The sequence below is a fragment of the Primulina tabacum genome, chromosome 6, assembly GCF_025594145.1.
Source record: "Primulina tabacum isolate GXHZ01 chromosome 6, ASM2559414v2, whole genome shotgun sequence".
Taxonomy (NCBI): Eukaryota; Viridiplantae; Streptophyta; class Magnoliopsida; order Lamiales; family Gesneriaceae; genus Primulina; species Primulina tabacum.
The window spans coordinates 3359611-3488534 of record NC_134555.1 but is presented as its reverse complement, the minus strand read 5'-3'; the positions used below and the strand labels follow the sequence as shown (position 1 = coordinate 3488534).

The 128924-nt window shown below is 34.3% G+C and overlaps 21 protein-coding genes, 1 long non-coding RNA gene and 2 pseudogenes across 38 annotated transcripts; 11 read left to right on the top strand and 13 right to left on the bottom strand.

Moving 5' to 3' along the window:
* Positions 1-1213: 1213 nt before the first annotated feature.
* Positions 1214-2048, top strand: LOC142548013 (uncharacterized). Its single transcript, XR_012820836.1, has 2 exons — positions 1214-1327; positions 1442-2048. It is a non-coding gene; the product is annotated as an uncharacterized LOC142548013 (long non-coding RNA).
* Positions 2049-7924: 5876 nt separating this feature from the next.
* LOC142548788 (cysteine proteinase inhibitor 6-like) lies at positions 7925-9951 on the bottom strand (annotated as a pseudogene).
* A 2571-nt stretch (positions 9952-12522) lies between these two features.
* Positions 12523-14296, top strand: LOC142548787 (protein phosphatase 2C 37-like). The gene is made up of 4 exons (XM_075657310.1): positions 12523-13141; positions 13240-13569; positions 13659-13764; positions 13860-14296. The coding sequence occupies exons 1-4, from the start codon at positions 12659-12661 to the stop codon at positions 14201-14203; spliced, it is 1263 nt and encodes a 420-aa protein (XP_075513425.1). The 5' UTR covers positions 12523-12658; the 3' UTR covers positions 14204-14296.
* A 3993-nt stretch (positions 14297-18289) lies between these two features.
* Positions 18290-18945, bottom strand: LOC142548012 (2S seed storage albumin protein-like). The gene has a single exon (XM_075656385.1). It carries the CDS (start codon positions 18917-18919, stop codon positions 18440-18442), a length of 480 nt encoding a protein of 159 aa, XP_075512500.1. The 5' UTR covers positions 18920-18945; the 3' UTR covers positions 18290-18439.
* A 1117-nt stretch (positions 18946-20062) lies between these two features.
* LOC142548783 (putative methyltransferase PMT11) lies at positions 20063-25167 on the bottom strand. 2 transcript variants are annotated; one of them, XR_012820998.1, is made up of 10 exons: positions 24350-25167; positions 23823-23972; positions 23437-23707; positions 23012-23122; positions 22507-22666; positions 22128-22385; positions 21879-22001; positions 21611-21688; positions 21058-21350; positions 20063-20422 (listed from the first exon to the last, which is right to left on the bottom strand). XR_012820998.1 is itself a non-coding variant. In XM_075657303.1 (9 exons), exons 1-9 carry the CDS (start codon positions 25016-25018, stop codon positions 21149-21151), a joined length of 2022 nt encoding a protein of 673 aa, XP_075513418.1. In that variant the 5' UTR covers positions 25019-25167; the 3' UTR covers positions 20966-21148. The 2 variants fall into 2 exon arrangements, 1 of the variants encoding a protein (XP_075513418.1); XM_075657303.1 differs by lacking the exon at positions 20063-20422 and having other exon boundaries at positions 20966-21350.
* Positions 25168-26878: 1711 nt separating this feature from the next.
* On the top strand, positions 26879-27352 carry LOC142548786 (uncharacterized). Its single transcript, XM_075657309.1, has one exon. It carries the CDS (start codon positions 27017-27019, stop codon positions 27284-27286), a length of 270 nt encoding a protein of 89 aa, XP_075513424.1. The 5' UTR covers positions 26879-27016; the 3' UTR covers positions 27287-27352.
* Positions 27353-28797: 1445 nt separating this feature from the next.
* Positions 28798-34195, top strand: LOC142548784 (ultraviolet-B receptor UVR8-like). Of its 5 annotated transcripts, none has more exons than XM_075657305.1 (11): positions 28812-29173; positions 29682-29755; positions 29842-29926; positions 30397-30531; positions 30601-30834; positions 30923-31165; positions 31440-31483; positions 32091-32273; positions 32585-32675; positions 33567-33610; positions 33813-34195. In XM_075657305.1, exons 1-11 carry the CDS (start codon positions 28972-28974, stop codon positions 33933-33935), a joined length of 1458 nt encoding a protein of 485 aa, XP_075513420.1. In that variant the 5' UTR covers positions 28812-28971; the 3' UTR covers positions 33936-34195. The 5 variants fall into 5 exon arrangements, with proteins under 5 accessions (XP_075513423.1, XP_075513419.1, XP_075513420.1 ...); XM_075657306.1 differs by having other exon boundaries at positions 28815-29173; positions 30400-30531; XM_075657307.1 differs by having other exon boundaries at positions 28817-29173; positions 30400-30531; positions 30929-31165.
* Positions 34196-35385: 1190 nt separating this feature from the next.
* LOC142548781 (mannose-1-phosphate guanylyltransferase 1) lies at positions 35386-38736 on the top strand. Its single transcript, XM_075657298.1, has 5 exons — positions 35386-35690; positions 37153-37301; positions 37408-37470; positions 37562-37801; positions 37899-38736. Exons 2-5 carry the CDS (start codon positions 37191-37193, stop codon positions 38568-38570), a joined length of 1086 nt encoding a protein of 361 aa, XP_075513413.1. The 5' UTR covers positions 35386-35690; positions 37153-37190; the 3' UTR covers positions 38571-38736.
* A 102-nt stretch (positions 38737-38838) lies between these two features.
* On the bottom strand, positions 38839-42377 carry LOC142548782 (CASP-like protein 5B2). 3 transcript variants are annotated; one of them, XM_075657300.1, is made up of 4 exons: positions 41839-42377; positions 40910-41042; positions 39256-39422; positions 38839-39166 (listed from the first exon to the last, which is right to left on the bottom strand). In XM_075657300.1, exons 1-4 carry the CDS (start codon positions 41967-41969, stop codon positions 39094-39096), a joined length of 504 nt encoding a protein of 167 aa, XP_075513415.1. In that variant the 5' UTR covers positions 41970-42377; the 3' UTR covers positions 38839-39093. The 3 variants fall into 3 exon arrangements, with proteins under 3 accessions (XP_075513415.1, XP_075513417.1, XP_075513416.1); XM_075657302.1 differs by having other exon boundaries at positions 38839-39085; XM_075657301.1 differs by having other exon boundaries at positions 38839-39422.
* A 1244-nt stretch (positions 42378-43621) lies between these two features.
* Positions 43622-45324, bottom strand: LOC142548374 (protein NEDD1-like). Its single transcript, XM_075656668.1, has 5 exons — positions 45294-45324; positions 45044-45135; positions 44357-44425; positions 43922-44101; positions 43622-43852 (listed from the first exon to the last, which is right to left on the bottom strand). The coding sequence occupies exons 1-5, from the start codon at positions 45322-45324 to the stop codon at positions 43745-43747; spliced, it is 480 nt and encodes a 159-aa protein (XP_075512783.1). The 3' UTR covers positions 43622-43744.
* Positions 45325-49883: 4559 nt separating this feature from the next.
* LOC142548776 (protein DA1-related 2) lies at positions 49884-54716 on the top strand. 6 transcript variants are annotated; one of them, XM_075657292.1, is made up of 12 exons: positions 49884-50592; positions 50932-51071; positions 51590-51677; positions 51787-51898; positions 51999-52119; positions 52735-52818; positions 52921-53040; positions 53136-53348; positions 53425-53487; positions 53764-53879; positions 53985-54043; positions 54327-54716. In XM_075657292.1, exons 1-12 carry the CDS (start codon positions 50547-50549, stop codon positions 54683-54685), a joined length of 1521 nt encoding a protein of 506 aa, XP_075513407.1. In that variant the 5' UTR covers positions 49884-50546; the 3' UTR covers positions 54686-54716. The 6 variants fall into 6 exon arrangements, with proteins under 6 accessions (XP_075513407.1, XP_075513405.1, XP_075513406.1 ...); XM_075657290.1 differs by having other exon boundaries at positions 50905-51071; XM_075657291.1 differs by having other exon boundaries at positions 49887-50592; positions 50908-51071.
* Positions 54717-55114: 398 nt separating this feature from the next.
* On the bottom strand, positions 55115-55746 carry LOC142548780 (uncharacterized). Its single transcript, XM_075657297.1, has 2 exons — positions 55369-55746; positions 55115-55279 (listed from the first exon to the last, which is right to left on the bottom strand). The coding sequence occupies exons 1-2, from the start codon at positions 55685-55687 to the stop codon at positions 55263-55265; spliced, it is 336 nt and encodes a 111-aa protein (XP_075513412.1). The 5' UTR covers positions 55688-55746; the 3' UTR covers positions 55115-55262.
* LOC142548779 (uncharacterized) lies at positions 55590-56877 on the bottom strand. The gene has a single exon (XM_075657296.1). The coding sequence runs from the start codon at positions 56684-56686 to the stop codon at positions 56159-56161; it is 528 nt and encodes a 175-aa protein (XP_075513411.1). The 5' UTR covers positions 56687-56877; the 3' UTR covers positions 55590-56158.
* A 165-nt stretch (positions 56878-57042) lies between these two features.
* On the bottom strand, positions 57043-60392 carry LOC142548775 (rop guanine nucleotide exchange factor 5-like; annotated as a pseudogene).
* Positions 60393-61851: 1459 nt separating this feature from the next.
* Positions 61852-67302, top strand: LOC142548777 (guanylyl cyclase 1). 3 transcript variants are annotated; one of them, XM_075657294.1, is made up of 10 exons: positions 61852-61988; positions 62894-63212; positions 63381-63505; positions 63876-63987; positions 64568-64642; positions 65052-65140; positions 65913-65974; positions 66205-66277; positions 66488-66563; positions 66950-67288. In XM_075657294.1, the coding sequence occupies exons 2-10, from the start codon at positions 63048-63050 to the stop codon at positions 66989-66991; spliced, it is 819 nt and encodes a 272-aa protein (XP_075513409.1). In that variant the 5' UTR covers positions 61852-61988; positions 62894-63047; the 3' UTR covers positions 66992-67288. The 3 variants fall into 3 exon arrangements, with proteins under 3 accessions (XP_075513409.1, XP_075513408.1, XP_075513410.1); XM_075657293.1 differs by having other exon boundaries at positions 66488-67297; XM_075657295.1 differs by lacking the exon at positions 61852-61988 and having other exon boundaries at positions 63085-63212; positions 63302-63505; positions 66488-67302.
* A 7466-nt stretch (positions 67303-74768) lies between these two features.
* Positions 74769-75452, top strand: LOC142548774 (18.2 kDa class I heat shock protein-like). The gene has a single exon (XM_075657285.1). The coding sequence runs from the start codon at positions 74854-74856 to the stop codon at positions 75316-75318; it is 465 nt and encodes a 154-aa protein (XP_075513400.1). The 5' UTR covers positions 74769-74853; the 3' UTR covers positions 75319-75452.
* A 702-nt stretch (positions 75453-76154) lies between these two features.
* LOC142548773 (uncharacterized) lies at positions 76155-78883 on the bottom strand. The gene is made up of 3 exons (XM_075657284.1): positions 78498-78883; positions 77840-78202; positions 76155-77008 (listed from the first exon to the last, which is right to left on the bottom strand). Exons 1-3 carry the CDS (start codon positions 78774-78776, stop codon positions 76391-76393), a joined length of 1260 nt encoding a protein of 419 aa, XP_075513399.1. The 5' UTR covers positions 78777-78883; the 3' UTR covers positions 76155-76390.
* A 3679-nt stretch (positions 78884-82562) lies between these two features.
* On the bottom strand, positions 82563-83343 carry LOC142548771 (17.3 kDa class I heat shock protein-like). The gene has a single exon (XM_075657283.1). It carries the CDS (start codon positions 83181-83183, stop codon positions 82713-82715), a length of 471 nt encoding a protein of 156 aa, XP_075513398.1. The 5' UTR covers positions 83184-83343; the 3' UTR covers positions 82563-82712.
* A 2292-nt stretch (positions 83344-85635) lies between these two features.
* LOC142548770 (18.1 kDa class I heat shock protein-like) lies at positions 85636-91128 on the bottom strand. Its single transcript, XM_075657282.1, has 2 exons — positions 90998-91128; positions 85636-86163 (listed from the first exon to the last, which is right to left on the bottom strand). Exon 2 carries the CDS (start codon positions 86154-86156, stop codon positions 85674-85676), a length of 483 nt encoding a protein of 160 aa, XP_075513397.1. The 5' UTR covers positions 86157-86163; positions 90998-91128; the 3' UTR covers positions 85636-85673.
* A 428-nt stretch (positions 91129-91556) lies between these two features.
* LOC142548011 (uncharacterized) lies at positions 91557-93310 on the bottom strand. The gene is made up of 2 exons (XM_075656384.1): positions 92759-93310; positions 91557-92033 (listed from the first exon to the last, which is right to left on the bottom strand). The coding sequence occupies exons 1-2, from the start codon at positions 93163-93165 to the stop codon at positions 91811-91813; spliced, it is 630 nt and encodes a 209-aa protein (XP_075512499.1). The 5' UTR covers positions 93166-93310; the 3' UTR covers positions 91557-91810.
* Positions 93311-105527: 12217 nt separating this feature from the next.
* Positions 105528-109660, top strand: LOC142548769 (putative sugar phosphate/phosphate translocator At3g11320). Its single transcript, XM_075657281.1, has 4 exons — positions 105528-106188; positions 107033-107136; positions 107250-107478; positions 108394-109660. Exons 1-4 carry the CDS (start codon positions 105739-105741, stop codon positions 108538-108540), a joined length of 930 nt encoding a protein of 309 aa, XP_075513396.1. The 5' UTR covers positions 105528-105738; the 3' UTR covers positions 108541-109660.
* On the top strand, positions 109649-112184 carry LOC142548768 (sedoheptulose-1,7-bisphosphatase, chloroplastic-like). The gene is made up of 8 exons (XM_075657280.1): positions 109649-109783; positions 109861-109980; positions 110093-110278; positions 110758-110839; positions 110938-111159; positions 111364-111464; positions 111560-111631; positions 111743-112184. The coding sequence occupies exons 1-8, from the start codon at positions 109667-109669 to the stop codon at positions 112025-112027; spliced, it is 1185 nt and encodes a 394-aa protein (XP_075513395.1). The 5' UTR covers positions 109649-109666; the 3' UTR covers positions 112028-112184.
* Positions 112185-120578: 8394 nt separating this feature from the next.
* Positions 120579-124239, top strand: LOC142548767 (glycosylinositol phosphorylceramide mannosyl transferase 1-like). The gene is made up of 5 exons (XM_075657279.1): positions 120579-121043; positions 122015-122411; positions 122958-123121; positions 123213-123283; positions 123876-124239. The coding sequence occupies exons 1-5, from the start codon at positions 120847-120849 to the stop codon at positions 124034-124036; spliced, it is 990 nt and encodes a 329-aa protein (XP_075513394.1). The 5' UTR covers positions 120579-120846; the 3' UTR covers positions 124037-124239.
* A 411-nt stretch (positions 124240-124650) lies between these two features.
* On the bottom strand, positions 124651-127281 carry LOC142548766 (uncharacterized). Of its 3 annotated transcripts, none has more exons than XM_075657277.1 (4): positions 127044-127281; positions 126489-126606; positions 125224-126374; positions 124651-124998 (listed from the first exon to the last, which is right to left on the bottom strand). In XM_075657277.1, exons 3-4 carry the CDS (start codon positions 126366-126368, stop codon positions 124752-124754), a joined length of 1392 nt encoding a protein of 463 aa, XP_075513392.1. In that variant the 5' UTR covers positions 126369-126374; positions 126489-126606; positions 127044-127281; the 3' UTR covers positions 124651-124751. The 3 variants fall into 3 exon arrangements, with proteins under 3 accessions (XP_075513392.1, XP_075513391.1, XP_075513393.1); XM_075657276.1 differs by lacking the exon at positions 127044-127281 and adding an exon at positions 126862-127021; XM_075657278.1 differs by lacking the exon at positions 127044-127281 and adding an exon at positions 126883-127019.
* Positions 127282-128924: the final 1643 nt, after the last annotated feature.

Here is a 128924-nt window from a genome sequence, read left to right as displayed (position 1 = left end):
TATTTTTGTCGAACGTATTATCAAACAAATTAATTAAAAATAAGACTGAAAATTTGAAATTCTCATACCAATGTGGATAATTTATTACAATTTTTACATCTGTTTACACAAAAATAATAATATTTTTAGTCGTAACTTTTTTTTAATGTTAAATTAAATATTAAAAAATAAATTCCCATTCTTCTCTTCTTTAGGTGTGTGGTGATTGATTTGGATTTTCTGTTGTGGTCGAAAACACACCATATGTCTTTTTACACGAGATGATCAGTTGATCATCTGATGTCTTACAGATAAATTTGAAAAATTGTCAAACGTAAGATGATCATCTCTCGTGTAAAAAGAACACTGTAAAAGTTCAACTACACCTGAAAATCCAAATCCGTGTGGTGATATTGCTGTCTAAACAATTATGTTTGTTGGGAGTAATGTTAAAAATAATTAATTAAATTTATTATTAATATTATTATTCGGGTATGCTGCGGTGGCCATATGCATGGGGATTAGATAATGAATATATTATTGACCACAAGACCGGGTGAGCCGGTAGGAGGGGTAAAATAGTCCGGTAAGGTGGCCCTTAAATCTCTAATCCTTGGACCACTTCCTATTTCCTCTCAAATTCTTTGCAACCACCACTATGCCTATCTCTTAGATAGAATCTGCCACGTGGTACTATACATATTTTTTAATAATTAATTTTTTTCATCAAATACGATTTGAGTAGGTCTCTTGTGATACGATCTCATGAATCTTTATATGTGAGACTGGTCAACCCTACCGATATTCACAATAAAAAGTGATACTTTTAGCATAAAAAGTAATATTTTTTATGGATGACCCAAATAAGATATCCGTATCACAAAATATGACTCGTGATACCGTCTCACAATACGATTTTGTGTTATGAATCTCTAATCTGATTGGATTTATGAAAAATTATTGTTTTTTATTATATATATTGGACCGCTTCCACCGCTTCAATCACGTATGATCCCAATAATTTAGCTTCTATTACAAATCATTTCAATTTGCTATCCCTTAATCATTGTAATTATTGTTAGTTTCTATTATTACTTCTTTTTACCTTGTATATTGTACTTGTAACCATTATATTTACGTTGTTCGATAATGAATGAATAACAAAGAGGTTCACAAAGTTCACGATATATATCAACTGAGTTAATCCGTCTTATGAACATCAATATGTGACATCCGTGTCCAAAAAACTTACTCATTGTCATAAACTTGTGATAAACTAAAAAATGCTTAGTTGCGGTGCTATCAACTTTTGTTGTTTTTTGCTTCCAATCCGGCCATTGCATTTAAGGTAAAGCTTTTTTTACAGGGGAAGTTGGATTTGAATTTCACCATTGAATGTTGTGTGTTGTATAAGTTGATGGTTTGCTGATATGACTCGGTCTATGACTGATGTGGGGAAAAGGGAGGAGGTGCTTATGGTGCTGGAGTAACTAGGGGACAAGAGCTTACTGGGAAAGATTTTAGTGGGAAAGATTTAATCAAGCAAGATTTCAAGACGGTATGCATTACCTAAAACCATTTTCATCTGTAATCGTGAATTCTTATGGCTTGTGTTATGCGTTTTGATGACCTTTTTTATGCTTGAACAAGAGATCAATGTTTAGTTGAGTTAATTTGGTAGTTTTGTTCCAGTCAATACTGCGACAGGCCAATTTCAAAGGTGCCAAGTTATTAGGAGCAAGCTTCTTTGATGCGGATTTGACCGGTAGTTCCTTTGTTATGGTCCTTCATGTTTTTCAAGTGTAAATGTGTCACGTGATGTGCCTTTTATACTCATTAGCTTATGTTGGTTGAGCAAAGTTTTATTGTCAAGCAACTGATGAATTTGAATTACTCCATGAACATTTGAGTGTATATCAGTGGGAATTTGGTTAATAATCTAAAAATATCCTCCACTCATGCCTGGTCATATACATGCCAAAAGCTCTTATGAAATGTAACTATTGATAGACTGGATCTTCTGATGTTTGGTTATAGATAATAGTTTATCAAATCAAACCCCCTGTATTCATGCTTCGCCCTTTTGTTAGATTATGGTGTTTTACATCAGTTGAATCTTTTAATGCTTTCAATATTGTGTCAACAATTTTGTGTCCAATCCTCGAGAAACAACACTGAGAAAAAAGGACTAGGGGGAGTTCGAAAAAATTCCTGTTTAGTTTTTGGCGGGGTTGGGGATGAAGTTTTGACAAGGAGTAGGTAGAGATTGTATCCGTTGGAGCATCGTTTTCTCGTACGTACCAAGGAGCAACGGAAGTTTTAAAAAAATTGTTTTGACGTTCAAAACGTTCATTGAGCTTTGTATGATTTAAACCACTCACAGGGTGTTTTAGAATACTTTACATTTGTGTATATAATGCCGACTCCAACTATTCCGAATTTTAAGTGGAAATAGTCTTTGTTGTAATTATTTACGAACGTATGTTTCTGCTTCTTCAATCGTCTAATCAGGTCTCGTATAGATCGCATTAGATATCTAAACGAAATTTACGTCAAGATCCGGTGAGATGGCGGTGGCGCTACGGCGACGGACGAATGTACATCTACATGCCCTTACTAATGAAACATGGTCTTTATATCACAGATGCTAGTTTCAAATTCGAATACATATGGATTTTTATAGAGTTTTTAAAAGTCAAGTTTGAATAACACATGACTTTTTAAAATTTTACAAAAAGTTTATATTGAATTTCACTAAACTTTTATAGAGTATATATTGTCTATATTGAATACCTTTAGACTTTTAAACTCCATATAAAAAGTTATTAAAAGTCTAGAACCAATACATTAATGTTTCAATATATTAGTTTGATTCAACAGACAAACCATGGAAAATTGAGTTTATTATTGGCATTCACTTATTTTATGCGAGATGGAAATGGTTTTCAATTATTGACAAAAATATTCCCGTGATCTTCTTGGTTGATGAGACGTTATGTTCATTGAAAAAAATCATGGATATCACGTGTTATTAGAATAAACGTGACGTGAGCTATTAGATGCGCATTTGGCATTGTCTAAGACTATAGGCTCATGAACTCAACCGATGTTCTTCTTTGAGTTAAATGTATGGTTTTTCATTTGAATTATTATATATTAATATAGTAGGGCTGGACTATTCTCCAGGAATTGATATTACAAACGTTTATTGTTAATATTTTAAGAAGCCAAAGAAAATGCATTGGGAACACAACACGCTGAAAATGGCCAAATGAGAGACCACCACACCGCAAAGCTACCAAAAACACCTTTTGTAGCTTTCATGCATTCAATTCACGCTCATAAATCCACCCCTTTTTCTTCACAGACACACACACAATTCTCCCCTTGGAACACTGCAATGGAGCATCGTCAGTACGCTCCCACTTTCCCAAAATACTCCACGAGAAATCCTTCATCATTTCAAGAATTAGTGAGTTGCAAAGAGTTGGTTTGGCCTCCAAGAAGATTCTACAGTTGCAGCTTCTGCCGAAGAGAATTCAGGTCTTCACAAGCTCTTGGTGGACACATGAATGTTCACAGGAGGGATAAAGCAAAGCTCAAGCAACTATAATCCCCCAAGTCGTCCCCTTCAGATCAAAGCTCTCATATGCAGAAAGATTCGGCAATGTTCTTTCTCGACATTGATTTCAGGGGTCTGCAGATGTTTCCTTCTGCTGGTGATCATGAAATCCGAACAGTACCATTGTTCGAGGACGGTGAGTTGTTAGATGAGACAGTAGTGAGCTGTAAGAAGATCAAGAAAAGTGATCGTAACTTGCCATGTTTGCGAAGGGAACTGTTCACAGGTTGTAAGAAGATCACTGGTTCCGTGGAAGATGTGGATCTTGAGCTCAGGCTAGGATCAAAACCCCCCCTCCCCGCGGTGAAGTGAAATAAATAGGGTTTTTTGAAGTCGAAATGGATGCAGAGTACCGTGGACATGCATTAAAATTGAAGTTATATATATATATATATATATATATACTCACCAACCATATCAACCTCTGTGTTCAACAATGATGATAGAATACCTATTGGATATGAACAAACATATCAAAATTGTATATTCAATAGATCAGTGTTATCTTATTTGTGGATAGTAAGGTTGGCACAGTTGGTGGGCGGCTATAACATAAGATTTTAGCATCATTTATCTTGGAAATTATAAGGATATAATATCAATGTTACAGTTTCTCCTTTATCTCAGAAGTTGATTTTCATTAGTTTTTATTCATATATTATAATGCTTGTGTTCTACAGGCTTGTTCATGGATACAAACAAGTAACTTTCTATTCAATCATATGTTATAGACATACAATTTCAGTAGCAATCTCAAAGCTAACTGAGTATATATGTCGTGGATATTTGCAACATATATAAAATCTAGCAATATATATATACGTTGAGAATGCAACCAAAGTCCCACGTTAGAAATATTACAAGAGGAAGATAATGAGTTAATAAGATAAAATGATATCTCTATTAGTATGATACCTTTTTGATAAAGACTAGAAGCAAATATATGAAAGCTTGGGCTCAAATGGACAATATGTTAGGCAAGAACAATTACAGCCTTTGGAGAATCAAAATGAAAGTGATCCCGGTTCACAGTGGTATGTCGGCGACTATCAATGAAGAATCGTTCAAAGAAATGACTGACTCAAAGAAGACTGCGAAAATTGATTCAAAGGCACATAGTGCAATCTTATTAAGTTTAGGCGAAGAAGTGCTACGAGAAGTCACCGCCGAAGAACTGACTGCACTCAAGCTGTGGGAGAAACTTGAGAGTTTATATCTCAAGAAATCACTAGCTAACAGACTCTACTTAAATAAATCGTTGTACTCAATTTATATGGAAGAAAGAAATATTTAAGAAAGCCTATGGATGTCTTCAACAAAATTATTCTCGATCTCTCAAGATTGAAGAAGAGGACTATAGATTCTCATATTGAGCTCTCTGCCAAAATCATAAGAGCACTTTGTTGATACAATGATGTATGGAAAAGAAACACGCACCATTGCTGAAGTAAAATCAGCACTCAATTCAAAAGAATTGCAGAGGAAACATGAGAGCAAGGATGAACTCAATGGTGAGGAGTTGATGGTCAGAGGAAGATCTATGAAACGAGAATCAAGAAACCACAGGAGCAAATCAGGATCTAAGCCCAGAAGTAAATGGAAAATTTTCATTTGCCACAGAGGGCATTTCAAGAAGGATTGTCCGGAGAGAAAATGGAAGAATCAAGAAAATACCAAAGAAAGTGTAGATCAACTACTGTAAGTGACGGCCATGAATCTTCAGAAGTGTTTACAGCTGTTTCTGAACCAAATGACAATGGGATATTGGACTCATGATGTTCCTTCCATAAGTGTCCAATCCGGGAATGGTTGCATGACTTTGTAGAAGCTGAAACTTGATATGTACTCTTAGGAAACAATAAAGAGTGCAAGTAAAAGGGACAGGAACCATTGAGTTAAAGCTAGCTGATGGATGCAGAAGAACAATATCTGACGTCAGGTTTGCTCCAGACATGAAAAGAAACCTCATATCAGTGGGAATGCTAGATTCTAATGGTTTCAATGTCAAGGTCGAGGGAGGGACAATGAAGGTGTTGAAAGGTTCACTCACAGTGATGAAGAGATTATACATCCTGGAAGCAAAGACAATTGTGGGAGCCATGGATGCAATAGCTAGGAAACATGATAAAACCAGCCTCTGGCATGCGCCATATAAGCGAGAAAGGCCTTGTTGAATTGGGAAAACGGAACATATTAAGTGGAGATAGAATTCGAGAACTTAGTTTCTGTGAAGATTGCATCTCGCTGAGAGGATGTATAACACCATCCTTGAACGTGTGAGAAGCATGCTATCTATGGCATGTCTGCATCTAAATTTTTGGGCTGAGGCTGTGGAGATAGCTTGCTACTTGATTAATAGATACATCCCTCCGACTATACAAACTCAAGAATATTCTGGTGTACAACATATGCACATATAAGGCAAGATAAATTACTGCCAAGAGCCAAGAAATATGTGTTTCTGGAATACGCCGAGGGTGTTATGGGATAGAAGTTGTGGTGTGTTGAAACTGGAAATGAGAAATTAATAATAAGTAGAGATGTAGCTTTTAATGAGGATGAGTTTCAATTCAAAACTCTATCAACACCTAATGATCATATGCCAAACCAAGACAGTAACTTGCGACTACGATTGATAATAGTGTTGGATCAAAAGTTACTGACTCTCAGGACCAAGTGACCAACAGATCAAGACCAGTTATCTTCAGATAACAATGACTTCCATTCCACAATAAGCGGTATCGTTTATAGGAAACAGTCATGGTCTAAATCGATCCATGTGGGTAGAATCCTCGAATACTTAAAACGAAGGAGGTAGAGGCTCCCAATAAAATCCATGATGAGATCGAGCCAGACAGTGCTCTAAGTATTTCACATAAGGCATGCGGTTCAAACACAGTGGAGATGAGTGACCTCGAAGATGAACATATGAGATTTGAGGAGATTCCCTAACCAAGAGAAAAATGATTATCCTATTGAGGATATGATTATTGAGAATGCAACTAGTATCATATTGGAAACAGAAGGTGAAGAACATCAGCTAATAAGATGAAATGAGGTCTTTTTAGTAGAGACCAAAAGCAAATCCGTGAGAGTTTACTCAAAGTTGACAATATCATATAATTGTAGAGATATATGATTTATGATTTTCACTGGACGTGTGTATATTATATATATATATTCCATCCAAATATTTTTTTTTGCCTTTTTTAAAAGTTTATTAAATTTTTTCTTCATACACGTGTGTGTGTGTATTCAATAAAATAAAAAAATTGAGGGGGCGGTGGCATCCCCGCTCCGTCACTGTGTGTATGATGAGTACGTACGTTGTCCCCATCTATGAAGGTTGCAGAATTCAATCTGGCAATAATTTTATTATATTTTCTAATTCTTAAAATAGAAGTCTGATGGACCATTGACTTATAATCCAAACAATTAATAAATCTGAAAAGTAGGCATTTATTTATTTATATGGTAAATTGACGTAAGGAATATATTATATTCTTGGGATAGCATCAGGCCCAAATCAATTAACTGTCATGCCGAACACCGATTTACTGCAAATACCTACAAACATGTCATCAAAGTTTTCTAAAAAATAGTTTTTATTTAAAAAAAAAAAACCTGAAAGATAACTTGTGAATTGTGATACAAATTAGCTTTTAAGACAATCTATAAAATAATATTATTTTGTAATAAAACTAATATAAAATCTAAGAACAAAATATCTATAAGATTTGACACTTAATTTTTGTTATTTGACAATTAAATCTATTAAATTTTGAATTGTGACATTTGATGTGTTGGAATGGTGCAGTGGTCTAGAATTAATTAGTTAAACAAGATGCACGGATGCTGACGTTCCAATAGGGAGGATGCTGAAATTTACACATATCTGTACGATCAAATAGCTAGGAAGGCTTTGAATTTAGATATTATTCATATTGTACAAACGGATTTAATCGATAATGAATTATTATTATTATTATTCTTTTTTTTTTTTTGTCGACACCATTAGTTTGATAATATAAAACTTGGGTCTAGTCTGATTCGAATCGTGGAACCCAATTTGATTCTCCAAGAAACGCCAAAAAGCACAACACAAAATGAAGAAGTTGGGAATTCCAGATAAAAGTATCCCATCCTAATTTAAACCTTTTTTTTTCCTTGAAAAAACTTATCATTTAAGCTTCTCACGTGAACCGTAAATTAATTTCTAATACCCCAACAGTTATCATAAACCTTTCTTGAAAACAAGCTTTTAAAAGAAATAAAATACGGACAAGCGAAAGCAATGAAAAAACAAAAGAGCAGAATGAGGCAGAAACAAAACAAGGGCCACTTTCATCGACAAAACAACCAAGTCAAAAGTGTACGTAGTACACGGACAATGCAACACAATTCAAGATCCTTACATAACATGACCTTTGATGATAGTATTCAGTCAGCACGATTAGTTTACTTACCATAAGCTTATTCGGACACTACCCTTTATTGTTAGAAAGTTATGCAGACAGCATCGACACTAGTCAGTTCAGCAGTTAAGAGTGGTGAGACTCCATCTGATTCAACAGGAAATTACCTTCACTATTCCTATGCACCTCAATTTTGAACTTCTCCTCTTTAGCTCCTCTGTTCACCTTGAGAAGCATGTCGAACTTAGCAGAAGCATCGACCACCTAGTACAGGGGAGTTGGACAGAATTGATTGTCATCCTATTTGCCTTTGATTTTACTGACTAGCACACAAGGAGTGACTTGCACACTCTCGAGTATGGTAGTGCATTTTCTATGATATATGGCATTACATTTTCGATGTATATTTTCACTAAATGTTTAGACAAATATTCTCGACCACATCACACAGCCTTTAGTGTGGCCGTGAGGCAATAACGCAGTAAAAAAAGTATCATAGGTATGCAGATGGCATACACCAACAAGGCAGCCAAAAAATAGTTTACCTAATCCATGAGATCGAAAAATATGCAAAGGACCGGGATGCTTTGATATCTATTATAAGAAAAGTCTATTTGTTTCGAGATTCCTTGAATTAATTCAAGGGAGTCTAACAAATTAAGAATGATAATACATAAACATACTTATCCGAGCCAAAAAAAAAAAAATCATACGTCTACCTCAGCGTTCGCATGGACAATTTCCCTAAGTTCGTAAGGAAACAACGAGTTAGATCTCTCCTGAATAGTTTTCACAGCATGTTGTGCGGCATCTTGAACAACTGGATCATGCACAGGCACCGATTGCCATCCAGATCCCTGTTCATCTGATTTGAAACAAAATCATAACAACCATTGTCTATCCCCACGAAAACCAAAAAAGGTCATGTCTTTCCAGAACAACCTCTGCTTTTCTATTGTGCCAACCTACCGAGTCTATGAACAAGATCAGCAAGCGTACAGTTCAACAAAGGTCGATAAACTAGAGGTCGTAATGAACTTATCATGAAATAACTGGACTAAATCGGCAGCTATACCTTTCTTGACACCGAGATCTGAGGACGTAAACGAAGGAACATCTTCAACATGCCTGAATCCTTGAAGTTCATCGATGGTTTTACCCAAACTTTTGCCTCATAAATCTTCTTCTTCCCAGCATCAAGTATCTCGAGTGTAAGATGATGCATAGTACCACCAACGACTTGTTCTTTCGCCTTCACTACCCTCGCCAACTCAAACAATGAATTCTGGAAAGATAATGGAATATAGCTTATTAGATAAATACGAATTAAGCCAGGGATTTAGTTGCATGGAGGAAGAAGAAAGAAAAACGCCTGATGAATATGTATATCTCTACTTCAAGACAATATCTCCGTTACTACACAAGTAAATCTTGCAGTAAAACTACATAGAATTTGTAAGCATTAAAAATTTGTAATTCCTTAGGAGTTATGAAGGAAAAATTGGGACAAACCCAATTTCTTAGCATTAAAAAATCTCCAAATTCAACGAGTCATTTTCGTTAAAAATACAAACTTCGCTCCAAAACACAACCCTAACACTCCAATTCCTCCTCCCGAATTATGAAAAGAAGCAATTTAATCAAAACGGAGAAAAAACGAGACAACGCACACCTCCTTTTTGTTATTCTCTTGGACAGCAAAACGGGCGCTGTTTTCGATCTCGGCGCTGTTTTCAGAGTTGGAAGATTCGCGAACGCCTCCGAGGGTGGAAGCCATTTGAATCAGATGATTATCTTCCCCGCCGCAAAACCCTAGCTTTTCTTCTGGTCGATCGAGAACGACAGCGATCGCTGATGAAGAAAACCAAAGCAGCAGGATGCAATAGAGACGGAAATTCAACAAATAAATTGGTCTCATTCGCTTCAGTTTAACCATTTTCTTAACACGCAAGTAAACAAAATTGTATTTAAATTCTACCAAAATAATAATAATAATAATTATTATTATTATAGCGATTAAAAGACTGGATGAGGTAAAAAAATATATAATTAAAATATGGTTTTGTCAAAATATATATTAATAAAAAATCAATACCACCTACTTTAGAAATAAAAATTTAAAAACTAGACTTTTAAGTAAATAGATTAATAAAAATAAAAATAAAATTAAATAGATGATAAATTAATTAAAAATGTTTTTTCTCTTCTGTTGTAATTATTTTCCTGAGAAATTAAATATATTATAGGGACAAAAACTTGTGTCATGGATCGTATTTTGTGAGACAGATATCTTATTTGAGTAATTCATGAAAAAATATTGTTTTGTATACTAAAATTATTATTTTTTATTGTAAATATTGATAAAATTGACGCGTTTCAAATATAAAAATTCATGAAAATGTCTCAGCAATAAACTACTCATGTATTGGGTGGGTGGAAGGGTGGCTACGTGTCCTATTGTAACCTTGGCTTAAGCTGCAAGCGTCCGAATTTGTATTTTCAACTACATCAATCATCATCGTTTCATAATTTTAATATTAAAATACTAAAAATAATAGGATCTTCTAATTAACAATCATTAAAAAATCCAAATATCTAAACATTTTTATTTTCAAATTATTTTATTGATTGAAAGTGTACAAATAAATTTATATTTATTTAAAATTTATATTATAATAGACAATTATCATACTTTTTTGTGTAAAAATAATAGAATTACTAACTAATACGAATATCAATTAATAAATTAAATACTCAAATTTTAATATATTTTAAAAAAATTATAAAGAAATGCTATTTTTTCTATTTCTATATTATAGCATCATAATTGTATATTAAATGCTAATAGAATCATAACTCAAATATATTTAAACAAATTAAAATAATAATAGAATAAATATTTTTTTATATTTTTAAATTACTGCAAGGTTTAAAACCAAAAAACTATCAAACAGCCAAAAACAAGTCCAAAACATTGTGCTATTTCAACCTATTCATGTGGGCATTGCTCCCATCCTATGTCCCATGATATGATGAATGTCCAAGATTTGTCCATACATATATAGGACCCACTTTTTTTTTTGAAATTGTATGTGTGGCAAGATCTTACCCGTTGAAATTGAAGTGAGGGTAGTGCCCATATAGATAGGAACGTAGGATCTCATTAACCCCGCCATGCGCGGACTCTTTTTTTTTTTTTTTTTGTCGCAGATTTTCTTTTTATTATCTACAAACTTCATGTTAAACAATTTTTCGAATTTTTAACTGATTATTACCGGATTTAAAAAAAAAAACTAAAATGATGATTATGTTTGCATCAGTCATATGAAAACATCATTTCGAGGTTCTGATTATTGATATATAATTAATCGTTTTTTTTATCAATATATTAATTTTTTTGGTTTTATATATGATTTATTTATTAGATTTTAAATTTATTAAGATATAATTTTTAAGTTATATTATAGATAGAGAAAACTAATATTATTTTATTATATATTTAGAAATATTTTTAACATATATTATCTATATCTGCATTAAAAATAATTTTAGTTTAATACAAAATTTATGATACTCATTTATCATAAATATAATTTTTAATTAAATCAAATTTATTTTTATTAAATATAAAAATAAAAATGTGTAAAAATTATTTAAAGTTAACTTTCGACATTTTTCAAAAATTATTTAAGAGAAAATTTTATTTTGAAGTGTCTATTAGAATTGTTTAACTAACAGGAAAACTAAATTAAAATACTTCATATATGTATTCTATTCTATTTTATTAAGGGTGAGGATATGATTGTAACTACCAGGGGCACCAAATTTTTATTTCAATTTTATCCTTATATAATACTAATATTACACTTTTTTATTTTGTTTTTTTTTATTTCAACACACATTTTTTTTTTCAATTTCAACACACACTTTTATTTTAATTTTTTTAAATTTCAACAATTCAAATATCAATTTAATCTTTTCATAATTTATCAAATTTCACTTTAGTCTATCGATAATGATAAAAAGATTGTACATACATGCATCACGTGTGCAAAGTAACTAGTATATATATATATATATATATATATATATATATATATATATATATATTTCGATATTTTGTGCAAAAACTAAAAAAAATATTAGCCAATAAATTATTTTGATAATTGGCATCGGATCCACGTCAGTTAAGAATACGTGGCGAAAAATTTAAGGCGAACACACTTAAGAATTCGGTGAGTTTTTAAGGAGTCAACTCACCAAAAATTAAATAATTATTTAATCAAAAAGAAAGTAGGACCCACTTATTTAGATCACATGCGTGTCATTACGGTACGATTCGTGTTAGCTTCTCATTGGTTCACGTTATATTCTCAAAAACGTGGTTCACGACGATGAGGAGAGAGATGAATGGACGGCTCAGATCTTCCTTTTCTCATTCAGTGTTTCTACGTCAAACCAACTATGTATGTCGGATACATTTCACTTTCCTGCCCGGGACGGTGACGGGAATGCGGGCAGCTGCCCGCTCAATCAACAATTACTATAATGTGTGTGCATAAAATCTCGCATTTTTCTTTGAATTTTCGTTGATTTCTCTGTCTTGTGTTTTCCGTTGTTCCTTTGCCAAGAGATTGTTATCATGGCGGGTATGTGTTGCGGAGTTAATATTGGTGAGACGGAGACGGCTGCGCCGGTTGAGCCGAGCTCGAAATCTGCTCGGAGGAGGAGGCTGCTGGAGATCCACCAGTTCAAGTTTCTACCGACTGGTAAAACGGTGGCGACGCCGATGGAGGGTGGCGGAAGAAGGAAGCGGCAGAAGATGGAGGAAGTGCTTCCGGTGTCTTCGCTGAGGGACGTTCACAACTGCGACGCGAAGAAGATGGAAAAGGGATTGATTGATCATGACGTAACCGGGGTGAAAGGGCTTAAAGCATCGACTTCGAAACAGCAGCTTGGAGAGCCGGTTCCTGAGTGCCAAAAATACGGTATGACTTCTGTTTGCGGAAGGAGGAGAGACATGGAAGATGCGGTGGCGATATGTCCCAGTTTTTCTGATCGAAACCCTAATTTAACAGGGAGGATTCATCTCTTTGGAGTCTACGATGGACATGGTTGCTCACACGTAAGCATAGAAACTCTGCTTTAAAGCACCTGGATAAAAACAAAATCTTTTTGCTGCGAACGAGTTTTGATTGTTCATCTTGACTTGGTTTTTTTCAGGTGGCGACAAGGTGCAAGGATCGAATGCACGAAATAGTGAAAAACGAGATCGAAACCGGAGGTGGAGCTTCGTGGGATCAAATTATGTCCGAAAGTTTCTCGAAGATGGACAAGGACGTCACCGACTGGTCTACCGGCGGCGGAGCTGGGGACGAAGTCTCTGCATCCGCCTGCCGGTGCGAGCTAAAGACTCCACAGAGTGAGGCTGTAGGATCAACCGCTGTGGTCGCGATCATGACGCCGGAAAAGATTATCGTCTCGAATTGTGGCGATTCTCGAGCTGTTCTTTGTCGAAACGGCGTGGCGATTCCCCTTTCCGTGGACCATAAGGTTGATTGATATGCTGAAATTCAACATTCTGTCAAGAAAAAACTTAAATTTGTAATAATGGTTTGACGTGAATTTTGCTTCGATTACAGCCGGACCGGCCTGATGAACTGAAACGGATTCACGAAGCCGGAGGCCGAGTTATATACTGGGACGGGGCTCGAGTTCTTGGCGTCTTAGCAATGTCTCGTGCAATCGGTAACTCTCATTTTCCTCATTCAGAATTAACGAAATTTATTTAACTTCAGTTCTTCAATATCCGTGAAGTAATTATTTACGATTTCTTTCTTCAGGTGATAATTACTTGAAGCCGTTCGTCATATCGGAGCCGGAGGTGACTGTGACGGAGAGGACGGAAGAGGACGAGTGCTTGATATTAGCCAGCGACGGGCTTTGGGATGTGGTTTCGAACGAGACAGCTTGTGGGGTGGCGCTCAAATGTTTACAATCGTGTAAACCGCGTTCGACTCCGATATCGCCGGGGAATGACATCACCGTCACGGCGGCGGGGGAGAGTTCCGACAAGGCTTGCTCGGATGCGTCAATTCTTTTGACCAAACTAGCCTTGGCTCGCCACAGCGCTGACAACGTCAGTGTTGTGGTGGTAGATTTGCGGAGAGGCCAAATCGGTCATTAAATTATTTTACCGCGATACGACGTGTATTTTCTACCTTCCTCGAAGAGCAATTGCAAAAATGAAATTATAATTAATTAGTACCGATTACGATCATTTTTTTGCATTAATAAATCTTTTTCAAGTCTATATTTTTTATTTTTTTATTTTTTTAAATGACTACACATTTCATTTTTAATTATTTATGTTTTGACCGAATAAATTTCATTCAAAGTGCATGCCTTTTTTCTTATTAATAAATATAATATTAATTGAAATTTTTTTATCATTGACCAAATATGCTATTTATAATTATAATGATCAATTTTTAAAGATGTATATTTTCTATAAAACAAAGTTGTGTATGAACAATTATTATATAAAAATATTTTTTCAATTAAAAAGTATTATGTATTAATTTACATCATTATTTTTATTTCTATAAATATCAAAAGGCAAATTTCAATTTTTCCTTAAAAATATAATTGGAAAACACCATTTTTCAAAAACGTTTTACAAATATTTTATTAAACTCGTTGTTTTCATTTGTAAAATATTAAAAATATTTTTAAAGTATTTTTTATAAAAAAAAAATCTAATTCTAAATCCAAAGTGTGCAATGCGTTGATTGAATAAATTCATAATCCGTGGAATAGAATGGCGACAGACGCGTGTTAAATGAAAATAAATATATTTAAAAAATTACATTTTTTTTAGTGACGAAGTGATATTGGAATATATTAAAATATTAAGGCCTATATGGTCGTTGAATTTTCTATATATAATATATATATATTAATTTCATTCGCAAATTTTTTAAAAAATTAAATAAATAATTCTTATTCATAATGTTATTAAAAAATTATTTAAAATTTTAAAAACAGATATTCCAATCATTAAAATAATATAGTGCTGATGCATGTGTTTAAAATCAAATTATCAAGATTTGATAGTTAATTAAATACTAGTTGTACAGATAATACCTATATAATAGGCCTGGCAGAAAATTTTATGCAGGGAAATAAATATTTTAAAAATAGAGTAGTACTCCAGCTCAATAGAAATTGGATATGAATTTTGTCTGTATTATTTTTATATAAATTAAATTTAAAAAAGCAACTAGCTAATTTTTCTCTACTAGATAGCTAATTTTATTTTCAATTATAAATAATTTTTCTAATTTATTTACATAGATTTATTTGTTTCTTTGTACTTATTTTGTTAGAGATAAACAAGTCTTGGGTCCGCTCTCAAGTCCCGACTAGGTAACAACTTGTGTGAGACAGTCTCACGGGCAGTGTTCTAAAAATCCCCGCCTAGGACCGCCTAGGCGCTAGGAGGTCCAAAACCGTCCCGATTTTAGGCTAGTCGAAACTTCTAGGCGCCACCATATTAATCGACCGCCTAAGCGGCGTCCGGACCGCTTAGGCGCTGCCTGGCGCGAAAGCCGCCTAGGCGATTTTACAATTAAAAATCCAGAAGGTTGAACGATTTTACACTTAATTGGAGTACTTTTGAGGGAGTAATTACTTAATTGATTATTCTATACTTATTATTATATATTTTTATATATGTATTCAATATTAATATTTTTTTAATGTAGATCTATACTAAGAAAAGAAATAGGTTGAACAATTTAGTTTATGTTCAATTCAATGCCAAGATCATCAACAAGAAGAGAAGGCAAGAAGAAAAAGGAGTGGATGTTCTACTTGCTAGTGAAGCAACTATGGCACAAGGATGGATTGTTGATGGTGGAGATGAAGATGTTGAGACAAATGTTGAAGATGTAAGGGAACTTCACGAAGAAGAATTTGTATCGGATGAAGAGGAGGAAGAAGCCATGGATTTTGAGTTTGAATCCGATACAAAAGAAGTATTGGAAAAAAATGGAGATGAACTAGAAGAGTTAGATGTTTAAGCTTAATATCAATATCTTATGTTGGAAAACAAAGTGAACTATACAATTGGAACGGCTGGAGTATATCTTCACTGTTTTGAACAATTTGGGATATATATGAGATAAATTGCAAATTTTCATCTTAGAGTTATGAAAATCATGAATTGAAAACCACGGTATTTCTAAAGCATAGCTGAAGAAAAATAATTAGTTAAAAAATCACCTTATATTACGCTCATGGTTATAATTTTTTTGAGTATGTCTCTTGTTAGACGGTCTCGCGAATCTTTATCTGTAAGATGGGTCAACCCTACCGATATTCACAATAAAAAGTAATATTTTTCATGGATGACCCAAATAAGAGATCCGTCTCATAAAATACGACCCGTAAAAGTAGTCTCACACAACTTTTTTCCAAATTTTTTTTGGTAAAATATGAATGACCAAACATTGTCATATTATTTTGTAATTATAATTCGATCGCAATAAATTTGTTATGGTACATGTGCTTTTCGCGCGCACGCAATATATATATATATGAAATTATATTAACATTTTTTAAAAAATAAATAATAATAGAAACTCTTTTTAAATTCGAGGAAGATAATAAATATGTATAATATTTATTACATTAAAATGGTTAAGTAAATCTCTTATGATACATTAGATTTGGGTCGATTATTTATAGAGTCAATAAATATGTCATTTCTTGAAATCTCTATTATAATTCAAAATCGCGATGTAATGTGTATTCTCTCATGTTCCAGTAGTAGAATAGATGAAGTAAATAAAAAAATGAATTTTTGTTTAAGAATGAAATCTTATTGGAACTGTCCATATTAGATTCATCCTTCAGAACCTTATAACACTTCGGATTTGATTAAATAAGATACATTGAGACAATATTTTGTAAATACGTAACTATCTTGAAAATGTGAACAAATTCTTTCATTTCTAATCGGAAAGGACAAAAGAATGTTCTTGTTGTTTTTCAACAATTTCTGATCTCTAATAGATCTTTAAGTAAGGTTCGAACCAAGATGAAGTGCAAACCATCTACCGGAGAAAGAAAAATGAACGGATCTTCCCAAGAAATCCTTCGATTTTAAAAAGGTCGATGTGTTTCAAGAAATCCTTCGATTTTAAAAAGGTCGATGTGTTTCGAATTGTTTGTTGACACGGACAAAATTAGGAAAAACTTCTGAAATTATTTCAATATTGAATCTTGGACATATAAAACATTCGAATCAAATCTTTTAGAAAGAATATCTTTTCCTAAAGAAAAATGAACGGATCTTCCCAAGAAATCCTTCGATTTTAAAAAGGTCGATGTGTTTCAAGAAATCCTTCGATTTTAAAAAGGTCGATGTGTTTCAAGAAATCCTTCGATTTTAAAAAGGTCGATGTGTTTCGAATTGTTTGTTGACACGGACAAAATTAGGAAAAACTTCTGAAATTATTTCAATATTGAATCTTGGACATATAAAACATTCGAATCAAATCTTTTAGAAAGAATATCTTTTGTCTCATGGAAACCAGCTCTAATCCCCTTACATATTTTAAACTTTTCGACGTGCTACACATTATTTACAATAAATAGATTTTGTAAATATTATTATTCCATGTCACACAGGCTGGCAAGGTGCAATTTATAAATAAAATAATATTAAATCCATTTTTTATATTAATTATTTGCTTGAAGAATGGGGAATATTTATTAAAATCTGCGACTTCTCCAAGGTTCTTGCGTCGGGGTCCCATTTTTATTTTATAATACCGTATATATTTGTGAAGAGTGATATTTACGTGGAAAGCAATTATGGACAACTGCTGCACTTAACTAATTACATTTTCTTTTTTTATTTATTGTATGGAATTCAAGCATCGTACTGAACTTCGTTTATCCTTAATTCATTGGATAAATAGAATACAATTTCATAATCTTAGACAATTTCATGTTAATTTATTTCAGGTGAGATGATCTCACGAATCTTTATCGATGAAACAGGTCAACCCTATCGATATTCACAATAAAAAATAATACTCTTAATATAAAAAGTAATAATTTTTCATAAATGACTCAAATAAGAGACATATCCCACAAAATACGGTCTCATGACATATCCCACAAAATACGATCCATGAGACCGTGTCACGAAGTTGTTGTCTTTAATTCAAAAAGTGTTAAAATACGAGGTTAATTTAAAAAGTGTCGGTTTTTATTTCATTCCGATGGATTTATTATCGTACAGACATACAACCATAACAAATGATCTCCCATCGGAAAAGACAGCTAACTCAACACAACAGTTGGGGAATATACAGCTAGCTGCATGCATCCACACACACTCCTCTTGAATCTACAGAAACACGCCGCTCAATTGGCATTGCTGGGGGCGCCTCATTTGGCACATGCGGGGAAGATTTCTAGCTCTCTCGTACACCTTTTGTAATTGCTCGCCTTGGTAGCCGCCTCCCTCCTGCTGTTGCTCCCTCAATGCCTGCTTGATGGCTTCGCATCGGCACTGCTCGTTCACATTGCGTAGTTCCTCGCAGCACTGCATCAGGGATTCGCGCTGCTCAGGGCGGTAAAGTGCCGGAACAAGGTGATCTCTATCTTCTGAGTCGTCGTCGTATAGGCCTCCTCCTCTTCCTTGTTGCAAGTACCTTTGGCAGGAGCGGAACCTATGACCTTGTAGCTGCTGCTGACACTGTTGGTGCCCAGGTCGATTGGTTTCATCGTCGATGGTGGTGGTGATGGTGGTGGTGTAGGTGTTGGCGGTGGCCAGGGATAGCATGGCCACAAGGAGAATCGACGCAAGTGAGAGATTCTTCGCCATGTTATGTGCTGGAAATGGTAAGGTTTCTGTGGTGTGGGTTAATGGAGTGAACTTTGGTGCCGCGATGAAGGGATTTTTATAGTATTTTTTTTGATGGATTTGCATGGGATTTTACGTGTTGATTGACTAGAAAAACGTGGATGAGTGGCGTTTTCGAGCTTCCATGTCCAGTTTGCATGGCTTTTACGTGTCGATTTGATGACATAAATTAGAGCTGGTGGAAGAATTTTTCTGTACGAGGTGGCGTTTTCGAGCTTCCACATCCATGCAAGAGTTTATTAACATCCTTAACAGTTGCTGGTACTAATTAAAAACTCCACGTTTGTTTTCTGGTTTTTAAAAGATATAGAAATATACTTCAATACTTGCACTCTACGATCTGCATGTAAAATAACATCTACTTAGTAAATAGAAATCCAACAACAAATTACATTATCAATTTAGTTTGCCTCAAATTTCAAACACGATTGAATTTTCTTATCAACTCATGACTCATGTCAAATTCAAAAAGTCCAAAAATGTATTTGGAAATGAGACTTTTAACACAATGTAATCATAGAAGTCCACATCATCGATTTCCAAATGGAAGGATATGTCGAAACATGTAATTGTAAAGGAATAATTAATCGAAGTTCGACCTCAGAAATGATTAAGAATTTTCTATGAGAAATGTCCAAACGAACGAGATAATATCATGATGGATTATGCTTCTCGAATCGATATAACTTGATAAATAAATTTTATATTTATTCATGGTTCAACTTTAGTTATATTTCTCAAATGAATGAATGTGTACACACATAAAATATGAGATAAATATCACAACAAAGTTCACTAATAACTGAATTTGTTTTTAAAACAAAATTACACAGAAGAATGAAGTCTCTTATTTTCTACATGATTCTTAAATTTTTATGGTTGCATGCCTTTAGGCAAATGATCATCAATCATCATTTTGATGTTGATGTCTTCGATAACCACTATTTTATCTTTTAACTCATTCTCTTATCTAAATACTTGATGTCGATGTGTTTGATTACAAAACATCTTTAATGGCCTAGAAATAGAACCCACGATTCTAAACTCCGAAATGAAACTCTTCATCTAAACACCGTGTGAGATGATCTCAGAACAAGATACGAACTCAGCCTCCTATAGTCGAAATAGTAGTAAAAATTTGTTTTGCATTTCTCCAAGATATAGCTCCACTGACTAGCAAAAAAATATTTCTAGAAGTGGATTTTCTTATGAAAGCGATACATGATCATAAAGTTTCACATCAAAACACCGTGTGAGGAAACCAATGCCGTTACAGGTAGGAAAGAAGTTTTGGAATCTGAGGATTGATCAACAACAAAATGGGACAAGTAATCAGCCTGCCCAGGCATCTTCAAGTGAAAGGCAGCAAAATTGGTGGCCAAGATCCCAGAGTGTAATTGGTCAACTTCAATCTGATGGCCATGAAGTTGAATATTTTGTACGTGGCTTGCAGAAAACCAATACCTTGATAACGATAAAGTGGCAAATTACCCCATCATGTGTTGGTGAAAAAGCTGTATTTGGTATACAAAAGTAGCCCAAATTATATGAAAAATTCATCTGCTCTCAGTGTCAATATTCTATTAAAGAGCATGCCTCCGTGAATGCTTATCACATTTGGTAAAAAAGATGATCCATTTTATGGAGGTTGGGGATCTATGAACACGGGTTAACGTAGTTTTCTACTTTTCTTAGCTATTTTGACATTTACTTGGTTCTGACATAAGATCGTGTTTGGTTGGACCGATGGGTTCATAATCTGGTTATCGGTTGTTTATGTAATAAAATTTGTGTCTTATACGTACCACAAACCTACGAACTTTGCATGTAGCAAGTTTCAATATCGAATGAAAAAAAATTGTCTGTTGCTATCGTTATTAGCAATTAAATTTACGACGCCATTTATGCTGTGTCCGAACATGACTCGTAAAATTGTGTTTTTTGATTCTTTTAAGGAGTTTTGATTCTTTAAGGAGCCGTTCGACATACGTGACGAAAAAAGTACAATTTTTAAATGGCATCACTTCAGAGGAAACTATATCTATTTTCCAGGGAGTGGGATAATTTTATAAATTATACAGAAGATCATTCTCTTTTACCTTTAATCTGAAGGTGAAGGGATGCATCTCTAGACTCTATCCACACACACGTAGATGAATGCAATATATTCTGAGTCTCGTCGTCTCAAGACTACCGGAGGCGTTTGTCACAAGTCAAGATCCTATAACTAGCATGAGGTCCCTCGGATGTATCCCTCAATAATACATGCCAGCCAAGGGCAGTGCCAATCGCTTGAAGTTCATCCATTACGGAAAGAGAATCACGAATGTATGCACGTCCACCAGGCCTCAACATTCGATCCATTTCAAGCATGATGGTAGAGATATTGCATCTGAGATAGAGAAGTCAACAAATATGTCCCAGTTTCAGTAAAATAACCAATAACTGCAGTTTCCGATTTATGAGATGGTCAACATAGTGACAACGAAGATCAAGAATTTCCACGTAATAATCAACTGCCAAAGAACTCTGTATATTTAAAAGTCAGATCCTGAAAAATATTATAAAATTGCAGGATTTCATCCAGAACAGATTATGATATCCAGAAAGAAAGAAGTCACATAGAGCAAATAGAGTAGAAATAAAACTCACCTCTTTCTTTCGACAGAGAAAAGTCCTGCTGCGTGAATCAAGTCATAGGTTCTTGGGTATGTGTCGAATGGCTCACACCTGAAACGTTGCGGGATTTTCATTATGCAATAACTGGTGTATTGCTATTTAAGAAATATTTTTTTTGACAATACTCGATAAATTTAAGCTTGTAAAAAAAGATATGTGGGGAGTGGTGTGGCGTGGTGTTCGTGGCTAACGTACATAGGGTATGCAGACTTGAACAGGAAAATCATAAACAAACATTTACCAGTCGTGCATGACACCAATGAGACCACGGTCATATATGACAGGCAATGTATTGGGTTCACTTGTAGGAATAACATTGAGCACCCAGCAATCCAAATTGTTTTCAATCAGTGCTGCTGCAAAACTGCCAGGTAAGAACTACGTATCAATATCAAAACCCAGGAAAGCCAACTGATGGCAAGATATGTGGTCCTTCATATCATAAAATATGAAGGAGTGTGCTGTGAATAAAACGAAGAGAAAGAGTTACCCTCCAAAACCGGCTCTCATGTCCAACACATTTCTAAGTTTGAACTTGTTCCAATGTAAAACACGGACATATCCTCCAATTATCTCTTTCCAATATCTTGATTCTGCCCGGTAAAGCTCTTTCCTTGATATATAAGCATCAAATTTTATGCTCTGAAGCCTATCCGGAGGATTTTGCAGGCGTTCAGGCCAAGTAGCAATGTTAGAAGCATATCCTTCCTCAGGTAGGCGAGCTATACATGCCTTTAAATTAACATACCTAAAATATTTTGAAATGGGAAAAATTATACCATAAAACAAAAGTCACCTTATCTACAAATTAAAATCTAGACGATGAACCTTAATTATCACGACAGAAAACGTTATATCAAATACAATACCAAACATTGTCTGGGTCGTCGTTAGATTCACAGAGTGGGGGTTGCATTCCTTCCTCCCGCCTCAAATAGCAGCTGTTATTAAATGGCTTCTGCCATATTGCAATGTAACCTTCCTTCTTTACAAGGTTCCAACAAAGACGCGTGGTAAGGTCAATCATATCTGGAAACGCTAAATAAAACTGTGTTAAAAAAAGACTGCCAGTGGCTGATTATTTTGGAGGCAGGCAGCCAAACCTGTTTAGATAAATGCAATTCAAATTCTAAGTGTCTCTATGAAACAGTAATGATATGAGAATTCAATATTTTTCCTTTTTTTTTGTTGCATAAATGTAAATATCACACCAAGTTCAAAGCAGGGCAAAAAAGCAAGGCCAGTCATGGGAAGATTTGGAAATGTTTTATTTTCTTACCACGGAAGTCCAGAACCATTGGGGTTTTACTAGAAAAGCGTGCAAGTAATTTGGCAATAGGTCTGTGATTCATACCAAAGTTTTAAGCATTTTACCTTTCCATTGCTCTTCAAGGACTACTTCATGCTTATATGTTGGCTGTGCTGCCCAAACAAAATATCCTCCTGCTCGAAGCAACCTGTTTACCTCAAGCAGCAATATCCCATCTATGAAACAACGCACAAACCATAAGCACTAACAGCAGTCATAATGATTATAATCATCTATTGAAGATTTTTCTTGAATAACCAAACAAAAGTGAACGTATTTTGCATTTGAACAAAACTTCTAATCACAGAATCGCACGCATTATATAACCACAGTTAATCAATAAACTACAAGGCAAAGCATTTCTATGACTCGATGCCCAAAAGCACAAAACTGATTCATATATCTTATCATTACACTGAAAATATTGACAGTTCATTTTCACACTTTATCAACTTTCTAAAAATCACAATGGCTGCAGGAGTAACCATACCATCTCGAGTCCAGTTGATTCTACACCTCGAACAATGAATCAAGTCAAATGACTGACTTGGATAAAGTAAACGTCTAGTTGCAAATGCAGCCACCATTGCAGGAACGCCACGTTCAAGTGCAAATTGAATCTGATTCTCGTGAACATCTTTTGGAGCTATAGAAAGCGTAATTACATTCCGTGACATTAGATAAGCGCCAAAGCTTGCAACACCACAACTGACATCCAAGACAACTCGAGTGTGTCGACCAAATGCAATTACAGGGATCATCTAAATAATACGAGTAAAAAAGAGAGTTTCAAATCTAATTTTGGTTCTGTTTAGGCCATAGCCTATTTCTCATGTTTCGACGTTGGCGGCTAGAAAATTTATAACAACTAAACACCTTCTGAATCTGATCCAAGTACGGATCAGCTCCATGAATGAACTGAGTGTCACCTCCAGGAAACTTGAACTTCTTCTTGTCAACCACAATCCAATTCTGACCTCCTTTGTCCTCAGCTAATCTGGCGTGAGGAACATTGCTAAACCAGACCTGTAGAGAATAATCAGTTGTAGAAGATTTCCAAAAAGTCCAAATAACTATGACTCTCATGTGCACTCCGAAAGAAACCCAACAGCTCTCAAAATCATCACATGAATTTGGATCACAAGTCAAGTAGTCACTGCACCTGTATCTAAATTTGTATTTAGGCTTGATACATATCGAGCTACGTATCATGCATAAGAGAAAAAGGTGCTTGGCTAAACCGAACGTTCAAGGAGACTATGACTGTTTCACTTTCTGAGAAAGAACCCAAATTTAACATAAATCCAATCTTAAAGAACAAAAAAATCCAGTCTTTCAAAACACAGAGCCAAAAAGAGAAAAAAAATTGAGAAAAATATTGGTAAGTAAAGACAAAACATAACCTCATCTCTACTTCTGGGCCAGGGAATCGGAGTTTTGTACCCTTTAGGAGCAGGGATCAAACAATTTAAACCCTCTCCCTTTTCAGGGCAATGCCGCTCAAATTTCTCCCCTCTTCCCGTCGAGCTCAACTTCCTAATTGTATTCTCGTTGTCCAAACAAGGTATATAGTCACTCATACTCTCCGCACACATCAGAAACTTCTTAATCCGAACCTTAATCTCACCCCCTCGCTCCAAACCAGGAGTCTCATTCGCCCTCGTCCAATTCTCCAACACCTCAGGATCATACTCTCCCACCTCAAAATCATCCGTCATCATACCGTTCTCATCCACCACACCCATCCTCAGCAAAGACGGAGGTGTAGACGCCTTCAGCTGCGGCAGACGAGGAGGAGTCGGTGAAATCGCATTTTCCTTCATTCTTGATGCAGGGGGCGACACTGTCTCATTTAAATTCGACGACAGATCAAAGGTTTTGTTGAAATTGGGAGAAAGGGAAATCGAAGACGAAGTCGGCGGCATTTCACGGTTCTCCTGAAAGGTGAAGAGCGAAAGCTGCTGGGAAAAGGATACATCAGAGAAGCGCTTGCCCAAGTAGAAGAAAACGACGGAAACGAAAAGAAAAGCAGAAATCTTGATCAGAGCCGATGATCCTCCGCCATTCTTCATCTTCAAAACTGTAGCGATTCAATGGAAGCGAGGGAGAAAAAGAAGGTGTAGTGAAGATTGATTGAAGTAGAAGAAAGCTAAACGTTGGTTCTCGGGTGTTCTGTTCTCGAAGCCACGTTCTATGATCATCCAGTTGCCTTCTTCAATTACTTCACAGTTAATTCAAATTATTTAACTAATTTACATTTTTCCAAATTCCTAAATTGAAAATATAAAATTTAAACAAAAATAAACAAGCATGGCTAGCTATATTGGATTATTCTTGATAATAGAATGTAAAATATAAAATAAATTTTAACGAATAATATAATATCATGACAGAATGCACCGTGAGTGAAAATGATTTTGAATTTTTTTTATTATAAAGGTGCACAATTTTATGAAAAAAAAAAATTCATACTAATTTTTTAAAACATTTACAAATACTACTTTATAATTAAAAACAAAAATTATCAATTATTGATTTAAATGATGCAATTTTTTCAAAATATTAAATTTAGATTACATTCAAACTATTTAGATGTTGAATTGTGTGGTCGAACCTATCATACCTCGAAAAATATGCCATTTCTTGATAAATTCATTCGCAATGGTGGGTTGTTATAATATCCACCAACTCATCAAAAATCGTGGGGTCCACTGCCACATACTTATTATAACAACACATTTCTTTCACTCACATTCCTTTTAACATTAAAACTCATTATTTATGGGTCTCACTGTCCACTCAATCATCTTAAATTTTTTTAATATTAAATAAATATGTTTTACAATATAAAAAATCATTATTATTCTAATTTTTAAAAATAATCTTACTTTTTAATTAAAATAATTTTATTAATTTTGAAAAATAATATTATTGTTATTTACATATTTTTATTAAATAAAGTAGATGTTCTAAAGAATTACCATGACAGAAGAATTATTTAAACAAAACATGAATACGATTTATTTAAAATTATAATATAATTAAAAAGTTAAAAAACATAAAAATAAAAAATCCAAAAAAAATATGATTAATTTAAATTGTTTTTTTTAAAAAAATAAAAATCCAAAAAAAACCTAAAAAAAATTTAAAAAAAAATAAGAGAGAGAGAGGCGTTCATTTTTTAATGCCAACTCACAATAAAGATAGAGTATTAAATGACATTATAATACTCATTTAATACCTTATTACGCATTTTATGAGGGAGAAATGTACTAAATTACCTATAATGTAGGGACCTTTCAATATAATGACGTCATGTGTCATAAAAATGAAATTTGAGATCTTATAAATCTCCCACCCTATATAAAAAAAAGAGCAAAAATATTACCTTTAATGTATTCTTTTGGTTCCACATATGCTGGTTCTCTTTTACCCGCAAATACTTTTTCTGATTTAGATAGATGAATCGATTGTTTCGCTAAAATGAGACAGCGTCGATAAATGGGCTGCTTTTGGTCAGCAAGCGATTTCGATAACAAATTCAAAATAATTAATATAAAGGCTGATATGTAATTTTCATGTCTCTGTAAAATCTCCAGGTCAAAAACCTGTGTGAGACGATCTCACGGATCATATTTTGTAAGACATATATCTTATTAACCATTCATGAAAAAATATTACTTTTTATGCTAAGAGTATTAGTTTTTATTGTGAATATCGATGGGATTGACCCGTCTCACAGATAAAGATTCGTGAGACCTTATCACAAGAGACCTACTCAAATATCAGGAGTAAAACTTCTCTTCTAGTTTCGTGAAAAAGCTACAGCCACTATATAATATAATATAATATAATATATATATATAAACCTTGAAATTTTATCACTCTCTCAGCTTAAATTACTGTGTTGATTTATGTATCCATACCTAACATGTAAACACGAGATAAAGCTAGTTGTAGGGAAGGTAGCCCATCACCTATTTGTGACAAGTAACTTGCTCATACAGCCTTGCCCCATAAAAAGGCCACATGATTTAGGACCAAGAATCCCAACCTCGCAAACAGGGGGAATGAAAATGGGCAGCATCAACAAGAATATAAGTGGGTTTCAAATGCCTTTGCACTATCCAAAATACACTAAAAATGAGTACCAAGAGATGCCGGAATGGATGCTTGATAGGCTGTTGGCTGAGTATGGGTTGCCTGCAATTGGTGACTTAGCTCACAAGCGCGATTTCGCTGTGGGGGCATTTCTTTGGCCTACTAACAACAAATCTTTCAATTACTACTCCAGAAATAGCAAAGAAACCGTCGATCTTCTCAAGAAAAAGAACGACTAAATACGTCGTATCGAGAAAGTTTATATCATGAATTTTTATTTTTATTTTTTGATTTTGGTGTCTAGATTTTCTGATATAAATCATATAAAAACTATCTTAACCTCAAACCATGTTTGACTTTTCTTATTTTTACTTCTAACATTATTTCAAAAGTAACGCTGTTAGCATGAAAATTCGATTTTGTTTGGATTTTCAGATTGGAATGGAGCCACTCGAGAAGTCGATTTTCAGCAACATGGATGGGCCTAACCCGTGTGTGGTCCTGGCCGTAGGCCCAAGATTTGATAGAGGGCCCCAACCGATACAATCATACCAATTAATCAACCAAAATGAATTATCAAGGGACCCATATGCAAATTTCCTTACTTTTGGGGTCTAATTTAAAAATCCAAGGCAACATTAACCACTGAATCTTGACTCTTGAGGTCCATCAAACCACTCGCTCACTATACTAAAATCCATTATGATTTCTCCAGATCATCGAATATTATTTTGAGGGCGACAAATGATATTTACAATCTGGTCATATGAAATACGAAATCGAATTTATATAAACTTACTTAAGATCGCATTTTTATATATCTACACAAAAGATTTCACCGGCAATGAAACTTGTCTAGTTGTCTATCAGCATTTCTCCATGGAGTTCGGGTGTACGACTATCGAAAAGAGTTGAACTGTTCGAACTGTCCGAGAATGCTCAGATTATTTGTGAAAATATAATGAAAAAATGTGAAATGATTCCAGAGGTTTTCTATTTCTATTTAGACCATTTTCGTTAGAGAATATTATTCTTTTTATTAAAGATAAATATATTAATAAAGAGAATAAAAACCTTCGGACATATAGAAATTTTTTTTAAAAATAGGAGATAACTACTGAAAATTTTGTAAATAACTAACTATTTAATTAAGAAAATGATACTTTCATGTGTATTTAAAATGAAGAAGTTATTTTTTTAATTAAATAATTGATCGAGATTAAAAAAACAAAATACACCAATACCTATAATTGCATGAGTATGTTTCTTGTGAGACGGTCTCACGAATCTTTATCTGTGAGAGGGGTCAACCCTACCGATATTCACAATAAAAATTAATACTCTTACCATAAAAAAATAATACTTTTTTTATGGATAATCCAAATAAAAAATCCGTCTCACAAAATACGATTCGTGAGATCGTTTCACACAAATTTTTTATGTAATTACATGAGTTCACCTATTAATATCTTGATTGGCTTATCTATTGACGAAAAAACAGAAGACAGAGATTAATCATCACTTGTCATCAAACCCTTACTCTCGACACGTGTCGCTTCATAAGGGCAATGTCGTCTAAAAGCCTCTGGGTCCCACAGACAGACACGTGACATGGAATAAATGAACGCAAGGACACAATGGTAAGCGGGAGCTCCTTCACGCCTTCGAGAAACTTCTTCGAATTCCTGGCCAAGAATCGTCGAAAGATCTACGGCTCATAACCCGACACTTGTAAAGAGTCCACGTGATCATCCTACGTAGCATCGTACTAGCCCAGAAATTGATACGGCAATTTTAGTGTTTGCTTTGCTTTTCCAATTTTCCAGTTTCAACACAGATTCAGCATTCGCTTCTAGAAATCCATAGATTAGGTAGAGAGTATTGATATTTTGATCAAGAATTTGGTGGTACAATATCGCGGGGAATGAATCTACGTGGGGAAGGAGTTGGAGAAAGTGTGAGAACGGGGAATGAGAAATTGGTGCTGATGTGGGGGTATTTACCGGGAGCGTTGCCGCAAAGGTCGCCGCTTCTTTCTCCGGTTCCCGTACGGCTGCCTCCCGGCGCTGGGAATTCTTGGAAGGATGTTTGTGCTGGCGGCTGTGGTTTTGCCATGGCCATTTCAGGTTTTCTTTTGCCTTGGAATCTTCTTCTTCTTCTTGATATAAAATAAAAAATCATTTGGGTTTCTTTGTTTTTCTGTTTTTCTTTCAAATTTTTCGAAGGGTACTTGACATGCATAGCTTAAGTTCTTCAGTTTCTGTAAAACCCTTTTCTGATTTATCAAGATCTTTATCTATATTTTTTAGTGAAACTAACAAGATAGAAATTTGTAAGCATTTTTGGCGTCAAGCTTTAATGAAATCTGCAAAATGCAGGACTCAAGATATATTTTTACTATATTATAGGTTCATTTCCAAAGTTTATGTTTCATATTTTGAGATTTAAAGTCAACGGGAATCTTTCAAAAAATTTACTTGATACACGGATGAAAGTCTTGGATGTAAGCGACCTATTGTTTACCCAAGATTTTACTAAATAATGGTTTAATTACATTTTTATTTTATTTTTCTTACTTGAAATCTACTGTTATAAACGTTCGGACTTCTAATCTTGCAAAATTGATGGTGGTAGATCCCGGGAAGCTCATTACATGGGGATCTACAGATGATTTAGGCCAAAGCTACGTGACATCAGGAAAACATGGGGTAGTGCGACATATTGTTTTGCTTTGTTGATTTCCCTCTTCAGTTTCTTCTTTTTTTAACCTGTGTATTCACCGATAATTTTTAAGGAAATGCCAGAGCCTTTTCCACTTCCGACAGAGGCCTTAATAGCGAAAGCTGCTGCTGGTTGGGCGCATTGTGTGGCTGTAACAGGTAGGCTTAATCCGATTTTCAGTATTGAAGTATTGAACAATGTGTGACTTAGTTTGCCTATAGTTCTCTCTCTTTATCTGGTAATGAACTTATATTAAAGAATAAAGACTAAAGCAAAGCACACAAAACCATATTCTTTAGAATTTAGATGTACGAGTAAAGTTATACCACACAGCATCAACTATGAAACAAAGATAAAAAAATATTCATCTGGTGACTGGAAATGATGTATGATTATTGCATTGAATTTCATCCAAAATTCACAAACCCTGCATTTTAGGCAGTGCCTCCATATGTTCCCCGCTGACTCCCATTTTTGGTTGGGTTTGGAAATTCAATAACATGATTGTTGAAAACTTTATAGTGGATTAAAGTAAAATGAATCCGGGATTAGCTATGCATGTAATTGTTTTTCTTGGTTCATATATTTCTGTTGCATCATAAACCGACTCAGCGCAAATGGTCAAAAGCAGAGGGTGCAGAAGTTTACACTTGGGGGTGGAAAGAATGTGTTCCTTCTGGAAAGGTCTTTGGTGACCCTGCAACAGGATTAAGCACAGAGAAGGACGTCTTTAAGAAACACAGCTTATTGATGGCTGATCAAGGTATTTCCTGTAAAAAGTCTTGCATTCTAGTTACACGGATTAAAATGTTGAAGAGTGGCTCCATTACAGTGAGCCCTCGGTCTCAGGGGTCAAAATCCAGAGGTGGGACAGTGTCTGGTGGAGATATGAAAGGTGGGGATGAAACTACGAAGCGAAGAAGAATATCCCCGGCTAAACAGGTAGCTGAAAGCTCAACATCTGGTGATGAAACTCTCTCAGCCTTTCCATGCTTGGTGACACTTAACCAAGGTGTAAGGATAGCTACTGTTGCTGCTGGTGGTCGACATACTTTAGCATTGTCAGGTAAATTGTTGTCACATTACTTCATTGCAACATGGTGCTCGGGGAATTTAATAACAGGAGAGCTGTAATCTTGTATATTTTTCTTAAGTTTCAGATGTAGGACAGGTGTGGGGTTGGGGCTATGGGGGTGAAGGACAGCTGGGATTGGGTTCTCGGATCAGAATGGTGTCGTCTCCTCATCCCGTGCCATGCATTGATTTGTCCTTCTCCAAAGATCGCTCCATGGCGCTTTCTCGTGGAAGCATGGGTTCAGAGGGTCAAGGTTTTAGAGTTCCTGGAAGTTATGTAATATCCATTGCATGTGGAGGTCGACATAGTGCAGTAATTACAGGTAGGGTCTTATTACGTTTTCTGTCATACACCGCCTGCTTTGATTTTTACAATATCGTGACTACGCTAAATGATTTTTTTTATCATTGTGCTCACCAGTCAATGCAATTTAATTGTGTGATATATCCTCTTTACAACTAGATAATACGTCAATGTTTTTTTGTTGCCACCATCTTCTTCCTGGGTGGTAATAACGAATAACTTTCTAGTAAACCTCCATCTGGACTCTTGGGTATTTACGCATGGATGTTTTGATGTGATTTTTTGGTGAACAGATGCTGGTGCAATATTAACTTTTGGTTGGGGATTGTACGGACAGGTGAGATCTCAGCTTACTTGCGATTTTCAAATGAGTTTTATTTGGTCTTGTTAGTTTGTGTACATCCTACATATACAAATAAAAGTCTAATATGCCAATATGTGCATTTCCAAAGGTTTTGGTCATAAAATATTAGCTCTTGACTGTGGGTCTCTTTTAAGACTTGGAGATTATACATCAGAATCTTTTGCATATTGGCTTATCAATTTCTCTGTGCGATTTTTGAATAATATGTGGTTAAAATACTTACTTTTGTTATCAAGTAGTGGCAGTTGTCGTTTTGCAGTTTCTGTGAGTTATATAGAAGATGGTCGGATGATTTTGACTTCGCTTCTAGCGTCGATTTGCGAGGCGGCTTAGACGTACTTATTCATTTGTGTCATATATTCACTGTTTACCCCTCATCATTTGACTTAATACATATATGGCTACCTCTTAAAATCTTCATCTGATGTTGATATGCTAAGTTAGTGTGGTTCAAACAATTTGTTTTCTCAATTTAATTCTTACTTTTGCTCTTTTGGTCCATTTATCAACTCTCATCTCATTGTTTGCATGACCGATTAAGTACAAATTCATTCTTATAGAATACTGTTTCATAATGCAGTGTGGTCAAGGAAGTACAGATGACGAGCTAAGCCCAACTTGTATATCTTCCTTACTTGGCATTAAGATAGAAGGGGTAGCAGCGGGACTTTGGCATACTGTCTGCATATCTGCTGATGGTGATGTTTATGCTTTTGGGGGAAATCAATTTGGTCAGTTAGGAACTGGCACAGATCAAGCTGAGGTATTGTTTCAACTTCCTTTTAATTGAACTGAAAACTTCAAAGCGACACATATCATGCATTTCGATAAATGTGCCTCCGATACTTGATGCAGAATCACCCACTGATGGAAAGTGTTGTATGAATTTTCTATGGAATTCCAACAATATTGTTGTCTCGTTAGAATTTTATTACTTAGAAATTAGAAACATTGCTTCCAAAATAACTAAATAGGGTTTCACATTCTTGACGCATTTTAAATCTGGTCTTGAAATATTTTTTACTTATTGACTCACAACTAATTCAGTATTTCATTTTGTTGAAATGCCTTCAGACTTTGCCTCGACTACTGGATGCTCCATCTTTGGAAAATGTGCACGTGAAAACTGTATCTTGTGGAGCTCGTCATTCTGCAATTCTCTCAGGTATGCTATGTAAATCATCAAGCAAGTAAAAGTCACTGTAGAAATCTTGAAGATTTCTTATATGGAGCATTTTTTAATTGTTTTTCTTTTTCAAGTGAAATTATAAAGATATAATCCACATTGTTCAGTAAATGTTCCATAATGGTGTCACGCATGTCAAATCGCTGCAAGCTTTGTAGAATTTAGATGATTCAAATTTCAAACAAAATGTTAAATTTTCCTGGTCAAATGTAACACATCCAAAGAAATTTTCAAATTGATAAGGATTAAAACGGGTCCTGATTGTCCTCGTTAACTCCCAATGAAATATGCATTCAAAGATTTCCCTTCCTCAACTGCCGGAACACGAGAAAGAACTACATTTGTGTTAGGTTGAAGGATTTGGATTAATGAAGAAATGAACTTGGTGTAATTTCCGTAGGATTCAACTCCATGTTGGAAACTCAATAACTTGGGATTCGCATCCCAACAATTTTGTTTTCCCTAATCACGGATCTGAAATCATTGGAAATTTGTTTAATTGCATCATTAGAAGAAATAGTTGTCACTGAAGAAAATTTCATTGTGTAGCATACAAATTCGCCTACACGTTGAAACAAGCTAGCATGATGCCACTGTTAAAGTTTGAGGTCATGAAGAGTTGGAACAGACGGGTGATGCATTTTGATCTCCATAAAGCAAAGAAGATCAAAAGCAAGCCAAACTGTTTGTTAAATTTAATGTGTACTCGTACTCGGAACAATATGCAAGCTTCTTCTCTGATTAACATCTAGTCCATTCGATTCTTTAATTGGCAACATATGCTTGTGTGATAAAATCACGTTCAATAGCTTCATTTCTCACTGGTGGTGCCTTTCTGATTCACCAACTGTTTCTTTTCACTTTGCGCAGAGGATGGAAAAGCATTTTGCTGGGGTTGGAACAAGTATGGTCAGGTACAGTCTCCAACTTGGCGTAGTATACAAGGATCAAACAATAATAACAACAATTTTCCTTGACATATTCAACATTTGATGTATTTCATTACCATACGCAAAGATTCTATACAGTTTAGTATATCAACAACCATATAGATAATGCAGTTACATATGCTGCACGGATACATTGCAATCCAACTAGTTTTACATGAACCTGCAGCTTGGATTAGGTGATGTGATCGACCGTAATGTCCCTTGTCAAGTTTTAACGGACGGATGCATCTCGAAAAATATAGCATGTGGCTGGTGGCATACTCTACTGCTTGCTGAATCACCAGACTGAATATCTTCCTCCTGGTCGCCACAGTTTTGATAGTTTAGAAGTTTCCTGTCTATTATCATTAACATATGTCCAAGTTCTATGTATACGTACGTACAGTAGCTTTTATACATATACTTGTTTTCATTTGATGACTATTCCTTAGTGGTTGAGGCCTGTTGCATTTTAACAATTCCACTGTACTGATGAATTCTTCTGCTATGTTGGCACTGATCCAGCCATGCCATGTACATTGTGTCATATGTGCCAAAAATGTATAATTTGAGATACGAAAATATTTTATAATTTTTTTTTAAAAATGGTTGCAATGGACAGTGATTATCATATAGTGGTATCCCACGATTTACATTTGTTCATAATGATCAAATCATATCTGATTTTGTTTCTACTTTTTCAGTTATTCTCGATGTTATTTTTAAATATTGAATTTCTTGTTATTTAAATCGTTTATCTCCGCCCTTGTAGCTATGTATCATTACATTTTGTTTCTGCCACAACATGATGACCAAACTTACGGTTTTCTTGATAAAAAAAATGTTTAAATGTCAAAAAAATTAAATAATGGTGATAAATCTGGGAATAATTTATTTGTGATGACTCGTTAGAAAATGTTCTCATATGAAACCAAAATCCAAGCCATGGCCTGGTGCCAAAGGTTCAACAACCTCGTAAATTCTTAATAAGATCGAAGCCATATTCCATTTCCTACTTGTTAATTTTTTGCATAATATTACCTTAATTATTCAAATATTTTTTCAATTATATAGTAGTATTCACAGGATAAAGATAAGATCGATTAAACATTCTTTTTAACTCAGCGTCATAAAGATATTTTTTTTAAAAAAAATTAAAATGAAAGTTGTCGATTTTTTAAATGAAATATATGGAGAAAAAATAGGATAGAAAGTTAAATATGGATCTGGAATATGAGATGATGTTTTAAAAATAATTGAGTTAAATATTATAATTTGTATTTGTTTGAGAAGTAGGTCTTTTGTTAGACGGTCTCATAAATTTTTATCTGTGAGACAGGTCAATCCTACCGATATTCACAATAAAAAGTAATACTATTAGCATAAAAAATAATACTTTTTCATGGATGATTCAAATAAGAGATCCGTCTCACAAAATACGACTAACGAGACCATCTCACACAAATTTTTGTTTTGTTAGAAATGCGATATTTAACTAATAGACTGTGACAGTGTGGTATATAGAAAAATGAAGAAATACGTTTTTTTTATATAAAAATTTAAAAGGAAATTTCGTTGATTTTTTAAATGAAATATAAGATGGAAAGTTAAATGTGGATTTGTAATATGGAAGGATGTTTTTAAAGTTAAATACTATACGAAAAATGAATAAAATTATCAAAAAAATATCTTAATTTTAGATCCTAATTAATTATACGACATGTTTTGCACGGAATTATTTTTATCATCCAATAATAATTTTCATGATTTGTGCTAATAGAAGTTGTATATGCCAAACATTTCTTGATCCGGAGATGAAGTAATATTATCCAAGGCTGAATGGATGGTTATCTGTAAATACAGGAATAAATCCAAGATACAAATACAGATTTGAAATTTCTTGATTGTTGAAATTCTTTGAAAACTCTCCATCACTCGCACGACACCGACACTAGAGACAGGAGTGACGCTTTAGATGCTGGGGTCTTACTCAAGGCAACATAGACAAATAACAAATACAGTTCTTTGACGGGAGTCGGATCTGCCACACCTAAAGGCAAAAGGGTATCGTTTTCTGGATTGAATTTCCATCTGAGATCTTATGTTTTATCGAATCCGTACCTGGGTTTGTGTTATAATCTTTGTTCAATCTGAATTTCGTTAGTTTTTGGATATTAGCTAGTGATGTTGTGTGTGTTTTGGATGGAATCTGGCAATGTGGATTTATATTTGTCCGATTGCTGGTTTTGATCAGGCCTTTGTTCATGTTTGATCGAGTTTTTATTAATATATTATTATTTTAAGGAAATGCTTTGAGTCTTATGACTATGGTATGCTCATTTGGATCTGTTTGCACATGGTACTTTTTTGGTGATTTAAATGAGTTTAATAGGTTGCTATTTCTTGGTTAGAAAAAGTCTTCTATTTTGAATATTGGAGATGTGTTCCTTCGATCACTCATGGATATGGATGTGAGTACAATTCTAAATCTAGTTTACATTTCAGCTGTTGAACACTTCGCTCTGGAAAGTCAGCTTTACATTTTGTCGGAGATTGGTGCTTTGCAATTACTATAATCTACAGTACTAATATTTGTTGATAATACTAGGTGAGAAATAATCTTCACGATAAAGAAACAAGTTGTGGACTTGATATGCAAGTGCTGCTTTGAACTCCAAACATTTCCTCATTGATTTAATGTAAATTGAAAATTTTTGTTTAAAATTTTGCATTAGGTGGTTAATGCTTATTGCTACTCCATTACATCTGGGTAGGTCTCTGGTTTTGGGCCTGCTTATCTAAGAACTTGTATTGGCGGCTTAGATTTAAAGGAACATCTTCTTAAATTCAACATGTAATGGATTTCATGCCATCTGAGAGTCTTTTTCCGAGAACTTTATAGAGTAGGAAATGATTGAGAGTATTGGTTTTTTTAATCCATCTTAAAAGTTGAAATACCTCTAGTAGCAACTTTGGCATAGTCCAATGACCTAGAACTGGTAGTCCATTATATTTCTGTTTACTTTTGAAAGATCCAGCCTGTAATACAGCTGGAAATTTGTTGCTTTCCGTGCTAAATTTGGTGCATGTTTCAGCGTTATCTCACGACGTATATGCTTGCGTCACCCCACTTTGTATGTTGAACGAAAGTTTGAGTGAATCATACATGCATAATTGGATATTTATTGTTATGATTTGCCTAAATGACTAAATTTCATGATACATATGGGTGGTTTTGAGATAAGTTAATGTTCAACCGGCACAGGGGGAAGGGAACATGACAACTTGCTTCAACCACAGCTTTAAATTTTATGTATTTTCCTCTTCTTGACTCCTCCATGCACATAATGCATTCGTGTCGATGTGAGCGTGAAACTGTTATGGAGAACCAACAACTTCGATGAGTTTGAGACGTATCATTATATAACATTACAGATGTCAGTGTAGAGCTTTATAGAGCTGCATGCTTCTTCCTTTCTCCTGCATAAATATGGGGTTGAAATGACTCAGTTTGCAATTTGTTTCAGCTGTTAAATCTATAGAGAAAAAATTTCTCAATCTAAGGATGAAGGCACTAATCCTGGTTGGAGGGTTCGGCACTAGATTGAGGCCCTTGACGTTGAGCGTGCCAAAGCCACTTGTTGATTTTGCTAACAAGCCCATGATTTTGCATCAGGTATAAAATGTCTGGTCAGCTGTTTTTGGAATTATATCTAAGCTTACATTTGATTAATCAATGTCAAACCCCAGTCCTTAGTTCAATATGTACGTTTCTATTTCAGATAGAAGCCCTCAAAGCTATTGGAGTGACTGAAGTAGTCCTGGCTATCAATTATCAGCCTGAGGTGAACTGTTTTGGGCTTTCTCTTTCCAGTTTACAGATCACTAAGAACTGACTAAAAATAGATATTTTACTAAAATTGAAGTTTTGTGCAGGTTATGCTGAATTTCTTGAAAGATTTTGAGGCGAAGCTTGAGATTAAGATTTCGTGCTCTCAAGAAACTGAGCCTCTTGGAACTGCAGGTCCCCTTGCTTTGGCTAGGGACAAATTGATAGATGATTCTGGTGCACCATTTTTTGTTCTGAACAGTGATGTCATCAGTGAATACCCGCTCAAAGAGATGATTGAATTCCACAAATCCCATGGAGGAGAGGCTTCTATAATGGTCACCAAGGTAAGGAACCTCGACATGTTTTTATTTTTTCTTAAGATTCTTGTTTTGATCCAGGTCATACTTCATATAAATGGTGACAATTAATCTCTTGATTTAGGTTGATGAGCCATCTAAATACGGTGTTGTCGTAACGGAAGAATCCACTGGACAAGTGGAAAGGTTCGTTGAGAAGCCAAAGTTATTTGTGGGTAACAAGATCAATGCTGGGATTTACCTCTTGAACCCTGCAGTTCTTGATCGAATAGAATTACGCCCCACCTCAATCGAGAAAGAGGTGTTTCCAAAAATAGCAGCCGAGAAAAAGCTATATGCAATGGTCCTGCCGGGGTTTTGGATGGACATAGGCCAGCCAAGAGACTACATCACCGGTCTAAGACTTTACCTCGACTCCTTAAAGAAGAAATCTTCTCCTAAGTTGGCTGCGGGATCTCATATAATCGGTAATGTACTAGTTGATGAAACTGCAAAAATTGGGGAGGGATGCTTGATAGGGCCTGATGTTGCAATTGGACCGGGTTGTGTGGTGGAGACGGGCGTGAGGCTGTCTCGATGCACGGTAATGCGTGGTGTTCGTATAAAAAAACATGCTTGTATTTCTAGTAGTATCATTGGGTGGCACTCGACTGTTGGCCAGTGGGCTCGTGTGGAGAACATGACGATTCTTGGAGAAGACGTTCACGTCTGTGATGAAGTTTACAGCAATGGAGGGGTGGTTTTGCCTCACAAGGAGATCAAGTCGAACATCTTGAAGCCAGAGATTGTGATGTAATCAAGTGTATGATACTTTAAGATGTTTTGTTAAATTATTTTTACTTTTCCTCCTGTTTAACGTTGAAGCTTATATAAGTACCGCCACTGGTTTGAAATGTATAACTTGTAAAATAGCATTTCCTGATTCGTCTCATTAAAATTCATATATATTGTAAATTAAACTACTTCAATTTATTTTTATTGTTTTGACAACTCTGATAAAAATCCTCGAAAATTTTGATTTTTATTAAACAGGAATATTAAAGTGTTTATTTGTTCAGAAAAGAGAAACTAAAACAATTTAACGTTCGAATATAAAATTAAACAAGAGCTTCCTTCACCTTTTTTTTTTTCTGTTGGCTTTAATCGGCCCTTTTCTTTTGTATATGAAACCCAACCAAATACATTGTTTTTCATGAAACCGTTTTTTCCTATTGACAAACGCTTTTATGGTAAATCCTATACATCCAACCGCGCTCTTAGTCCAAAGCTAGAAAACAATGAATTCACATGTGCATGCAGCAAAGTAGGAACCTACAATATCAAGTTCGGAGCCATTGTTGAGGCAAGATATTGAACTCTGTACGGGGGCATCTGAAAAAATCTTTAACACACCTATATACATGGCAAGTTATAAAAAAAAATGGTGTCGACGACAAATAAGGCGTGTTTATATTGTTGCGAAAAGCCAAAACATGACATACGATGAAATGGCAAGAAGAAACCACGATGCAAAGGCGAAAGCTATGGATATCTGGAACATATAACAGGAGAATTTAAGCTCCATTAGGCAGATTGTTGAGTCTCTTGTAAAGAGAACCATCACACCAGCTGAGGAGCACGCAGCTGCAAGAGATAGAGTAGCTGTTACCTGCACAGACAAATGCATATATATATCTTTAGCAAAGAAACTCGATCCAAAAATTTGAAATCAGTGCCAATACTTCTGGTTTAGGTCCTAAAATGTGTCGGCAAAAGTTGCTCTTGTTTCGCTTATGTGATGCATGCGCTGCATAACAATCCAAACATAAATCTTGCTGATAAAACATTTGATACAGCGAAATGTATTTGATCCAAAGCAGTTAATGAATTTCAGAAAAATTTAGCGGCATCATTGATTTATTTAGAAACATATGCCAGCGGGAGCAAATAGAATCTTCGCTATTGAATTGCAAACCATTATTAACTCCAGGAGAACCATATGCTGGTTTTTATATATCAGTTTTCACCATAGTTTTCAAATGTGATACATGCACATCCCCAGTATGATGATTATCTGATTTGTTTTTACATGGCACCCACAACTGACCTATTTAGAGCCGATGCATGCACCCTTAAAGAACGTAACAACACTGCAGCCACATTTTATTCCATTATGATCATCTCCACTATCACTCAATCAAGATCCACTTGAAAGATATATAAGCTTTATATACTTGATGTGTTTTGTGTGACTGTCTATGTTGCACAGCCTTAGAAATTTCGTTTCAGCTATTGTATGGTTAAAATAATCGATTAATCCAATTATTACTAGCTAAAATTTTTTGTCAAGTTGGATGCGTTCGATCCTACAAGAAATCTACATTTTCAAGAAAACCCACCTTTAAGTCTAATACCCCCCGTCTAACAAAAGCTGGTTTAGTTCTTTGGACCAATCCAATGCAACTTTTATCCTTTCCTGAGGTTTCTAGTCTCATGTGACAACATTTCTCTTCATGCGATTCAAACAATATTGAAGAACAACGCGCTGAAAACCATTAGATGTGCACATTGAATGGTATTCTTGAGAAAAAAGTACCAGCTCCAAACTTTCGTGCACCCTTTTTCCTATCATTGCTTAATCTGCTTTATGTTGTTTGGAGTGCATTTTAACGTGATTTTTAAAAGAAAATAAGAATCCTTATAGTGTTAAGATATGTCAAGGTCCTTGGATGAAAAAATAATATAAAACTGCAGCATGGGGCAACAGGTGCACTTGCATGGTTTTCCCAGGTGTTGTATTTCTAGTGTCAAAATCAACCCCAACATAACCAACAGAGGAAGCTTCTGCAGTCAGACTCTTCAACTAATAAGTATTTTGACAATAATAGAATAAAAAGAACCGGGAATTATAAATCATCTCATGTCGGGACATGCAAGTAAGCGAGAATTATGCTTATTTTGATGAAAAACTCTACTCAACTTCATTAAACTACTTGTTTTCAAATAAGTTGAGTGGCTTGGTTTTGAGCAAATATATTTTCCCACCTTAGGAGAGAGAAATATCCTTCCTATGTGGAATTCTCGTGATTGATTTGGTGTTGGAATGTTTGGATGGAAGCATTTAAAGATGAAGCTTAATTAAGAGATATAAGTTACCCAATCACCAACGACAAAAAGGCTGACTATGATGTGATTATGCAAATCTTTGTTGAATCTCAAAGCATGCACGTCGAGGCACGCAAGTCCAAAGCTCCACAAAACCTGAAGCCCCATGGATGCAATTAAGTAGCTGTTAAAGATGCTTACTGATTAGCAACTCTTTGACAATATATTGCATAAACAATTCCTACACTAAAAGGTCAAAAAATAGCCTAGTGAATGAGAAAGAACTGGTAAGTCTTCAATTTTCAGTAAAATGCACAGAACATACAAGAATATGTGATTTTTTAGCATGATAACAAAAAAACACAGCACGTGCTATCAAATTTGGTGACAAACATGTCAGATACAGCCGAAGTCCTACAACGTAAGTCATCGCATCATTAAGCCCCCTCGACTCATTTAGGGAGTGCCTCTATAAAAACGTTATTCTTAAGACTTTCTTTTGAAAGAAAATTGATTCTGATTATAAAATCTAAGAATCAATTTTTTTTTTAGGTTGCAAAGACTACTTAATCATTTTCCAGAAAACCTTAGAACACCTCAAAATATGAAAAGAGAACCAATGAACAAACATGCCAGTCAAAGATTATATTTGCTCGCTTAAACCTCAATTCAGACAGCAATCTGGGTTCTCAAAGCTTGATGGATCCCACTCCCGTCATAAATTCTACATTTGATAGCAATTGTTGTAAAATGGAAATACATAAAAGTTACGGATTAAATACTTCCCCTTTCACACTACATCAAATTAAGAAATTTGAACCCCGTACTCCTCCTGAGTAATTCACCAAAAACAGAAAAAATATCCAATAATTCTACCTTCATGTAAGAAAAAACCCTGACAAAACGAAATTGTTTTTTCCCCAAATACCACAAGGAGCCCACAAATAGAATGAAAGCAAATCAAGGTAAGGGAAAATTACCAAAAAGCAGTAGTGGTCGAGAATCCAGAAGCGGAGGCCATAATTCCAATTGAAGCTGCAGCAAAGAAACACTGCCCAATTCTTAGTATCAGCCCACTCTTTTTCCCTGGAGTGCCAAATAGCTCCTTCATCTCTCTCCTACTCCTCCCTCCCTCGCGTTCTCTCTCACTCCCTCTGTGTGTGTGTGTATATTTATATATATGTGTGTGTGTGTGTGCATGTGTTAAAGGTGAAAAAAATTGAATCTTTTATGGCGTGGGCGATTTTCCCAAGAAAGATGACACAGTGGCAAGCAATTTCAGAACATCCCCATTAGCTCAAATGATCTCAAAAGCAACTATTAATATTGCGAAAATACCCATAAAATAATCTCTTTAAATAAAAATATTATTATAATGAACCTTCCAACTTCCCAACCCAACGTTGTCTCATCTTTACAACTTCTGCAATCTCCATCTTAAGTTCATCTTATTCGATTTTACGTGATTTTCTACATGTTTGATTGACAGGGTAATTCTGTGAATTTCGTCACTTTGTCATTGTGTGGTTGATTTTTGTAGCCGGAAAATTGATCAAATTAATTCTCTCCATTTTCCACCCATTATTTTCTCTCATTGCAACTTCCTTTATTCTTTGCTCTGTAATTTATTTCTTCATGGTAAAAAAATATAATACCTTTTTAGTCAAAGTATGTATCCATTTTCATCGTATCACGTCATTTTAATAATTATCATAACAAATAGATATTATAATACCAAATACATCAATAATTTAAATTTTCGTCATGTTATTTTATCCAAATTCGTTAATAAATTATTTTTAAAATAAGATAATACAATTTATAAGAATAAAATTTTATAAGTTGTTTTAAATAAATTTAATCAGACATCCACAACATAATTACAAATAAAGTAAATCTCTTGTGAGACATTCTCACGAATTTTTATCTATGAGACGGATCAATACTACCGATATTCATAATAAAAGTAATACTTCTTGAATAAAAAGTAATACTTTTTCATGGATGACCCAAATAAGATATTCGACCCACGAAATTGATCTGTGAGACCGTCTCATGAGAGTTTTTGTATTACAAATAACATCTAATTGAAGTGTACAATGCGTTAAAAAAATATTTTAAATAATTTTCATCATTTTAAATACATGATTATTTAAAAATCTGAAAGTTTAGATAAAGTAATTTTAATCATGGGAAATACTAATTTGGGGAAAAAAATTGGTATGACAAGTTTTGCTGATTTAGGGTCAAAATCTTTATAAGATAGCAAAAACTTGTCTGAGACGGTCTCACGTATTGTATTTTGTGAGACATATATCTTATTTGGGTCATCCATGAAAAAGTATTACTTTTTATTATGAATATCAATAGAGTTGACTCATTTCACAAGAGACCTACTCTTATAAGAAAGTATAAATTCCTGACTTGAGGTTAAGATGATTGGAAAATTTTGACAATGTTATTACTTGTCAATTTATATCTTATCGTAAATGATTATTTATTTAATAAATATGAATCAATTAAAATTGTGCATAATTTATGCGGGTAGATATTTTTAAAAAAGTTGCCATTTATTTTGGGCTTTCCAAATGTATCTCTCATACATAATTCAAATCATAAACAATGTGGGCTTTTTGGAATGAGTTTTGGGCTAATCTCAAAGCGACCAAAAACTAATACATAAAAATTATATATATAAAAAAATAAAAAAAATGGCCACAGGGACTACTGAGCCGTTGTCTACAGGATAGAAACCTATATCTAATGACAAAGCCATCCATTGCAACAAAACTCAACACTAATCTCCCTTGCTTTCAACGAAAAAATCATTAACAAATGTGTGAGAAAAGTGGTTAAAATGGAACCTTGATGACAGGATCAACATGTTCACAGCAACCGATGGAGCATCTGTGTTTCCTTTCGAAGTGATTGAAGTTCTTTTATTATCTCTGCCTGATTTTCCAAGATCGAGTTCATGGCCCTTGATTTCTCCATCTGCACATTAGATTTGAATATTAGAAACAGTCACGTGCATGAATACAAAAAAGAATGTCAGGTGAGTACCTCCTGCATATGGAATTGCCGAAGTATTTCTATATGAAGATTTTGCATGTCTTCATGGATAGATTTCTGAAACGACGCGAATGTTTCTTCAAGCTCGTGTTGAAAGAGCTGAAGAGTAAAAGAGGCTCCGGGCTGCATGTTAGATTGCAAAGGAGCTATCTGCGACTGTGACGTCCCATCCTGCAAATTTTTTGCAAAAACCGGATAAGAACTAAATTAACATTAAACTCGGGTTTTTGTAATGATGCAGCTTTTTTAACATCAGCAGTATGCATGCTGAGTAACAGCAAACTATAAACTTTAACAATAAATCAGACCCCAAATATTCTTATTAGGTAAGGAAATCACAGTAAAAGCATAGATGATAAATAGTAAAAAAATAAATGAGCAAAACTAAAAGAATAAGATAAAATGCAATGTTTGACTATTTCATACTTTTGGAGTTGCGAGGACATCAGCTCCTGAGGCAGATGGGATCTCGGACCTCGACAACAGGCTACTAACCTGCTGGAAAACGGGGTGACGTTGTGCCACTTCTTTTCTCTCTAAATAGATTGTTCCGTTCTTCTCTCCCTAGTTTCTGCTCCAGTTTTCTTAGATTTTGGCGTAGTCACTGAAGGATGGCGAAGCAACTAATCTCGCGGCATAACTGGAGAATCTTTTAGGAAAACTTCCAAGTCATTAAAGGGTCATGTCAAATTTCTTTTAAATTTATATCAGGTTCTAAACCAACTCAACTCAAGCTCACATGTTGTGACTTCCAAGTCATTAAAGGGTCCATGTCAAATTCCTTTTAAATTTATATCAGGTTCTAATCCACCACCCAATTAAGTATTTTATCTCCCGGTACCTTGGCAGGCCATTGATGATCATGTCATGCCTATTACGCCTCCAACATATACTGGATACCTGAACTTACTGTCAATACAAAAACTAACGTAGTAACTTACTCTACAGCAGCTGCCATCTTATTGGTGTCAATGGAAAGATCTTACTGATGCCGTAAAACCTCAATAACATACTAAAATTACATTCGACATCCACAAAGCATCCCCTGACCTCCAGTTTTTGCAATTAATTTTACGAACGAAAATGATAACCTTCATAAATAACAAAAAGTACCTCGACTGTTTCACCAACAGTCCACAAGCTTTTCCCATTTTTCCTCCACAGAGATATTTTACCATCCTCTCCCGCGGTCGCCAACACCAAATCTACCGACCAAAAAAAAAAACAAATAATAAACCAAATTTTCTCTCTGTGTGATGAATTTTCCATAGAGATTCAAAATTCCAGAGCGCCATTTAAACATTTATTTACTATTTATATTATTTAGAAACAATCAACCATGAAGCTCAAAAGAGATTAATACAGGTCCATAAACGAAGGCCCAATGAAGGCATAAACTTTTAGCCCAAATGAGTTGAACTACTCCCGCTAAAGAAATGACCCAACGGCTCAAATAATCTAATTTCACGAAGTTACATGGCCAAATTGTCATATTCGGGTCGCCCGGATGATAAACTGGAATAATTTTTTAGCACACAAATAATAGAATCGTATCCCGTTGGGCCCAATCCAGATCCGACAAAAAAATTCCAATTCGGATCGGATCTTTGATTCGATAATTTGAAGAAATAATAGTCGATATATTATATTATTTTTCCCAAATCATGTCGTACACCCAGTTTGTAATGGGATTTTTTTTAATCTAAAATTAAATAAATCTGTAATGAATATATTTAGGGATGTAAACGATTCAAACCAAACCAATTAATATCAGGCTTGAGATTGGTTCGTTTAAGATTGTTTGAGGCTCGAGCTCGATTCGAGCTTTTATTATCAAGCTCGAGCTTGGTTTGTCTTGAAATTACCAAGCTCGGGAAAAGCTCGAGCTCGGTTCGTAAAAGCTCGTTTAGCATGTTAGTCGAGCCAGACTCGAGCTTGATTCATTAATAGCTCGTTTAGCATATTTAACAAGCCTGGCTTGAGCTCGGCTCGTTTTCGAGCTCGTAAAGCATAGAATTGAGCTCGAGTTTGAGCTTGATTCGAGCTTGTTAAAAATTAAATATATCTATAAACTAATTTTAAATCAGACATAAAAATATAAATTCATTCATAAATAACTAAAACGACACAAATAAGAGCTAAAAAACATGAATCAATATATTATTGAACATTACAAAATAATACACCTAGAATATTCATCATACACTGATATCACCATATAAATAACAATAAAGTAATTTCACTCCTTTAATACTTCAACTAAGTCTGATGAGAAAATAGGGAGGACGTCAAAGAATCCATTAAAATCAGGAATTACAAAAGCATCTTCAATAACAACTAGTCAAGTATCCTGCAAAGTTCATAATAACATTAGTACTAATATTTTTATTTGTCTTGTGTTCAATTACTTCAATTGACATTAGTACTAATATTTTTATTTGTCAACTCAACAAATGAGTCAAGCTCAAGCTTACGAGCCACCTAAACGAGCCGAGCTCAAGCTCGAGCTCGCGAGCCTATTATCAAACATGTTTGCGAGCTCACGAGTCGAATATCTTTAGGCTTGAACTTGGTTTGATTAATTTTTCGAGCTCAAAATCGAGCTTGAGCTTGGCTTGATATGATTAACAAACGAAGTCAAACGAGCTTTTTATCGAACTGAGCTTCGAATAGCTCGCAAACGGTTTAGGTTCATTTACATCCTTAAATATATTATTCTCTCATAAACAAAGTTAGAACTCGAATATGACGCGAGCCGCCGTCATCGACGCCTTCACTTGCAATACAAGATTGACCTAATTTCTCAATGACATGTTGAATAAATTTGATTTTGTTCGATCTAATTGTCAATATTCTATCTTTTATTTCACTAAACAGATGATATAAATATGTGCATTTATAGGGAAGAATAATCTTTATTTCGATTACAATATCGACTGATGGAAAATGGAATAATTTGTATGCTGACAACTAAAAAGAAAAAGTGGCATTCTAATTAACCATTTAACCAATTCGCATGAAATAGGTTAGCTTTTGGTAGCACATTTTGGCTGGAGATGATATATACTTCCCAGTATAAAAAAGGTACCAAAGCTGAACAAAACACGACTTTATGTGTCGACGTCTAGTCATTTTATGCCTTCTTTTACGTACGTATTTCTGGTATTAAATATACGGATTTGAATATTCTACTGTGTTGAAAAGACAGTATTTGGTATTGTATATTTTTTAAACGAGATGATCATATGATCATCTTGTGGACATCAAATCATATAAGATAAATTTAAAAAGTTGTCAAATTAAACGAGATGATCATGTGATCATCTCGTGTAAAAAAATGCTTTTGAACACAGCAGAGGATCCAAATCCTAAATATAAGTGTATGCATGCGTACGTATACACACACATATATACATATATATATATATATTAAAAAAAAGGAATATAATGTGAGTTTTATATTGATGGGAATAATAACAGTGGTAGGCTAGCTCAAATATAAGAATCCGATACCTATAAGTTTCCAACACTTCATGTTATTAAATGAATATCATGTGTTTTAGATTTCAATGAAAAACTTTCACCACGACAAACTTTTGTTTATCGATTCCATTCCGAGAGCCTGGCCAGTTGGAATATTTATCATCCTACAAATGAACAATTAACGTGGCATGCAATATTCATTTTTGTATGTAATTTAATGTATTTAAATATCGTTTGGAGACACGTAGGACGAGATAACGAAGTATGTATGGTGTGATACTGCTATATATATATATATATATATATATATATATATATTACTTAGTGACGAAATTCATAAAATCGTCGTTAATTTGAATTTGTTCACGGTTTTAGTAAAACCATGGACAGATTATTACGGTTTTTTAAACCGTAGGTTTATCGACGGATAACCTAAATTCTCGCTATTTTAGAGATTGTTTAAAGATACTATCGTGAAATTTACTAACGGATATACTTTTTAAAAAACCGTCGATAGTCGCTTATACATATCCCTCCCCTCATTTTTTCAGCGATTTTTGCTTTTCTCGTCTGGTATGAGCAAGTTTTTACCTCTCTTTTTTTTTTCTTTCAAATTTCATGCATTTTAATTACTCTAACTTGTGTTTTTGTCTAATATTGCATATCTGATTCACGACTTCAATTTTATAAGTCCACACTTCAATCATATTTTTTTTTTTATCGTATACATAGTTTGATTGTTAACTAATAGATTTTTATATGAAAATATTATATGTTAGATTATTTAATTTATTGTACTAATTAATTGTACGTTAGATATAGCTAGTATGGGATATATGCAAATATTTTTAACGACTCGCTATTAAATTGTCGCTATTTTTTAAACTATTTTATTTAAACAATAATTAATTTAGAGAATTTTTTTCCAAAATTCATCGCAAAACTAGTCGATAATAGTTTACCATTAGCCAGTTTGGCAACATTTTTCTTCTGAAAACTGTGGAAAATTTAGAGACGGTTGATTTAATAATATAATTCAAAACATCTCTAATTGAAGTCGTTTTTTTTAGTGTAGATACAATCATTATCTATGGATAAGTCGAATAAAACAAAGACGAGCAACTAACAAATGCATCAACATTCACACCAAAAGGCGAGTTAAAAATAAATTTGCGCCCTTAAAATCCAAGGTATCATTTATCATGTCAACTCTCCATTTGAGTACTTGAGAATATAAACATTGACATGGAATGTTGGATTTCCAACTTTCAACTAGCTTTGCCAATACTTTTGACAAGGCAACAAAGAACAAAGTTAACCGTTGATTTGTTGATGCTTCCCCCATGGCCCTGCATTACCCATTTTAAAAGTTATATCATGATCGATTTAAAATATTTGATTATTTTTTTGAGGATATAATTTCATACTTACATAGTACATATCTCAAAGTATTTTTCTCATCAGATTTCCCAGAAGTCAATTAAACAATTTTTACATAGAATAAGTTTCTTATGACTTATGAGACGGTCTCACGGATTATAAATCGTAAGATAAATTTATTTGATCCATAACTATCATGAATAATAATATTTTGACATAAAAAATAATATTTTTGATATAAAAAAATAATATCATTTTATGAGTTGAGTCAAGTGTGAAATCCATCATACAATATTGACATGTGAGATCGTATCACGTAGATGTTGTTGTTTTATATTTCAATCACATTCATGATCGTATAGGATATGATACTTATTGTGTTTGAAATAGTAAAAGTGTTGAAACCGAGATTTAGCTCTAATGAGCTCATCTTGTTTTCCGTTTGTATTGATTCAGGTTCGAATCCTCCCACCCCTAGAATAGGATTTCAAAAAAATAAAAAACAAATAGTAAAAGTGTTAGTTTCTCATCCTCTTTCTCCCCTCCTATTTCCAAAAACTTATCTCAATCAGCCAAAGAAAATTGGCCTGAAAAATTGGTTAAATTCTAAAAAATAAATACTTATCGCACTGCTCGCACTAAATGTAACCTTCCTTCATTAATTTTAAAACAAGCAATTTTTTTTTTTTGAGTCAGACAAATTAATATTAGAATTGAGTTTCGTACGTCATCCGAAACTTGGAACATTGGTGTCATATAAACTATAAGATGTCGACTCAACAAACGTTTTTTTTTTTGAGTGATTGGCACAACATGCGAGATCTTGATTTCGATAACATGTCGAAATTATTATTTTACTTTATAAAATTTCGAATGAGAAAATAATAACACATAAATATTCTTTCTATCTTAATGCAAAATGGCTGCCAGCCATTTTGAAACAGAAGGAAAAGAACATGCGTATGGTATGAACAAGCCCCTTAATTCCGCATTCATCGTATTTAGAAAAAAAGTTTAGATGCATAATTAATTTACATCCTAGAATCGAAGGCCATTGCCGTTTATGCCAAACTGATAAATGGATAGCCGATAATATGACGGCCCATGTTACTTCAATTTCCAGTATCGTATTCGACGGTTCATGTTTCTTGACATTGACGCACTTCCTCTTCCTCTAAATTTTCTCTCTTACAGACCAAGATTTCAAGGACAAACAAAAATATTCTTGATTCTCGATTGATTTATATTTCTGATGCGATCGTCTTCTGATTGAGCTTTACTTCAATATCTGAACCTTCAACTGTGTTCTTCTCTCGACAACTTCAATTCTCAGCCGTCCGAGCTGCAGCCTTTACCTTTTCTTTTCACTTTCCATATATTCCCCTTTATTTTTTTCCCACTTCCCCCCATCACCAATCTCTCTCAGTAGATTCTCAACTCCCCCATTTCATTTTCTTCATTCCTTTCCCCAAGCCAAGAATCTCTTTTCCCTCTCGCGGATTCCTTCTCTTTTCATCTTTCTTTCCCTCAAAACTTAGCTTTATTATGGATGATGCCATTCACCTCTTCCCTCTCTCTCTTCTTCTTCTTCTTCTTCTTTTTCTTCTACTTCTTCACCATCTTCTTCTTCTCGTGTCCTTTGTATTCTTCATCTCTCTTAGTCCTTTTCACCGTTTGGGAACCTCCCTTTTGGACTACTCGAATACCGCGGGAAACCTTATTTTATATATAAATTTCCATCCATCTTGGCCCCATGCCGTCTTCAGAAATCAACCACATCTCTCAACCGTGTATTTATGGTGCGTCTTATTGCTTAGTTTGATAGAAAATGTTGCGTTTTAGCGTTATAGGTGTTGCCCATTTGATAACTTTGGTGTACTTTGTAGTTTTTTGTGCAAAGTTCGCGTCTTTTCGTATTTCATTTGATGCCCTTTTCATGGTATTGTTTTTATTTTAACTTTTATTGTTCTGCCGTTTGACATTTTGGTTGATTTCCCTTATGATTTTGGCTACCTTCTAGTCATGTTAATTAGAAGATAAAATGGCTATCTTCTAGCCATTTTATCTTCTATGTATGAGTGAGATGATATGAGGTAATTATAGGGTTTAAGCAGGTCATGCTCTTTCTTCTCACACAGAGAGGAAGTCAAGGTTTATGAAATGGCTAAGCAAATTTTTCAAGAGCAGCGCTGACAATCGGGGAGTCGCAGCCGGTGGCCAGCAACCTCAGTTTCTTGGGGACGAAAATATGGTCTGGCGTGCCCCGATTAGATCCTTGGTATTAATTTTTTATCTGTTCGATTGACTTGAAAAATATCTACGAGGAAACTGAAACATTTTTCTACAGCGTGGCAATAAGTTCTTAATGTGAAGCTTAGTTTGGTGGTTAGCATATGTGGAAATTCATGTTAATTGTTAATGATACGGACAGGAATTATTCCAGTTGAAAGTTGAAGAGTTTCCTCACATTGATCTAAATATTGAAATTCATTTTTATCTCACTTCAATTTTTCATCAAGTTTTATTCCCACATCATTAAAAGATTTATCAGACGAGTTCTTTGAACTTATGCCAATAATCAACCTCAATTTTTAGGCCTCTTACATCACGAGATTGAATGAGTAAAGAAAGGCTAGAATCATGCATCTTTTTATTGAAATATTTGTAAATAGATTATTTGTTTAACCATAACTGATACCTGCATGTTAGCCCAACTATCATCAATCGTATTTTAGCTGCTCTCATCATTGCTTGGACATTTTCTTTGAATATGTTGAACCTGTCAAACATCTGTAGGATGACCGAACTAGAGTCAATAGACAAAAAGAAGAACTAGACAGGGCAATTGCACTCTCTATGGCTGAAGATATAAAGAGACCAAATGGTAACTCATATTGTGATTTTTTCTAAATTATCATTCATAAGTAGAGGACTTGAGAGAATTCATCTTGCAGGAAACAGATGGCAAACGAAGATTGATGAGGAACTAGCAGGAAACAGATGGCAAACGAAGATTGATGAAGATCTAGCCAGATCACTTAATGATGATTTCAATTCAGCATACCCTCCATACAGCCAAAGAGAACACTATCCCCAGGGATATAGGTAGTTTATGTTTAACGTGATGTATTTTTTTAACTTATGACTTCTATACCAATTCAGTGTTTATACATGGCAACAATGTGGCTAATCCCGTTACTTGCAGAATGTGTGCTGGCTGCAAACGTGAAATTGGGTATGGAAATTATCTGGGATGCATGGGGTCATTTTTCCATCCAGAATGTTTTCGTTGCCATGCATGTCGTATTCCAATTACTGAACATGAGGTATTTGTTATGGAATATGAAATATTTGATGCATCCTTGAGTTACCTCACCTTCGAGGTTCTAACACTTTCTCGGTGTGGTGTGGGGTGGGGTGGGGTGGGGTGGGGGGGAGGGGTTTAATGTTTCCTTCCTAATAAATCGTACATGAATTGTCAATTCTAGTTGTTGTAACCTGCTAAATTATGGAATTATTCTTCGATCTCCTCCCATGAGCTCAAACTTATGAGAAAAGTGGTTATAACATGATTTCGTCTTATTAGGTCACAAGTTAGAATCATATAGATGCAATCCATTATATTCCATTAGGTTGTTTTTGGGTCATTATTTCTGGTCCCGTTGTCAAATAACTGGCAACATTTGTGCGTATGCTTTGAATATCAATTTTGAATATATATTCCAAAGTCTCCAGTTTACACACGAAGGAACGGTTTAAAGTAAAAGTATTGTTGCATTGCCTCCCATGAGCTCAAACTTTTGGTATAAGTGATTTCTGACACGGCCAAGGATATTGTTTTATCGTTTTTTTTTGGATCTCAATCTCATCATCTGAATAAATTACGCGACCGGGATATTTCTCTCATTTAGTTCTTATTGGTTTTTCTTTCTTGATTCAAGTTCTCTTTATCAGGGAATGATACATATCACAAGTCCTGCTTCAAAGAGCTCACTCATCCTAAGTGTGAAGTTTGTCATCAATTTGTATGTGGCATCATTTTTCTGCCTACACTACATTTCATATTTCATGATCAAACTTTTGCTATCAAGATTAATGTTTTACTCGCCATATATACGCATACACAGATCCCGACTAATGGAGTAGGATTGATCGAGTACAGATGCCACCCATTTTGGTCCCAAAGGTATTGTCCTTCTCACGAACACGACAACACAGCTCGGTGCTGTAGTTGTGAACGTTTGGAGGTATTGAGTTTTTAGACTTAGTACATTGCGCTAAAATTGAATTTCAACAGTATTAAATCGAAGGTTCAACTTAAGAGTTTTTTCTTTTTCCCAAGTCATGGAGTACTAGATATATATCACTAGGGGATGGACGGAGCATATGTTTAGAGTGCATGGAATCTGCTATCATGGATACCGGTGACTGCCAACCACTGTACCATGCCATTAGAGATTACTATGAGGGTATGAATATGAGAATCGATCAGCAAATCCCAATGCTTCTTGTTGAGAGGCAAGCCCTCAACGAGGCTATTGAAGGAGAAAAACTTGTAATGATTGTCTCCCTTATTTTTTGTTCTTGTTTTAATTTTTATACAACATGAGTTTACTTTCTTTTCCTTGCAGGGTTTCCATCATATGCCCGAAACAAGAGGTTTATGCCTGTCTGAAGAGCAGACTGTTACTAGTGTAAGATCTTCAGCATCACTCTATATGGTTTCATCTTGTGTTTTAGATTTTAAAATGTCAAACTTTTAACCGAGGAGAATAGATTATTGTAGTGTTCTACATTGGTTGTGTGGCGAAATTGTAGTTAATTTCTGGGTGGTTAATCTGTATTTGTTTTACATTGGTTAATCATTTTCGCATCGTCCAATAAACACGAAATAATAGCAAAACCTGCTGTTTATAGTTTCTATTAAGGCCCTGAATGTTCATGCAATGTCTTGTTATATGAGCTTTCAGATACAAAGGAGACCAAGAGTGGAACGTCGTGGATTGGTAGGAATTAGAACACAACCACAGAAACTAAGTAGGAAGTGTGAGGTTACAGCCATTCTGGTACTGTATGGCCTTCCAAGGTAACTTGTGGTGCTCCGTTTCAAAGACAATTCCATATGAAAGTTGTCTTTTACATGTGAAAAGTATCTAAATTTAATGGTGTATCAAATCAATTCTTGATGCAGACTACTAACTGGAGCTATCCTGGCCCATGAGTTGATGCATGGATGGTTACGTCTTAATGGTAACTTGCTGATACTTTTACTTGTAGCTAGCACAACAAATGTCATTGCTATCCAATGTTACTGTTTATGTAGAAGAGCACTTGAATTGTGATGCTATAATTTGGAAATATTAAAGTTGCATGATTATTAATAGATGCAGCTTTTGTTATTATGGTAAACATTTGATGCTACCATAAGCTCAAACAACATCCAGAAATTATGATTCACCTGTGTCATGGAAACACGAGCGTTCAGTCCAAAACAGAACGAGTGCTATTTTTTTATTTCTCATGGCCCTTGCAGGTTTTCGTAATCTCAAGCCTGAGGTAGAGGAAGGTATTTGTCAAGTACTATCTCACCTGTGGCTCGAGTCAGAGGTGATGCCTGGAACCAGAAACAACCCCCCGCTTACGTCTACATCAACTTGGTCGTATGGATCCACAAGCGTGCCATCTACATCAACAGCATCGTCATCGTCGTCTAAAAAAGGTGGTAAATCTAGTGTCGAGACTAAGCTAGGCGAGTTTTTCATGCACCAGATAGCACATGATGCCTCTCCGGCATATGGTGGAGGATATAGATCTGCCATGAAAGCAGTTAATGAGTATGGTTTACGTCTAACTTTGGACCACATAGGGTTTACGGGAACGTTTCCCGAATAATTACATGTTGAGTCGTTTGCTGTTGTGTTTGCACACACCTTTACTTGTGGAGAAATTCACAAGAGGATCAAGTATGATCATATGGAGAGTTTGTGGATCAGCTCTCCCTTATTTTCTATTGGAGCCGCGGGTATATTTATGGTCGCAAAAAATCAACTTTTTTTAAATATATCTGTATAATCATTAATAATATATTTAGTATCTTGTGACATGTTGGGAGATTTGTTTTTGATCATTGACATTATAGCATTAGTTAATGTTCAAAAATTTAATATAATGATGGCTTTTTACATGATTAAATTAAATAATTATGTCTCACTAATATATATATATATATATATATATATATATGACGAATATTCGAATGGTGTACTTATAAGATACATAATTAATAGCAAAATCCAAAATCAGCAAATTAAAGAATAATAATGAAAAGCAGGAAAGAGTTTTGTTTATTCTCCATGTGTATATTATTATTGTAATTACATTACATTTGCTAAAAGTAGCATAAGTACACAACTGATCATGCAGTATTGGTACTTCAAAGGCACTGGACTGCCATTTCCTCCAAGCTATTTTAAGGCAAAATGTAAGCTGCAACATCAATTTCCAAAATATATGATCAGAACTAAATAATGAATTTAAAAACAATAAATTATATATGTTCCTTGGAGAAATAATACCTCCACATTTGTAACCAATCGGCCTGTCAGCAAGGTTGCATCTCTTGGGAATGGTCATGGCAATATCAGCCTTCACCCCGGAGCTCTTGGCCGTTTTCGACAGCATAACTGCACACAAGCACTTGGGGTTCTGCCCCAGTTTCTTCACCTGAGTGCAGCAACCTTTGGAAACCGCGGCGTTAGAGTCTTGTGCGGCGGAAGCACATGGAAGAAGCTTCATCGCTTCCATGTCTGGGGTTGATTTAGGACATTCACCGGCTGAATACACGCCGGCGATCCCGATGATCATGAAAAGCATAATGCAGAAGAGTTTGTCCATTGCCAACTAAGTGGAGTAGTTAGTTTTCAGATTGTTTTTCCTGGTTTCGATGTATGAGCTGCTGTTTTTATAGTGAAATGTGGAGCTTAAAAGGGTAGTGGGAGTGAGTAAAAATCCACCATTGTTGTTAGTGGACGGAGCACCAATTGAGATGATATGATTTTCAATTGCTGCATCGACTACATATGTGGCGGGTTTGGCACAAAAGACTCCATACGTGTGATACTTGTGTCACTCTTTTCTAGCGTAATATATTTCTGAAGTTATTTTTGAGGAAAAAAACTAAGTGATGAATATTACTAAATTATATTTAATTAATACTTTTAGGAATGTCAAAAAATATATTTTTATCCGACAAAAACTTGTGTGAGACGGTCTCACGGATCAGTTGACTTGGTCTCCTGCTGGACTCAATTAGGCTGAACATTATTACTTTTAATTAATACAATGAAAGGAATTCGGGCAATTATTTCAACGAGTAAAAGCGTAAAGCACAGTACAAACATAAATCAAAAGCCCCGACGGTACCAGAATCACGAGCGGCACCACCGCCGCAAACCCATGCCTGCTCCCTCCACACCCCAGCATCCCCAGCTTTATCTGCACCACGTTCACCAGAGCCAGCATCAAGAAAACCGATCCACATACCGAACCCGCGGCGGAGAAAGCATACCCGACCCGGAGACCCGTCTTGTTCACCAGTGCCAGGTCTATCGGCCAGTGGGCCGGGCTGTCGCGGGCCAATCTGATGGCCTGTTTCAGCCCCAGCGCCACTAGGCTGGAGAATAGGAAGCAGCTGAAGGAGTACACGTGAAAACACACGAGGCGTTCGGCGGTCTTCGGGCTGGGGGAGCAGTCTGGTGGTTGGGTCGGATCGATGAGATTGTTGTTGGGGTCGGCTGGGTTCCATGCGAGGCCGATGAAGACGGCGAATGTGAAGAGGGAGTTCACATTCACGATCCCGTCGAGGGCCGTTATGTGGATGCTGGTAGCCGACATCTTTGGTAGCGCCGCGGCGGAGATTTATCGGAGTATCGAGAAGAACGTTATGTTTTCTTGATTGCTGCCCCAAGGGAGTTTAAAAAAGTAAAAGTTACTCCTTTTGCTTTTCGGACATTTGGACGCCGATGTTTCGGCGTAGGATAACATATAAAAAACTGCAAATTAATTTCTTCTGAGAAAACTTATTTATTTTCCGGATGATGTAAAATATTTTACTCATTTGATTAAACGTTTGTGTGAAATTCCATAGTTGTCTTTTTTTCTTTTTCTTTTTGCCATTTAAAATTTACTAAGCTAGTTCTGATTATTCCTTGTGAACAAAAAAAATCATTCAGATTGGTTTAAACGCATCTTTCATTCAAAGAGAATTCTCCTAAAAGAAACCAACACTTTTCCATGTACTCTCTGCCCTTTTTCCCACTCAAATAAATGAGTTAACCAACAAAGCCACCAATGTTTTTAAACTTACATATATGTGTTATTTAAAATGTTTCGTTCGAGAAACAACCAAAAGCTATCCTCGTTCTACTATCACTATTTGACATCTTTGTGGATACAAAGATGTCTCCTTCCCCTCCTTTATCAGATCTCTGCATTCAATAATATCACTCAATTCTTTACCTTTACCTCGCTTTCCAGGTAATTTGTGAGCACCCTTCTTGCTCCTAATCCACGGAGTGGGGATGGTTTTTTGCCACTGCCACCAAGATGTGGACTCCTCTCGCCTCTCGCAGGGCTATTAGCAAGTCGAGCAGGTGAAAAGTTTGGCGTGGTGAATGCTGTGCGGTATGGAGAGCTCGAAATGGTCACTGAATATGGGACTGAAACCTTTCTGTGGCCAATCATGATGGTTTTATTAGAATGTTTGCTTATGTCATCTACGTAGAGTAGATCATCGATACGTGCCACGATGTTGAATGCCAAACTTTCTAAAACCCTTGAGTAGCTCTCTAAGATGGACTTCCCCACATCCTTAGGAGTTTCAAAAAAAAAAAGGAAAAACAAATCAATATATAGATTGGCTAAAAGATGAGGCTTTCAAGAAGAATGAGATTAGCTGGTAGTTAGTATAAACCTTGTTGCACTGTATTTTGCTGACATCTAAGTCAGTTTGTGCAAGACATGGGAACCGTTGTCTCAAACATAGAAGAAGGCTTTTAGCTCTTTCAGCAAGCAGATTCCTCTTGTCTCCGTCTGTCACTAGCTCTTTAACAATCTCCCAAGAGGATTTAGCTGTGGAACGGTTTGTGGCCCGTTTTTTCCATAAGTCGATTGCTGCCTCCACTCGATTTGCTATGTCTAAAGCTGAATATTCAGTAGACAGATCGAGGCAATCAAGCAAGTATTCCGAGGAGAAATGTTCAGAAGTGATGCAACGATATATGACATCCCCCAGACAGGCTCTCCCATTCTAGCATTTTGAAGTAATTAACATCAGAATGTCAATTTGGTTTAGTCGTATGATATGCAGGGGGACTAGAAGTACCGTAAACTATATCATTCGAGAGAGAGAAAGCATTTTAACTTCAAGAAATCCATAGTTGCTCATAAATAGAATCTATAAATCATCAGCATTTGCTAAAATATTTTCAGGTAGAAAAACTATCTGATCTTCTATAATCTTGCTTTGCTAGTGTGCATTTAAACGGATAAATGCAAGAATTTCGGACCTTTGGAAGAGTTTCTGAGTATGATTCTGGAACTTCCATCTCAGCTAAGGCAATGCTGTTAATAGCCATTGCAGCTTTATGGATCTGACTTGCACATTCACGCCTGTGGTTTAATTGCTTTCTCGTGTCTTCAGGGAGACCGCCAGGGGGGACACGTGGCACAGGTAGCCACCATTTATCCTCCTGTCGTTGAATGGCTTTCTGAAATGAAACTGCACCATTGGCCTCCGGTGCTATTGTACCTTTATCAACATACCAAAATTCTGTATTGGTGAATCCGTCTAGTATTTCCTGAAACCAAAGCAATGTGAAATCTACGCGAAATAAAATAAACAGGGATAAAAACAAGAAACACATTCAGATCTTACTAGTAGCATGTTGTCAAGTTTTCGAAGAGCTGGGAGATTAAGAAAAAGATCTGATCTTGGGTGACAAGTCATAACCTGAAGCAGTCAAAGGTGACCATCATTGAAATATCTTACAAAATACAAACTCGTAACTCCATATCAGTTACTAAAATGGCATAGGTTCCGTCAAAGTAAAGATAACTGTGCTATTGGAATAGTCAATCATTCAACGCAATGAGTGAAAAGTAGAAGCATCAGCTGAAAAATGAGCAAGATTTTCAAACCATTTTCATTTTAGTACTTTTCTGAACAAGATCTTCTCTCTGAATAATGCTGAACAAATCATAAATGCAAGTTTCTCGAGAAGCGAACGAGTATTACCTCAACCTTAGTTCCATCAGGAAATGTTTGGCAAGATGGTGTCAGTTCTACTATATGACCACCCACACAAACAAGACATTCAATCTCTCTTTCCCACATTGCTTTCTTCTCAGATTGAAGGGGTTCCAATCTCGACAGTTGCCCAAATACAGTAGCTAGACATATAAGAAATAAGAATTATGACGTTAACTTTAGAATATGTAAAATGGAAAGGAAACAACTAAGCCTATACCGCAAAGATTGGTGATGGCATTCGAAATAGCCAGGGCAGGGGAAACCCCTTTGCCACTTCCAGACATGTCTTCACCAAGTAAAAGTTTTGCAAACCTCTCTTTCATCATCTCCAATTCTATTCATTTGAATCAATATCATTAGCCAGAAATTAAAATTTTAAGCATAAAATGATCCCCAAAATGTCATTTTATCCCTATTTCTATGTTAGTTTTTGCGCCACGCTAAATATGAATATGAACCCCCATGACTCAAATCTTGACAAACCCAGTGTTCCATTACTAAGCTAACCACACCCCTTATCATGTCATGAGTACAACTTCGCAATAGGTCTTAGAAACAACCACACAAAACATAAACTCCATCAAATTTCAATTCCTCGTGAAGAATCAGCAACAACAAAAAATATGTAACTTGCTTGATAAGTTAGACACAAAACAACAAACAATACCGATCTTTGTATTCAGCAAAACAGAAATCACGTTCCCGAAAAAATGGAAATTTAAACTTCATATTTGACCTGAAAGTTTTGATCTTTGATTATTTAACTTGCAATAACCAGCAACGCCATTAACATTAACATTAAGCTTGCGTTTTCCTTCAAATGCATCGTTATTCACGCAATCTCCTGCTCTTCTTATAGGCCAACCCAGAGGATCCAACAAAGAGTTATCGGATCCTTCGTTCTGCTTGATATTCTCCGTTACACCTTCCATTAAAACTTCAACTTCCAAAATTAAAAACACCAAAAATAGCTGGGAAAAAAGCTATTCCAGATGAAGAAATGACTGGCGTAGCTTGATTCTCCCAGTTCAAAAAATGGGCTTATCCAGTGCCATTAAATCGCACTCCAAGGTCTCGATCTTTACTCAGTTTAAAGAGCTCAAAAGGTGAAAAAAAAACAAGTTAAAAGCTAGAATCTTTAAAAGGGATTGAATTTCATTTAACTCGAAAGATTTTACCGGGAACGGTGGATTTGATTTTCAAAATTCTACAAGGTGTAGAACTGGTAAAGTGAGGACATCCACGTCAAGTTTTAATCTGCGTGTTCCGTTCAAAATGAAAGTCATACAAGGCTCCATGTTTTGCCCTTTTAAATTCATACTGAATTCTATCCGGATTTTCTTTTCTCCAAAATTATACAGGAGATCATTTTCTAACACTCTTTTAGATTTTAATGTAAATAATAGTTGGAGCCTGACCGACAACTAGGGGTGTTCAATCAGGTTTGATTTCTTTTTGGGCAAGATTAGGTCGTTCTTGCGAATTTTTATCCGTGAGACGGGTCAATCATACCGATATTCACAATAAAAAATAATACTCCTAGCATAAAAAATAATATTTTTTCATGTATGACTCAAATAAGATATATGTCTCACAAAATAAGACCGTCTCACACCAATTTTTGTACAAAATTTCAAACCAATAGACCTCTGTAACCAACCAGACCTTTGAAATTTCGGTTTGGTATATTTGGTCTGGTCATGATGGTTAAATTTATGTTGCTTTTTATGGTGACTTAGTGTTATACACGATATTATAATTTGTAAAAAGTAGCTCTTGGTATTTAATAGAAATTGAGTGAATATTTTATTTGATCGTTAAATAAAATGATTGTAAGTTAAAAAAATGCATATATTAAAATATTTATTGCATGCTACATTATTTTCAACTTACAAAAAACCTAAACTTTTTGAGTTGTAATTATGTTTATTTAGGTTATAATAATATGATACAAACTAAAAATCAAATAAAATATTTGTATATAAAAATATCATATTAAATTAACAAAATTTATTACATGCTTTTCTGTATTGATGTAATTAGTTCGAATCAGTTTCATTTGGTTTAATTTCATCCAAAACTTGAATCAAATCAAATTTCTGTTTGATTTTAAATCAATCCAAATTTTAAGTGCCTAAAACACAATTCAAATCACGCAGTTTGATTTGATTTTATAATTTGGTTCGATTTGGTCCAGTATTTGGATGCATATACAAACAATTAAAAGTTACAACAAACATCTACAATAAGTTTTATAAGACGTCACAAAAGAAAGAAGGTCTACGTCTTATCCCATTTTTCGTATGATTTTATCGTTTTTGTATAATAGCAAATGTATCGACGAATAAAAGTTAGGAGAAGCGTCTCCAAGAAGTGTGAGGCATCCAAAACAAATTGATACTCACTGAAAGTTTAAGGTCTGATTCCAGCAAACTTTTAATTACAGCTTTGATATCTTGTAATTTTCATTTTCAGTTTAGTATTTTGATATTGTTAAACTCTTGTCCATTTTATCATGTGGACAAACCGGGCATATCATTGTTGTGCTAGAAATCAAATTAATTACGTTTTGTTACACAAATTGGTACACTTGTACCTTATATGTAGTCTTCAATTATGAAATTAATTTTGTGCAACCACGGGGAAAATATATATTTTATAAATAAATAAATATACTTTTTTCGTTAGAATAATTAAATATTAAAAAATCACGAAGTTGGGATATGTTTGGTGGATCCCGGTGAAAATATTTTTTTGCTGCCCCCGAAATTTAAAACAAAAAGGAGAAAAAAAGGGGAGAGAAATAAGAATCAAACGCCTCCCCTGATAGGCCTTTTCTTCCACATCTCGGAATCCGAATCGTTGTAAACAGAATTAACCGAAAAGGTACCTTTTTTTCCCTCGCAAAATTGCTGCCTTTTAGTTTAATGTATGCTATTGTTTTTTGTGATAATGCTTAGATAGTTTTATTATTATGACGTTATTGAGATTTTTGGATATTTTTACCAATTTTTTAATATAATATAGATTTTCTTTTTGATTATTCTGGACTGGTAGTATTGTTTCTGTATTAAATAAGATGATTTTTTTTCCAGCGGTTTGATTTCCTGTAATCGTTTCTTGGATGGTTTAGTCTGGTTGACCGGTTGTAATTGAAATCTTGAACGTCTGTATAAGTGTAACATCGAATTTGCTATACAAAGAGGGTCTTCGATGTTGAGCTATAATTTTGAATGTTTTTAAGTTCTTTACGATCGATTTGTTCATATTACTTTCAATAGAGGTGTATCGGCTTTGATTAGCTCGATGGGTAGAGAAGGAAAAAAAGGTTGTTAATAAATATCCTTTTCACGCGTATAAATGTAGTAAGGTTGGTTTGTATGTAAGCTGCGGGTATAAATTTCTGATTCTTTTTCATTTTTCTTTCTACGTTGAGCCTGGTCCAACAGTCATCATGCCTTATTGGAGAGACTCGGAGGGATCACATGTTTCAAGTATTTTTATCAGCTGGTTTAGGATTTCCCATGGCATTTTTATGGGGATTTGGGTTTAAGAGTTTTGTTTTATGTTAAAATGACCTTTTCAAATAAATTAACAACTTAATGTCTTTTTTCCACCTCTTGAGACAGCAAGATTGGCTTATGATATATCTGTGGTTCTGGCATAACGACACCTTAATTTTTCGTGAATGCATTTGAAAATTAGCTGATTTTTACAAATGGAACTTGACGAGAAGAATATGGATCTTTGTGAATTACAAAATAATAAGGTGATCTTTGAATGGTTTGCAGGGTATTTTGTTCGAAGACTGAAGTAGTGTTGATTCATCAGCTGTCACTGCTAGACAATTTGGAATTCAGTTATAGAAGCAGCTGGATCCTTTTTCTGGACCAAAATATACAATTTAAGCCATTTTTTCTTTAACTATAGTAGTGTATATACTGAATGATGTGGCCTATACATCTTGTTCTCAACAAACTATTAAAGCAAAACGAAGAAGATTTTGAAGGATCAGCTGGAAATCACTTGAATTTTCTAGAACCCTACCACTTAAAACAGTCATCGAAACTCGATCAGTGCAAAACTTCCGTCTTGTCCCACTTCATTGACGTAAGTCTCATTTCTTCAGTGGCCTTGTTATTTGATGTGATTTTCCTCAGCTATTCCTGAGCTCAATTGCAGTTATGTAGTGGTCCTAGGTGCTAGAAGATAATCTAGAATTCAGTTGCATGCAGCTTTTTTCATTTCAAATAAACTGGATTATGTCAATTATTCTAGGTCCCGCATATAAATCAACAATACACGTGGGATTGTGGTCTTGCTTGTGTTTTGATGGTTTTGAGAACTCTTGGGGTCTATGACTGTGATATTCAAGACCTGGAAGATCTATGTTGCACTACAAGGTACCTTGTTTTTGAGAAGATCTACAACTCTAACTCATGCTTAGTCAGATTTTCCCTGGCTTTTTTCTTAATGTAATAGAATGAAGAAATTTAGTGCTTCTGGATCTCCACCGAGTTTTCTCACGGTCTCCATTTTTTAAAATCAATTTTGTTACCCCTTTTAATTTTCCTTCATACTAATTCTTAAATCAGGATAGTTACTTGCCAGCTCGTGCCTTATGTTGTATTGTCCTCGTAGAGTACCGATAAGCTGTATTCTTGTTTTTCTATCAGTCGATTATTAATGGTAGTGATAATTATGGTCTCAAAGTGTGTGTATATCTGGAATATTATTCTGACAGTCTATCCTTTTGTCTTGTTTCCATTTCAGTATTTGGACTGTTGATTTAGCATATTTGCTGCAAAAATTTTCTGTGATCTTTACCTACTGTACAGTCACACTGGGAGCCAACCCAGACTTCTCGGTTGAGACCTTTTACAAGGTAACATTCTCGGTGGACTTGAGTAAGTAAGTATATTGCTTGCATTAAGTGGTAAATGTTTATAACGAGTATTTTATCTAATAATCAATAACCTCATTGATTCCTTAAATGTCATATAAACCGTGAAGATTAACTTCACAACAATTTCATGCACATATATCTTCATGGTACACTTGGTTTGTCTGATGTTGCTTCTTGTAAAAGTGGTTAATCGGAATTCTGAAGGATGAAGAATGTCGTTTGGTTCCTTTAAATTTCTTTTTATTACGATGGGTTTATAGAGTTGATGCCACTTGGGAAAATGAATGTGTGGTAACGACACAATCACAGAGGAGTTGGACAGTTGGGGGTTTTGCTGATATGTTACTGCTTCTTGTCCCATTGCATGCCTACTTTCAGTTCGCCATCACACTTTTCGGTCCCCTTTCCATTAATATTCATCATGCATGAACTTTTTGCTGGGCTAAGTCCACTATTTTCAATTATTATTGCTGAAACTTGCCCTTCATCTCTATATCATTTGCATGTCAAATTATATAGTCATTACCTCTCCCATAATTTGTAGTATTATCTTATGCAGGAGCAACTACCTAATGATTTAGTTCGAGTAGATATGCTGTTCCAGGAAGCTCGTGAAGCTGGAATCTTTGTAGAGGTACAATCTACTATCTATGTTCATAATACGTTCCCCGTATTTATGTGCCTCCCAAAGGACTTGTCTATGGATACTTTTTTGAAAATCTTGATGTACCATACACGAATTAGTTCCTTGACGTGCTAGCTATAGGTTGAACACCTGCATCTACCCGACCTATTATAGATTGAAAATGATATGCTACCCAATGATTTCATTGTAAATTTCTTCTATGGATTCTAAGATACAAAACAAGCTTATAGCTCAATGATATGTTTTCATAATTTCTCTTCATGATTAGCTTTTTCTTGTTTTTGGTCTCTATGGCCAACTTTTCCTATTACAAAGCCACTATCTCTTGATTTTATGTGCATTATTAATTACTTCTACTTTTTGCCATCAATTTTAATTTCATTTTTATTGTCTGCAGTGCAGATCTGTTAGCACCAGTGAGATTTCTGAGCATATCTCATCTGGAAAGTATGTTGCTATTGCTTTGGTTGACCAATACAAACTAAGGTATACCGTGCATTTATCTCTTTTACTGCTTGATTGAGGAAGTCTTTTTTTCTTTTCAATTTCCAATTTTTGGTCACGTATGGCAGAGCCGTGCAAAATACCAAATTATAAAATTTCAGTGAACTTTTCAAGCTATTAATGTGATAGATCAGACAAGTACCATGGGCTTTCGGTAGACTTGTTTCATCTCCAAATTTGCTTGTGACAATCTTTAGCTTGTTGTATGTGGTGTGTTCCTTATCTACAAGGTTTACCATAGATTTATTTACCATAGCTCAAGCCTTTGTTTTTGTTTCTAGAAAACCGTTTTCCATCCCTGAAAAAAAAAAACAAAAGCCATTATTAAATAAAAATAAAAACTATCATCTATATGCATTCTCTTTTGACAAATTATATTTGCTTTTCTCTCAATATAATTATTACCCTTAAGTGAGCTTCTATTATTATATTATTTGAACACTCAGAATATAATATTTAAAATTTGAAATGTTTTGTAATATACTTCTTGACATACTTTGACATCTACAGAAACAACTGTATTTCTTGAAAACAAAGACAAAAAGATGTTTTATTTTTCATAATATTCCCTGGACGTATTAATCAAGTAGTGGTCTTTTGCAGAATCAACAAAAATAGAAAGATGTTATATTTATCATAATTTTCACAATTTTCCTGGAAATATTTCACCATTCGAACTTCTAAAAAAATATGAATTTGTTTGTTTCATTCTTTGAAGAATAAATTCGAACCCCCCCTTGTTTTCTGGATGCAGTTATTCCCGGCCTGATGGTGTTTGTGTCTCCGATATCTGTAGTGGAAGCGCAGGCTACACCGGTAAGAACTAATCAAGTTTTGATTTAACTGGCAATCTTCATTACATGTCTTGCAAAACATTACTTTCATGCGTAGAATTGTACTGGAGTAATACCATTTAAAATTGTAATCATGTACTTTCCCATGGAGCTGTTATCTCAGCGATAGCAAATCAATGTTCTCGATTTTGCCCTCATGGTCTAGTTCATTGCACACACAAGTCAGACTGATTTCTACTACTGGCCCTGCAGGACATTACATTGTTATATGTGGCTATGATGCTGTTACAGATGAGTTTGAGATTCGGGACCCTGCCAGCACAAGGTTTTCAGTTTCCTGTCTTTGTATGATGTTGTGTATTGGTTTACATTAAAAATCTTGAGAATCACGTTGAACTTCAATGAAGCAGTCCTAGTTTTACTGATGTTTTCTCCCCAGATGGATTTTTGAATATTTAATCTAATATTTGTGGAGTTTGTTCAAACGCGGTGATTTAGTTAGTTTCACTCTAGCGTTATTGTATTTTCATTGCAGAAAACATGAGAAGATTGCTTCGTGGTGTTTAGGACACGCACATAAATCCTTTGGAACTGATGAAGATCTTCTCCTGGTAAAGCTACCAACTCTACATTTCTTCACTGTGTATATTGACATTCGGCAGCAGTAAAATTGTCAAAAATGATGATCATGCTTAAATATGTTACCTCATCTCTGTTTATGCTCGGGGCTGGCTATTTTATTTTTCAAATTTTTAGTTGCTTGTCAACAATATCTGTGGGTGTAGTGTTTGACCGTCACTTGTGCTAGTTTTGATATTTTCCTCTTGTTGAGAGGTGGAAACACTCGGCCGTACTAACTTCTTGATCGTTGTGTTTTGATTGTTTTTATTAACTTGAGAATGGTGGTACGCGGCAAATTTTACTGACATATTTATCGTTGTGTCTCGATTGTTTTTATTAACTTGAGAAGGGAGGTGTTCATCAAATATTATTGCAGATTTCTCTCGAAAGATCAGAAAGGATCAGTGGGACTCGTTAGGGATGATTTCCTTGTATCGTTGATTCTCCGGCAATTATTGGATGAAAGAAATGCCATTCATTTGGTTTACTGCGCACATTTTGGTCGCTTTCGTTCTTTTTATACATCACAGTGTCAGTGAGTGTATACAGTTTGAGTTCATGTGTACATAATTACAGGAGAAGCATATATATGATTATTTATATCATTCAGCAGTTTTGGATGTCAAATTTTTATTACTGCCCCATTTTTATGTCAATGGATACTACATCTATTTTTAATTTAGGATTTACATTTTATTGATTATATTGGATCAGATGTATTTCAGACAATTTTTTCCCAATTTTCAATTTTTTTTTATTCGAGTACATAACTTGAGTTATACAGTAATAATAATAATAATAATAATAATAATAATAATAATAATAATAATAATATTGTCTTTTGAGGTATGAACTGAAATTAAATTTGTTTTATATGATCAAGACAAGGGAAGATGCATTTATTAAAGGCAAAAACTTGTGTGAAACGGTTTCACGGGTCGTATTTTGTGAGACGGATCTTTTATTTGGGTCATCCATGAAAAAGTATTACTTTTTATGCTAATATTATTAATTTTTATTGTGAATATTGGTAGGGTTAAGTCGTCTCACAAATAAAGATTTGTGATAGCGTCTCACAAGAGACCTATTCTTTATTTAAATAGAGATGTTGCACTTGGTATGGAGAGTTTGCCGTTGGGCGATCTTGCCGTCAAATGAGACGTAGGTTTGAGATGGAAATATAAAAATCCAACTATTTGAAATTTATTTTGTAGTTAGACATTTGTTCAAAATATAAAATTCTAATAGAAACTACAATTAAATTACTTATTAAAGTCGAAAATAAAATAATAGTCTCAATAGTTTATAGTTAATCTATTACTTACAAACTCAAATTTGAAACGAATTTCAATTATAATATACATTGACTTTCTCGACTCAAATATAATAAAATAATAGATCTTTTATGAGATGTTCTCACATATCTTTATTCGTGAGACGGATCAACCCTACTCATATATACAATAATAAATAATAATTTTGACATTCAAATCATTATTTTTTCAAGATTCGTAACTTCAAATGCTCTCATATCAATTTAAAAGAGTGAAGCGCGATGTCTAGGCCGTGGTATAGGTTCACAGCGCTGTTGAGCAACAGAACATTTTTCTGGAATGGATAAATCAGGGAACAGGTATTACGCTAGAAATGAAGAAATCGATGGTGTTAGTAAGTGCCGCCTCTCGCATGCTCCTCATTTGCCTTGTTCGGTTTTTATGTTTCTAATGATGATATTCAAATCACCAGTTACAGAATACATTTTGCCAAATAATTAACACATTATTGAGTTAATAAAAAAATAACTGATTTGATTATGTAAGGACATCTATTCTTTATTTCAAAATAAAATCAAAACACAAAATCATCTTATCTACAATCACGAGTATAGAAGTGAAATAGATGATTTAATGTGAGACTTCATAATAAGTGTTTATCCTTGGAAGGAATACGATTAGCGGAGAGAAAATGAGTATTAAAATCAGAGTATTTTAAGTGAAATATTTTGTATTCTCAAATTTTTTCTCTTCTTTATTATTAATAAATAATTAATATTCTTGAAAGATTTAGAGTGGACGTAGTTCAATTTTGGGGTAGACCACTATAAATATTGATGTTCATCTTATTCAATTATTGATATTATAGATGTTATCTAAGCGACGTTCTCAAATACTATAGAAAGTCTTTGTATGCTCTGTGATTGCAGCTTAGTCTGAACTTCCACGTTAGAAAAAGCTTTCTAGATAGTATTAGGGAAGTGATTCTTTCGTGTTAATATTTTCACAATTAATTCGTTGGTAGCAGTCACAGAAGATGGAGTAATGCACAAGAAAGATGATTAGCTTTAATAGCTCTAATTATCAACTTTAGAAAAGTAAGATGAAAGATCTTCTATTTGTCACCAAGATACACATATCAGTGTTCAACGAGTCTAAACCTAATGATAAATCAGATGCGGAATGGAACTTTGAGTATGTGCAAGTCTGAGGGTACATCCGATAATTTGTCAATGACAACGTGTATAATCACATTTGTAACGAAACACATGCTTGTATGCCTTGTACGAAGTTGGAGACACTGTATACTTTCAAAAGTGGCAACAACAAATTGTTCTATTTGAGCAAGCTTGTCAAGGTTCGATACAAAGAAGGAACTCTGGTCGCATATCATCTGTACGAGATTCAAGGGTTTGTGGATCATTTATAAAGTATGTGCATAAAACTTGATAACGAGATGATAGATCTGATTGTGCTAGCTCCATTACAAGTCTTGGAGACTCTGAAAGTATCACTTACAAACACAACACCAGGAGAAATCATGAGTATAGACTTCATCAAGAGTTTCATCTTGAATGAAGAGATGGGGCGGAGATTTCAATGTGCCTCTACCTCACGGTCAGATGTTTTGGCTGTTGAGCGAATAGAGAGAAGCAAGATCAAGGAAAACACAAATCAGAAGCCAAGGAGAACTAAATCTTCGGAGAGACATGCCAACAAAATGTGTTGTCGCTGTGGAGAAAACAGACATATTAAAAATATTGCAAGGCAACCGAAAGACAAACATGAAACTGATGATGAGCAAACAAACGTCGTGGACGAATTCAATGTTGTTCATGAGCTAGAACAGGAGTCCGTAAATTTGGCGACTCAAGTAACTAGTTGGGTGACTGATAGTGAAGCAACAATCAACGTCACGTCTCGAAGAGAATGCTTTACATACTGCACACAAAGGAACTTTAGTCTGGTCAGGTTTTGGAATAACGACTTATCCAGAGTTGTGGGAAATGTGGATGTGAACTTGACTATCGTGGATGACTTACATTGATCTTGAAAAAGTCATACATATAGCATTACTCAAATAAAATCTATGTTTAAGTAGATTAATACGATATTGTCAAAATTAGTGATGGTAAAAGTTAGTGTGATTAAAATTAACAATATTCACCCGAGGTCCATCAAAAGACCACATGAGCATAAAAGAAATAATTATGATAATGCTTAGATAGATTGATTTCAAACTCTTTGCTTGTTTGAATGTACAAAATTCAAATAAATCTTAAATTCATTATATATATTAAATTAAACAATATCAATAATATTTGCCGTATGCATTTTCCGGTTGGTTATATTATCTATTACTCTATTACTATTATAAATATATGACTTTCATTTGTGAATTTACTATTTTATCTTTTTATTTGTTTTATAATTTGTAATGTTCATGAGGTTATTTAGGTCATTTTCTATGTTGGTTTAACATAGTCATTAATAGTGTACTTAACTCAAATAAGATAGTTATTATTTTGATTTTACTTTCTTAAATTTAATTACTTAATTTTATACTTTTCAAATTCATGGAAAATCCTTATCATAATGTTATACATTTAAAAAAATTTCTAATATTACTAACATATATTGCTATTATAAATAAATATAGTTATTATTTTGATTTTACTTTCAAATTTAATTTAATTACTTAATTTTATACATTTCAAATTCATAGAAAATCATTATCATAATGTAGTACATTTAAAAAAATTACTAATATTACTAACATATATTACTATTATAAATAAATATTATAAGATGATTTCAAACATTGTTTTCAGCTATTTGGTCAATTTTTCCTTTTATAAATTATGCTAAATAAATATTACTAAATAACATGATCCATTTGATCATTTTGTGTTCTTGCAATGAGATGAGTTTTTTTACCTAGCGTTAACATGTTTTATTGTTATATGTCATTCGTATTGATCATGTTATGTTTGGATTGCTTATGTGATTTGTTTGTTTGGCGAAAGAAAATACAAAACAAAACTACATATCCCACAAAAGTGATTGTTTTCAGCTATTTGGTCAGTTTTTTCTTTTATAAATGATGCTAAATAAATATTACTAAATAACATGATCCATGTGATCATTTTGTGTTCTTGCAATGAGATGAGTTTTTTACCCTAGCGTTGACATGTTTTATTGTTATATGTCATTCGTATTGATCATGTTATGTTTGGATTGCTTATCTGATTTGTTTGTTTGTCGAAAGAAAATATACAAAACAAAACCACATATCCCACAAAAATGATTGTTTTTCAATTTTTTATTGTTGAGATATTTTATTAATTTTTAAACACATAATGCATCTTTTTTGTTTGCTTAGATTACTTAGTTTGAAGCGACTTAGAAAATATTAAAAATGTCAAAATATTTTTTTTCATTTTTACCTTGTGTCTCAGAATATCAAGAGATGATATTTTTTATTTATTGGTGCAAATATATTTTAAGACTTCTGTCTATAAATCAATATTTAAAATTTTTACGAAAATTATTGTATTCTCTATTCAAAATTTTTGTATTTAGCTTGATAGAAGGTATTTGAATTTGAGTTTTTATATACTTGATTATATTATTTTTGTAGTATTATTTATTTTGAAAATAATAGGTGGACTAAAAAAATTTGGTAGGTTTAGGAGTCCTTTTGTGGACGACAAACATGGATAAATTATTAAATAATATAATATCCAGTAGATTTTTGGCATGCGATACGATTTTATTATAATTCAATGATTATGCATTATTCTAAATTTTAATTATATCACCAGTTAACGCATGCTTTGTTGTTGCTAGATATATTTTGTCAATTATCTAATATATTTTTTTGGTTTAAGAAAAATTGTGTGACTTTATATTATATTTTTACGACTATTTATCTTAATGGTTTTATTAAAAGATTTTTTCATGATGATTTCGAGGCACCATTTTTTGCTTTGTGTGTTTTTTTCAAAAAAAAATGTGAAATATCTATGAAATAATGACGTTAATAAAGCATCTACTCTTTATTTGAAAAAATATCAGAAAATTTATACCAATTGTTAATAATATGAGTTAGTATTTAATTTGAGAGTGATTTATACTTTTTGTTGCTCGTGTATACTTCCATTTCTTTGTTATTGTACTAAATAAATTATTTTTAAACTTCGAGTTATCATTTTTCTCTTATCGAGGTTGTTTGTATTATGATTTTTTTATTCATTTTGATTAATATTGTTTTTTTTTCATTTCGGTAATTGATTTTTCTGATATTAATTATATGATGTGCCTTGTTGTTTAGATAAAAATAAGTATGAGAGTACATCAATCAAAGCCACGTATTTTGAGTCTTCTGTCCTACTAAGAGGGCAATAAATGGTTTATGTGAAATATATAATTTCTTAGTTCTTCATACATATAGTCTACGAAATACGTCAAAATTTGAACAAAAAAGTTAAGATAAATATAGTGGATGAAAAAAAGACGTGTTAAATAAAAAATAATGTTTTGTATTACTATGTCCTAATTTCTATATTATATCATTCAAGCACATTTTTTTCATAGATATTAGAAATTAGGTCTAACTAACATGAAACACATATACATATATATTAAATCGTTTTTAAAGCAAAATGTTAAGATCAAGAATTATTCAGATTTAAATTTCAACGAAGCACAATGAAGAAGAAATTGAAGAATTGTATGTGTACGTTAAGTGTTATATAGTGATTATATTGCTAATTCATGGTTTGCGACATATGAATCCCATATAAAATGTCAATATTTCTAAAAAGTAAAATAGTTTTTCAAAAATAAAAAATTCTTCATTCAGAAAAAATACATAAAAAAACAAATTGTGCATAATTCTCATTCTATTTATAAATGGTATGAGAATAATTCTAAAGCTTTGTGGACAAAACAGATCAATTTTTTGTGCATTTTATTGAGACATCCAGTTTCACTTTATTTCCTCCAATATTATCTCGATATATTTCGAGGTGGCTAAAAGGTTGTTTTTGTCTCTTTTTTTAGTCAAAGTGCCCAACCAACTAATAAGATATATGATGCTAACATAGAAAACTCATCGCCAAAAAAATTCACTTAGCCAAATATTGAAATTCAAATAAATTCTACAATATTTCATAAATTTAATTTTGACTATCATAAAATACTTATGAAATATAAACAGTTGTATTATTATATAAGATATTGAATAAGACAAATACTTTGACATATATTTGAATGATATCTCATATGCCTATCTTAATTACGTTATTCGTGTCTTTTTTCAAGATTTTTAAAATACCATAATTAATTTTGTATGTCGTTCCACAAGATACAAAATATTTAAAAACAAAATGTAAACTCAATAGAAAAAAAATTGTTTTCAATGAATAATATATATTATGTTCTAGACACAACAAATGATATTGAAACTATATCATCCTCATGACATGATGCACGCAATCATTGTTCCAAAGCTTTCAAAAAAAATGACGAACGAAACGACTTTCCTGAATTACGTCAAATTAAATGAGAACACAATTCTAAGATATAGTCATTTGAAGATATTTTCAAGTATTTTTTATCACAGTGATTGAGAAATAGTTGTTAAAATTTATTAACTTTACAACTATATGTTGATAATATTGATACTAAATATATAAAAACGATATCACAAATATCACGATGTTGGAAGAAGGTGCAACACCATTCATTGGTTATGTTGTTGAAGAATATATAAGTAATGCATACTTTTAGTCACATGTAAAAATATATCACGACTACAAGCATTTTTTCTTAAGAGTTATAATTGATGATTGTTAAAAACCGAAAAATCATTTAACAACAAAACAAATAGTCGAAAAAACAAGATTATCATATAAAAACAATGTAGAAAACCGAAAAAATGTCGTGATAAGGAATCAAGCTACGAGCATGTCAGATCCCAGATGAGGATTGTAAATAACATAATAGATGTTAAAAACGACAAGATACTTGTTGAGTATACCAAAATGGTTATATACATGTTATAACAAACTACGACAAAGAAATATTGAGTTGTCAAAATCAACCAAGAAGCATATTGAGAAGTGTGTGTCAAATGGATAAGACAACTTCTCCGATTCATATAACGTCTATGGTCATGGTTTTTTATTTTTTGTGGCTTAATTTGTTTCAATTGATTAATGACATTAGCCATGTTTTAATTCATTTAAATATGATCAAAATTTCGTACATATATTTTCAGGTAGTTTAGGTTTTCACGTGCAGCGCACGTGCATTTTTCTAGTATTATATATATATATATATATTTGAAGTATGCTTTTTCCAGTTGCTTGTAATGAATTTTGGAAGAAAACTTCTCATGTGTTCATTATTCCCAGTGATGTGGTAAATAATGTTACATGAACAATGTTAGATAAGGCTGAATACACGACGGACGTTGAGAAAAATCTTTCGACGCTAACGTCAATGATCACCTCATGAATGCATTTCGAAAACTAAAAAACTTTTAGAGCAGAAATAAGAATATCTTTTTTTATCTATGGATTTCTCAAAAATGAATTATGGTCTTAAGGTGCATGAACTCGCTCTTCAGGTTCTTGCCATTATGTGAAGCCATTACTTTTGTTAACGTATAAATTCCAACAATTAATTTTAAAACGTCTTATTTATTATCTTGCCACTTTTTTCTCAAATTATTTTCATGGATATGCGTAAATGTGTACTTGGATAGTTTCAAGATGATATAAAAACTAGGCCCATCAATGTAGGCCCAGTAGAAAGATGTAGAAGCTTGTGGAATGGCCGAGTTTTTTCCTATGCAAAAAGGGTGACCCGAAGGTGCCAGAATGATCCTTCCACCGGTCCGTTACTCCTATAAATACTCGTGCTCAGTGTGCCTGTGGAAGACAGTCAAGAATTCGAACAAAATTATAGATTTTAAACAGCAGATAAAAGTTTCATCAAGATGTCTCTGATTCCCAGCATTTTTGGCAGTAACAGGAGCAGCATTTTCGATCCTCTCTCGATGGATATCTGGGACCCTTTCCAGGGCTTCCCATTTCACGGGTCGGTAGCCAACCGAGATATCTCGGGGTTCGTCAGTGCACGCATCGACTGGAAAGAGACTCCTGAGGCGCACTTGTTCAAGGCTGATCTCCCGGGGCTGAAGAAGGAGGAGGTTAAGGTGGAGGTTGAGGAAGGAAGGGTGCTCCAGATCAGCGGAGAGAGGAGCAGCGAGGAGGAGGAGAAGAACGACAAGTGGCACCGCGTGGAGAGGAGCAGCGGGAAATTCCTGCGGCGGTTCAGGCTGCCGGAAAATGCGAAGGTAGGTGAAATCAAAGCGGCAATGGAGGACGGAGTGCTTACTGTGACTGTGCCCAAGGAAGAAGTGAAGAAACCAGAGGTGAAGGCCATCGACATTTCCGGTTAAGCCATGATACGATCTCGAATCCAGATCTCTCCCTGTTTTCGTATGAGTGATTGCTCTGTATTTGTCTTCAAAAAATGTTCTTGAAATATGTATAATTGATATTTATATTAAATAAAGGAGAGTTCATTTTTAAATTTTAGAAAATATGATCCTAAAAATGTTTTATACAAAGCGATTTGAGGACTAAATCATAATGAAAGAATCTATAATGAATGCATTTTCTATAATAAGCATGTAATCAATCCATTTAGTGAACGAAACAATTTTTCGGATGTTCAAGTCAAATATTACAAAATTATAAGTCGTTATAAGGAAAAATTACAACGAGAACGAATTGAATTTGGTAAAAATTTGTGTGATAGTTTCACGCGTAGTATTTTGTGAGACGGATATCTTATTTGGGTCATCCATGAAAAAATATTATTTTTTATTGTGAATATCGGTAAAATTGACCTGTCTCATAGATAAATATTCGTGAGAACGTCTCACCGAGAACTTTTAGACAAGGGAAGATAAGATTTCATTAGTTTATTAAAAAAAAGTTGATATTATCTAAACTCATTTGGGTTTTGTTCATGTTGTCAACATACGTTAGTGTACTTATATATAGAGATATTCATTTCATGATGACGTATAAACGAATGATTATGATTTAGTACACATGTCAACAATATTAATCTCAAGGGTGATATCTACCGATCCATTTGATACAAATTTCCAATCTTTCTAATTTTGAAATAAAATCATCTTTTTTTTACTATTATTATTTTGAATTTGTGCATCACACGCATATATTTTCTAATATATATATAAATAACAAACACAGATAGGAGGGCTGAAAAAGACTACTATCATTAGTTTATATATACAAAACTTGTGAGATGGTATTATACATTCTTACATATTTTATGAGGCAAACACATATGAGACTCGAATCCAAGATCTTACGTATATCCCGGAAGAGAAATCCCAACAATTGGTTTGGAGTTTGGACAGATTTCCTCTCTTTTTCTGCAGAAAAATTTGGACCTTGTTTAATTTTAATTCAGAATTCTCCATCCCTTTCAAAAATCTATAAGCTCTCTTCATCAATAGCCACCACTTTTGTGCCTCCTTTTGCTACATTCATCCTAGAAGGATTGGCCAAGATCATCCGTTGCAACGACTTGTTTTTTGTTATATCGCCCTTACCGATCACCCCGCATCCTTCATCCTCCTTCTTCAAGTCAGCAGGAGGCAAGAAGCAATCAATGGAAAGCCCCATTATGTTGAAATCCACCTCTTCCACACTCCAAACCTCTTCCATCCTTGTTCTGGTATGGCTTTCCGAATTTTCCCCAAAACTGAACAACGAGACGCTAGTCCTTCCACCGTGTGCTATGTTAATACCATCGATGGTTCTATAATCTTGGATAGATGAATCCATTGTTGTCTCCCAGAAAACGTCGTTTTTTGGGTCATTTATTCGTAATAAATGTGAGTCTTGTAGCTGGACTAAGAGTCCTGTTTTCTGGCTGAAACATCCCCAAACCGTGTGCCTAATTATTTCGACATCGTTGCTGCTTCTTGCTCTAAGAGTGGATGGATCTGCTTCCAACTTTAACACGAAGCAATCCTCGTTGTTCACAGTTTTCTCGCCAAGGCAGGTCGAATTGGAGAACAGATTTGCCGTTGATCTTGGATCCAGACCCTGTTTATATGATTAATCAATAACATGTTTCAAATTTTGATTTGTGAGATGAAAAATGTGACATCATGCGTGCCTGCCACATGTTGATCAGGTCAGGAGCTGTGAATTCAGGAGACTTACAAAACTATCATTCTCCTATAAACGATACATATCTATACAAAGTTTCGTATGAATACAGTCTTAAAAGTGTTTTTACAAATAAATTTTTAGTGTATCATGTGTGAATGGTCGCGTAACTTTAAATGATTGAGCATGCCAATTTAAACAGCTATCAAATGGTAGAGGAAATTTATGTTTCAAGTGATCGTGACTCCGCAGCAGGATTTCGTGAAGTTTAGTATGGTCCATAGAATGTGGTTCAATTTTTGACCTTTTGGGTGTGAAGTTAATTAGTTCATGGCAAGTCTTTCGAACAGAATTACTGCCCATTCTTATTTTCTTTGTCGAATATGATATGATCAGCCAGCAATCTGAAAAATTGAGTTGTCGCAAGTTGAATTTCAAGCAGAGTTTTCGCTTTGCTGAAGTCAAGAAAAACCCACAACATAGCTTTCTTTTGTTAAATTCAAAAACTTTATCAACCTCATATAAAAATCTCCTACTTTCAAGATATATAATCTCTCTTTGAATTACAAATATAGTGTTTATCACTGCAGAAATGCTGTGGAGGAAACCTGCTGTCCAGGGTATTTGAATTGATGTGTTGCTTAAATTAAGACACAATGCCAAAAATCACAGATAATCATTCACACGCTGATCTAATATCTTCCTCTGCAAATCTCAATCGGTTTTTTTACGCAACAATGGTAGAAGATTGATAACAAAATTTACCTGTAACAACCTCCGTAGTGGTCTGGGCGGGCCACGGGATGCATGCGGGTGTTGCCATGGAGTTTGCCGCCAGGCGACCTTACCATCACTACCAGCACTGGTTTTACAACCGGAAACCATCAATTCCAGGCTCCATAAGTCAGGCCTCTTCTGCCAGAGAACGAATCCCCCGACTTCCCCGGGGCCGCAATGTTTCATGTTCTTAAGCTTTGCAAACTTAGCAGCATCTTCCCCGGAGACGATTTCGGATGCTGCCATTTTGACTTTCCCCATCGCGTACATACTGTCGATAGAGTTCAAAGCATGTTCACCTCCTGCGGCAGCTATGTATTGTTGCACTAAGTATTTAGCCATCGAAGTCTCCTGTGATGACCATTATTGGATCAGCTAACACCATCAATGGTGGATATCCAAAAATCATCTGATTAAATCAACTAAAAGTTTTGGAAACTTAGCTCCGTGATCAATCTTTAGAACAATGCTTATCAAATTAAGAAAAATACCAACTCGGACAAGGAAATCAACTTGTAGTTCCAAAATAATAAACTCAGAACATGTTTCCGCACGCTGCGTCTTCAACTACTAAATATTCACCAACCCTTTGTCCCAAACCAAGAAATTTAATAAATCGAAATTCAAGCATACACGCATGACTTACAATGGGATGACCTTTGATGTTATTATCGAGTGTACGATCACAACGTATGGGAAGAGGTACCAAAGGAGCACCGATCACCCCAAGCAAGAACTGAATCTTCGTGTCACGGCCTCCGAAAACCGAACCAGCCCTCTCAACATGTGGCTTCATGACCCAAGACTTCATCCCTTGCCAAGACTTGTGCAGCTTGTTAGACCCGAACATCTCTTCGGGTATAGGGACCTCAAGCACCGTCTCGAGTCCATCTTCTCTCTCTAGATTGGGGCACAATGTCCTCATGAAAGACCTGTTTTTTTTTTTTTGTTTTTTTGTGATTAATGGGAACTTCAAGGGAAGAAATTCTTGCTGTTTCTTGGGTTGGTTGTAGTTTGAGAAAGTGGTTTGAAATGGTAATAAGATTGTTTATTTGTCGAGTAGAAAATTATGGTGGGCCGACACCAACGTGCTATGTTTTTTGTATATGTCGTGTTTGCACGCTTGCTTTTTTTCTTTTTAATTTTTTTTAAATTTTCTGATTTTAAAGTCTTTGGGTTCGCCATCAGCGGAAGACGATTTCTTGTCTAATTATTAATTAATTTATTGTATTATAATTTTAATCCATGTTTATTTTCATATAACATAATTTTGTAATATTATTACATTCCGTAGAAAGAAAAAAATGGTTGCATTGTGTATCCATTCCAATTGACTACACAAAAGTCATAGAGCATTAAAAATTGAATAATTATTTTGTCATACGGTCTCACAAATTTTTATCTGTTAGACAGATGAACTCTACTGATGTTCACAATAAAAAATAATATTATTAACATAAAAAGTAATTTTTTCATGGATGACCAAAATAAAATATCTATCTCATAAAATACGACCCGTGAGACCGTCTCACACAAGTTTTTACATTAAAAATTAATAAAATTTAGCGAATCTGTTGATATCTAGAATTCAAGATCTTGTTTCATTACATATAATTTATTTTAATTAATTTCGTAATTTTGATAGATGAGTAAATCACAATATTATATCATACTCCACTTGAGAGAACTTTAATTTATTTAAGAAATTCGATTTAATGTTTACGAGTTTTTAGACGACAAATTACTCTGGAAGAGTTAGTTATACTGCAAATCACCGAAACAAATAATATTTATTTATTAATAATAATTAATGAGAGTTAAATAGGAATTAATAAATTCAAATCTTAAACATTGAACGAATTTGTCGGCTGAGGCATCACATGCAAACGACCGTCTTAAAATGACAAATATTAATAAATGTAAAACTAGTGTTGGGATGATTATCTGAATATGGTTATTAATTTCAAGTTAATGATAGGATTCACTTAGATAAAAATAAGATTGAAGATTAAAAAATAAATTTAGGTAAATAAAAAAATATTCGTAAATAAATTATACAATTAAAATATAACAAAATCCATCATGCAGCTTCTTAATCTGCCATGATTAACTATAATCAATTGCTTAGAATCGCACTAATTATGCCGTTCACGCCAGACAAACTAGATTATTAATTTAAGAAAAACTTACGTGAAATGATCTCACGAGTCATATTTTGTAAAACAGATCTTTTATTTAAATCATACATCAAAAAATATCATTTCTTATGTTAAAAATATTACTCGAGTTGATTTGTCTGACGAGAGATTTCTTCATTACATTAACCAAAGCTAAGCTCTTACTTTGAGTAATGATTTTAAAATCTATAGAATAAGATTAAATAATAATAATTTAATAAAATATCATAAATTAGAGGATGGCTTTATCTTTTTCGCCTCTCGGCGGCTTGCCGACTTTTGTGACAAGAAACAGTTTAATAAGTTAATTTTCAAACATGATAGAGTTTCACCTGTTCAGGTCTGAAACATATATATAAACATATATATTTTTTAAAGGAAATTAGTGAATTCTCACTTGGTTGTGACGTCCTGTATTTTTGATGAATTTTATGCAAAAATTATTTTACATACTTAAAAAGTCATTCAAATAGTTCAACGATCTTTCTTCACATTAGTACACCGACGCACGCATTGAGCTTTCGGAGTCTCTTTCTAGTCGACGAGGGCACTGGAAAACGCAGAGACCTGACCTCGTACATTGTTCAATTGACCTGAGAAAGGGAAACCTTGAAAGGGATACCAGATGTTCATTGAAAATGGGTCGTAAATGTGGCTCCTACGGTTGCCAAATAAAATCGGAATCAAGGACATTGTTTGCTCGATCGAACGCAGATTATACACAAGCCTGCAGTTATGAAACTCTTTACGTTACGTATATGGATTTGACGAATCGCAGGTATATAAATATGAAGAAGACGATTCTAGCACATTCGTGAAAGACCGCCATTAATTCTCCTCTTTTAACATTTCGAGGATATGCTGGTTCTTTCGTTATGCTTCTAGGACGTTCCTTTCGTGGGTTATTGGGCTTCTTCAATGAACGATGAGCTACTATGTTGTGGCCCATTTTTTCGAGCCCAAAATTGAGTGTAGAATTAAAATAAATATACCTTATAAATATTAAAAAGTCAATTGTGATTCTTCTAAGTTTGTAAAATTTAAATTCTAAATGTGTACGATAATCTAAATTTAACTAAAACTTTAAATAAGTTCACGGTCTCACAAACTTTTATCTATGAAATGCGTTAATCTTATCGATATTCACAATAAAAAAGTAATACTTCTAGCATAAAAATTAATATTTTTTCATGAATGATCCAAATAAGAGATATGTATCACGAAATATGACACGTGAGACCGTATCACATAAATTAGAATAGGCTTATCTTTTTCGCCTTTCGGCGGCTTTCCAACCTTTTGACAAAAAAACAGTTTAATAAATTAATTGTGAAACACGATTGAGTTTCACCTGTTCAGGTATGGAATTTTATGAAAATTAGTAAATTCCAACTTGGTTGTAACGTCCGAATTTTATGCAAAAATTATTTTACAAACTTCAAAATATACGATATTATTTCTTCACATCGGCCTAATTCAAGTGGAAAATTTTGACATGATGTCTTTAGCTCGGCCTAATTTGATCAAAAGCTCGGTTTTGTTCTTACTATCTTAATGAATAATACATTAATTTTTATCTATTTTAATATATGATACATGTGTTAATAAATAAATCATGATTATTTATTCAATTAGTCATAGTTTGATACACATGATAGGATAAACATGTGATATATAATATAAATATAAGTTAACGATAAATAATATAGTAAGATTTTATATTTAATATTTGGTATGATTTTAATAAGAGTGATTAAATTTATATATTATATTATAATGACAAAATTAACCTTATCATAATAAATTTTATAATTTAAAAGTTATGCTTGAGTACATATTTTTTATCTCTGTTCATACGCCGACAATTCTTGCATGATTTATTTATTTTTACCTAATTTTAAATATTATATAATATGATAATTGAGCCATTGATTTTGTAACTCAAGTCAAATATCAATTTTTAACTGTTATTCGAATGATATTAATAATTTTATTGAGATTTATAAAAATCATTTATATAATTATTTCGAGTTCATTTATATAATTATCATATTATATAATAAATAAAAATATTTATTTGATTTTAATTTCTACTGTATTAGTAGAGATTTATATAATTATCATCTAGTAATATTAATTTAGAACTTGATCATATATATTATTTAAGATTTTTATATATCGAGAACAATTAAGTCATTTGTGATGTTTTTTTATCATTAAATTAAAATTATTACATCTCATAAAAAAATATTTTATCATTGTATAAAATTATTTATCATAGACACATGATATTATCATGAAATTTCTAAAAAAATAACAAACATGAGATAAAAATATTATTTATCAATCCCTCTTTTATCCAGTGTATCAAACATAGGTTATGATATAAAATTAATCGCTCAAATACAGTAGTACTAATGTGGCTTGAATTTCATGTGTTCTTTACATGATATTTGCACAAAATTTTATATATTATAAAATGTATCTTCAATAACAATTCGTATTTAAAAACAAAATTTAGATATTACAAAATGTAACTTCAATAACAATTCTTATTTAAAAACAAAATTTATTTTAGCATTCTTAAAATAAAACAAAAGATGAGACTTTCTTAAATTTAGGTGAAACTAGACAGTAAAACTTGCACACCATGGTCACAGCATAAATCACGGGCCATTTATCCCTTAACCGGAGATGTCAATGGCCTTGACTTGCGGGTTCTTGATTTCTTCCTTGGGCACGGTGACAGTCAGCACTCCGTTCTCCATCGCCGCCTTGATTCCTTCTACCTTCGCACTCTCCGGAAGCCTGAACCGGCGGAGGAACTTCCCACTGCTCCTCTCCACACGGTGCCACTTATCGTTCTTCTCCTCCTTCTCTCTGCTTCTCTCGCCGCTGATCTTAAGAACCCCACCTTCTTCCACTTCAACTTTCACCTCCTCCTTATTCAAGCCCGGAAGATCCGCCTTGAACACGTGAGCTTCCGGTGTCTCTTTCCAGTCGACGCGGGCACCGGAAAACGCAGAGACCTCACCACGTGCATTGTTCAATTGACCTGAGAAAGGGAAACCTTGAAATGAATCCCAGATGTCCATTGAAAATGGGTCGCAAATGTTGCTCCTACGGTTGCCAAATAAAGTCGGAATCAAAGACATTGTTTTCTCGATGACCTCGATCGAACGTATATTATGAAGATTATACACAAGCTTGAAATTATGAAACTCTTTTCGTTATGTGGATGGATTCGACGAATCGCAGGTATATAAATACGAAGAAGACGATTCTAGCACATTCGTGAAAGACCGCCACTAATTCTCCTCTCAACATTTTGAGGATACGCTGGTTCTTTCGTTAGGTTCTAGGACGTTCCTTTCGTGGGTTATTGGGCTTCTCCAATGAAGGATGATCTACTACGTTGTGGCCCATTTCTTCGAGCCCAAAGTTGAGTGTAGAATTAAAATAAATATAAAGATATTATTATTATTATTATTATTATTATTATTATATAGCAAAAACTTTCGTGGGTTATACGGCTTAAAACGATTTTTTCATCTTATAACATAATCTAAATTTTGGATACAATATTTACGATTTTCTCTTCTTTCTTTTTTTTTTTTGTATTATTTCCAATAGGTTATTAGATTTTATGTTTCTGTTTAATGAATTATTAATTAGGTTATTATAGTTTTATAAATATTATATTTTTTCATTAATTAATGGGACCACATGTTTATTGAACCTAGATTGGACCTATGGACTCGTTATACATTTAATTAATGAAATCTCAATAAATTATAAATAATATATATATATATATAAACATAATATGTGTATGTCTATATTTTTATATTTTTTGTGTATATATAATTATCTATTATATACATATATATACAATATGCAATTTATGTATGTGTAATATATGAATATGAATGTAATGAGAAAATATTAATATAATGTTACTATTTTTTAAAATATAATTATTATTTCGGTTTGTTCAGATAGTTCATCTTTGTGATATAAAATGGGTTTATTAATCATTCTTTATTATTTTTCATATTAATATCTCCTTCATGCTATGCATGGAGTATTAAAATTATTAAGTATGAATGTTCAAATAATAAATTAAAATCATTGATATAATAAATATATTTATTTTTTATATCAAATTTTTTTATACCATTTGAGATCATATTCAAGCAAATATAACAATCATCATGTCATCTCTCTTTACTTATGTTGCCTCTGCGTTTTCTCCAGAATATCAAAAAGCCACCCATGATACCGTTCTCCAAGAAACTAGCGGCTCGCAGCTGTTCATCCACTTCTTTAGGAGATAGGAGAGGTGCTGCTAATTGGGTTCAGGACACAACCATCGTCCGAACCATCTGCTACCAAGTTTTTCCCAAAGAAGTCGTCTCTGCTAAATAGAGCACTTTGCATAAACAATGATAAGCCTTACCATATTAGAATTAAGGAAGTTGATGTCGACTGTGATACACTGTTCAAACGCGTCGACAAGCATTATATTCACTTCATGATTCCAACAGAGCAGAGCCATTGTCATCTACCTCTTCATTTGTCAATGAAAAGTGGAAACCAATTCTATTAGAGAATTTTTGAAGCTTATTAGCATGGTGAAGATGTTCAAGAATTATCTTTTTGTACGCTCTGTGTAAACCCAAAAAACTAACGCATTAGCCTACAAATTCATGTTGATCAAATAAATCACACTTGACAAGCCATGTCTGATAGATTCTAATAATAAAAAGATGGAGACAAAAGAAATTGAAAATCTAAATTCTTAATAGATACCGGTCATAATGTCTCATCCTCATATTCACCACCATCGGGCATGCAACATTCTCTACCCTAATGGCATCTCCAACTCAACGTTATTTTAGTGTAAATTGGATTTTTTGCTCCAACTCAACGTTATTTTCAGCGTTATGTTGGTTCAAAGCTAAACACTGTAGCAATAACGTCAAATTTTTTATTTTCTAATTAATTTTTTAATTATAATTTAGTTATTGTAATGGTAAAATGTGCGTTGATTTTAAGTTTTAACAATATTAGATTATGTAAAAAAATTGTAATTTTTTCTATAAATAATTATATTACTTAGTTTTGTATAATATTAGATTTAATCAACAATATATATATATATATATATATATATATATATATATATATGAACAAGGTTACCAAATTTAATAGTAAATTTTATTATTATATTAAATCAAGTAATAATTTTACTTATTTATTTATTTATAAATATATATGAACAAGTTTACCAAATTTAATAGTAAATTTTATTATTATATTAAATCAAGTAATAATTTTACTTATTTAAATCAATAAAATTTAATATTTGAACTAATTAAAGTAATTGCTTAAATAGATTTAATTAGTTATTTAAATTAATTAATTCATAGTTGCAATCAATTTCATAACACAAATGATTTAAACATAAATTAATTCGTCATTTTAAAAAATTTAATTATCTTAATCGCAAATTTATAGTTTAATTAATTAACACGGAATAAAAATATACCACAAATAGCACTATTTAACAATTGTGTATGATTTTAAAAAAAAAAACAATATTAAAACCCATAAGTTTCAAAAATTACAGTTTCATAAATTTCTTAACCGGAGATGTCAATGACTTTTGCTTGCGGTTTCTTAGTTTCTTCCTTAGGAACGGTGACTGTCAGCATTCCATTCTCCATCGCCGCCTTGATTTCTTCTACCTTCGCACCTTCCGGCAGCCTGAACCGGCGGAGGAACTTGCCACTGCTCCTCTCAACATGGTGCCACTTGTCGTTCTTCTCCTCATGTTCTCTGCTTCTCTCGCCGCTGATCTGTAGAATCCCACCTTCTTCAACGTCAACTTTCACCTCCTCCTTCTTCAAGCCCGGAAGATCCGCCTTGAACACGTGAGCCTCCGGCGTCTCTTTCCAGTCGATGCGGGCGCCTGCAAACGAAGAGACCTCTCTCGCAGCAGTGCCGTGTGCATTGTCTAATTGTACTGAGAAAGGGAAACCTTGAAAGGGAGCCCAAATGTTCATTGAAAATGGATCACGGATGTTGCCCCTGCGGTTGCCGAATAAAGTTGGAATTAGAGACATTTTTTTTCTCGATCTGTTAAAACAAATGCAAGAAAGATTAACGTAAAAATCAACTCACAGAATTACGTGGTTCACTAACAATATATTAGCCACGTCCACGGGCAGAGAAGAGGATGCTTTATTACCTTTGGTATTCAGAAATTACAGAGTATTCTTCTAGGTTACAGAATAACAGTATTTATGCTAAAAAAAAAAAACCCTAGACCAGAAAGTGCCAGCTTAGGCCCATAATCAGACAGCCCAAATACCCAACATAGTATACACCGAGTCGGGGGCCTCGTTGCGCCCCCGAACCCCCAAAACCAGGGTGCTTCGCCCCTGGGCAGCGAGACCCCCGTTAAGGGTCGCAGTAGGGGCTAGATAGGTTCAAGGCATATTCTAACAAATCTCCACCTTGACTTGAATTCTCTGAACAACAGGATCAGATGCACCATAACAGTACCAGACGACTCCTCTGCCTCAGACTTTTGTCCTGAAAAGGGCAACTAACAGCTTCTAACATTCAGCAAGTCCAAACAATGTTTAAACTTGCTATGTGGAACCGGCTTGGTAAACATATCGGCGAGATTATCAGCAGTACCCACTTTGTTCACCTTAATTCTTTTCTCACTTCTCAGAAAATGATACCTAGCATCAATGTGCTTAGTTCTCTCATGGTGAACTTGATCCTTGGCTAAGCATATTGCACTAAGGCTGTCACAATATACTATAGCCTGATCATGGTGTAGACCAAAATCATTAACCAGCACTTTCAACCAGATTCCCTCTTTTGCAGCTTCTGTCAATGCTATATACTCTGCTTCCGTAGTAGACAGAGTTACTGTGGGTTGCAAATTAGCTTTCCAACTAACAACAGAACCACCAAGAGTGAACACATAACCAGTCATAGATCTTCTACTGTCAACATCTCCTGCATAATCAGCATCCGAATAACCTGTGACTAAACACTGTGTATCACTTCCATAAATGAGACCAACATCAGATGTACCTCTAAGATATCGAAAAATTCTCTTCACAGCTTTCCAGTGCTCCTTTCCAGGCTGTGCCATAAATCTGCTGACAACACTAACAGCCTGTGCAAGATCAGGTCTAGTGCAGACCATAGCATACATCAAGCTTCCTACTGCACTAGCATAGGGAACTCGAGACATGTACTCATTCTCTTCAGCAGATTTAGGTACAAACGCAGTAGACAAATGAATATTTGCAGCACTTGGAGTATCTATGGGTTTTGATGTAGACATACCAAATATGGATAATATCTTCTGAATATAATCCTTTTGTGATAAGAAAAGTTTCTTCTGATTCCTATCCCTGTAGATCTCCATTCCTAGAATTTTTCGTGCAGCACCCAAATCTTTCATCTCGAATTCAGCACTCAGAAGGCCCTTCAATTTCTGAATATCAGACTTGTTCTGTGCAACTATCAACATATCATCAACATATAAGACAAAATAAATGTAAGAACCATTTTTTAGCTTGTTGTAGTACACACAACAATCGTACGAACTTCTGCTGTAATCAATCTGTATCATGTAGCTATCAAACCTCTTGTACCATTGCCTTGGAGACTGCTTTAGTCCATATAAGGACTTCTTCAACTTGCAAACATAGTTTTCTTTTCCAGGAACTTGGAAACCATCTGGCTGAGTCATATATATAACTTATTCCAACTCTCCATGTAGAAAAGCTGTCTTCACATCGAGTTGTTCGAGCTCCAGATTCTGATGTGCAACCATTGCTAGTAACACCCTGATAGAGGTATGTCTGACCACTAGGCGAGAAAATCTCATTGTAATCTACTCCCTCTTTCTGATGAATCCCTCTTGCAACTAATCGAGCCTTATATTTGATACCCTCAGCAGGTGTCATTCCTTCCTTCTTCTTGAAAACCCATTTACAAGTAATGATCTTTCTCTCTGGAGGCCTTTGCACAAGATCCCAAGTCTTATTCTTATGAAGTGACTCTATCTCGTCTCCCATTGCACTAAGCCATTTGGTTGACTCTGTACATGTGACTGCTTCCTTGTAGGTGGATGGCTCGTTAGTATCTACCTCTTCAGCAACTTGAAGTGCATAAGCCACCATATCCTCAAACCCATACCTATTTGGAGGCTTTCCAAAATTCAGCCTCACATTCCGATCACGAGCCAAACTGTGCTGATTAACTGATGATGGTGAGGGTTCTGGTGGTGCAGTTTCTGAATATGAGTGTTGATTTTCTTCTTCTTGCTGAAATTGACTCTCGTCTTGAATGATTTGCTGCTCCACTTGTTTCTCAACACTACTATTTTCTGATACAATAGTAGACTTCACAGTGGGGTTAAACATAGAGTTTTCATCAAAGACTACATTTCTGCTTAGTATAACTCTGTTCTCTGATGGTGACCACATTCTATATCCTTTAACTCCTTCCCCATAGCCCACAAATACTCATTTTTTAGCTCTTGGCTCTAATTTACCTTCACTTACATGATAATAAACTGTACAACCAAATGCTCTCAAATTGGAGTAATCTGCAGATTTACCAGACCACACCTCATAAGGTGTTTTGAGATTAATACCGGTGTGAGGTCCACGGTTTATCAAGAAACATGACGTTCTAACCGCTTCTGTCCAAAACCTTTTAGGTAAAGCAGCGTTAGAGAGCATGCACCTGGCTCTCTCCAGAAGTGTCTGATTCATCCGTTCTGCTACACCATTCTGTTGCGGTGTATTTCTGACTGTATGATGCCTAGCAATACCTTCATTCTTGCGGAACTCATCAAAATCTGACAAACAGAATTCCAGACCATTATCTGTACGCAGTCTTTTGATCTTCTTCCCTGTTTGATTTTCCACTAATGCCTTCCACTGCATGAAGCTCTTGAAAGCTTCACTTTTATGCTTCATCATAACCACCCAAGTCATTCTTGAAAAATCGTCGATAAAAGACACAAAATGTCTGTAACCTTCTAAAGATTCGACGCGAGAAGGACCCCAACAATCAGAATGGATGTAATCAAGCGTGCCTTTTGTTCTATGAATTGCTTTAGGAAACTTGCTGCGATGTAGTTTCCCGAGGACACAGTGTTCACAGAATCCCAGATCTTTTACCTTGTGCCCATCAAGAAGATCTCCTTTTGACAGAATCTGCATCCCTCTTTCACTCATATGACCAAGCCTCATGTGCCATAGTTTGGTCATATCATCCTTGTGAACCTCCGATGATGCGACAGCAGCAACACCTGACAGCGTTGAACCTTGCAGAAAATACAGAGTACCCCGCTTGACACCTTTCAGAATCACTTTAGAACCCTTGCAGACACATAGAGCTCCACCTTCACCTTTGAAATTGAATCCCTTACTGTCTAGTAGACTAAGCGATATCAGATTCTTCGTCATGAGTGGAACATGCCTAATATCGTTCAATGTACAAAATTTGCCATCATGTGTCCGTAATTTTATTGAGTCAATTCCAACTGCCTTGCATACAGCACTGTTGGCCATAGAAACATTGCCCCCATCTATCTGCTCATAAGTTGTAAACCACTCTCTGTGCGGACATATATGGTAAGATGCCCCTGAATCAAGAACCCACACATCGTTGTGATGTGTTTGTTCATCAGCAACTAAGGCTATATCATCTTCGGAGTTGGTGCCAGATTCTGCAACAGCAGCAGTACCCGATTTTTCTTGCTGCTTTTTTTTCTTCGGACAATCATTTTTCCAATGTCCCTTTTCTTTACAGTAGTTACAGGTATCATTGTGTTTAGGGCCCTTAGAAACTGGTTTCTTGAATTTCTTCTTTCCCGAATTTCCCTGACCCTTACTTCCACTGGCCACTAACCCAGTAGCATGATTACCCAAGCCCGTACCAGTCGCCTTATGTCGCAGTTCTCTAGTATGAAGAGATGATCTAACCTCTTCCAGAGACACAGTATCTTTACCAACAATAAAAGACTGAACAAAGTTCTCATACGACAATGGTAAAGAGACTAACAGAATTAGGGCAGCATCCTCATCTTCAACTTTCACATCAATATTACGCAACTCTAATAAGATTGTGTTCAATTGATCTAAGTGATCTCTAAGTTGGGTACCTTCATGCATTCGCAGACTAAACAGACGTTGCTTCAAAAGCAACTTGTTGGTTAAGGACTTTGTCATATACAGACTTTCGAGTTTTAACCACAAACCAGATGCAGTTTCCTCCTCTGCGATTTTGGTGATGATATCGTCTGCGAGACATAGCATAATAGTCGAATGTGCCTTTTCTTCCATAGTGGCCATCTCAGCGATTTCGGGATCCGATGCCTTCTTCGACAACGACGCCCACAGCCCTTGTTGCTTCAACATGGCACGCATCTTGATCTGCCATAAACTGAAACTGTTCTTCCCCGTGAATTTGTCGATCTTCACATTCAAAGCAGACATCTTTCTCACCAGATTTCAAATTCGGCTCTGATACCAATTTGTTAAAACAAATGCAAGAAAGATTAACGTAAAAATCAACACGCAGAATTACGTGGTTCACTAACAATATGTTAGCTACGTCCACGGGCAGAGAAGAGGATGCTTTATTGCCTTTGGTATTCAGAAATTACAGAGTATTCTTCTAGGTTACAGAATAAGCAGTATTTATGCTAAAAAAAAACCCTAGACCAGAAAGTGCCAGCTTAGGCCCATAATCAGACAGCCCAAATACCCAACATAACATACACCGAGTCGGGGGCCTCGTTGCGCCCCCGAACCCCCAAAACCAGGGTGCTTCGCCCCTGGACCCCGACTCGCTGACCGGGCAGCGAGACCCCCGTTAAGGGTCGCAGTAGGGGCTAGACAGGTTCAAGGCATATTCTAACACGATCGAACTTACAGGTTATGAAGATCGTACACTTGTGCAATTACTATATTCCTTTCGAATCGAATCTCGTGTTTTGTGGCAAGGCTTGAGGAATTGCAGGCATATAAATTCGAAGAAGACGATTCTAGACAATTCAAGGATATGCTGGTTCTTCCGTTAAGCTTCTAGAACGTTCTTTTTAGGCTTATTGGGCTTCTTCAATAAACGACGAGCTACTAGATTGCGGTCCATTCCGTTGACAAGTTCTTCGAGCCGAAAATCGAGTGTAGAATTAAATTAAATAAGACTTTCACCAATATAATTTTTTTCTAGATGGATAAACCAAATTCATATTCAAAATGAAAAATATTATTTTTTTATAAAAATAATGACAAAAACTTATGTGATAGTGTCTCAGAATCGTATTTTGTGAGATGGATCTCTTATTTGGGTCATCCATGAAAATGTATTACATTTATACTAAGAATATTATATTTTATTGTGAATATCGGTAAGATTTATCCGCCTCATAGATAAAGATTCGTGAGATTATCTCACATGAGACCTTACTTAAAAAAGCAACAGATGCTATATCAGAGCTGTTAGTTCATCAAGAATATACAAATACATTCTACTTTTTCTCCGACAATTACACTCGCTACAAACAAACACAAATCTTTTGAATCCATCACTAGTCCACACATTCGGCGGATGAGCATTCAAAACCCCGAAAGATAGTGAAAAAACGAAGCCAAACCGAATAAATACAAAATAATTCAGTGGAACATAGACTTATTCTTCGAGTTTGATCTCTTTGGTTCATGACTTCATGTTACGAGCGTACGTTGAAGTGAAAGAGCCAAGAGACGACGAATGCAACCACCATACAAGCTAATAGAAAGTTGAGAACCCGGTGACTTTGCCAGATGTTTCGAGAGACTGTGATGTTTGTAGGCATGATGGCGGTGGTAGATGATCCATTTTGCGGTTGTGTTGACTCGGCCTCATCTGCACCTGAAACATTTTGTGCAATTGATCCGCATATCTCACAGATTCTGCAGTTTGAAACATGTATCAAATCTAATGCGGCTCATGATATTGAATCGATAACACACACAGACATGCGCCAAGAGTCCGCTGTTACCCCACAAAATATATACAGTTGCTCAGGTGCATAACTCAACTAATTAAAACTCTGGTCCAGTACCGTAAGGAAAATGTTCAAAGATGAAATCTTGCTACATACGGGATGCATTTTTGGAAATGACACAAGATTTCCATTTTAGGAATGAGTGGCGATATACAAGAAGTAAATGTTGTGATGTGTTTGAAATCAAACACATTTTATACCAAATATATGCAACACATGCTTATGTTCATCTTTTTGCTGCTTCAAACACTTGAATTTAGTCTTCAGTTGTATCTCTTTTGACTGACTCAGTGGCGTGGCCTTCTGTAGAATGCTTTACAAGTCGAAAACCAGCTTGAATCTTACAGATAATGTTCAGAAAGCATCACAGGTACATGTGAAAACGAGATTTGTGGAACTTTAATGGATGGTAGTTGAGTTTAATTAATGACATGATAACACGGGTAAAGAATTACTCTGAACATAAAAAAACATTTAGACAAGGACAAAGTAAAAGACAGAAGGAAGACAACTAGGATCCAAGAATCCCACCCCAGACCAATTCGAGCAGGTATATATCGTACACTCCAAGTGCCAAAAACTAATTACGTTTTGTGATTGAAATAAATCTTTTCAAAAGAATCTACTTACTTGTTGCCCTTAATCTTGAACCAAGCCTCGGCACACTGCTTATGGGCAACCGCCAAATCTTCTCTACATGAACAACCCAGTTCAAAAAGCAGTCCAGAATCTTGATTGGTTGCATCCGTATACAAATGGCAAATTCTACAAACCCTCAGATTTCTTCCTAAACGCAGCTTATTTTCAACCGCCCCACTTCCCACATCCGTAGACTCAACAAGACTTTCACCGGGCACATTGGAGGAGAGTGATCCTCCACCACCACTCGTGGCGGGAACCTGGCGGCCACCGCCAGCTGATTCCAAATCCGCCACATGAGATTGCGGTAAAGTTCCCATTTCTACAGAACCCCAAAAGACCTGTTGAAAAAATCCCGCGCTAATTGAAGAAAGAACACATGTCACGAAGTGGAACATAGCTGGCGTCGAGATCGAGAGCTATCCTTTCAGGGTTTGGCATATTCTACTGTACTTTTTGTTTTGTTTCGATTATTAATAAATTATTGATAGAGTTTCATTCAGGTGTGATCTCTCTCGGGAAGGTTTGGCACCTCGGTGTCACAATTATGAACGCTGGGAAAGGAGATCCATCTGTACACGTAATTCAACACATTTCTGCATGTGTTTACCAACGAAGATAATAATTAAATTGATTTATAACGAAATTAGAGCCAAAATATAATTATGAAAAATATCTAGGATTAAAATACAATTTAAAATAATGCATTCAAAAGAGAAGGAAAAAAATAAAATAAGAGAGCCGATGGTGTAAGGACTAAGGAATGAAACGTGTGATCTGAAAGTCATATGTACTGAGCAACTCTTTTAATTAAAAAATTGATACTTTATTAATATATAATAAAATATAAATAAACCATTACACCAAGTTTTTGGAAGAAAACTTAATATATACTAATTACTCTGTATATATGATGCATGTGTGTACAGTCTTTTTTATCATTATCGATGAATTAAAGTGAAATTTGACAAATTATGGAGGGATTAAATTGATATTTGAAATTCTTGAAATAAAAAAATAAAAGTGTGTTGAAATAAAAAAAAAACAAAAACAAAAGTGAATATTAATATCATATAAGGGTAAAATTGAAAAAAAAAAGTTGGTGTCCTTTTTATGTGATTACTATCATGTCCTCAACTTTAATAAAATAGAATAGATTATTATGATATTTTCAGATGTTGGATTAACATGAAAACTAAAGACCCAATTCTACCAAATTGGACTGCGGTTCGATGAAAAAAGTACTTATCGGCCCAATCTACTGGCCCAGTTTATTTTTCTTAACGGGTTCTCGGCAAGGAGAAGCGTGAAAACTGTTTTTTGTTTTTAGTACAACTTTAATTATGGTGAGTTGATTAATAAGTTAAATAACATATAAACATACAAATTTTAAGAATAAATGCATAAATTTTCAGGTTATAAAAAATATGTCTCAAAATCGTAAACTTGTGTGGAGTAAAATTTTTATGTTGAGTTAAATGTCGTCTCTTAATCTTAATGAAATGGATGTTACGTGACACATTATATTTATCAAGTTTCACACTTAATCAAGATTAAGCCGTGCTTTTTCACGTTAAGTGGCTACATGGGATAAGTAATCTGAACTCTGCGATCAGTTAAGAAGAGTGGGGAAAAACCCGATCTACCATTTCATGAATAACTCTGTGATACTCACGGAAAATTTAGGGTCTGATTTCAGCAAGTGTCATTAGTCCAGACGCAGGTTTCGAGATTGTCCTGAGCCTGAAATCACGAATAAGACCGTTAGAAGGGGGTCAGGAGAGTGTCCCGACATAGTCCCTCCGACGCTCAAGTCACAGACTGAAGATATAAGTGAAGCTGAGCATATCTTTCATTTGAGCTAGAGATGAGCCAGGAGTAGAGGCCCATCCATGGGATATCACTCTATATATTGTATGACTTATCCTGTATGCTGCCCTTAGCTCATATTCATTAATCTATATTATATATATATATATATATAATATTATTAAGTTTAAGACTTTTAGAATAAATACTTTAGAGGACACCAAAATATTTAATTCCATAATTACCATTCTTACCCTACTAAAAACCTTCTAAGCCACTCTATATTTTACATTGAAAAAAATCTAAACAAAACTTTCATTTTCAATCGAACAACTCTTCTAAATTGAAAATAATTACGTGTTAATTGTTTAGTATTATTTGATCAAATTAAAAAAAAAATAACACATGCAAGTACATGCATCTTTACTAGTTCAAATAAATTACTCAAAACAACAAGATGAGGATGGTGATATATAAGATTCCAACTTCATCAACTCATTCAAAATCAATACAGTCGGGCTAGGGAAACTGAAATGTACATGATATTGTATATATAATGGTGAAGTTATATAAATATATTTGAAATTTCATCTTTTACGAGACACCATTTTTATTTCGAGTAGGTATCTTGTGAGACGATATGAGACAAACTCATATTTACAGTAAAAATAATACTTTTGACATGATTGATCTAAATAAAATATATGTGTCATAAAATTGAGTCGTGAAATCAAAATCGACAGGCTGAACAATCATTTGAGCTACGCATGTAGATATAATAATGATTGGGGCTTGAAGCTAAACATGCAAAACCTAGCTAGTCTTCTACCAGTTCTAAAAGTATATACGAGAAATGAAGAAAAATCGCGCGCAACTCCATCAGCTCCACTGTGAGACATGGCAGCGATTTCGGAGACACATACCAAATTACATCTATTACCCAACGCATGTGGTCCTTTTTTTCTTCTTTTTTTGAACAAAAGAAGTTTCAAAACTCTAAAGACAGCAGATCCCAGATCCTGCACAAAAATATGTACTTTACTATTGACATCTGCGACGTGTAAGTAAATGTAATTTCTTGGTCGTACGTATATTTTTGACAAAATAATTTGTGTTTTATGAAAAAATAAAATTAAATTCTTTGTTCATTCTATACGGACAAAACCCACGAAGTCTGTCGGTTTACACGTACATGTTTCTCTGTTACATGTATATATGTATATTTAAAAGTAATGAAAATGGTCTGAAAGTCGGGATTACTTCACTATTTAATTTTAATCAGCACTGCTACAATTATGATTCTGTCATGATTCTGTCATTAAGTCTAATCGGTTTACATTTACATGATTCGATTTGGTTTGGTTCGGCTAGCCTCCAAGAACTTCGGTTAATTCGGTTCAATTAACCGAATGCTCACCTCATTGACCATAACAATAAAAGAAAAGCAATTTCATTGAAGTGTTAGTTGAAAATGGCATTGAATCAATGAGAATTCATATGAATTAAAAAGGCCAAAAACAAGCATATATGCAAATGACGACAGCTTCTTCCAAGAAATGCTCTACCATATGGGCAACAATCGTAGTGTGGGGATCATATATATTCATGCACAATAAAGAAGAGACATATGTACTTGAAATGTGATTTCCAAAAACCCTCGTATCTAAATCTGTACGAGATAAAAAAACAAATTCTACTTTTTATTTCCAAATAATTTTATTATATTTGCGTGTTTAATTTGGAGTTAATGTGCAGTGGGTGCCTACTCAGTATCATACTAAGCCTGCATGCACTACACTGAGTGGTCCATTCATGTTTCACTAGTGAAAACAATCTCATTAGTATATTTTTTGTTCACAAAAACTTTTGAAATGATCTTCTGGGTCAATTTTGTGAGACGAATGTTCTATTTTTGTCAATCATGAAAAAATATTATTTTTTTTTGCCATAAGTATTACTTTTTATTGTAAATATAGATATGATTGACATGTCTAACGAATAAATACATATAAAACTGTCTCACAAGATATCTACTTTATTTATCAAAAACACGTTATTAATGTACGCGCGGAGTTCTGCTAAGAATTTATTGATTTTATTATATGGAGGAATTATTAATTGCTAGCTAGGTGAGGGAGGGTGGGTATATAATCCAGCTATATCATTTAACAATCTCATACGATGTTAAAAATAAAAATTGATTTCATACAAATTGGTTTGACTGTACCGACAACATTGGGATCGCGAGATGTTGTCTTGCGTTGAAAACTTTGCACGATTATTTGCGCTTTAAACTTTTATCAGACCTGCCAAAATAGGTTCCCTAACACAATGTCAATAATGTTCTTGTGACATGACTTGACTAGGGGCGACTCTGTGTTACAACTCTCTGTTATTATTATATAAGATAGTCGATCGATCATTTCACTATAAAATGAATTTTTTCATCGTAAATCGCCCATATGTCGAGTCATTAAGTTTTTTTAATAAATAAAATTAATTATAGCTGGAAATTGCACGGGGGAAATTGTTGGCGTGACAAATGATGTAGCAGAATTTGTGGAACAACTTATGCATCATGCTGAGTAGCTGGGAGTACATGTTTTCAAATGCATTCAAGGCAATTACTTGCCTCCCATGTGAATACATTAATCTTTCTATGGTACATCATAAATAATAATATTATTCATTGTTCCGGGCAGGGTGGTAAAAATAGAATCTGTACATGTAATAACGAAAATCTTCCATTTCGATCAAAAAACATTTTTAATGTAAAGTTTTCAAAAATCTCAGTATATCATGCGTATGTTATGTGACACTAGATCTCGAATAATTATGCGAAATTAAATTTTAAAAAAATAAGAAAAATTTGAGAGACGATGTCGACCTAAAGGTCCCCTACCATAATGTTTTTTCTTTCTTCAGTCAATAAAACCTTGCTCTTGTCGATATTGGAATGTCGGGCCACCTTTCCATTTAATGAGAGGAATTATATTGGATGGCAGACTGGCAGATTGCGCTAGTTACTTGCTTTAGGCCTCTTTAATCAAAGATTAATTACACGCCACGTCCATAAGTAAGAATGTTCGAGTATCCAACCTCATATACCCCGAGAACTGTTCGGGTCATCCCATAGCTCGAGCTGGTATGAGAGCCACTTAGCAAAACACTATATGATAATAAAACAACCTATGCTTGAATGAGCCCGGACTCTCAGCTCAGTCCAGACGGCATAATAGAACTTAGAGAGATCAGTGGTTCTATTCATAGCCTAACATAGCGATCATTACCCGAGCATTCCGGGACAAATGCCAATCTTGGGCCCACATGTATTGTTAGTTGTCTCACATCGCTTGGATAAAATACCTGAGAGTTGCATATATGGAATTAGCCAATACTCCCCCTTGTGCTAGCTTTTGGGGTTGAGTTAGGTCCAAGTTCTAATCTTAACATGGTATCAGAGCTCATGTTCCACCGTTATGTGTTGGACTGTCTATAGTTGGATCACTTTTTCTCCCCATAATTGGGTTATTTGTAAATTTCACGCTCCAAATGTTCATTTCTAGGCATGTGGAGGGGTGTGTTAGTTGTCTCAAATTGGTTGGATAAAATACCTGCGAATTGCATATATAGACTTGGACAATCCTCCCCCTATTGAGCTAGCTTTTGGGGTTGAGTTAGGTCCAAGTTCCAATCTTAACATGTACGAGAAGTCATGCTGTGAAATCATTGACATATTATTCAGTACATGCAAGGTTGATGTGGCTGTAATAGATGTAGTATGGGGTGTTAGTTGTGACAGTGTAAAAAAAAAGGGCATGCGCAACCATCACGCTCTCAAGAAAGGTCGGACACCTAAAACAAAGGCATCATCACTCGTGTCTCTATAAATACTCAGATTTTATTAATTATGAAGCATTCAATTCACTTACTGTTTCCCACAAATACTCAATTTACATTCTTTATTTCGCATTTTCCCGCAAAAAACACTTGACTGACTTAATCGTCGGAGTAGATACGTCGCAAAATCATCTGACGCCTCATTAATGTTCCTTGTTCTGTGAGTGTGAAGATTACATAGTCCGGGAACTACCAACCCGGTCTCCCACATTCCCAACAAAATTCACCCGGCGCGGTTTAATCACCCACTTACTTTACCCGATTTACCCAAGCATCATCATCAGGCTTTAGAGATTTCACCAATTACTTTTACAAAAATAAATTTAAAACATAAAACAAAAGGAAAAAGAAATAAAACTTATCTAAAATAAATAAATAAGCGCAAAATTCAATCAAATTAAATAAAAACAAAAGGATTATTTTAAAATACATTTATTTTTATAAAATTTACTCACATAGGAAAAATATATTCTAAATGTGCATGCGCGACACTACTGATCGAATGTGCTAGTTTACATTAAGTTCTCGTGTATAGTGTGCTTCAATATTTTATCATTCACTTCAAACAGTGAATAGTGTCGTCGATATTCATAAATCCAATCAAAATATTACACCAAAGTAATATTACTATCATATTCTTCATTAATTTTGGGTTATTCATGAAAAAAATATTACTTTTTATGTTCACAGTATTACTTTTCATTGTAAATATCGGTAAGATTGACCCGTAACACAAATAAAAAATTGTGAAACCGTTTCATAAGAGATATAGTCTTACGTTAAAATCAAAATTGTTTGTTTATTAGCAGACACGACAGAATTTAAGATTTATTTCAAATTTTTGTTATAATATGGATATAGAACCAACAATTATAGTTTGATAAGACGTCCAATGCCTAAGAAACTGTTATTTTCACTCAATTTACGGCCACTTGTCCAGATATGTAACCTGATGGAAACAAAATTAATTACCATTATTATTAATTTCGGGTATCTTTGACCATTAAAAAGAATTGGACGTACATTAAAACCCTACACTAATAGGTTTTTTCTGTTTTAGATATTCATCAACTATCTGTCTTTTGGATGGTTATATTGATTGATTATATATATTAAATGCGCTGTGATTTTGAATTGATGTAATAACAAAAGAGATGAAGGCGGAAAAACGATATCTATTCTAGAAACTGATTTCATAAATTCATGATTCTCTAAGTATGACATCGGTCTCTCATTTAGCGACCCACTTATGAATCGGTATCAAAATTAGAGACTCACTTTAATTATTCGTTGTCTAAATAGAAACCCCATTAAAATATCGATTTTTATTACAAAGACCGACGACGTGAACGTGATCGCTAATTTAGAGACCGATTCATGGTATCGATATCTCACAATTAACGACCCAGGTTATTGATATCAACTAAATCGGTCGCTAATCGAACTCTACACTGGAATAGAGACTGATTAGAGACCGATTAACATTCATGAGATACAACTACTCGCATAATTTAAAAATTATGCGAGTTGAAGCATAGACTCCACATCTTTGGACCAATACGTGCTGTTAATTCGACCACTACTCCGTAGGATCCTTGTTAACTACCATTAGTGAGTGAACTTGAGTTTTAATACCTAATCAAAGAAATCTTTGATATTATAAAGTAAGATTAACATTTATTATTTCATGATGTCACGCTGTAAAAGAATGAATTATAAAGGTTCAATATTCAATTTGAGGCGACTTCAATTTGTAGCAATCAACGTGGATGGGACCATGAATATCATTAAATCTAATTAGTTAATTAAAACAATCATTAAAAATATTTTAAATATTAATATCTCAACCCAACTTGTTTGGAATTTCGAAGAAAGAATGGTTGACCCACCTTCCCCCATGTGTCTGCTTTATAATAGAAATATTAAATAATTATATTACCATAATACCCAAAAAAAAAATAAAAAAAATAGAGAATGATACCCTTTTGCTTATAGATTAAACAAAAAAAGCTAAAAAGTTTTTAAAAAGTAAATATTATATATATAATATAAAAATAAATAAAAGGCTCAAGTTAAGGCATGAATTTCATTGGAGCAGTTTGTTTTATATATTGAAAAGTTCTCAGATAACTTCTTTCTCCTTCCTCTCACGCAGCGAGAGATTTTCTTCATATTAATTCACAGTATCTAAAGGAGGAGTCCAAAGGGATCGCATTGATCCCATTTCAATATATGAATTAATATATACGATCTATTGAATTTTGGATCATGCTATCCCTTCGGATTCTTCCTTTGGTGGCTTCAACCCTACAACATGGAGATCTGGTGAAGATCTTGAAACAAAACTGCTTCATGGAAACTAATGGAGAAATGGTTATTATTTTGCAAGCAAGTGCATCTTCTTCTAAGAAAGTTAATCCATCAATTTATTTAGACGGAAAATGGGTAGTTCCCACTTCCCAAATTCGTGTCTTTTCAGCTTGAATGAGGTAAGGTTTCATTTCCAGGTGTTTTTTGGCTCAGAAAGTTTAATATATATGTGTAAATGACCAGAAATCTTGGGTGGTTTTGATATATATTATTCTTGGTTAGACCTTTATTTTGTCAAATTCTTCTGTGTACATTCATTAATTAACCTGCACGTTTTCAAGCCGATTTGTTGAAGAAAACAATTTAAATTTATCAAATGAATTAGTGTATTAGTGCATGATGATTGAGATAACACACTAACACTTCTTACTCATGAAATTAGGGCATGTTTTCTTGAATCTTAAGTGGGCTATAAATTTATTTTTGGTTTGGTGTTTGATCTTTTAATCGGCAATGATGTTTTCATTTGGCACGCATATAGTGCAAAGAATGATTGCAAATCTATACACTGCCATGCTCACTGTTTTTTTTTTTTTTTTTTTAAAAAAAAAGATTTGACACTCTTTGATTTTATTTGTTTATTTTCAAACCCCTACCATGTATTCATTCAACTGCTGAAAATATGAAAATAGTCTTTCCAAATTTATAGTGTAAGTAGGAAATTAGTATACAAATTTACTTGGATTTTTAGTGAAATCCATCCTTAGAAGTTTGTGGCAAGCTCACCAAATTTGAATTTTTTTTTTTTATTTAAAGTTTACATATTTCAATTTGGAAACTTTTATGAATGGTAAGCAATGAATATGAGAGATGAAATAAACAGAAAATATCGTACACTTGTATTTTTCTTAGTAAAATTTCAAGAAATTCGTGCATTGGATTTGAAGTGTGACAACAGGTTAATTGTGTTGCATGTTTTGAATATTATGCTACATAGAGTTTTAAATGAGAACATACCATAATATTTCACGTTTCATGCTTAAATTGCTCATAATATATCAACAATATTTGGGAAATAAATAGGGTGAAAAATGAAATAACCATTGTAAAATAGAAGATGTACCATAGAATGGCAACAAGATTTACACTCAAATGGTCAAAATCACATGGCTTGAAGTTGAGACTTTATTTAATTGGAATCCAAAGTAGAACTAAGGAAAAATATACAATTAAGGGTGTCTTTATTCCTACGTTTAGTGTCCCAAAGGCAAAGGAATCATATTACATGTGGTGAAACCTTATTCAAAGTTTCTTTAATTAAACATTGATAGCCCAATTTAAAAAAAAAAGAAAAGAAAAAAGACCCCCTTTGCATAAGTACCTCTACATTGGTTTTGGATTGGAAAATTTGATTTGGATTGTGAATTTTGATAATGATTTCCAAAGGACTAAGTTAAGTAAATATTTAAAATTAAATATAAATAGTTGCAATGAAATTTTAAATTTAGAAATTACACAGGGAACAATTCATATGTCAATTTTTTGAGTCAGATCTTCTATTTAAGTCACTTATGAAAAAATATTAATTTTTATTTCAAAAATATTACTTTTTATTGTAAATACGAGCAAAGTTGACCCGTACCATGATTTGTATAACAACAGACCTAATCATTGAAAGGAATTATTCATTTCAAATGAAAACCTTCCTAATATTATTATACCGCTCCGATCCTTTCTCGACATTTCATATTCTTCTTTGCAACTTTTGATTTTATTGGAGTTGACAACTAATGAAGCTTACCCATTGGCCGTATGAATCGATCGATGCCCTGTCTTCGTTTTTAGGTAGAACACAACAATATGATGTCCACTGCCTAAAATTCAACAAATTTTGAGCAAGATTGCTAAATCTTGTGTATGAGTTGTGTGTTGTCAGTCGAAGAATTTCGGACAGGTGTGTCTTTAAATTCGGGAAAAAAAGTAGGCCACATGTCTCCCACGTGGACTACACTTTTATGTTGTATAGGACAAATTAAAGTGTCGAATATTTTGTTTTTTATTCAAAACATAGCCATAGGCAGGGTAATATGGTCCTACTAGACCTACTATGCAACTACAAAATTTCCAACCCCAATTTTTTCAACCTTTTTACTTCCACTACTTTTATTGTTACCCTTTTCAAACATCCCATTTCCAACTTGGTTTGCTATATAAATCATGTAATATTTAGTAGTTAGAAATAATTTCCAACAATCGCTACAAGACCGACGATACATTTTCGAACCATCTCATTAACACCACACGCACGTGCGCGCGAATATTTAGTAGTTAGAAATAATTTCCAACAATCGCTACAAGATCGACGATACACTTTCGAACCAACTCATTAACACCACGCGCACGCGCGCACACATGTGTATTGATTTATGTATATGATTGATTTATGTATGTGAAATGGAAAGTCAATGGTGGATAGGCATAAATGATCATCGTAACATTAAAAAAACCTGAAAAGTTGGCAATGCTACTGTTAGTACTGTATGATATAATTTTGTACGTTGGATAAGAAAGAGATTGATAAATAATATTTCTTATCTCACGTTTGGTACATTTTTAGAAAGCATGTGATAATATCATGAGCCCGTGATAAATAATTTTATATAAATATAAAATACTCTTTTATGAGATGTGATAATTTTAATTTAATGATAAAGACACCACAAATTACTTAATTGCCCTCAATATATAAAAATCATAAACCCTATTACATGATCAAGTTCTAAATTAGTATCATTAGATGATAGTTATATATAAATGATTTATATAAATCTGTGCTAGTTGGTAGAAATTAAAATCAAATAAATATTTTTATATATTATATAATATGATAATTATATAAACGAACTCGAGATAATTATATAAATAATTTTTATAAATCTCAATAAAATTATTAGTATCACTCGATTAACTTTAAAAATTGATATTTGACTTGACTCACAAAATCAATGAATCACTTATCATATTATATAATATATAAAATTAGGTAAAAATAAGCATTAACAGATAAGAAATATGAACTCAAACAACAATTTTGAAATTATAAAATTTATTATGATAAGATTAATTTTGTTATTACAATCTAATATATAAATTTAATCACTCTTATTAAAATCTTACCAAACATTAAATGTAATATCCTACATCTTATTTATCCTTAACGTATATTTATATTATATATCACATGTTTATCATATCATGTGTACCGAACTATGCCTATGTATACATTGATGTTACACAGCAAAATCTGATTTGTTATTTTATTATTATTATATAATTTTAAAAATATAGTGGGCTTTAGTTATATATTGCATAATAGATATAACAATTATTTACCTGACTAGTGGATAGTGGACTTATTTATGCGGCAGCCCTAATGAGATCTGGGTCTGCTTTATTAACTAAGTGGGCCCATATTTTGTTATGTCGGCCCATCAATCTTTTTGGTGCTTTATTGATTTCTTCTTCAAGAAAAAAAACTAAAATCTAGGAAACCTAAGAGGACTGATTGGTTTTTGATTGGTCCAATCATTTAAATTTTTTAAAACATTTTAGTAATTTTAACATTTTGAAAATTGCGATTTATGTTTTGGTTTGATTTGAAAATTTGTAAAATCGATAAAAATAAGTTTTGATTCAAATTTTTTTTTTTGGGGTATAAATCGAACCAAACTGTAGTTAAATACTCCTAAATAAACATCAATGTAGAACATAAACGAAGAGTAGGTCTTTTGTGAGACGATCTCACGAATTTTATCTGTGAGACGGGTCAACTCTACCGATATTTACAATAAAAAGTAATACTCTTACATAAAAAGTAATATTTTTTCATAGATTACCCAAATAAGAGATTCATCTCACAAAATACGACCCGTGAGATCGTCTCACACAAGTTTTTGTCAACGACAGAGGAAAAAAAAAAAAAAAAAACTAAATGATACCAATGAATGCAACACAAGTTGGTCAAATATGGAATATCTCGACATAAATGTAGTTAGTTTGCTGTATCCCCAACTCACAACTTTATTGTAGTATTATACTAATTTTAAATTAGCGTAAATCTAAATTTAGAACTCATCTTCGAGCCACCATTTCTAAAAAGAATTTATCTACCATTTTATCTAAAAAAATAAATTAATTCACAGATTTTGAATTGTGAACTATACTTTATAATTTATTTTCTTTTGTGAAATATACTTTATAATTTTTTTAATAATTAATTATTGACACCATATATATATATATATATATATATATATGTATATATGTATACAGAGGCGAGCCACATGGCTGTTCAAGCCCGGATGACCCAATTTTTTTTTAAAAAAAATGTATATGTAAATTTTTTATAAATTTTAAATAATATGATATTAGTCCGGGTAGATCAATTTAAAATATTAAAAGATTTTAGAGTTTATAATTCCAGCCGGGTATGGCTCCGCCACTGCGCGCACACACACACATATATATATATATATGTATATATATACACACATATATATATAATAACAAAAAATATGACGAATATCTCTGGATATAGATACTCCTATTTCTGCATTGAATATTGTATGTCCATTTAATTATTTTTCAATTTAATTTATTTTTGTTTTGATTGAATTAATTTATTTTAATTTAATTTGCTCATTATGGCGTTTTTAATATTATATGCAGACTATGGTGGACATGAACAGTTCCATTTCCAATTCAACACAAATTTGACTTCTCATTCGTTTCACATGTGCATCAAAGATCCAACCTTTTCTTCACCTCCTTCCGACGCTCTTTTCTAAGCCTAATAGATCCCAACTAAAATTCGTTATTACCCCAGTTTTATTTATTTTGATGTTGATTTAACCCATTTTTTCGATTCAATTGTTCTTTGGAGATCCGGAGAGATGTTGGGGTCTAAATCCTCCGGCCGATATTTCACGATTGGTCTGGTGTCAGCATGGTACTCATCGAACATTGGGGTTTTGCTCTTGAACAAGTATTTGTTGAGCAATTACGGATTCAGGTACCCGATTTTCTTGACGATGTGTCACATGATGGCTTGCTCATTGCTTAGCTACATCGCCATCGCTTGGATGAAGATGGTGCCGATGCAGACTATAAGATCTAGGGTTCAGTTTATGAAGATTTCAGCTTTGAGCTTGATTTTCTGTGCTTCGGTTGTTAGTGGGAATGTTTCGCTTAAGTATTTACCTGTTAGCTTCAATCAGGCAATCGGGGCTACCACGCCTTTCTTCACGGCGGTGTTTGCGTATTTAATGATCCTGAAGCGAGAGGCGTGGTTGACTTACGTGACGTTGATTCCAGTTGTTACAGGAGTTATTATTGCTAGTGGGGTATGTGTTGATTCTTTTATTGAATATTTGATTGGTGTGGATTTTAGCCGGTACATTACAGCGCTCATTTCTACAGTATATTGATCAAGTATCATCCTTTTATGCCTCACGAGTTTTGGTTTGATTTGTATTTATATATTGTTTTGTTTATGTAGTTATAAGAATGATTGATTGCTGTTCTTGTTTAGCTGAGCGCATGATTCTTTCCATTTATTTTATTTTCCATAATGGAATTCCATGGACAATGTTGATTTTGGAGATGAGAGCTTTTGGTGGCTCCAAGGCCAAAGGACATTATTTCGGCTCGCAGTTGCTGTTTTTCTGTGTCTATGATGACCATCTTTCTTTTAGGACATTTGATTGATTAGTGTCTACGGATTGAAGGATTTTTGAGATTTTTGCTCTGCACTTGAAATCCTCGAATTCCAAAACACTGAACGCTCTTTTCCAGAAAACAATAGCATTGATTTCTTTGGACAACATGAAAAGTTTTGAAACTCCTGATTTGGTCGAAATCATGAATTAAAAGACAAGGTTTCCTAGTTCATTGCAAAAACTTTCAATTTTTAAAAAGTGAGGTTTCTTTTGGCTGGATCAGGGTAAGAGCAATTTTCCATGTTCCACATAATGCTTATATATTGACCAGTTTTAATATAAAAATTTAAAATGAATTACATCACGTGCAGATGCAAAATATGTATGAATTCATGGCGAAATACATATGAACTATGAAGCACATCATCTTTCTCCGTATTATGCTTTGCTGTTACAGCTGAGTTTCTATGTCTATGGGTTTTTTTGAAAAATTGGTGTTGACGCATCTCTCCCGATTTTATTTTTTTAGGGCGAGCCGAGTTTTCACATGTTTGGGTTTATCATGTGCATTGGTGCAACAGCTGCAAGGGCACTAAAATCAGTGGTTCAGGGGATTTTGCTTTCGTCGGAAGGGTAATCTTTGATTTTATGATGCATACTTTTTTCTGATACTTACTGGAGTGTTGTGCCTTTTTCATGTAGTATATTCGATATGTACGTTGAAAGTAAGTTTTTAATTGTTGAAGGGAAAAGCTGAATTCTATGAATTTGCTCCTCTACATGGCTCCTATAGCTGTCGTGCTTCTACTTCCTGCAACACTTTTTATGGAAGAAAACGTTGTGGGTATCACATTGGCACTTGCAAGAGACGATATAAGAATTATTTGGTTACTTGTGTTCAACTCTGCGCTGGCATATTTTGTAAATCTGACCAATTTTTTGGTCACAAAGCACACTAGTGCTCTAACTCTTCAGGTATTTGACACTTCTTCGTCCAATTCAAACCTCATTTTTATGATTTATTGAATTTAAACTTGCACGAATGTTTTCATCGAGCGGAAATTTCTGGCAACCAAAGTACGTGCTAATCTTCATCTCAAGGAAATAAAGAGACATTTGGATCTTGGAGTTTACAGAACAAGAATGAGGGTTGCAAGATATTATGTGTGGGTTTACAAACAGGACACAACATGTAGCTTTAATACAGATGGTACTTATTAGCTGGAATCTGCTTTAAATTTTTTTTCCTGGGAAGACGTGACCATTGTTTCTGAAATTACATTCTGAAGCTTAAGACCACGTTTTTTCCCTTTCATGTGCCACACTTAAATATGCACTACTTGTTAAAAGGAAAGCCATCTGGATCACCATTTTAGAAATAATTTCTGAACATATTGCTGAAAGCAATCTTATTTCCACGAGCCACAAAAAAATATGTTGGCATCAATTGTAGTAATTTGAACCAAATATGAGGTAGCTTTAAGCCGCATATGATTGTTTTGAAAGATATAAAGGATATTTATTGGAGAAAAGAAGTGTTGGGGCTAGAAGTTGTTATTGAAGAGTAGGCCATGTTTCATTCTTTGGTTCACCCAAAATCTGTTGTTTGGTCTGCTTGGAGTTTATATTTAATCTATTCTTATGTCCTTGCACTGATTCTTGGTTGACGCACATGGGTTGCTGATCTCGAATGGGGAGCTTGAAACATGTCGTCCATGTCTGGAAAGCCATGTGAACCATTATAGTTTTATGAAAATATCTTAGATGGAATGTTTAGATCTATTCCACATAGCCCCAAACATGTAAACAAGACAACATTGCGTGCTTGATTTCAGTTTGATTATTGAAGCAGAAATTTTGCTTTGCTTATTATCTCGGTTCTTCTTTCAGGTCCTAGGAAATGCTAAAGGAGCAGTGGCTGTGGTAGTCTCCATTTTGATATTTAAGAATCCTGTCTCCGTGACCGGGATGCTCGGGTATACTCTGACAGTGTTTGGTGTTATCCTATACAGCGAAGCTAAGAAGCGTACTAAATGAAAGAATACACAAACTTGGAATGGCAACAGTTGCCACTTCCACTATTTGTAATATGAAATGTTCCTTTATCAAGGCAAACTTGCTTGACGACTGCGTGGTTCATGCTTCAGTTTTGCCCTCCGACATATTTTTTGGCCCCGGAACCCAGGGACTGAGACTTCAACCTGTACTAGTAAACAAAACACCTAGTTAAGAAGGTAGGTTCAATAAGAGTGACTAAAAAATGTTATTTTTTTTTCCTTAAAAAAATTTATATATATTTTCTTTTATTTTTACCTTGCATTGTACCAGAAAACTATTTAAAGTTTTATATGTGTTATTAATTTATTTTGTATATGGATTATACAATGAAAGATGAGCAATTGTGCATCTCTGTTCAGGATAAATTTCATCGACTTGCTAATTTCTAAGTTCAAGCCCACCCCCCTCCCCCTACATCAAGTTCCACCCATCATCACCTTTGTCGTTTGAATTGATTGTTCTTGATTTTAAAATTTTTTACATGATCTTTGGAGCTAGCCCCGGAGACCGAAGATCTCAAGGCCACAATCTGGACGGAGAGATTTTTAATATCCGCTTCGGTGCTAAATAAATGGGGGAAATCGTACTCCTCCGATAACTTCAAATTGCAGATATGATCTGTTCAACATCAGGACCCAATACTTGTTGCAGACTTATCAATTCGTAACTTTGATGTATTTAGAAGAATTAATATAGATTTTCGAATTTATATGATCTAATAATTCAAGAATATTTAGGAGGGAAAAAACTTTTTTAATGGTATAAAATTTTAAAGATACAATAATTCAGGAAGAGAGGCATTTCCTGATCTAGTTCTTTGTATTGGAACAAAATTTATCATAAAAAACACTTTTCTTTGCCCTGCCATTTATTCCTCTCTTTTTTATGCTACTTCCATCCACAAAATTTAATCAATCTATCTATAAATCATACGCCACGTGGCATTCGACAGTGAATTGCTTATCTTATAACCTCCCTGGTCACTCCATGCACAAATATCAGTCAAGTCCATTCCCTTCTACGGTTCTACCAATGGCAGCTTATCTTTTTTGCAAGAATTAAATAGAAGAAGAAGAAAGAATCCCAATTCTTGAAACAATCCAACATGGAGACTAGTATTACAAGCTGTGCTCATAGAACACTCCTCCCCGGTATCTCTTCGCAGCAATATTCCCCTTCTCTTGCATCGCCACGTTCCGTTTCACAGCCAGTTAGTTCCAAGGTGTGTTTTCATCGCTGTTCTTTTTAAGTGTTATAGGGTCGATATATTGAAGACTTGTGTTGGAACTTGTGCTTCAGAGCTCAAAAGCAAGCTCATTGTTTGGAGAGTCTTTGCGTTTTGCTCCAAAGTCATCAATCAAGCTTTCAAAGACCAAGAATTCTTCGCTTGTGATTAAGTGCGAGATTGGCGATAGTCTGGTGAGTTGATTACTGTAATGAAAAGGGTTGCTGCTTCCATTTTTAAGAAAAATTTAATGGCTGTATTTGGTGATGAATGATTCTTGGTGGTTGTTTATATTGGTGATTGCAGGAAGAATTTCTTACGAAGGCCACGCCGGATAAGGGACTGATTAGGCTGATGATGTGCATGGGAGAAGCGCTGCGTACGATCGCCTTCAAAGTGAGAACAGCATCTTGTGGAGGAACAGCTTGTGTCAACTCTTTTGGAGATGAGCAACTTGCAGTTGATATGCTCGCTAACAAGCTTCTTTTTGAGGTCAGAATATATAAGAAAGAAAGACGAGACATTTTATGGTGTTCTTTCTATCTATCTCATAAAGTGAATTCGATTATACGATGGTATTGTGGTCCCTCGTACCCCTGTTTTTCACTAGCAACTCTTGAAAGTTATCCATGAAACTTTGAAATAGGTTCAATTGTCGAGTCTGTTCCATGAGGTGTGGCCGTGCAAACACACGATAGGCTCCATTAGTCATGTGCTCTAGCTTTGTGAGTCAAATTGTTAATCCCTGTGTGTGGTGTCACAATAAACTACTTCCACCACAAGGCCCTGCCTCGCGTGAGTTATTGTTTGATAGATCAGTTATTGCACCAGTGATGTTTTACTTATATGCACACGCATTCTTCATATCTTGAACCTGAAATATAAACGCCAAGAAACCAACACTTACATCATTGAGCTGTAAAGATTCTTCGAGAAGTCGCAGTTTTATTGTTGAGTATTGATGCTTGTAGGCGTTGCAATACTCCCACTTCTGCAAATACGCGTGCTCTGAGGAGGTGCCGGAACTCCAAGACATGGGAGGACCGGTGGAAGGTCTTTTATCTTTTCATATCATTTTGCATTAACTATCACACCCCTTCAAATTCATCACAATCATATATACATTTTTTGGGGTCAAATTTCACAAACAGGAGGATTCAGCGTGGCATTTGATCCACTCGATGGCTCTAGCATCGTCGACACAAATTTCACAGTTGGTACCATCTTCGGAGTATGGCCTGGAGACAAGCTTACAGGAGTAACCGGAGCTGATCAAGTTGCTGCTGCGATGGGGATTTTCGGGCCCCGAACCACTTATGTTCTTGCTCTCAAGGACTGTCCTGGAACACATGAATTCCTTCTACTCGATGAAGGTTTGATGCATTTTTTAAGTTTTCAGTGGAACACCATTGTGACATTTGACTATTTGAAAGGATTAAATCTAGTATTGATTGAATATGACAGTACTTCAATCTAGTTTACTGGACACCTAATCACCCATCTAGATCGGCTCATTAGACTCGAAATCAATATCTATTTTGCTTTTCATGCGCTAATGTTTTCTCTTTCTGTGGCAGGGAAATGGCAACATGTAAAAGATACAACATCAATTGGAGAAGGGAAAATGTTTTCCCCTGGAAATTTGAGGGCTACTACAGACAACCCTGACTATGCCAAGGTGCCTAGTTGTAAAATTTAAGTTTCATTTCAATATAAACATATGATTGTAATAATATTTACTAAAGGTGGAGTGTCGTTGCTTACTACATTCAGCTGATCGATTACTATGTTCGGGAGAAATACACTTTGCGATACACCGGAGGAATGGTGCCTGATGTCAATCAGGTATTTCCCACCTTTTCACAGTAACCACAAAAAATTTGAAACATACACAGAAAAATCGACTGACTGAAACTTGGTGACATAAGTTTCTCATGGTGTTCATTAAATTTGTAGATCATTGTGAAAGAGAAGGGGATTTTCACAAATGTGTTATCTCCAACTGCAAAGGCGAAGCTAAGGTTGCTATTCGAAGTTGCTCCTTTGGGATTCTTGATCGAAAAGGCCGGTGGATACAGCAGTGACGGCAAACAGTCCGTGTTAGACAAGGTGATCGGTAATCTAGATGAGAGGACCCAAGTAGCCTACGGATCCAAAAACGAAATCATCCGATTTGAGGAAACCTTATATGGATCTTCAAGACTCAAAGCCGCTGCTCAACCAGTTGGGGCTGCTGCTTGATCTTCATTCTCGCTGCTGATCATGCCTTTGAATTTTTCTTATCTTCTTTTTAATATTTTAGTTTCATGCATTTTAATTGTACACAAATTTATGAAATGAATCTTACATATGATTGTTGATAATTTTGACAATTAATGTTGTTATTAATGGATCTTCATATATTGTCCATGTATAAAACATATACTTTGTGGGAAAAAAAAAGCATGAACAATCAAGAAATCTAACAATAGTAATCAATATAAAGCATATATATAAATTCATCATATATGTTTTTCAAAGGTGGCATAGAGATACAAGAAAGAATGTTAGCATTTTACCAAAAAAGCAATCTTTCTATACTCTATCGCGTCAAATCAAAATCAAAATCAAAATCAATACGAAATTTGTATACTATTATTTTATTCAAAATTTCAACCAAATCCCTGTCTCTTTCAAGGCAAACATGCAAAATTTCGTGCATGTGCTCTAAACAGCCTCAACTTCAAATAAATATACCCCACCACGGTGTTTCCAATTCCAAATCCCGCTTCCTTCACAAGCTCTACTCTTCTCGTCTCTACCACACCGAAATCCTTCGGCAGCTTTATCCTAGCGCGACCCACAACCACACGTCCTTGCGATGTTCTCGGATCTTCCCCATGTTTTTCATCAATAAGTTCCAAATTCAAAAACCCAGAAACGATGAATTCATCAACAATCATGTTGAAACATTGGTTCCAGACGGGCTCCAAATCTCCAACCGTGACCCTAGTTTTAAATTCCAATCCTGTCTGATTACTGAAGATCACACTGTACAATCCTCTCATCTTCCTTCTAGTGGGCAAGAACGCGCCGCTCAATTCGTCTACGTTAGTTGCTTTGAGAACGACAAGTTCAAGAATGTTGCCAGATCTGTAGGCAATATTTTCCATGTGCTCTTCTCTCCCATCGCAAATTCTGCGACGATTAAAATTTGTTCGAACATATGCGAGTGAATGTTCTACGCTTTCATCTTCTCTGCAAATTCTTGCCATCGATACAAGAGATTTTTGTTTTCTCGATTGGAATAATCTATTGATTAATTTGACTCTTTTTGAGGATTTTATAAGAGAATCTTTAGGTAATTTTTTATTGGACGATATCGAAGAGTTTTATAATAGGAAACCACTGTAATATTTTCATATCTTTTTCTTAAAATTTAACATAATTTTATTTATTATGCGTATTTGATATTTGCACTTCATTTATTGTTATTTATAATTCATTCGTGAATAAATTTGACGGATATTTTAAACATGAAATGAAGCGTAGACAAAACAATATTGAGCTTAAATATCAATTATCTTTATTATTTAATTAAAAAATTAGTAATTACATTTCAAGTTTATTTTATTTGAGAATCCAAACAGGAGACGAAGTTTTGGATTTGTACGATTTATCTTACTTTTTATTTAGAGTAGGTTTTCTTGTGAGACGGTCTTACGAATCTTTATCTGTGAGATGAGTCAACTCTATCGATATTCACAATAAAAAGTGATCTCAATTACTCTTTTTTTTTTTTTTTTAAGAATTTGTCCATTTTATTATTTAAATAAAATCATAAAGTTTCGAAACTGGCTGGATATTGGGCTTGCGTGAAAAGCCCAATTAATTAGCTTCATCGTATTAACTTTAAATTACAGGACACTGTGTTACTTAAATTTCTAATATTATTTCTAGAATGGTCATATTTTTATAATTTTAAATTTAATTATATTTTGGGAATTTGAATCAATGTTTGAATTGAAAAATTCGAAAATTCATTTGAAATAGTTATCTTTTAATCAACAATTGGGAAATTTCAAATATTTTACAAAGATAAAATTGTGAATGTAATTCCCAGATGTTTAGAATTTTTTCACTTTATTCATTTATTTATCTCAAAAAAATATGTATGGAATTCAAAATGGTGGATTATTTTAAAAAATAAAGTTTTCGAGTGCACTCTAAAGTTATAAATCAGCCAATCCAAACGTCTTGCTAGTCTAAAGATATGGTTTAGAGTACCAAAAAAGGTGTTCTGACTTATGATATAATCGAGTGTTTGATCAGTGGTTAAGAGTTCGATTTTCTCTACTAATGTTTTATCAGGCTTGTTACAAAAAGCTTGTCCATTGTAGTTTACATGACTAATGTAGTTTGGAAGCTATTATGTTTGTCCGGAGTTTATCCAGTGCACACCGAAAATAATAAGTATGAGTTTCTACGTCATGAAAAAAAAAAAAAGAAAGATAAGGTACAAGTTTGAATTTCAATTTAAAGTTTTTATTTTACATATTTAATGGAAATAGAAATTATCTTGAATCCATTGACTTATATCGATACATTTTTTCTTTTAAAATCTTAAAAACCTGATTTGGATTATGACTTTGAATTCATAATAATCACATTATCCTCTTCAATTGTTAATTTATATTAGAGTAGATCTCTTGTGACACGGTCTCACGAATCTTTATCTGTGAGACGGTTCAACCCTACCGATATCTGTGAGACCGTCTCACACAAGTTTTTACCCTTGTACTATTATTACTATATACGTGATAGAGATTCTAATTTATCATTGCCTATAAAATATTGATATTTAGATATGAAGAATCGATCATCAAAGATGGAATATTTTAGAAACTTAAGAAAACTTCAAATAACACAACAGTTCAAGATCAAATGATAATCATTGACCCAAATACATCGAGTCTCTATGCCTGATTTTATTAGATCTAAACTGAGGGGGGTCATATCCTTTCGAGTTACAAGAGCTCAACAAAAAAGACCCATAAATAATAAGAGAAAAGTACATTTTTGTGTCATGTGATTTGTATTTTTAGTCTTATAACTTGCATTTTTTGTCATTTTTTACCTACTCCGTCGTGTTTTTTACCAAATAATATTTTCTAAAAATCACACACTTGCAAGTTTTCTTCAGAAAATTCATGTCAACATCCACGTCCCGCCACACAAGCTATTTTCGACATACAAAACATGCTCAAATTCATCTTTGACATAATCAAATTTTTTTAGAAAAAATTATCAGTTACATGATAAAAATATAAATTTCCCCAAAAAATTGATTACTTTATAAGCTACGTGATAACAATATAGTCTTAAAAATTAGTTACAATTCACGCCCTTTAAGCTAAAGTTTTGATCCGATAATATATAATAAAATTTATATATTATTATAATATAGTTTTGTTCACTGATCGAAAAAAGTATCAAGTCATGCCAATATAGAATTTTTTTTAGCATAAAATATATTGCATCATCATTTCATCAAGTTATTATTTACAACAAATTTCAAACACAAATGAATAGCATTCATAAACACAAAATCACTTGCACTGGTGATACTACTTCGGGCAAGGTCACGACCCGTTGTTTGCTGATCTTGGACAATGTTAGAGTTCAGTTGTGGGTGAAAGAGTTCAATGCCTTCGGATAGTTTCTGCAATGGGCTCATCAGTTGAGAATGGTGCATGATTATGAATTGCAAAAAAAAAAAAAAAAAAAAAAGACATTGAGATCATCTGATTCAGCTTTCCAGTTGGACTGCGCAGAAGATATCGCTTTCTCCAGTAGGAAAACTTAATTTCAAAATCGATACACCAGATACGTATCTTGAATTTGTTAGGAAAACTTAATTTCCACATCTTACGAAGGCTTGAAAGGACACACTAATCATGGCAAAGGTGTGATCATGTTCACAGGGGAGAAACCAAGCTATCAAGGAGATCTCTTGAGCAAGCGACATGAGGAGCTAAGTTGCGGCCTGATAGTTTTGACGCACAAGACCACATGAATTTTGGCAAATGAAGCTATAAAATAGGCTTTGTGAGGGATCTAATACTCCCTAGAAGACAAGAGAATGTTCTAGATAAGTTGAGGAGGATGATAAACTTGAATGTTCTAGGAAAGACCTAGAATATCGTTGACATGCCGGGTTCTAGTTTTGTGCGGGAGGATCTAGAACATTGTGGATGAAACATGAATGTCTAGGTTCATGCAAAAGGGCCAAGAACAATGTGGACATGACTCGAACATTATAACCTCGTGTGAAATGACATAAATGTTTTGGAAAATGTTGGGTCTAGAAGCTTCTCAAACAATCAAGAAAATGCTGAAATTTAGAGGAAAGACTAGACAATTTTACAACACTCTCATGTATATTGTAAAATGTAAATGCATAGTAAGTTCTAGTCTACTTTATTATAGAGTAGTGTGGAGTAGGGATGGCAATTTTCCCCACGGTTTCGGGGCTACGCGGGGAAAACCCGAAACGGGACGGGTTCGGGGATATATTAATGGGTTTGGTTTCGGGTTCGGGGATTTTAAAAAATCCCCGAAATATATTGGGACGGGTTTGGAAATCCTATCCTTATACCAAACCCTCCCAAACCCGCCCCGATAATATATATATATATATATATAAATACAGTAATATATTCGGGTATTTCAAACGGGTTCGGGGACGGCGGGTTCGGGGACTGAGATTCCCCGATTAGGTAGATCCAGGGATGGGAGCGGGGATATAATTAGGGGACGGGGATAGGGATGGCAAACCCGCCCCCGTCCCGTCCTATTGCCATCCTTAGTATGGAGTGTTCTAGATGCCAGAAGGATCATGGGGTTTTTTTTTTTAAAATAATATATTTTTAAAACTTATTTATTAAAATATAATAGATTCTAAAACATTATGAAAATATGACAATCCGGAGTTTGAAGTTCCGGTTTCACTGTCCCGGTCAGAATCCGGGACAGACTGACACGGATTCTAAGAATCCGATTTTAATTTTTTTTTTTTTAAAAAGGAAAATCGGCGACGGTTTAACCAAAACCGTCGCTATCCGCGAGGGTTTTTTAAACAGTCGCTATTTGCGACGATTTAACCAAAAACCGTCGCTATGGCACGGATTTTCTGCCATTCTAACCGGAACGCTTCACATATTCATTCGATCGAACACCACGCACCCTTGCAACGTTCTCAGAATAATCATGTTCTATGCATTCATCTCCACTGCAAGTTCGTGTCATTGATACTTGGGATTTTAGTTCGCTGGATTGGCACCTGTATTGCTCTTGAGTTGATCAATTTGACTCTTTTTTGTAGACCATGATATTTTATAAGAGTAATCTTTTTTACCTTATAGTGTCACTAGGACTCTAGACAATTTTTATTGGACAGTATCAAATCATCCTCGACGAAGGAAATTAAACCACTTTTTCATAAATTTCCCCTACTTTTTTTTAAATAATTAACATAATTTTATTTATCCATTGACCAATTAGCAATTATATTTCAAGTTTATTTTATTCAGAAACCAAAGAAGAGACATGTTTTGACATATCTTACTTTTTGTTTAAGGATGAGAAATTGCTCCTCAATGATTTATTTGGAAAAATTTGTCCATTTTATTATTTGAATTAAATCATAAAGTTTAACAACTCCTCTATTGCGTGACTGCTACAATACATTAATTTTCAAGAAATTTTTTGTTAATTTTTTATTTATTGGTGATTGAGATACTTCTTTTAGATTTTAAATTTGGATAAATATATATTTTTTATTTTTAAAATATATTATTTATCGTATTATATTATTATTTTATATAATATATTGGTTTTCTGGTCCGATTATCGATTCAACCATTTTACAAGGCAAATCGATTTATGACCGGTCCGGTTATGAAAACATTACAAAATATACATTTATAATGAAAATACATCAAAAAACTCACTGAAATTCACACTAATTTGAGAAACAGGGCCTCCAATGCCCCCATGCCATGTTTCGGGCTCCCCTGCACTCCCTGCTTAGGGGCTCCAATTTGGGCACACCCGCGCTCTCTGTTTTGCCTAGCATGGTGCATGGCACTTTTGTGTCACCTTGCTGTATGAGAATTTTTCAGACAGTTTTTATGCGCGAATTTTCTTTGTTTTCGAGTTTTTTTGTTTAATTTCAATTCATCAACCATCTATCACATGATTATTCAATTTTTTGGATTGTATTCTTGTAATGCTAGACACTTGAGCGATCACAGTCTGAAAACTACCGAAACAAATTTAATTATGTGATAAAGTAAATATAACATGTTTTTAATAACAAACAATATAAACAAAAGCTGTGTGTCATTCAAGAAAAAAACATGTAAGATGACTATTATACATTGCTCGAAGTACTGAAGATCGCAAAATCTAGAAATGGATGAAAATCAAGTGGAAACAGAAACAGAGAGTTGGGAGTCGGAGTTCAAGGCTGGGCTTTATAATTGGAGTTTCGAAACTGGCTGAATAATTGGGCTTGGGTCAAAAGCCCAACTAATTACCCTGACTCTAATTGAATACGATAAGAAATGCAAAAAAACCCATAAATATTAACAGACAATTATATTTTCGTCACATAATTTACGCTATTTTCACTTTTGATCGTGTTAACAATGAATTCATATTTTTCATCATGTAACTTGTATGTATTCTTTTGTAATGTTAATACGAATTTACATATTTAATCCTGTAACTTGTATTTTTTTTTTTCGTTTTTTAGTTATATTTGCTTATTTAGTTCTATAAGTTCTATTATTAACACATTTGGTCATCTAATATGTATGTATTTTTTTATGTTAATATGAATTTGTATTTTTTGTTATGTTAATATGAATTTGTATTTTTAATCATGAAACTTGTATTTTTTTTTCATTTTTTGGTCATATTTTCATATTTACTTTTATAATTTCCAATTTTTTGTCTTTTTTTTTACCGGACTCCACCGTGAATCTTTTTAAATAATATTTTTTTAAAAAAAATCACGAATAATATGCAAGTTTGATCTAAAAATCCATGTTAATATCCACGTTTATCACATAAGTAATTTCCGTCAGATAAAACTGACTCCAGTAAAAAAACTATGAATAAAAAAAAACGTAAATCACATTATTAAAAATACAAATTCATTGTTAATAATACAAAAAATTATACAAGTTAGAGTACAAAAAAAATACAAGTTCACCTTAATATGACCAATTTTTTTTTTTTTAAAAAAAAAAATTATATGACAACAAATATAATGTTCACAAAGGGGCAAAAACTTGTGTGAGACGATTTCACGGGTCGTATTTTGTGAGACGGATATCTTATTTGGATTATCCGTGAAAAAGTATTACTTTTTATTGTGAATATCGGTAAGGTTGACCCGTCTCACAGATAAATATTAGTGAGACCGTCTCACAAGAGACCTACTCAAAAAAAAAAAAAAATGAACATCGATCACTTTTGAAACTATGTGATGACATAATAGTCTAAAAATTAGTTACGATTCCACGCCCATTTTACGTCTATGAATTTTATATTTTATTATGATATAGGTTTGTCCACTCATTTAAAAAAAATAAAGAAATGACACCAACGCAGATTTTAAAATAGATACCGTTGAACATTTGGTGAAGGGACTCATAAAAAAAAGATCGAATAAAAAATTATAAGTAGGAAATAAACATTTACGTAACATGTCACGCTTCCGATTCGATATTTGACAAAAAAAAGCTTACCCCACTCGGCCATTCTTAGTTTTTATCCCTAACACTACAATGACAACACGATTAATCGGGTCCAAGATGCTAATATCATCTATATTAAATTAAAATAATATGAAATATTGTGAAATCAATGAAATTTGATCAAGGTCGTGTTTATATTCATGTTCAAACTCGATTTTTGAAATAATATCGAGGTCGATTTTGGTTTTTTTTTTTTTTTTTTTTAAGTTCAAAGTTAATGATATAACAGTATCAATTCCAAATATATAAATAATATAAGGAAACTGATACACGCGTTGCGTACTTGTACAATATTTTTTATAATTCATTTGGTTTATATTTAAATGATAATCAAAATGTAATAATTATAAGCAATAATAAAAAAACTACACTATAATTTTGATATATTGATTAAAAAAATAAGTATATAAAAAAACAAAGTAGGAATTGAACCTATAAGTTGATGCTTAGAAAACAAAAGTTCTATCCGCTGAGCTAAATATCACTTAGATTAAAGTTTTAATATTTTATTAATATATATAATTATTAAAAAAGATCATATCATCAAAATTAGTTAGTAGAAGAGTCTCAAACGTATATAAAAAAGAGTAAGTTTCTTGTGAGACGGTCTCACGAATATTTATCTGTGAGACGGGTCAACGCTACCGATATTCACAATAAAAAATAATATTCTTAGTATAAAAAATAATATTTTTTCATGGATGACCCAAATAAGAGATCCGTCTTACAAAATACGACTCGTGAGACCGTCTCACACAAGTTTTTGTCTATAAAAAGAATGGAGAGAAAGAGATTATCTGATAAAATAATCAAAATATCGTCCTCATTTTCAATGGTGTATCAAAATAAACTATTATGAAAAAGACTTAATAGCTAGATTGGCATAATGAAAATAACCGAAAAACTATATTAAAAAAATTTAAAACTAATTTAAGGATATATATATATATATATATATATATATATAATTATTAGTTTTTCTATATTATCTTCTTGTTTTTGAAAAAAGGAAATTAAATTCAAAACGCTAAAAGGTTGAATTTACCGGCGCCTGACCTATCAAGATCTTATTTCGATTCCCTCGACGCACTCGAATATCTGTACCCCGTCTTCTAAATATGGAAACCCAGGCATGACGTCATCACCGGACCCTACCAATCGTCGGAGCCCGTCCTGAGGGCCGCATTCATCCGGACGAAGGATCCCTATAGGATTCATTATCATTGTTTCTGACTGCGTGCTGTCGGAATTCTTATGACTACCATGAGGTCCAGACTTTTCAGCCGTCGGAGTATAAGGCAGGGGGCGGTGTTAGCAGTTGGATCGATGAAGATAAAGTTACTGCTAGCATGTTGTGTTGTTTTATCGTTTATCGCGTTTTCAGGGCGTAAGGCGTCATTTATGGGATGGGAGCAGAACGATGTTTCTCTGTCCCCTTCCTCCTCGCCCCGGTAATTGTTCTTGGAGTCATGCGATGATTCTACTGGAGCGTGCAGATTTATTTGATTTTGCGATAAGTTTTCGTTTATTTCGTTGAGATGAAGCTGCTATTTATGTGTGTTCGATCGTTGTATTGGTGTAGTAAATGCTGTGAGAATTCATTGGGTTTTTTTTGTCGTTGTGTTTGTCTTGTTTTCCGTTGCTTAACTGGACAATTGATTTATTTTCGTCTTTACTTTAATGACGGACTTTTTGAGGAAGATACATTATTTTTTCTCAAAGTAGCGTTGTGAGTTTCCATTTGCAGCAATGCAGCGACAATTGGCGACTAGTAATCAACATTCAACTATAATTTGCTTGGAAGCTATTAATTAGCCCTTTGATTTACTTTACGTAATTGAATATTAAACCTATATATATTCTGCGTTTGCAAGAATAAAGAAAATGGCGAGAAATTGTCCAAGAAACAACCCAATTTGATGTCTGTGTGTTCTCCCAGTTTTTGTTTTTTGACACGAGTCTTTGTTGTGCAAAGCATTTGCTTTCTTATTGTCTTTGGTTTGGCAATATGCGAAGCTCTGATAGACATTTGGTAGTCTTCACATGGAAGAGTTAGTTCGGAATGGTTTTTCATGAATGAGGCAAGATGTGTCTTTTCCTGAATAAGGAAGAGCTGGTCGAAGAACATTTCTTTGTTAGTTGTCAATATGCCTGTTGGCTAGGGTCATGATAGCCCATAATTTTCCATAATTTATTATATTTCATGCCATTGCTTTGGGAGCATATTATCATCTGTTGTTACTGAACGTCTATGTCGCTTCTTTTTCAACAAATGATTTTGTATGCTTTGACTCAGATCAAGCATTTTTCTTGGATTTTTTAGTGGTTTATTCAGGAATTAGAGAAGGCTGTATGAACTATATTAAATACAATTGTTGTAATTGGTTGCCTCATGCTAATTCGGATGTAATGCTTTGTACAGGAAAGGATATACCATATTGATGAACACGTGGAAAAGAAATGATCTTCTGAAGCAGTCCATATCTCATTATGCATCATGTCCCGGGCTTGATTCCGTCCATATAGTGTGGAGTGAGCCTGACCTTCCTTCAGATTCTCTTGTCAATTTTCTTACAAATGTGGTCAAGCAGAATTCAAAAGGTGGTCGAGAAATTGAGTTGAAATTTGATATAAATGTAGAAGACAGTTTGAACAACAGATTTAAAGAAATAAAGGATTTGAAGTCAGATGTGGTTTTTTCCGTTGACGATGATATTATATTCCCTTGCGCAACAGTAGAATTTGCTTTCAGGGCCTGGCAGAGTGCACCAGACACAATGGTGGGATTTGTGCCTCGCATTCATTGGCTCGATAAATCGGTCCGTGCTTTTACTTTGTGCTTCTTTTGTTAATGAAACAGCATGAGGTTAGGGAAAGTAAACCAGCAAAATATGCCACTTTGAAGCTCATACTCTTTCCATAAGGGGTTATATTTTTAAGTCTCTTCACTGCTAATTTCATTTCCTTTGCCAGAACTCTGCATATTTGATCAGTTTGTTGTATGATGGCAAATTGGTTTGTGGCGTTCCAATAATCAAGTCTGCATGTTCATTCAGTTTTCTGATACATTTCCAGTGTACAATGATGTAAAGATTGAGTTCTATATCCACACATTGTCCATATGACAATAAGTGTCTAATATTGTATACAAGTATTGTGTTCTTTTCTGCACACAACAATTCTTGACTTAGAATGTATCTATATAAGTCCTCTTTACCCAAGCTCGAATTGATATATGAATTTCTCTACTGCAATGTTGAGGTTACCCTATCATTTAGTTGGAGAAACTGTTATTTAAAATGTCCGAAGAATTGCTTTAGATCTTCTTTTGGGCAGCACTTTCAACTGGTCTTTTTCTGTCACAGAAAGGTGATCAGGACACCTATATTTACAGTGGATGGTGGTCTGTTTGGTGGACTGGTACATACAGTATGATTCTCTCAAAGGCTGCCTTCTTTCATAAGAAATATCTCAACATGTATACATACGAGATGCCATCTTCCATTCGAGAATATGTGACCAAGAACAGGTTCTTATCGAACCATAATTTTTTTTTGACTTTTTTTCACTCTTTTTTTGCAAATCTGAAAGCTTTTAATCGATGGGTATGGATCTATTAGAAATTGTGAAGATATTGCAATGTCTTTCCTCGTTGCAAATGCTACTCGTGCTCCGCCCATTTGGGTGAAAGGTAATTTTTCTTTTTTTACTCAAATCTTCTTTCTGATTGAAAGCTTTCATTCATTCCTTTTTAAAATGGTGTACTTCAGGTTTAGATTTGTCATTTGGCCTTTAACTGTTATGGTTTTGTTATTTGGCTTTTAACTGTTATGGTCTTGTTATTTGGCCTTTAACTGTTGCAGTTTTGGATTGAAACACTTTGTTTGCCAGTTTATATTCCACTTTTTTTAATCAGTTATTTCCTAGTCTATTCTTTTTGTGGTTATGGAGCTTCAAGTGTTATATAAGATGCTCTTTTGTGTGGATTACACGCAATATACAACCACATATTCGGGAAAGAGTAGGATTCCCTGTAATGTTTTTTTTTTAAAAAAAAGTTTTTGCATGAAATCCTAATTTATGTTACGTTTCCAAGAATAACAATTACCCCACTTGCTTAACCTCCTGTCTAAAAGCAATCAATGCGGCATTCCTTCCTTGGGTTTCTTCCACATCTTGGTGCTGGGGAAACAAAATCTCATCAAGCTTCACATCACTAAGAACAGTGTAGTAAGTCTCTAAAAATCGCACGCTAATGTTTCCCACCTCATGCTATAATTTAGGTAAAATATATGAGATTGGCTCCACTGGGATTAGCAGCTTGGGAGGCCATAATTCAAGAAGAACGCATTGTGTTAATCGTTTCTCGGTTGAGTATGGAGGAATGACTTTGGTATCCACTTCAGTCAAGGCCATCGATAGCCGTTTTAGCTGGTTTTGGTGATGATGGTATCTCTAACCTCACCATTTTTCCATGTAGTACAGTCCTCTTATTCCACGTCTTATTAGTTATTCATTTGGTGGTATAATCACAATTTACCACATTTACTTAGGATATATCAATGCAGTTTTTGTAGATTTTTGCTTTGAAATAGAGTACGAATATTGGTTCCTCCCTTAAATGATGTAATATGTTCTTGTGCCTTAGCCACTGTACTCGACATTCTGGCGCTTTATGAAAAGAAAACATATTAGAAACAGAGCAACATCTCATATACCGTTATCTTTATCAAAGAAGTTTAATATCTGAGGTAAAAATGCGTCTTTCCACTCTTCCAAATTTTAAACGATACTGTGCTTATTCAAATATAAAGCTGGTGATCTAAATCCCAACTGTACTACGCTTTGCTCGCAAGAAAAAAACAATGTTTTTTTTTAACAATATAAAGAGTTTCATTAGCTAGATGATAAAAGTTATCAGGCTCTACCAAATCAAGGAAGTAGATGTGTTTTCATCTCTTCTATTATCAAAGCAAAGCCGCTACATCTTTCTGTGCGCGTATGCGAACCTGAATATTTTAACCAGAACACGCCAAATGCGACATTTGAGAAGCCAAGTAAGGTTAAACCAGCCACTCCTTCGATGTTGGCCGTTGCAAGACCACACTGGCAACTTTATTTAATTTTCTTTTCTTTTACAAGAGTATTATTGCATTAGTCTACAAGTTTGAGTTAGGTAAATCGCTAACAGGATAACAGGTTTCTTCACCACCAGTACTCCACAAGAAATTAGCATATCTCGAGGCGTGATAAGAGTTATCAGGCTCAGCAGCCAAGGCTTGTAAAAACCTCTCTTCTGCTTTCCACAAATCCCTTCGCACCATCCACAAGAAGTTCGCATACAGGCTCAGGGCCTCTGCATCCGTTGGCATTACTTGTACCGCCCGCTTGTAACATTCCTCCGCCCTGTGAAGCACAACAATAGAAAATCAGCTTGAAAATATAAATCGAGATATATATATATATATATAATCAGTGACACATGCAAGTTCAGACAGTTTCACATAGAGTAAACGGGTATTGTCCATTCTGGGTGGTTATGGAGAGCATGTACACAGTACACTATCTACAAGATAACATCATAATCTTTAAAGGAAACGAACAAGGGATTTGAGGGATTTTCGAGATTACCTGTCATAATCACGAGTAACAAGCTGCAAGAACTGCCCATAATTGCAGAGTAAAAGAGGGTTGTTAGGTTCACGAGACAAGTTCATCTGGTATAGAAGATCAGTCCTATGATATACTTCATAGCCATCGGACTCCACCTCCACTGACACTGGTGAGACGAAGCTTTGGATATTTTCGTGATCGAGAACCTCTCTCTCAAATTCTTGCATTTTTGTTGCTTCACTTCCATCGACAATTCCTTGACCAAGTTGAGCGATTGATGACACTGATAAGTCAATCTCCTCATCATACTTGAATGCTCCCGAGGGCAAAATCCTTGTTTGAGAAGCGGAAAAAGTGCTGAAATTTGCTACAAGGATCATAACATAGATCATCAAAGACGGTGTCTTTGAAAAAACTTGTTCAAACAGCCATGCAAATGATGAATGCATTTCTTTCTGAACTTTACGGATAGCAAAATCTAGATCTTCATGGCACGGAGATTCTCTCATGTGTAAGGCATAGCTCTGAAGTTCGACTAAGATGAAAACCGTAGAAGAAAAAGCTGCCTTCACCGAGCAATAATCGGAATCTTTACGTTCAGTAAAATCTTTAAACCCCCCGTTACATTGTATTTTCTTCTTTATCATCCTCAAAGACAGCGGGATATCAAGACACTTGGCTTTTTGTTCAATAGTTGCTCGAATAGCAGTCTCGCGATCTGGCCAATCTGGGACTTCTGGCCTGATCCCAAGCATCATGGGTTCCAAGAAATCAAATCGCGAATTCAAGAATGAATCTTGGTCGCCTTTTGTCTTGGGTATTGCGCCAGGGAATCTGTCCATATGTCCTTCACTCTCTGATAAGCCGAAACTTTTAGCTAATCCTTCGACATGACGGGACGATTCCTCATCACGCATTTTGTCAAAACCCGAAAAAGAACATTGAATGATAGGATCTCTGCAAACTTTCTTGTACAAAGCTTGAGAGTTCAGGGGAGTTTTGAACACAAATGGATGGGTAAGAGCAGTGAAGGGGACTGTTCGATCCCGTCCATCCCTTTTCAAGTTTGTAGAGGAAAGAAGAGGAACTGGGACCAAAGGAGCACACGCTTGAAGGGCATGAAGTGAACAGTCTACGCTAGCCGGCACAAGTTCAAGCCTCATTAATGGCTAAGCAAGAAAGGGGGATACAAAGGTGTAAGCGCAGCGGCGGAACAGAAAGAATAAGGGGGGCTTATTGAAAATAGGGAACTGATACTTGAAATAAGATGAAAGAACGCTCACGTAAAGGCCGAAAACAAGAGAAGGAAGAGAAATCTCGTGAGTTCAAGAATCCGTATCCGATCTTGCAAAAGAAGAGTAGTTCAGAATCTGGTTTGGATGCCTTAAATGCAATCAAAACCTGCGACATACAAATGTGACAACACAGTAAATTAAACAGATAAAGGTCTCTCCTCCCCATCCGACAAATTTGCCAACATTCGTGCACAGATATATCAAAAGCTTGAAACTTTCACTTATTAAAAGAAAAAATAACGCAAGTTCTATCACCACAACATATTACAGCGTGGCCCTTTTGCTGATACAACTACAAGTAATCAATCATACGCAGATTCTACAACAAAGAAATAAAGGCAAAAATTGGTAGGTGGTAAACCAGCTAATCAAGAAGCTAAACCAGGAAACATGTTGCCTCCACTGTTCTACAGTAGTGGGAACTGGGAGGGAAGATCAACAGATTAAATGAGAAAAAGAATGGATAGATCGTAGATGAAGATGATATTATGAAGATAATATTTTGTATGAGCAAAAGCGCACTTTTAGGAAAAGTGGGCTTACAGTTTATGGGGACTATTGTGTTGGAGAGAGAGAACGGAAAACTCGACGATCACATGTGGGCCTGCTGCCATTGCCATGCCTAAAACAGCAACAAAAAGCGAATGCAGTTCAATCAATGGACTATCTACTACAGAATAGGTGCAACCTGGCACTTTTCTTGAATCATCCCGAATGTGCATGATTTGGTGGTAGATTTTCTTGACCAACAATTTATTTGTCTTTTTCTTTTTTCCTTTTCATCAAATATTATATATATATATTGCATTTAATGCAGTCCAAGATTGATCGTGAAAACTGCATTGTAGTTGGACGCATTCAGTGACTGAAGATTCATGGAGTTTAATAACTTACACTCGAGGGATTTACATAAACTCTTCGAAGTACCAAAAATGTATAAATGAATATCTTTTCGTAGACAAGTACTTATGTGAGATTTCATGAATCAATTTTGTGAGACGAATTTCGAACTAACTCGTCTCATAAAAATATTATTTTTTATGTCAAAAATATATAAATGATATTGTCTGTTAATAAACTTACTATATATATATATATATATATATACACGTCCCCGTGAAATTCTTAAATGGTCCTTGGACACTTGGAGCCCGGAGGTGTTTGAACTATGAAAAATTACTAAAAAAAAAGGTTGCTATTACCCAATCTCGTGACCTTATGGCTTATAACCTAAATTGTAAGCATATAGACTTTAGGTGTTAGTGTTATTTTATCATTATTGTGGGAAACAAGGAAAGGCAGTCCAATTGGCCGGATCACGTGCCTCCGAACTAATGGTTTCATGGATTTCGGACATGTGTGATTTTATCTAATAAATTATTTTATTAAAAAAATGTGCTTGCATGATATAAATTTCGGAGGGAAGTTCAAAGGTCAAAGTAAATAAATCAGATATTTGGCACATCAAGAGATTATGCAGTAAAATTATTAATGAAAGATAATATAGAAAATTAAAATACTGTATCAAAGAGATTATCTAATGAATAAGAATACAATAAATAGCCATTCTTAAAATTAACGAGGATGGTTGAATAATATATGCCTACTTTATTAGTTAACGTTCATACCTATGATAAAACAAAGTATGTTAAACTAATTATTACAGAGGTTGGAGTTTTTGTTACATCCTCGTTTTGCTTATTGAAAAAGGTTTTTGTCACTGCACTGTAAATGGAATCGTCATCCATCAACGATATATTGATAGTTGAATAACAGAGATGACAACCAAAAATGAGAAGGTCATGTAAACATGTTGCCATTCATGATATATCCCATTGAGATCTCAACTCTCATAATCAAATGCTTTTTTTTTTCAGTCAAAGCTTGCAGATTTTGATAACTAAAATATTCCAGAACTTGAAGCAGGCTACCTACCATTCACATCCAGCATCCTGCTATTGCTAAACATGACGAAGTGAACCGAATGTCGTGAACAAGTTTACCCGAAATTTAAGCTGTCCAACCACTAATCTGTGCAGCTTGAAACTCTCTCAAAAGTTGTATTGACTGGTGGTAGAGGTTCAGGTCCAATCCATCCACATTTCCACCGACTCGAGCTTTCAGAATTGCCTGGGAAAAAAATACTAATGCCTGGTGGTAGAGGGCATGAGTGACGGCTGATCTTGCTAGCCCCTTCTTGCTCTACCGCTGCCAAGATGCACGCTATCGTTGCTCAAATGTCATAAAATCCAAATTAACGACCACTTCAAATACACATCGAGTTTATGAAAAAAAATTACCTGAAAGATTACGTGCAAATTGTGTTACGACTTCACAAAATCATTTTAAAAATGAAAAATCAAAGCTACAATGACACTACCTACTTTCTGCTTCTAGGGTGCAATTTTAGCCCTAATTGAAGTT

Coding starts and splice junctions, on each gene's coding strand:
- LOC142548787 (XM_075657310.1), top strand. CDS start 12,659: ATGGCGGGTATGTGTTGCGGAGTTAATATTGGTGAGACGGAGACGGCT. Junction 13,570..13,658: donor CCCTTTCCGTGGACCATAAG/GTTGATTGATAT, acceptor CTTCGATTACAG/CCGGACCGGCCTGATGAACT. Junction 13,765..13,859: donor AGCAATGTCTCGTGCAATCG/GTAACTCTCATT, acceptor TTCTTTCTTCAG/GTGATAATTACTTGAAGCCG.
- LOC142548012 (XM_075656385.1), bottom strand. CDS start 18,919: ATGGCGAAGAATCTCTCACTTGCGTCGATTCTCCTTGTGGCCATGCTA.
- LOC142548783 (XM_075657303.1), bottom strand. CDS start 25,018: ATGAAGAATGGCGGAGGATCATCGGCTCTGATCAAGATTTCTGCTTTT. Junction 23,123..23,436: donor AATCAACTGGACTCGAGATG/GTATGGTTACTC, acceptor GTTGTTTCATAG/ATGGGATATTGCTGCTTGAG. Junction 21,351..21,610: donor TTCTCTGTCGAAAGAAAGAG/GTGAGTTTTATT, acceptor TCTCTATCTCAG/ATGCAATATCTCTACCATCA.
- LOC142548786 (XM_075657309.1), top strand. CDS start 27,017: ATGAAAATGGGCAGCATCAACAAGAATATAAGTGGGTTTCAAATGCCT.
- LOC142548784 (XM_075657304.1), top strand. CDS start 28,972: ATGAATCTACGTGGGGAAGGAGTTGGAGAAAGTGTGAGAACGGGGAAT. Junction 31,484..32,090: donor GTTGGGGATTGTACGGACAG/GTGAGATCTCAG, acceptor TTCATAATGCAG/TGTGGTCAAGGAAGTACAGA. Junction 32,676..33,566: donor TCATTCTGCAATTCTCTCAG/GTATGCTATGTA, acceptor CACTTTGCGCAG/AGGATGGAAAAGCATTTTGC.
- LOC142548781 (XM_075657298.1), top strand. CDS start 37,191: ATGAAGGCACTAATCCTGGTTGGAGGGTTCGGCACTAGATTGAGGCCC. Junction 37,302..37,407: donor AGCCCATGATTTTGCATCAG/GTATAAAATGTC, acceptor TTTCTATTTCAG/ATAGAAGCCCTCAAAGCTAT. Junction 37,471..37,561: donor CTATCAATTATCAGCCTGAG/GTGAACTGTTTT, acceptor AGTTTTGTGCAG/GTTATGCTGAATTTCTTGAA.
- LOC142548782 (XM_075657300.1), bottom strand. CDS start 41,969: ATGAAGGAGCTATTTGGCACTCCAGGGAAAAAGAGTGGGCTGATACTA. Junction 41,043..41,838: donor TCGACCACTACTGCTTTTTG/GTAATTTTCCCT, acceptor CATCTTTAACAG/CTACTTAATTGCATCCATGG. Junction 39,423..40,909: donor TTTTTGTCGTTGGTGATTGG/GTAACTTATATC, acceptor TTGTCTGTGCAG/GTAACAGCTACTCTATCTCT.
- LOC142548374 (XM_075656668.1), bottom strand. CDS start 45,324: ATGCCTTCATTGGGCCTTCGTTTATGGACCT. Junction 44,426..45,043: donor CTGTTGGTGAAACAGTCGAG/GTACTTTTTGTT, acceptor GTTTTCCAGCAG/GTTAGTAGCCTGTTGTCGAG. Junction 44,102..44,356: donor ATGTCCTCGCAACTCCAAAA/GTATGAAATAGT, acceptor AAAAATTTGCAG/GATGGGACGTCACAGTCGCA.
- LOC142548776 (XM_075657287.1), top strand. CDS start 50,547: ATGCCGTCTTCAGAAATCAACCACATCTCTCAACCGTGTATTTATG. Junction 51,072..51,589: donor GTGCCCCGATTAGATCCTTG/GTATTAATTTTT, acceptor AAACATCTGTAG/GATGACCGAACTAGAGTCAA. Junction 51,678..51,747: donor AGATATAAAGAGACCAAATG/GTAACTCATATT, acceptor TTCATCTTGCAG/GAAACAGATGGCAAACGAAG.
- LOC142548780 (XM_075657297.1), bottom strand. CDS start 55,687: ATGGACAAACTCTTCTGCATTATGCTTTTCATGATCATCGGGATCGCC.
- LOC142548779 (XM_075657296.1), bottom strand. CDS start 56,686: ATGTCGGCTACCAGCATCCACATAACGGCCCTCGACGGGATCGTGAAT.
- LOC142548777 (XM_075657293.1), top strand. CDS start 63,048: ATGATGTGGCCTATACATCTTGTTCTCAACAAACTATTAAAGCAAAAC. Junction 64,643..65,051: donor AAGCTGGAATCTTTGTAGAG/GTACAATCTACT, acceptor TATTGTCTGCAG/TGCAGATCTGTTAGCACCAG. Junction 65,141..65,912: donor GTTGACCAATACAAACTAAG/GTATACCGTGCA, acceptor TTCTGGATGCAG/TTATTCCCGGCCTGATGGTG.
- LOC142548774 (XM_075657285.1), top strand. CDS start 74,854: ATGTCTCTGATTCCCAGCATTTTTGGCAGTAACAGGAGCAGCATTTTC.
- LOC142548773 (XM_075657284.1), bottom strand. CDS start 78,776: ATGAGGACATTGTGCCCCAATCTAGAGAGAGAAGATGGACTCGAGACG. Junction 78,203..78,497: donor ACATCAAAGGTCATCCCATT/GTAAGTCATGCG, acceptor TGGTCATCACAG/GAGACTTCGATGGCTAAATA. Junction 77,009..77,839: donor CACTACGGAGGTTGTTACAG/GTAAATTTTGTT, acceptor TCATATAAACAG/GGTCTGGATCCAAGATCAAC.
- LOC142548771 (XM_075657283.1), bottom strand. CDS start 83,183: ATGTCTTTGATTCCGACTTTATTTGGCAACCGTAGGAGCAACATTTGC.
- LOC142548770 (XM_075657282.1), bottom strand. CDS start 86,156: ATGTCTCTAATTCCAACTTTATTCGGCAACCGCAGGGGCAACATCCGT.
- LOC142548011 (XM_075656384.1), bottom strand. CDS start 93,165: ATGTTCCACTTCGTGACATGTGTTCTTTCTTCAATTAGCGCGGGATTT. Junction 92,034..92,758: donor TTCAAGATTAAGGGCAACAA/GTAAGTAGATTC, acceptor TTCAAACTGCAG/AATCTGTGAGATATGCGGAT.
- LOC142548769 (XM_075657281.1), top strand. CDS start 105,739: ATGTTGGGGTCTAAATCCTCCGGCCGATATTTCACGATTGGTCTGGTG. Junction 107,137..107,249: donor ATTTTGCTTTCGTCGGAAGG/GTAATCTTTGAT, acceptor TAATTGTTGAAG/GGAAAAGCTGAATTCTATGA. Junction 107,479..108,393: donor CTAGTGCTCTAACTCTTCAG/GTATTTGACACT, acceptor TTCTTCTTTCAG/GTCCTAGGAAATGCTAAAGG.
- LOC142548768 (XM_075657280.1), top strand. CDS start 109,667: ATGGAGACTAGTATTACAAGCTGTGCTCATAGAACACTCCTCCCCGGT. Junction 109,981..110,092: donor GCGAGATTGGCGATAGTCTG/GTGAGTTGATTA, acceptor TGGTGATTGCAG/GAAGAATTTCTTACGAAGGC. Junction 110,840..110,937: donor CATGGGAGGACCGGTGGAAG/GTCTTTTATCTT, acceptor TTTCACAAACAG/GAGGATTCAGCGTGGCATTT.
- LOC142548767 (XM_075657279.1), top strand. CDS start 120,847: ATGACTACCATGAGGTCCAGACTTTTCAGCCGTCGGAGTATAAGGCAG. Junction 122,412..122,957: donor TTCATTGGCTCGATAAATCG/GTCCGTGCTTTT, acceptor TTTCTGTCACAG/AAAGGTGATCAGGACACCTA. Junction 123,122..123,212: donor GAATATGTGACCAAGAACAG/GTTCTTATCGAA, acceptor TGGATCTATTAG/AAATTGTGAAGATATTGCAA.
- LOC142548766 (XM_075657277.1), bottom strand. CDS start 126,368: ATGAGGCTTGAACTTGTGCCGGCTAGCGTAGACTGTTCACTTCATGCC. Junction 124,999..125,223: donor GTTACTCGTGATTATGACAG/GTAATCTCGAAA, acceptor TGTGCTTCACAG/GGCGGAGGAATGTTACAAGC.